This window comes from Hoplias malabaricus, chromosome X2 (assembly GCF_029633855.1).
Source record: "Hoplias malabaricus isolate fHopMal1 chromosome X2, fHopMal1.hap1, whole genome shotgun sequence".
Taxonomy (NCBI): domain Eukaryota; kingdom Metazoa; phylum Chordata; class Actinopteri; order Characiformes; family Erythrinidae; genus Hoplias; species Hoplias malabaricus.
In genome coordinates this window covers 48,425,712-48,535,271 of record NC_089819.1, presented here as the reverse complement: position 1 = coordinate 48,535,271, position 109,560 = coordinate 48,425,712, and the positions used below count along the sequence as shown (strand labels likewise).

General features: G+C 39.5%; 3 protein-coding genes across 3 annotated transcripts in view; all 3 read left to right on the top strand.

Annotated features, from left to right (window-relative positions):
- Positions 1 to 4,008: 4,008 nt before the first annotated feature.
- On the top strand, positions 4,009 to 58,773 carry LOC136677203 (dual specificity mitogen-activated protein kinase kinase 5-like). The gene is made up of 22 exons (XM_066654668.1): positions 4,009 to 4,445; positions 5,389 to 5,437; positions 5,761 to 5,828; positions 15,492 to 15,561; positions 16,145 to 16,185; positions 16,978 to 17,045; positions 18,807 to 18,855; positions 20,856 to 20,920; positions 25,391 to 25,430; positions 26,665 to 26,733; positions 27,976 to 28,057; positions 28,223 to 28,284; positions 28,664 to 28,712; positions 29,550 to 29,623; positions 30,809 to 30,859; positions 31,394 to 31,465; positions 35,200 to 35,229; positions 39,765 to 39,791; positions 40,133 to 40,165; positions 46,917 to 46,978; positions 48,324 to 48,369; positions 55,098 to 58,773. Exons 1-22 carry the CDS (start codon positions 4,314 to 4,316, stop codon positions 55,206 to 55,208), a joined length of 1,350 nt encoding a protein of 449 aa, XP_066510765.1. The 5' UTR covers positions 4,009 to 4,313; the 3' UTR covers positions 55,209 to 58,773.
- Positions 58,774 to 64,969: 6,196 nt separating this feature from the next.
- On the top strand, positions 64,970 to 72,951 carry LOC136677477 (SKI family transcriptional corepressor 1 homolog-B-like). Its single transcript, XM_066655032.1, has 8 exons — positions 64,970 to 66,649; positions 67,705 to 67,834; positions 68,472 to 68,546; positions 69,572 to 69,640; positions 70,780 to 70,854; positions 71,821 to 71,895; positions 72,356 to 72,421; positions 72,700 to 72,951. Exons 1-8 carry the CDS (start codon positions 64,970 to 64,972, stop codon positions 72,792 to 72,794), a joined length of 2,265 nt encoding a protein of 754 aa, XP_066511129.1. The 3' UTR covers positions 72,795 to 72,951.
- Positions 72,952 to 78,066: 5,115 nt separating this feature from the next.
- Positions 78,067 to 109,560, top strand: part of LOC136676739 (E3 SUMO-protein ligase PIAS1-like) — a 50,535-nt gene continuing 19,041 nt past the window's right edge. The window contains exons 1-2 of the mRNA XM_066653939.1: positions 78,067 to 78,085; positions 101,360 to 101,798. Coding sequence (XP_066510036.1) covers positions 101,363 to 101,798 — 436 coding nt within the window. The 5' untranslated portion in view covers positions 78,067 to 78,085; positions 101,360 to 101,362. The remainder of the gene's footprint in view (positions 78,086 to 101,359; positions 101,799 to 109,560) is intronic.

Here is a 109,560-nt window from a genome sequence, read left to right as displayed (position 1 = left end):
TTTCCAACCAAACAGGAGCGCACAGACAAGTAGCACCGGCCCTTTGTGGATAAGACTGGTGACCCATGATATAGACTAAATGGATAAAATCCCTCTCCTTTACATATTGCTTACCATACATCTATACAAATTGCTAAACCGATCTTTGATCTCCCGTGCAACACAGGCGCATTAAACGAACACAGATCCAAGCCATAAATGGCCACATCATAAAACAATTACCATTTTATTTTATTATCGTGTTTATCATTTTTAACATGAGTAAAAATATATGTGAAATACATTATAGAAATATATATTTTTGTAATGTGTCTGACATACATTCATTCTGTTTCATTTAGACTTGCCTATTAAACATTAAGCCCCATATTAGTGTTTCAGTCCAAACTTAAACTTAAAATTTAGTACAATGCAACACACCTAATCATGGCACATATATCCAGTGTTCAACACACATTTGTTTAAAGAGGACTATAGAGTTTCATGTCATTACAGATGTTTAATTTTATACTTTTTACAACTCTAATCATGACTAGGTCTTCTAAGCCTCATTTACCACAGGTACCATCAATTATTCATTACAGATGGAACTTTTCAACTCTGCTTCTTGGCAGTAATCTGACTATGTTGTTTGCTCAGAGGGTCGTTGCCTATGGCCATTTCAACCCTGAGCCACACTTGCAGTCTGACCACACCAGGTTTAAATATCCACCTGTTCTCTCAAGTGTTCTTAACCTTAGACTGATCTTACTCTCAAGCATTCAGACTGTCACCTTACAATTTATTTGCCTTTATTATTAAAAGTAGGCTACATTCTAGTATGGTCCCATATCAATGCTGTAGAAGAACAACTTTTGGCTCTGTAAGTGCTTTTCAGTGGGTTCTTAAATTGAACTTCACATAAAAATATTGCAATATCAGTTCAAGTTTTGTCCATACATTTTGTCCACCGTTTTGTCTGTGACTGCTTATCCACTTCAAGGTTGCAGTGGGTCCGGAGCCTACCTGGAATCACTGGGCACAAGGCAGGGACACACCCTGGAGGTGTGCCAGTCCTTCGCACTCACACATTTACTCACACACTCATACCTATGGACACTTTTGACTAGCCAATCCACCTACCAACATGTGTTTTTGGAGGTTTTTGGGAGGAAACTGGGCCCCCTGGCGGAAACCCACACAGACACAGGGAGAGCACACCACAGACAGTCACCCACAGTGGGGATTGAATCCACAACCCCAGGACCCTGGAGTTGTGTGACAGCAACATTACTTGTACTTTACGTTTTAAAATCCTTTTTATTTTTATTTTTTGCCTAAACAAATTGACATCATTTTACTGACCCCTAAACTTTGCTTCTTAGCAATGATTTTTATATGTATTATTTAAGGTTTACTTCTGTTCTAACGGCAAAACATTTCCTTTCGGTTGGGATTTATAACTCTCTGACACATGCTCATCATTATGCAATGAGAAAATAATGTACTGTAAATAAGTTATTAGAGTAAACAAGAGCTTGTTTAGTGCTGGATGTAAAACATTGTCATAAATCTGACAGCATATATCTGGCAGTCGGTGCAAGTCCCTTTATTGATTCTGTGGATGTATAAACCAATGTCAGGCATGATCCCTGATCTCTGCTGACACCATAAATCACATAGTAATAGACTACAAGAGATGTTTCAGAGGTAACAGAAAATGGATATAGAGTGTAAGCATACATATCCTTAGTGCGCCAAAACTTGACCTTCATATTTTAATGAATGATAAAATTGAATGTAAAACCTAATATTTGCACTTAAAAAATAATAACTGAATAGCAATAATGAAAATACAAGACAATCAAGTAGATGTTCAGTGTTATTTCCAGTACTGGCAATTTACTCACCTTTCTTTACTTCCATTTTTCATCTGTCTGCAAAAAGTTAAATACCTCCAGCTCATACATCTGGAGGCAAGTGTGTCTTCTTCTCTGCTAAGCAGCTTGTCAATAGAGAAGAAGAGAGAACAGAGCAAGTTTAGGCTGATAAAACTGCTTTTAATTACCCACCACTGAGCCCTGTCCTTTCTCTTCTCGTGTCTCTCTCTGATCCTCCTCTGAGCCATCCCCTACGTTTGATTTCTGATAATTGGAACTGCTGACTGGACTTTTAAATTCACACTAGCTCAAGGCTGTAACACTATGCCCTCAGAGGGTCAGTTTGACAAACTGCCATCTGCATTTGTATCCTCATCAGCACTCTCCTGCTGGGCACATTAACCCTGCTCCTCCATTAACATCTCTGTTTGTGTCCTGTCTATGTCTTATACTCAGGGCTTGATGAAAGGTACTACCACCTGCTGTTAAAAAATGTAAAAAATTAAAAATAAAACATACAACAGCAAATTTTATCTATAAATGTCAATATGTGAATAATAAAATTGAAAAATCAAAGTCTCTAATTACAGAGCTTTATGGATGTATGGATAAATGTATAGTAAACACAGCACAGTCATCGTAAACAGCACATTTGTGTAAATAAACTGATTGAAACTAGGGAAAGAATGGATGGTTTTAAAATATTGATAATGTTTAGGTACTACATACACTCTTATGTACTCACAGTTTTTTCCATATTTGTTTCCATTACACAAGACCTTGACTTCAGGCAAGGAACTGAAATTTCTGAGAAGGATTTGTACCCTCACTAAAAAGTGTAACTACAGTTCACAATCCCCAAACTTTAATTTTTGAATTCACAATACCCTTAAACTTGTTTTTACAGTTAAGCCATTGTTTATACACCACGCCAAAGAACCCAAATTTTCCCTTCCTTTCGTTTTGCATCAGATGGCACTTAGCCTCCAATATAGAAGAGGAAATCCATTGTTTCAGCTGACACAAATGAAAGATAACCACCCATGTAAAATCTAATGGTTATGCATTTCTATGTAATTGAGTTGCCTCAACATTACGTGCATCTGAAGTGTGTGTATTCACCTGCATGCTTATGCTATTATTTTAGAATTTTAGCAATAGGTCTTTTCTCTCTGTATACTGAAACACAACATTAATCTAATGAGTTTGCAAACATACAAGTTTGAAAGCACACTATTTAACTTTCACCTTGAAGCAAGAATGCTCTGCAGTCGCACTTAACTCCTGCGGAGTATTTAAGCTTTTAGCTTTTGTCCTTTAACAAACTGTGCAGAGAAGGCTACGAGTGGCATTCTTTCACTCCCCATTCAGCTTTTGTAAGGAAGCCCATTGAGGGTGCAGCTTGAAGCTAAAATGTTCCATGGCACAGGCAAACCACAGGACACTATTGTTTTTAGACTGTGAAACGCAATCTGAGCTGTTTTTACAACTAGTGATCCCATCACTGTTGATTTAAGATTCTTTAACACTGTACATTATCTGGTCATCTGGATAAGTTATAAGTACTATATTCATATGAGCATGAAACTGAGACGAAACTATCCTGTGTTTGGAATATCAGTGTCTGTCATGGTGTGTGCACTTAAGCTGTAACTATGGTTAAGATGTTGATTTTCACTCCAAAGGTATTTCCTGTATGTTCAGTTAATGTACTATATGTTTGAGGAATAAAAAAAATAAAATTATAATATATATATATATATATATATATATATATATATATATATATATATATATATATATATATATATATATATATGCAGGTAATATACTGTAGGAGAGGAGCATCACAGTGATTTTAAAGCCGTAATTTTAAGATAAATATACTACCGTTCTTTTAAGTGTTTATTTAATAGTTTGTTAATTTTCCTGGAAATTATTCACAATAATTTTAAAGAGAGAGAGAGATTTTAAAACGCGTAAAAATTAAAGTCGCTTTTCAAAATAATATTGACCATCTGTATGAACAAAAACTCAAAATCAATAGTATAATATTTAGTTTTTGTTGAAAACCGTTGCCGCTCATATCATTTGAACTCTATGGTATTTCATGACGGAACTCTATGGTTTCTGGTCTGTGTTTCCCAGTTCCGGCTGAGTGTAGTTTCCTGTGAGTTAGTGTTGACTGAAAGTCCGATAGAAACCTTCAGGAAAACTGCAGTAAAATGTTTATATTTCAGGACTATTCTGGGTCTTAATAGTATGGAACAATCGCAGCATGTAACCCGAAACCGGAGCGATATACAGACGCAGTTTTAAAATGGTGGAGTTAGTTAGCCGGTTAGCTGTGCATCTTTAGCCATGTTGGTGTTTATGTTGATGTGCTGCAGCAGCTCAACACCACAGCACTAAAACCCCCCCACACACATATATCTATATATACACTTCTCTGTTATGCTTTTACTCGTCCTGAATAACTTCTGCACTATGGACTCCGAAGCTATTGTGATCCGAATAAAGACTCCAGTAGGAGACATGGACTCTTCAGTGGACTGCCCTTCACTGCTCAGCTTCAACGATTTACTGGTAAACACAGCCGTCTTAAAGCCTTATAACGCTTAATTTTCTTTAGACTTATCTTATTAATCAGGTCAATCTCCTCTTTTAGTTTCTGTGCCTTAGAATGCCTTAGCTCAGAGTTTCCCCAAGTTAGTCACATTATTTTGTTTTTTACACAGGAGAAATAAAAGGACAGCTTTTTAAACAGTTTCTAAAACTTGATAATACTTTTGTTGGAAACAGTAAAGGATATTAAATTGATAAAGAAAGTCTCTATACTTCACATAGTTCATGTGTCAGGTCTGTATTGCACCAAAATATGACATTTTTTGAGGAACGGTATTAACAATATTACAATTAATTAGGTAGTAAACATTTTACAGTATTATTTATAAGCACATGTAACACAAACAGTAACAATACAGAGTCATTATATTGGCTATTTGAAGCTCAATATTTCTCAAACACTTTTTGTTCCTTTTGAAAGACTTTAAAAAAAATTTGTGACATATATAATACCCCAAATTAAACTAGTGTTTAACCATTTATTGGCACATTTTAAGGCCATTTTCATATAAACATTATAATAGTCTGTTAGCCATAGCATTTCAGTTCCTTAGACTGGTGTTTTCCAGTTTCATTCCTGTGTTTTCTAGGCTAACAAAAGATCCACTTATGTATGGGTTGTGGTCTCATTCCAATATCTTAAAGTTCATGTTTATCATGAATCTCTCCACTTTTAATTAATTAAAAAAAGTACTGTATCTCAATTTCTTATGAAATATTCTCCTAGCAGAAATCAAGTGTTCTGTCACATATTAAAACTGCTAAAAGATTTTAGTAGTGTTAATATGTTTAAAGTTAAAAGTTTTTTTTTGTGTCTTTGCAGTGCCAGTCTTTTAAAAGCTACAATATACAAAAAAATGTATATTTATTGACATAGGCTTTGCATCATTATTGTGTTTTCCAGGTTGCAATCAGAGATGTCATGCCAGAGGCGACAATTACAGCGTTTGAATGTGAGCCAATATTAACATACTTATTCAGACTACAAATAATTTCATTACTGTTACCAGCGCAAGAGTTTTATTAGCAGTAGAATTTACACTGATTGAAATGAAAGGAAATGTCCTTGTGTTTTGTAGATGACTAAAAATAATATGGCTATAACTAACATTAGGTTAGCAGACCAGTTCTTGGCAGTTTAAACATTTACCTGTGTTAACATTTAACACAAAACGTGACTAGTTAATTGCCTCCATTCTCAGAGAGTTTGTGTCATAAAAGTGATACCATTATCTGTACATAATCTAGATTAACAGTGTGCACCTTTCTATTTTAGATGAAGATGAAGTTGGTGACAGAATCACAGTTCGCAGTGATGAGGAACTTAAAGCCATGCTGTCATATGTAAGTATGTTTTGGCCAGTTTGGACTATTTATAAAAGTTTGTTGCAGTATTGATAATAATCAATGATGTGAGATAATAAGAACAAAAACAATGTATTCAAACTGTCTTTCTATTCCTGATGTCACTGTTGAGTAGTGTATGAATTAAGGACACTTCTGATATACATTTTTAGAATAAAGCTATTACACATTGTAGCCTAGTTTGAATAGTGCACACTCTGTAAAAAAGTAATGAAGAGCTCTTTTTCAATGCCCTTGGCTATAATATCAGTTTGTGAAGGTTTTAATAGATACACATCTTTCTATTAAGTATATTGTTGATATGATAAAACGGACAGGATGATTTAAAGCTGAATGACCGATGCATCTTCACATCATAAACAACATCTGTATGGGATGCATGAAATTTGACCAGTCTCTATTTAACATGAGATGTTTTTGGGCAGAGTTTTATTCTGTTCAATTAAATGGGGGCTTGGGCAAGGTGAACGTTGTTAACAGAAAGAAAAGATAAAAAAAAATATCTTCTATTTGAAAATAACTCTTTCTTTATTTGAAAGTGTCCAAAGTATTTGTGGTCCCAATGAATTATAATTACTGACCTCAGACTATTGAAATCTGAACCACAGCCTGTTTTCATTTTACTATAGAGTCTTGGAAGTGTTTTGTTAGAAGGGAAAAGCTATTAAAAATCTATTATTGTGGATCTATTCACCCTTGGGCAAAATCTTCTCATTACTTAGCGGACTGGAAGGATAACAAGTAGCTACGTTTTTCCTTTCCGTTTCTTTATCGTCACCTAGCATTTGGCTGTAAGAGTTCAGGTCTCCATGGCAACTCGTGACCTCTGACAAGCTCCTTCCCTCTTTTTCAAATCAAGCTCAGCATTAACCATGCATGGTGAATGTAGCCAACATTTTAAAATATAAATTCTATTACTTTACTAAAGACGCTTAAACGTTCAGGTTAGAAATAGTGTGCCCTTAGTCACTTTGCACATTTAAAATTAAATTAAGAGCATTTTTGACCCCAGACATGTATTACTCACACCTTTTAGTCATTTATGCCCAGATTTACCCTTTAAATCTATAAATTCTTATATATCAAAATGTTTCTTCTTAGTTTTATATTGAAATAGCCCAATATAAATCTCACACTAATTATGAAAATTAAATTTTGATTTTACGAACATCAGCATACAGAAGCAAAAACAATTAAAACTCTAATGAGGCATTTGCTGCCAAGTTATGGTTTTGTTGCTGAATCGACAGATTTATGCCTGGTAAGCACACTTTTTATATTGCCAGCACCACTCTTACAGTTTCCATCTCTTATTGATTTTCTTGTAGTACTAGTTAATAACCTATTATTTAAAATCTGCAGCATGACATTGACATATTCACTTCATAAACATGTCATGGCAGATGTCACATACTAATAGGAATTCTCAGAAATTTTAGTTTAGAAATGTGTCATGTACCAATACCAATTATGATTATAACAGATGCAGTAAATTTTATAGTCTTTATTAAAAAATGATGGATGAAAATCTCGCAACACATTTTGCTCCTGAGCCTTCATCAGTGTTTTACATGGAGAGCACCTCATGAACTTGGCTCGTAACTCTCTCTCTCATATTTAGCAGGCTAAATTTCTTAATAAACGGGTAACATTAGTTGTCAACTGGCTTTTGACTTGGGGTGCAATGATATACAAATTTCACAATACCGTACATATTGTTTTTTTTGCTCCACGATACGATACATTTTCAATACAACATGGAGAAAGAGCATAATTTTAATTTTCCTTTTATTTTTTGATGTAGAAGTCAAAGAGGCCAGTACAAACACAACAGTATATTTGGAAAGGATGACTGGTACCAGATATTTTCATTGAAAAAAATAAATAAATAAATAAAAGCAGGGCTTTAAATTCACAGGTTTTAGCACTGACCTGCACTCGTCTCAGCGCCGCATCAAAACAACCCCCTGTAGGAGGTACTGTGACTGGCTGCTGATTGGCTGCTGATTGGCTAAATAAAGGTGATGACCAATGAGAAGCGCGTTCTCTGTTTAGGAGCCGAATCTGCTCCTTGGTCCGGCTGAGAGAGAGCTGTGTGTTTCTGTCTCAAACCATCACCATAACAGTGTAATCTCCAAAATACGTAACAAAAAACGCATCCTGTTACGGTTCAGAACAGAACGCATCTTTTAGTGTCCAAATACAGGATGATTCTGTGTTTCATGGGACGTTTGGCAACACTAGTTTCGAAACCCCTGTATCGAAAAATATTATTATTATTTGTATTGTGACACCCCTGCTTTTGACCATTCAATAGAGTCCTTAGAAAGTTTTCCATGTTGTATGTCCCTGGAGATGTACGTTAAGACAAACTGTAACCTCATTTCATAACTGATAAAGGGGTAAGTTAGAATCATATATTTTGGATGTAACATTACTTTGATTCATAATAATTAATGCTTAATGTGTTACCATATTAGGAACTAATAAATACAAACCCTAACATGGTCATTAAAATGAAATGAAATATTTAATCTTACATTCTAAGCATGTAATGCATCAACCTTTTTTTCTTCTTTTGAAGGTCTTTTGTTTGTGCTGTTTATCTGTTTTGCATGTTTCCCTTTGAGCCAATATTAAATGCATTCCTCAATACTTACTGTTCACATTGCGGATGTCAGGAGTAATGACTTGTAAACGGTTTTCTCTGAAGTACGGGGAAAACTAAATGAAGTATCAACTTTTATTATTTATTATCCAGTACTTAAAGTTTCGCCTCATTAAAAGCATGCCCCCCTCTGGGCAAAGAAATTTTTCAAAATCCACTTTCAGCTGGTGTTGTCTTTTACCCCCCATCAGCTTCCAATGACTATGCTAGCCACAGGCTCAATAATCACTATTTCCGATTTTCCAGAATAAAGGTGTTTTTTATGCCAGCTGCTTTATAACTGTTTCACAAGACTGACTGTTTTCTGAATTAAAACTACAGCTTCATGTCACAGTCCTATTATGATGCTTTACTTAAATAAAGTTTTAGTGAATATTTACAAAAACAAGGTTTTAGACCATTAAAAAAAATTTACACAGATGGATACAGAAGCATACCATTTTCTGGTAGGCTTTTGGGAGAAAGTACAGTGTTAAAGGAAACAGTATGTAATAAAGGCAATTGATAGTGTTTACGAGACACATTTTTAAAAATTGTATTTACTGAATTGTATTTATATTAAAGCATAAGGGGTTTTCCTTTGTTGCATGGCCATTTAATCTATATTGAGGCTGTTGTCAGTTCCAGATGAAGGGATAGCTCTTATGTTGAATTGGTAGGAATTAAGAAATGGCTGCTTTCTAGGTGCTTAAATAAGCAATGTCTATATTTTTGCAGTGCCCTTCAAAAGTGCTTGAGGTGAAATTGTGTTAGATGATTCTGTTATTATGACTGTTAAAACCCCCCACTGCAGGTTCTATAACACAGACTACACTTTGTGCATACAAGAGAAAAACAAACCCATACATGCCATTCACATTGGACGTAATTTAAATGCAGTAAAACAAGAATCTGTGATTTGTACACTGTTGCCATTGCTCTCGCTGAACACCTGCTTTCATATGTAAAAAGAAAGTGAATTTGATGCTTGCAACTAGGGATGAGCAGTATCCACATTTTTCATACCGTCATACCATCTCGAAATATATGATATTATAGGTATGTGTGTGGGGCGGGAGCTGCACTACAAGGCTGTGCTAAGCTTCATGTCAAATTAAGGAACAGAAACGTTGAAAAATATATGAAATAAGAAGGTTCTACATTGTTTAGAAGCATAGCTGGTCAGCTAACAGGCACTGCGGCCACAGCAGATGATAGTATTCATATACTATACTAGTATTTTCAGATACTTTAAACAGAACGTTTTTCAATGCATTACTGCAAAGTATTTAGATCTTGTATCATCTAATATACCTAATATTGTGAAGTGATTTAGGAAATGTGGAGAAAACCACAGGGTACACCAATAGTGAAAGAGGGTCATCGTCTAGCGCTCATGATACAGTGGTACATATAGCCACATGGACTTGGTAGTACTTCACACTTGACAGAGTTTGCAGCTGGGTCAAGAAACACGAAACCCTATGACATCAATTATGAGGAATATCTAAAAAGAATTCTGGGCTCAAATGGTCCAAAGAACAGTAACAACATATCCTGTGGCTAGAGGAGTCCATGTTTCATCTTGTTTTTATACAAAATGGACATCATATCTTCAATGAAAAAAGTACTTTGTACCAGGTAAGAATAGGCAAACTTTCCACTTGCAAAATTTTAACAATTCGTATCCACAGTTCCCAAAGTATTAAACAGTGTAATTACATGGAAATATATATAACACTGCTGTAAATAGGCATCAAATTTTGAATGTGTTTACATTTACAAAATACAGTCATGTCATACAGTGAAAACATTGGAATTTTTGTCTGTTAAATAAAGCTGATAAATCACAGATTCTTATTTTTATTGCATTTTACAATAATTCTCTACACTTCTTCAAATGGAATTTGTACATTCTTTCATAGCAACTGTTGCAAGTTTTTTCAAACTTAACAATATACTGATAAAATCCCCTAATATTTTAACATCTCAGCACTGATGTATAGGCCATATACTTTGTGCTTTAGTTTGTTATGGTCACACAGCTCCAGAATCTCTGGGTCTTGGGATCAATCTCTGTGTCTGCATGGGTGTCCTTCCTACAGTCCAAAGCACATTTTGGTAGATAATTAGCTGTGTAAAATTGAACTCTGGTTTGAATGTGAGTGAATGTGTGAGTTTGTGTTGCCCTGCAATGGACAGACACCATACCTTCGGCTCAGTGATTCCTGACCCACTACAACTTTGATCAGGTTGAAGTTGTTACAGAAAATGAATTAACTTCTTTGCAGTAACATTTCTTTGCAGTGTTTGTCAGTAATGCTGAACCGGAATGAATGAACATTCCTGATTCTATATGAAAAATAAGTATAATTACCACAGGGATGTAGTAGTAAAGATGGTCAAAACTGGTTATATCACTGGTTATGACTTTTGGTGGCTGCAAATGTAATTTTGATTAAATACTTTGTTAATGGAATTCCTGCTTACATTCTGTTGTCAGCTTTTTTTGTTCTCTGTAGCCATTAAAGGAACACTGTTGAGTACAAAGCTTGGAGAGGTCCATTTTGCACAAGGTTTATTTAGTGAAAAAAGGAATTGGAGATACAGTGATCATTTCCCTTTCTGCAGTGAACTTGATGAGACAAGCATTTTATTGCAGTTTGTTTAAACCTGGTGGAAAGTTAAAAGCATTAGTTTTGACAGTATCACACCCCCACACACAATTACACAACTCTGTTACTCCGGTCTCAGTCCACTAATTGAGGAGCACTCTACTCTGGGTGTGTTGATGATGATGATGCGTCTCCTGCAGTGTCTCTAAGAGAAGGGTCTCTGCTTGGACCGTCCCCTCCGGCATGCAGCAGAAGCCGGCCTCTGATCAAAATGCCTTTAGTTATTGTCCAACAAAAGGGGATTTCTTTAATACACTGCTACAGATTAGTTGGTAATTGCTTCCCTAATCAATAAAGTAGTGGAGCAGAAAATTAAAGGTGTGTGTGTGTGTGAACACACATATGTTTTGGAAGAGCCACATTGTTTCCGAACGACCCAGTGACAGGGCTCGAGGCAAGAGAGAGAGCTGTATGAAGTCAGTAGAGGAGAGAGAGGGGCTGTGGTGAGGTGACAGTGATAAATAGGGCTTTTAATACAACAGCTGCAGCAGCTCTGCTTCCACTGCACATCTTCATGTATACTTATGTATTTATGACACACACACACAGAGTTAGAACACAAAAGCATTGCATTACCAGCTTCAGATGGTTTGAGTTAAGCAGCTTAAATACAGTTTTCCAAAATTAATTCATTAATTAATTAAAGATATCACAAGATTTACTACACTACAGTACTGATGTCAAATTTTGGATCCTTATGTGTACTTCAATAAAAATATACAGGAAAAGGCAAAAAACATTCTTATCTTGAAAATAAATTTGTAAGATTTTTCTTTGCTTATTTATAAAAATAACCCAGAAATTGTTTGATATATTTCTTCTGAGATTTTGACACAAATTTGCAAAAATTCAAGAGCAATGTCTGCTTTTATCTCCAAATGTAGTTAAAAAAAAACTAGAGACAAAAGTTGTTTCAACAACATTTACTATTATAAAATTATTTTATTTAATTATATTATACTACAACTACTTGTATTTAGCCACATTAATTAGAATGTTATTAGATTTTAATATACTTCAGTGCAGTCGCAGTGTGAAGCAACATAAACATAATGTGTTATTTTGCTGTTGCTGTTCTCTCTAGACCCAAATCTAATTACTCTGATTCTTATTCGATTTCTCACATTATACACTTCAGTTCAATTAGTTGTAAGCATATTAACATTACTACTATGGCACTACGTCTAATGATTTTGTGCAATATAAGCAAAATCATTATTTTAAGGAAGCAATGGATCATTGAATGTAGCTATATATAGATGTATTTTGAATAGTGACAAACAACAAATGTTTTGAGAATAATAATTTAAAAAAAATTGGCTCTAACTGGTTGTGAGGGTGGGATCTGGTTTTTAATGTGGTACGACCTGTACAAGGCAGTTTCATTCTATGCCCCTCTGCCAAATTTTGAATATTTGAAACATCAAATTGTTAATACTGTGCGTGCTACAACATTAGTAAAGTAAAGTAAAACCTTATGTCAAGAAACAAAATCAAGATACTGTTTTAATTAAAAACAAGGTTGTGAAGGGTGTGTAACTGAGGGAATCTCAATGAAAAGCCAGAACTGATAACGCAAATAGTAAAATATAAAATGAATGTTTAACTATGGAGTAATTCTGTTTATGTTAAATGGTTTTTAAACTCTAGACATGAGTGAGATTATCTGATTTCTTGATGGTAGGTTCCATTTGTTGTTGTTTTAAAATGACGCTGACTCCATAGAGGAGTCATGTTTTTTTTTGTTTTTTTGCACAATGTATTTATGTTCACACCAGTAGGATTTATAGAATCATATCATTGTGAAACCTAAGATAGAAGTGTCGCTAGGTCAAAAGCCTTGATTGATCACTGAGGTTGTAGGTGTCTGGCAAGGTGGTGTCTTGCAAGGTGCCTTGGACACGCAGACTTTGTAATGCAAGCAAGGCCTTCAGAGTTCACACGGTTGTTGTCGGTCTAAAACACTTGAACCGAGTAGTAAGGTGTTATGGAATTCTTATAGGCCTACCTGTTTCCAGTGTATTGGGAGCAGAAATAAAACATAAATGTGCACATGATGTGCTTACGTTTTATATTTTCTAAATGTTAAAACTAAAGCACAGCCCTGTAACACACCCTGCCTGTAACCTAAGGATGGGTAATACAAACGGTCAGCTAAGGTTTGCTCCTGGCTTGAACCAGGAATCTAAAGCCCCTATCACACCCAAATCTTGAGAATCATTAGACTAACTATGGAATATCTGATCCGGTATTCCAGGAATGGTCCTTTCACACATACAGCACTCAGTGGGAGATTGTCTGTGTCAGATGCTTTTCTACAGCAGGAAATGTGCTGCAGGACAAACTTCAGCGCTTTAGCGGCTCTGTTCTCACATGCACAGACTCTGACTTTACCTGGAGACTTTACTAGGGGGCTAGCGGGATTATGGCAGTGTAAAGTCTGTGCATTACCATGCATGTGTGAAAGGGGCTTAATTCTGCATTAGTCTTCCCATGTATCATATTTAAAAATGTTTTTACTCTTTTCTATGTACATCTATGCAACTAAGAGTGTTGAAATGTTCCCTGTACGTATCATTCATTTGTGAACACGGTTACACACACCACACACACACACACACACACACACACACACACTCCTCCCCCACACCCCCACACCCCCTTGTCCATCTGGATTTGTGGTTGCAGAAGGTTGATTGTGTGTGATTGGGGCCTGTGTCCGGGTGCAAAGGTCTCATGCTCGACAAAGAGGAGGGGCGGTCCAGCTCAAGGCCAGATGGTTCTGTTAACACAAGCATCAATTGAAATGTCCTTTTGGCAGGAAGCAAGGCATTTAGATGTTGTGTGTATATATATATATATAAAATGTGTGTGTGTGTGTGTCTGTGTGTGTGTGTTTGTGAGGAAAAATACCATTAAATATAATATAATTTGAATTATAAGTCTTAAGGTTAGTTAAGGAGCATTAAGCCTGTGGCACAAAGGACTGAAATCCTGATGCTTTTTATAAGAAATTGATACATTAAGAACTGAAACTTGAGTCAGAGATGCAGTTTATTTAATAAAGTTTTGACCTTTGTGTTTGATAGTGAATTCAGCACTCTGACTAAATGTGCTTTTAAAACATCATTCTGCTTTTCAGATAAATAGATGTCTAAAGTGTTCATCTGTACAATAACGTGTACATGTATCACAATGCCGATAGAACTGCCATGAACCTCACCGTACATGAAACAGTGAAGATAATGACATTGGCAAAAGATTGATTTTTGAACAAAGGGCCACATACAGTGAATTGTGAGAGTGGTTCTCTTGAAGGTCTTTCATTCAGTGTTTGTTTAATTTATTTAAAAAGGATTACAATGAACTGTTAACATACAATACTATGCTAATGTCAAATACCACAGTTTAATTTATTCTTTCATTAAGTTATTGGGTTTTCAGAGTAATGGAAAATGCAAAAGGTATTTAACAGATTTTTGTTCAAAAGCCTCAAAGAGTACAATGTGAAATCTATCAGTCTTTAATTTGTCTGCGCTTTACCTTTGTGCACCCCATGGCCACTTTACCTCTGCTATTCATGCTATTTTAAAGCACCTAAATCAAAACGTGTGTCAGTTTAAAGAGACAAAATTCACACAAGGATCTTCCACAACACACCACTGCTGACTTGTAAATACGATATATCTCAATAAGATTTTAGCAAGTTTTTTTTGCCACTCTTGGATGATGCAAGAAACAGCAGTAGACGTACATTAATTAAATTTAAACAAAAAGCATTTTTTGTATCTTTAGTACAGTCTCTCTCTGCAAATTGTGAGAGCTGAAGTGAACGAGTAGAAAACATGTGCAGCTCTGTTCCTACCCACCACTAGTAGCTCTGCCCCTTTCTCCTGAGTCAGATCCCTAGTCTTCTCTGTTGATCTTTGTTTTGCCAGCAACGCATGGCTTCTCATAGCCTTCATTTTCCGCCCTCACCATCCACTGAAGTGTCATAAGATATTCCACTTGCATGAGAAAGGGGATGTAAAAGAAAAATAATTGACAAAAATAGGTGTTTCCAGGATTGTGATTGAAAATTATAATGAACTATTTTAGTTAAAAGTGCACTCCTAAAACCATGCAAAAACTGACAGACCATCCAAAAGGTACTTTAATAGACATGCAGCAAGCTTCACTCTTGGGTCAGCTTGGAAAAAGTCTGTAGGTGTAACAAGAAGGCTGCTACCATTGCAAAGCTGCCAAGCTATAAATTTCTCTTGAAGGTCATTTGTCAAATGTACCTTTAGCTTTTAAACATGTTTCTGTATGTGTATACAGTACTGCAACACCGTGATGGAGCAGCGCATGAATGGACTCCTACCAGAGCCACTACAGATATTTCCTCGAGGTTAGTACAGTGTACACTGGATGAAGGTTTGTGTGTTTTTATTTGGGTCCCAAATTTATGCTCAGTAATAGCAGCATTATTTTCACAAGCAAGATGTAATCAATTTCAGTGTAGTTTGCTGCAATAAGCTATAACATGTGCTGACATTTGTGGGGAATTAATTTGCACATAAAATTTTGGTTCAAGTTTGATTATACTGTTCTGGCTGTTTTACTGTAGCACTGAACCTGCAAAATAGTTAGCAATATAAATATGTAATAAATATAATGGCAATAAATGCACATGCCTGAAAGTCTGCATGACATCAGTCAGGACAACAATGTTGTCTTCACTCTGCTTTGAAAATAGAAGTTCTGTGTCATGTTTTGGGCAGGATGTTTTCCAGCAAGTACAGTCTGGAAATGCTGGTGTGACTGTGGCTTTAATAAGATGAATGTCCCTGCAGTTAGGTTTAATCTTTGAGTTGTCATTGCTAATTTATGCCACTGCCTCATTTTATCTCCAAAGTGTTTGAGATATTCTTTTATCGCTACATTTCCTCTGGTCCCAATGTGCTTTACAATACAGCCAATTACTTTTGCAGCTGGCAAGACTCCTGGGATCCGGAACATCCACGGCCTCAAGGTAGGTGTCCCTATGATTGTTTCAGCAAAGTAGCCTACTGATGTTTCATGCTGTGTTCCACTTATTGAAATGTCAATTGTAGTCAGAACACTTTGCTCTTTGTATCACCTTTGTATGTCCATGCTCATCCTTGATTCAGAAATGGAGGTTGGGTTTTCTCTGTTGGTTTTTTGCTGGTAGTTGGCCATTTCTTTTAACGTTTGCAACTTTTTTTTCCTCTGGTCATCTTTTAGGTATTTGTCTGTTAATCAAGTCACAATTAGAGTTCACCATGTTTCAACTAATCTTAAACTCTGTCTTGCCTTTGTTTTAATCTAAACTTAATTGCCTTAAACAAGGAAAAGCAGTATACATTTAAATGGGTACTAATTAAAGGAGAAACGCTGCTTTGCTGGACTAACCACCATGACCTAAAGACCTCAATTAAGTTAGTTATTTTTAGTCATTTTACACTGCTCCTTTCGTTATTGTTCCCAGTTGGTGAAATGTAGATCTTGCAACAAGCAGCCTTGTTAATCTACCTCTTGAATGACAAATAAAGGGCATCCTGTTGATTTCTAATTATTTTTTTTTTCACATTACAAGGATGTTTCCAAAGTTATCTTTAATTTCTTCAAGTAAATGGAATGACCTCTTTCCTCAAGCCTATATTTGACAGCTATTATTCTCCTCACCCACTTGCTAGGTACTCCACATTTTTTAAACATGTCCTCTTTCAGCCAGTTATTCAACTGCAGCATTTGCTGGTTGATTTAATTGAGGATTCAGACTGAGCTTTTTGTTTGACTTTAGGTCAACACAAGGCCTGGATCATCCAGCAGCCGAGGCTCCTCTCCTGCTGATTCTCTGCCAAACAACAGGTGAGACACTCGCTGATCTTCAACTTGGATAGAGAAGAAATATCTCTCTATTCAAGCCGAATAACCAATTTGAAGTAAACATATAAAAAGTATGCAAAAAAAAAGCATAACTCAAAAAAAAGCCCCATCTTTTTGAACAGGACAAAAATAAGATTTAAATGAGTTCATGGGCCCTTTTGCAGAATGAAGGACTTCTTGATTCAACAGGCTTTAGTGATTGCTTATTGGAGTTATGATTTTAGCCAAATATGTTTTTTTTTACACATTTCACAAGGACAGATGATATGATGAAATATTTAGTATCAAACCAATGTTTATTGATATATTTACTGTACATACAGGCATTTTTTATGGATTTTCATGTATTTAGGTTTATCTGCCCTACTATTAGTGTCAGCACATATCTGCGTAAAGTATTAAAAATCAATATTAACGTAATATTCCCATGTTAGTGCATCTCTGCTGAAAAGCAGAGTGAATTACACTCTGTAGTTTACTTTGTAGATTTGTAGATATCTGGATTGATATGATGTATCAATCCAGGCAGTAATTTTGAGATATTATGCAAATTCTTTATCCTGTACCAATTGACCAGTCACATCCTGACAAATGACATTACAGAACTCCCACAGTTAAACTAATCCAGCTCAAATAGTGCTCCTTATATAGAGAGGATCTCCTTATCAGTCACCATGATGTCACTGAACAGCACAAGACATCCGGTACTGGTGTGCCTATTCCTGTGTTGGCTTACAGAAACAAAACGAATGGACAGACAATCTGTGTATTTTCTAAGGAGTAAAAACTCTTTAAGCTTCTTTAGTTCCATCATGTTCTTTTCAGTTGCATCATCCTTTTTGTTGGAGCTTAGCCATGAGGAGCTTAGAGCTTTAAAGGCAGCCTATAGGTTCTACAGACAAATTTGAGCAGGGTTTCACACGTCAGGACCCACAGTTGTCATTAAGTCACAACCCACTTTTATAGTATTCAATTATCAAATCACATTTAGGACATTTTTGTTAACTTTTCGTCTATAAAGGCCGCAGTTTAAGTCAGTTGTTCAGTGAATTATTAAACATCTTTTGATCTGCCTCTTAATTGTGTAGTGTTCCAGTATGGGAAGAGAGCACATTGAACTTCATTATTATACTCAAAGGATTGTTTTCTTGGTTAAGCTGAGATAACGACTTACTATATTGAGCTACAAGGGGAATTCATTAGAACATCCACAACATGTCTAAATACCGGAGGGTTGGCCGCTCTAATCACATCCTCTCATGATTTCGAATCTCTGAATCCAGTTTATGGGAATGTGCGTTTGTGCGGGGCAGGCAGACAGAAGGCCACCACTACGGTGGCCAGCAGAGTTCACAACATCATTTACAAAGCGTGCTACAGAAGGAGGAGGGAGTGTGTGCTTGCCGCCTAGAGGAAATGGAGGATCAGACTTAAGATCGAGCTCAATAAAGCTGATACAGATCAGTAAAATAATGCTGTGATCAGCCCTGATACAAACGTTTGAGATCGGATCATCCCTAGTGAAAATATGATTATGAGAGGTCTGCATTAATTAGTTTACCTCATTTGCCATTAATATTGTTAAAACGTCTAATATATGATATGATGGATTGTAAAAAAATAGTCTAAATAACGGTTATTGTAAAACTGGCATTCGCATGTCTGTGCATTATTGTTTATTTGATACACATTGCAGTATTTTTTATGAAATTTTGATTTAGACTTTTCCTTTCTTTTCCATAGTTTAAAGAAGTCCTCTGCAGAACTGAAGAAAATATTGACCAATGGTCAGGTATGCTCTTCAAAGTATTTTCAGCTTGACCTCACCTGCACTACTGAGTAGCCTTTTAGTGTGTTAGTACAGGTCTCCACTCTAGTCTAGAAGATACTTGAACCTGACAGTCTTTATCTTCTTTGACCTGCCTTTGACCACATTGTGTACAGTGCATTTCTCCAGAGATCTTTGTGCACTTGAATAGCAGCATGAACACTTTGTTTACTGAGATCATATTTTTTCTGAAACATTTTGACATTTCCTAAAATATGGTGAGTGCATGCCACACCTGTTAATTGAGCTGATGCTCCAGTATCACTTGAGCTGTCCTGTTAGCTCCTATTGACCTCTATGCATGAATGTGCACACGTTTGTGTCACTCGAATCGCATTGATTGCCTCTTGAAGGTCTGTTCAGGTCCTTTTTCTCCGTGGTCTGTTTGAGATCTTTATCTTGACTCAGAGGAGTGATATCTGTATTCGTTTCTTGATTGTTTCTACCCTCGCTCGGTTGACCACCCCCCTCCTCTCTTCGACCGCACATCAGGGGCAGTGGGGATGTGAGACAGTGTCAGATAGACAATTAAGTGAGTCAAGCCCCCTGTGACACCTGTAACATGCACAACTAATGGAGCTGCAGCCTCCATCCCCTGACACACACTTGCTCTCTGTCTCTCTCACACACATTTAAGTCCAATCAATGGACCTGCATGGGAGTGAATGCCATATTTTCCAGTTAAAACGAGTCTTGACAGCAGGACATTGACTACATTTCAACCCCAGCTGCAGGGGAAAATACTTGTCAACCAGTAACACTAGGTATTGACATACTGTCTCCCTGGTAAACCAATCAGATCGAATATCAGTGGATGGCAAGTAGAGTAAATATTGTGGGCATTGAGGTGATATCAAAATTGAATGTAACCCAACAGAATATTCAGCCTGTCAAATCCTCTAGTGTCTTTATAAAAGATCAGTATGGTTTTGTCAGAAAACCATATGCAGAATTTGTTTTTCACTGATCACTGCTGGGGGTTTTTTTGGTGATGGACCCTTCTCAAAACAGTACTGACACTGGCATGAAGAAAGTGAAAAAGTAGTATATGGTGCATAGCATTGTTGTTGATGTTCTTGTCACTTCTAGTTTGAAAATTGAGTGGCTTTTTTTTGGTAAGAAACTGATAATGATGAAGAGCCAGTTTTGTTGTTTTAGTGCAGTGTTAACAGGTTTTTATTGTTCTCGTATCCCACATGGCATTACACTGTAGTGATGCAAGTCTAAGTTGTAAACCTGCTTCAGATCAGATGTGGGGCCATTTATGAGTCTTAATCAAGTGTAACATGAATAAATATCTAACTGGCCTTGTATGGTCATTCAAATGGTGGTTAAAATAGAACATTCACAACAAAGAGATGACTAATCTTATATATGTTGCTATAAATTTTTCATCCTGGAAAATATCTCAAAAACGAAGATAGTTCAAGGAGATGGTATCCAGCGTGGTAGTGGCGTGTGTTTGTCAGTGGCATGTGAATAAGAAAGAGGAAAGGGTCACTTTGTTTATGGAAGATGCAAGTTGTTTTTTTTTTCCTGTATCTCCCTGACAGTTAAAAAGAACAACCCTCTCCCTGTAGCCCTCTGGTGTCAGCTGGGGCCAAACTGTATTATACCATTTTTGACAGCTTTTATCAAAGTCAAACAAGACTGCAGAGGCAAACAAATGGTCGTTAAACTCTCCATCACTCTCTTCCCCCATCCACCCAAAACTCTTGTCCTTTTATAAATTGGACAGCACATGTTGTTATTGATCTTACTCTGTTGCTGAACGTGAAATGACCTGAGAACCTAGTGTGTTGTTTATGGCCTCCAGTAGCATTTTTCCTCCCTCAAATATTTCTAGCCCCCAGTGACATCTTTCTGTTTTATGTATGTGTCCTCTCTCTCTCTCTGTCTGTCTCTCACTCTCTCTCTCTCTCTCTCTCTCTCTCTCTCGCTTTTTCTTTTTTTTTAAATTAAAGATAAATGAACAAGACATCCAGTACCAGGAGCAGCTTGGCCATGGAAATGGAGGGACGGTATACAAGTGAGTGCTCTTCACCTTTTTTTTTTTTACCTTGAGTTTTAATTGGACCAATCATGTGCTTATCTCTTCAGTGGCCTTTCCAATTCATTGCTGTAGAATGAGGCCACTATGGATACAGTGTAATTGAACCAAAAGGTCATGCACTGTATCTTACTTTATGTTTTCATCATTTTCTGATCTTTTTTTTTAATCTGTTATACTTCAGATGTGTTCTATGCACAAGCATCCACTGTCTGGAAGCACTGACGTGCAGAGTTGAGGTGCTGGGGCTGAGATTATTTATATATATTTATTCATCTATTTTTTTTTTTATATACAAAGTGAAGGTTGTCAAACCCAGGCAGTATTGCTTTTGATGTTGAGGAATTGCATTAATTCAGTTTGACTCCTGTGAAGCCAATTTTGATTACTGAAATGATCTGTTAGCAGCAAATACCCAACATAACAGGTCAGCACACACACAAACATTCAGTCTAATCTCACATAGTGTCTGTCTGTTTTTTCCTAAAATGGTTTATTAAGATTAATAATGCGTATACGTTGGTATTTGTTTAATTTCCTGCAGATGTTTGTTTATTATTATTATTATTAGGTACAAGTCACACACAATGCATTAATCACTGTATTTTGTTTAGGTTTTGTAAAACGTCTACTGTACAGTGAGATGTTCTGAGTATAGTGGTGGAGGGCAGGACATATGCTTACTTTTTGTTGTTGCAAAAGGTCTTAGACAATTATGTTTTGAAATGATTGGTAAGGATTAAATTAATAATATGTCCAGTGGAAGAGAAAATAATTAGAGAGGATAAACATCTTCAGGTTGCTAGAAATTGTTTTAATGGGTTTTATTTCTCTTTCTTTATTTATTTATTTAATTGGAGGAAAAAAGGCCAATACTGCAACACAAACACATTCACATGCTGCAGAGCTCAGCACAAAAACCCTGTACCGCCGTTTTTATTTCCGTTTGAGAAAGGGCTTGCTATTTTTGTTTGGTTGTTTCAAACAGCCCTTTTGGCTTTTCTGTTTTTGAATAATTCCTCAGAAATGTTTATTGAAAAATAGTATAACCTATACTTAGTGGCTGTTTTGGCTGGAAATTAAATAACTGAGGCATTGTCTCTGAATTTTCCACAGTTCTTTACTAATAAAGAAGGTGGGTAGGTTTCAAATAGTGTTTTCAAAATATGGTTTTAGAACTATAAACTGTATTGTGTTCCTTAAATACGTGGCAGTTTGAAACAGCCAGTTGTTCTTCTTGGAACCAGCCAAATGTGTGGCTCACTTTTTTTGTATTGCACTACAAGTATTAAGAGGACTAGATTTTGACTTAAATTGCATTTTATTTTGGGTGTTCCAAATATTGTGCGTATTTAAAACTCATAAGGTGCTGTAATGAGGACAAAAACAAAATTTTAAGTAAACGAAAGAAAGCCAAAAAAAAAGAAGTTTGCAAAAACCAGTTTAATAAAAAAAAATCCCAGTATTCAAAGGGCAGATAAACAACCCGTTTTTCCTTTCAACTCCACGACTCTTGTCACTCACCTTTAGTTCACACATGCTCACTTCTCCTCTCGTCTCTCCTTCTCTGTGATATGTAAAATACATATCTCTGCAACCATCACACAAGCTGTGTGCTCTACCGTGCCTGGGGTATTAGCTTAAATTGCTTTCCTTAAAAAATAAATAAGTGTGCTTTTTGTCCACAGGGTATTCACCTAACCTGCTGTGCCTCCAGGTGGGCTGTTATTATGTGTCAGAGCGTGAGGAGTTGATAACCCTGCCTCTTGCTTACATCCACACGTTTACAAACATAAGGGTACTCAGGTTGCCCCCAGGGTATTTAAAACCTACATTTATAAAATAGATGCAAAATGCCCTACTCTGCATTTTATCATATGCGACTTTCTGTCCTACACAGTCTGTTCGTAGAAGTTCACTGGTCTAAATATCTGGAAACCCACTTAATATATACTTGACTCTGTTGAGAAGGGTTGAGTACATGGCAACCCAGCCGTGGTGTGGTGGGCTGGAGTGAGTGGGCCATGATCCTGGCCTCGGCCTTTAAACCTCACCCGTGTTTATGGGCCAGAGCCGTCCACCCACAATTACACAGCAGTGTGTGCAGTGTTATTGTTCTGTGGTGCTGATCTAGTAATGGATCAATACTGGCCCTGTGGTTTATTGCAGTGCTTCAGACTGGACAGTGCTTTCGGGCCTGCTGTGAGTTTAGCTTAATGGGACACTAAAGCCTAAGTGCTCTGACTCCTGTGGACTATGAATTTGCCAATCTCCACTATGCTCTATTTATACTGAAGGCCTTGTACTTTTTTGATCTTTGTATTTTTTTCTATTTACTGATTTATAGATATTATGTAGACATGTTTTTTCTAACAGGTGTACCAATATGAGTCCAGTGTTATGTGTCAATTAAGAGTTAATTAAAACAAGATATTGTCTTACAAAAAGAATAGTAATGCAGGTGAGTGTATTTAGACACTAAGGTTTTTCTTCATTCATGTCTTGTCACTGTTCTGTTTTTTCTCCTACTCCTTCCATTATGTATCTATTTATCTGTCTGTCTATCTATCTGTCTCTCACTCTCTCACACTGAGGTCATCACCTGGTCATAGGTCACCTCAGGTGAGAGAGAGAGAGAGTGTATGGTCTTGTGGCTGCTGTAACTCACACCTGTGAGTATGTGTGTGTTCTGATGGCTGTCGTCAAGAGGCCCATGAATAGTGCATGACAAAGCTTTCATTACAGGAGACACTGGAGTTTAAATAACACTGCATAGAGGCACGTTTACCGAGGTCAGGATGGGTTACAGGCCGTCGCTACGGTTACCTCACCCAGGCCACAGGCCTGTCAGTCTTCAATCATCCCTTCCTTTGGCTAGCTAGCTGAGTTCATAGGTCAAGGACAGGGACCATATCTGGAACATATTAAAATCCCATAAAGTGGCCTTCATATGTTCTCTTTTAGACTCATAACTGGGCATGGCAATATGAAAAGAAGTTTTTCTCATTTTGAAATTTGCATTTATGTCTATTTCTTTTTTTTTTTTTTTTTTTTTTTTTTGATAACTGCATTTCCGCTAAAACAATTACTTTCCCTGTCTAGGCCATTTTGTCATTTTTCCTATGGCTGTGAAATTGCATTTTCCAATTTGATGTGAAGCACATTGCTGAAAAACTCAGTTGAGAGCATAACAAGAATGAGCAATAGAAATTCATAGACTGGAGATAAAATTAATAAAACAATCTGTTCTGAGTAGATCCAGACTCTGCTTAACTTGACTTCATACAGTTTTGTCCTGGTAACAGATTAATGGTATCATATACCTCATTTCAACAGTGTCCCCAATAAACCACTTCTCAGTGGGTATTGGAAGCTGTGGTGGAAGGTTCTGAGTCTTCCAGAGTAAAGTCATCCTTCTCAGGGCTGGCGGGTCAGACTGGATCGAGTGTCTGTGGCGTAAATGAGGCACGTTAGCCGTCGCGTCACTTAGAGGTGTCATTAATTAAAGGCCCGTGGCAGTTACAAGGTGTCTGGGGCAGAAACTAGATCAGCCATCTCTTCCAAATTAATCTCACACACACACACACACAAAGCTGCCAAGGGTGAAATGGCATTTGATGTAGCCTTTTTCAAAGTACACCATTTTTTGACTGGCAAGTTTCACTGAAATTGATGACTACTGCTAAGGCTTTCTGGATGTTAATTTAACCACATTCTCAGGGTTTTTTTTTTTCCAACTTTGGGATTCAGGAATTATAGAATCATCTCCCTAGACAGTCATTATACTAAAAAGTGTGTGTGTCATACTATGTTATTGTAAGTTGACCCCTCCCTCAGACAGCAGAGCTGCTAGTGAGAATAATCCATGAGTGATCATTATAATTAAATCATTGTCATGTTGTGGTTAATTAATGAAGAGGGGCTGCGAAGCCTCAAACCTACCACTGTTTCACAGAGAGACAACTTCCAGTCTCTCTTCTGTGCATGTGTTATGCTTTTACAAATAGAAGAGAGACAATACAAAAAAGTAACATGACGTAAGCCTTTGATCACAACCTCTGGCCGAGCAAAACTCTTGTTAAACAGTAATATGGTCTCACCTCTGTTCACGGGCTCATTAATACAGTACATGTGGATTTCTGGAAGTTGTTGACTCTGGTATCATGCCTATCGCTGGAAAACATTAATCTAAGAGAAACGATATGAAAAATTATCTCAGTTTATATTTTTTTTGTATGATTTGAAATGTCTCAAGTAAACATTTGTGGGTGGAGCATTTACAAATTGATTAGTTGAATAACTACTGCTTTACTGCGCTTATTACCGCTGAATTAAGCCTGTTGGACAGCAGAGTAATGCATAGTAATGGTAAGACTCTACAGAGTAAATTCTCTCTCTCTCTATCTCTTTCTTTCTTTCCGTCTCTTTCTATCTCTCTGTCTGTAATAGAGCATACCATCTCCTGGGGAACAGGGTTCTGGCAGTGAAGGTAAGAGAAGAACGTATCTAACCTTCAATTTAGAAACAGAAACAAAGACGTGGGTGCTTAATTTGACCTGTGAGTGGTATGAGCATGGGTGTTTGTGTGCATGTGTGTCCGTGTCTGTGGAGTTATCTGTGGCAGATAATGATAAATGGCTGTTACTCTGGTGTTAATAGCACCGTACTAATTGGAGGGCACTAAGAGCAAATGTAGCACTCCATCACTTGATGGCTGCATTTAAGCTAACAGAAGCCCCAGTGACCCCTATGTCTGAAAATCTTTCTTCCATTCCACTGCTCCATTTCTTTCTTTCTCTCTCTCTCTGTCACTACCATATTCTCTCTCTCTTGTCCTCGATTTTCTTCTCTGCCAAATTACTCTCTTTTTCCGTTTTACAATCGTGTCCTTTCAATGGCAGGCATTTTTTCTTTAAAAGTAATATTGTATAATATAAAGTGTTATAAAATAACATTCATTAATTAATTCATTCATTCATTATCTGTAATTGCTTATCCAGTTCAGGGTCGTGGTTATAAAATAACATAATGTGATTAAATATTTTTTCATTGATGTATCGTTAAATAAGTTCAATCGACTGGCTTAGCTGATATTTGCTCATTAATTTTATTATTTTTTTTAAATAAATGACAAAATTTGCTCATTAAATGGGGATTAACTTTTGTCTTTGCCTTTTATCTTCTCTCCATCCTCATCTTTTTTTTTTTCTCTGTCCTTATATCCTCTCTTCTAGCTTCTTCCCCTCTCTCCTTTATCAGGTTGATCTTTAAACTTTGGCTCCATGGCCCAGTTCTCATTCTCTCTCTCTTTCTCTCTCGCTCTCTCTCTGCTTAGCTCTGGGCCTCACTGTAAATGATCCGTTCGTTCCCGTCCTTACTGCCTTACCTGTAATCAATTATTTCAATGGGAGAATGCTGATCTAACCTTAACTAAAGAAGCATTTTAGCTAATCTGAGGCTACATTACACATGTTTTTCCACTCTGTTGGTATTAGAGATAGAGAGACAGAGATACACACATCTGTAACTCTCTTGTGTTGTGGGATTATCCGCATACGTGCTTAATGTTTTTAAGATGCCTCCTTACAGTATGTTTGCTGACTGTTATAAATTTCAGCCGTAACAGAAAATGTGTTAGTACAGCCTCGGGGTGAGCTGTGTGGGGTGAGAGATGTCTCATAATAAAGATGTCTTTTAATAAGGACTATGTGTTTGTATTGTAGGTCATTCCTCTTGACATCACAGTGGAATTGCAAAAACAGATAATGTCTGAGCTGGAGATTCTTTACAAGGTCAGACCTGATCCCTCTACTGCAGTTTCTTCTCTCACTGTGTTAATAGATTTTAATATTATGTTTTTCATTGTAGCAGTGCTGATATTTATTTTGTTATTTGCATAATTATAACAAATTATAACCTATAATTCAGAAATATTGACCACTAATAACTGAATGCTTAAAGGCTAAGCACCACTTAATGGACCTCCATGAATATTTCACATTATTTTAGTTACTGACATATATAAGTATGGATTAAAATGAAAATAGCTGCTTAATTTGCTTTTAAACTGACAATTTTATTAAATTGATGGAAAAACCCGAGCTCGCTACGGAAATTCTTGAACGCAACCGTGACGTCACTGGTGGACAACAGCTGAACAACGCCTCGGAAAAACACCGTTATGACTGACTGTCATGACAGTATCTAGCTAGCTCAATAACCAACATTATTCATGACAATAGCCTAGCAATAAGCTAAACTCAAATTTAGAGGTACCGTTATTCTTGTAAATGTGATCGAAGTCGAACTCGAATTCATGCAACACTATAAACCTCCGTAATGCAACTAGCGATACGTAGCCTAGTATAATCTGAGCCACCGAGTTTAGCAAGTCAAGCTAACGTTAACTAACACCAACTAAAACAGGCGAAGTAAGTGTACTTACCCTGTTTACCTCCATGTTACAGAGGCTCTTGAAACCTTTCGTTGGTTTCCTTACATGCCCATATTGTTGGAAAAGTGCCAGTGAAATGAGCTACAGATAACGGAGTGAGCGGATGGTCCTTTCCAAAGTGCCCGTTTAACGTTGATAAATATAGTCCATTTTCTGGATATTTTGGGATCTTTGGGCCATTTGTGCACATATGTCCCATTGTACATTGAATTATTGCAGCCAAAAACAACACACCTTTTCATCATTTTGCATTAAATTAAGTGCAACTTCTAGAGTTGTTGTCCACCATCTACGTCACAGGCAAGACGCCTATTAGAGTTTTCGAACACCGGTGGGGGGTGGGGCCAACGGTCTTTTAAATCTTATTCCTTGAATTACTAAGAAATAACATGTTTTCTGACTATCAATAAACACAAATTAGGAACTCAAATTCCACTGTATTTATTTGTTTGACACTTTCATATCGCTGGTGCTTAGCCTTTAAATGTCGACTGATCTTTTTTTCATAGTATTTTGGCTGGTGATACTGTCTATTATGCACCCCTAATAGTTTTATTCCATATTTTTTTTTCTTTTACAGTGTGATTCTCCATATATCATAACATTCTACAGCGCTTTCTTTGTGGAGAACAGAATATCAATATGCACTGAGTTTATGGATGGTGAGTTTGTCTCATTTTGATGCTGTTTCTATGTAAGTGCTGTGCCTTTAGCTCTTGCAGTGTGGTTTGGGTATTCTAATGTAATTGGGTATAACTGGATAAATGACTGTGTAACATAATTATTTATTTAATTAATAATTCATGTATGTATCTCTTTGGGCATAGGTGGGTCACTGGATGTTTACAGAAGGATTCCAGAGCATGTGCTCGGGCGGATTGCTGTGGCAGTGAGTTTTCCCTCAATATTTCTTTTAAAACATGTCAGTCATTATTTTTAATGAATGAAAAATATGGGGTACACCGACTCTCCTTTCTGTTCTCATTCTCCTGCCAAACTATCATACAGGCCTATGGGACCAATGCATATATAATTCTTAGATACATTTGTGAAAAAAGCCTTCTGTGTTTTACCATAATCAGATTTGTTATTTATGGTGGTTTCAGTGTTCACCACACGCTACCCCACCACACACACACTCACACCTATCCCCACATACTCCTTGCTAGCTGTTTGTTTTTGTTTCTGTATATTCCTTTATGATAAACCTTGCTGCTAACATTTTGTTAGTCTGATACTGTAATTGATAAACCTGAATACTTGCCTAGGTGGTGAAAGGACTGACATATTTGTGGAGCCTGAAGATTTTGCACAGAGGTGAGTGGAACAGTAACCAGTAAAAAGATATACCATGGAATAAACACAAATGATAATTTATTCATTCACATTCACTATCTGTAAGCACTTATCCAGTTCAGGGTCGCGGTGGGTCCGGAGTCTACCCGGAATCATCAGCAAGGCAGGAACACACCCTGGAGGGGGCACCAGTCCTTCACCGGGCAACATACACTCAGACATTCACTCACACACTCACACCTACGGACACTTTTGAGTCATCAATCCACCTACCAACGTGTGTTTTTGGACTGTGGGAGGAAACCGGAGCACCCGAGGAAACCCACGCAGACACAGGGAGAACACACCACAGACAGTCACTCAGAGTGGGACTTGAACACACAACCTCCAGGTCCCTGGAGCTGTGTGACTGCAACACTACCTGCTGCGCCGCTGTGCCACCCCAAATGATAATTATCTGATTTAAAGTGATTGTCAGCATAACCTCTTAAGTATGATTGATTTATAAGGGAATGTAAAAATACTCTAAGATATAAAGGCTCACTGAGGTAAGGTTTTATTTAATGCAATTTTTTATTACATCATTAAATGTTTTCACAGGTAAAGGATAGTTTTTTAAAGATGTGTTTAAAAATACATACGCATATATATATATATATATATATATATATATATATATATATATATATAATTTTTTTTTCCATACAATCCTTTCTTTAATTGTGATATTAAGTATTATTTGTGTTACTAAAGCACATTTCTAGTGTTTTCTGCTTCCACAGCCACAGTAAAGCAGCCTGTTTTGCCCCTGAAGCCGTCTCCTGTTGGGTGAGATTAACTGTGGTTTTCATTGTGCAGATGTGAAGCCCTCCAACATGCTGGTGAACACTCGAGGCCAGGTCAAACTGTGTGACTTCGGAGTCAGCACTCAGGTGCGTTCCACTCTGGTTGTGCTAGAGAGAACCCATTTGCATACCATTCAGATGTCCATTGTCCTATCTGGGGTGATCTCTCCATTCTCTCTCCTTAGTTGGACTGTCATTCTTCTATTCCCCTGGGGAATTTTATCTTCAGTCTCTAAGCCCCTCTCCATCACTCACATCTCTCCCAACTCTCTCTAATTACCACTTTGACCAGTCACGCTGCACATGCATTTATATGTGATAGTGTGAGCGTGAGGTAACAATAGCTCAAACTGAAAAAATCAGCATCATCTTTCCCATTTCCAATACACACAGGAGCCTAACAATAAAAACCCCTGTCACTCCACGCGCTTCTCTTTTAATTATTATTCATCATCCTGTCCTTAGGGATACAGTGTGTGTCTGACCCATGGTTCAGCTAGGATGCGTATCACTGTGTGTGCTGGGCCTTCCCTGCGCACAAACACACTCCAGGCCATAAGGGAACACTCATTATGTTTGCCCTGTCATTGATGGCATGTGCCATTGTGTCCTGTCTTCTTTTGCATTGCCCAGTTTCTATAGGCTCTCCTGAGAGAGGGAGAGAGTCAAAGAAAGAGAGGGAAAGAGAGAGAGAGACTAAAATTACACCAGGCAGACATTTCAATAACACTCTAAAATAACACCCTGTGCCGTGTCAGTAGATTTACACTCATCTCTGAGTCTCTCTGTAGACCTTCTCTCCCCACAGCCAAGATCTGAGGTCATACACTCCTCCCTCATCTATATTCTCAGTCTCAATATGTCCAAACACACAGAGCTGTGCTCTCTACACCAGTGAATGTGACCCTTCATTCTAATATCCATCAGCTTCAAGCCACTGCGGAAATTTTCTGTTCAAGCTGAAAGTGGCTCTGAAGTGCAGGTCCTGAATCAGCCTATAGCAAACCATTGCATTTATAATGGAACTACAGGAAGCTAATGTAGCTTATAGAAGCATCTTCACACACATGGAACCAAAATAATAAATATAACCATTGCTATGGATTTGATAAGCAAGCTTTCTTGTAGGTAGATGGTTGCAGAAGGATGACAGATAGCTTGTTACTGTCAGGAGTGTGGTAACCCTGTTCTTTCACCACTGATCTCTTACATTTTGGGTTAGCAGAGTTATGCAAATTTTGAGAATGTTTGCTGTTTTGTTTTGTTTTTCAGCTGGTGAACTCCATTGCAAAAACCTATGTGGGAACCAATGCTTATATGGCGGTGAGCAAGACCAGTATCAACTGTGTTTAAAATGGGCATCTGCCAGATTTAAGATCGCATTCAGTTTTGTAAATAGGCATTCAAGTAATTCAGTCTAACATGATTTATATAGCCCTTCTAGCTGTCATTTTTATGCATGCTTCAAATGAAGACCTTGAGAAGTTAAACAGGAATGTCAGTGAGACATTTGATCAAGGAACTTCCTTGTAACAGCACTTCAGTTTTCACTGGCTTTCAGAAGATGGGACGTTGCATGTTTAGAGACAGCTTATCATCTCAGTTATTGCTAGACCTTTATATTGCCAGTGTTTGAGTTTGGGCCTTCCCTGCAGTTCCTCTCTTTCAAGTGCTTAATATCATTGCTGTCAAATCATGAAGATCATCAATTTGAACAATTTAAAATCAGTTTTCACTTTTAAATGTTCTGAGTTTTCTTTTGCTTTGTAGTAAATAGTCCATGCCTCTCATCATCCCCTAATTCCTCATGTAATTTGTAATCCCTTAATACTGATTGTGAATATTTGTGTTCTGTAGCCGGAGAGGATATCAGGGGAGCAGTATGGCATTCATTCAGATGTGTGGAGCGTAGGAATCTCTTTCATGGAGGTAAACTGTTAAGGTTTAATTCACATTAAAATGGTAATTTTTCATGTAATTTTTTTCCAGGACAAAAAAAAAAAAAAAAAAAAAAAAAAAGAAGTGGTTATTTGGTGATTTATCTGCATCTAATTCCTCAAAAATGTCCAGGATATTCTTCTGCAAATAAATGCCAAAACCTTCTTAGGAAATACAGCAATGTATATATATATATATATATATATATATATATATATATATATATATATATATATATATGTTGATTCAAATGTTAATTCATTAGTGAAACATGTCACAGAGAAAAAGCATGTGTAAAGTTTTACTGTTAAATCCAGTTTTGTTAACCAAGTCACAGAATATACTGGGGTTGGACAATGAAACTGAAACACCTGGTTTTAGACCACAATAATTTATTAGTATGGTGTAGGGCCTCCTTTTGCGGCCAATACAGCATCAGTTCATCTTGGAAATGACATACACAAGTCCTGCACAGTGGTCAGAGGGATTTGAAGCCATTCTTCTTGCAGGATAGTGGCCAGGTCACTACGTGATGCTGGTGGAGGAAAACGTGTCCTGACTCGCTCCTCCAAAACACCCCAAACTGGCTCAATAATATTTAGATCTGGTGACTGTGCAGGTCATGGGAGATGTTCAACTTCACTTTCATGTTCATCAAACCAATCTTTCACCAGTCTTGCTGTGTGTATGGGTGCATTGTCGTCCTGATACACGGCACCGCCTTCAGGACACAATGTTTGAACCATTGGATGCACATGGTCTTACTGGTGCAATGTACAATTAATGAAGATTGGCCACCAGGCTGCTCCAATTTAGCCATGAAACCTCCCACACTAAAATGACAGGTGTTTCAGTTTCATTGTCTAACCCCTGTATCTATGTTGCTCAACATGTTATAACATATAGAATACTATTTAATAGAACGTGTGAATTATATAAAGTGTGTCCTGGTTAATGCCATAGGATTTATGTGTGAAGCGTTGTGTAATATACATACAGAGTGCAACTAAGTAAACAAAATAGTCAACTTAAATGCAAACACCCAAATACACCTCATACATTAAATACAATAAAAACATCAGTTTGTTTGGTGTGTGATGGCCTGGAAAGGCTGAATATATTGTTTTATATGACTGTGAAAAAACTGTGAGTTTTTAAAAGCTACTATTGCTACTATGGACTTTCTATGTGTTTAGTGTGTGTTAGCTAAGAGGTATTAATAGTCCCTGCAGGCAGTCTGTCCAAACAGATGTTGGCCTACAGCTATGCATGGATCACACTCAGAATCTCCCACTGACTGCAGTAAAGACCTACACACACATACGCACACACACAATCATCTATTTTCACCCATTGTCTCCTTTTCCCTTTTTTGGCATGACAGTTTCTTTCAGTCTGCTGTGTCTTTTTCAGATTCAGTTGTACCAAAAGCCCACAGAGCATGTGAAAACATATCTGTTTGTAATAGAAAACGTCTTGCCAGTATTGTAAACACATATACAAATATAAAACAATTGTTTTTAATTTTAACAGAATTAATAGCATTGTCTATTCTCTTAGGCTATTTTCTTTTAAAAGAACAAAATTAAGAATACAACAAATCAGATTTTTCCCCCAGATGATGATATTTTAAATTACAATAAAAATGATCTGCTTCACATTTGTGCCTGGATGTAAATTTGATTAGAACTTTATTCTGTAACATTTATAGCATCAAAATGGAATTGTCTGCATCCTTTTTCATTCTAAAATATATTACAAACCTGAAAACTAATTTTTGATTTAATAAAGTAGTAATATTATCATATAAAAAATTAATTGCTATTTGTAACCTCATAAATAAGCTTTGTATTGAATAACAGCAGTGGTTCCATACTTTTAAACTGAGATTCCAAACCATTGAAGTAGGGTACTTCTGCTGTTACACCTCTTACACTTACACCTTTCACATTTGTGTGTGTGATTTTTGAGAATGTTTGTTTATCAGAGTGTATAAGTGCATTCATTTGTGTCCAGATGATTGCAGTTGATAGAATGGACTGGATACATTCTGAAATAGCACTTGAGTTCTTGCACTAAAATTTGCCATGCTAGTAATTCACATCAACGCTATTGATTTTTAATTTGTTATTGTCAGCAGCTCTCAGCGGCTGTGACAAATAGACATTGTGTATTTGTCAATAATCTTGAATATCTTAACGATTATAATAGTCATTGATTTAGAGCTCAGAAAAATATATATATATATATATATATAAAATATAGTACATGTTTGACTTTTTGTTGATAATGATAAACTCTAACTCAGGCAGTGTTGTCAGTTCTGTTGTTCGTGCCTAGCACAGTATTCTGAGTGAATTAGCCAGTGAACTCCACAGTGTAATTCAGATTAATCTTCTAAATGCAGCCAACAAGTCCACTGCCTAATCCGGTTCAGAGATTAAGTGTGAAAATAATCTGGTTACACTATTAAGTCTCATTTAACTAAGATGAAAGCTGTCATGTAGACCTCTGATGGATCACATATGTTAGCAAGCAGACTTTCCTCTGTGCCTCTTTTTATTGACTTTTCCAATCTTTATACTTCTCCTTTTTTTTTCCCTCTTAGCGGAGGGGTGGGCTGGTGGGAATTAACTAATGACTGCCGTTATTTGAGCAGCTCACATTCGGTGTGTGGCTATGCGGCTCATCCTTAAGCTCTTCTCTTAATCCAGCACATGCCTCAGTCCCTCAGTCAGTGGTAGATTAAGCCTTTGTTCATTTAAACACACCTGCTGAAGAGGCACAAGCTGCAGGGTAAAGTGAGGATAAGGCCACTGCTCCTTTAAGCCAGAGTAATAAGACCAATTGAAATCTATTAGACCAATTGAATCCAATTATGATTTCAGAAATACTGTCATGCATATTTTTTCCCCTCAGTACACTAATTTACCATAATGTATGTATGTGTTTACCAATGCTCTATGGAGCATTTGAAGCAGAAGTTTTAACAAACACAGCTGTTTTTATTGTTTATGAACTATACCAGCTTCTTTTTGAATGCACAGATTAACAAGTCTGCAGAAACACAACTGGACATGAAAAACCTTTATGTAAAAAGAGTGCTTAAAGATTAAATGGTCGGTGAAAAGCTGAATGAAGTTGAAAAAGAATGCATGGTTGTCATTTAAGAAAATGTATAGAATCAACTCTATAGCATTTACATTATCCCTGTCATATACATTTTTCTTTCTTCTTCAGGCCTCACCAGGTTACACTTTTAATTCTTGGTCAGTTATGATAGTCACCTCAACAGTTACCAGTCTGTGATTAGTGCAGAAGTCATAAAGGGTCTTTGGTTTTAGGATCTTTGGTTTTAGCTTTAGAGGACTGCTAATGTTTGACAGCATTTTCAGAATGTTGGCTCAGCTGGCACGCTAGCTTTCTGCTGTCCTTGAATAGTACAAGTGAATTAACAAGCAATTTGGTATACAATCAGTTGATGTTACAACGTGTTTTGTGGGAGATTGTAGGGCACTCAAAATCACTCAGGAGGAAATGTGTTAATATATTCTCAAATCACAAATATATATATATATATATATATATATATATATATATATATCATATATATTCATTGAATATTCATTAATTGTAGCATACATATTTTAGCTAATATAAAATATGTATAGACAAAGTTTGGCTGTGTATCTAATTTTCTCTTTGTTTTTTTTTTTCTCTTACAGTTGGCCCTTGGCCATTTCCCCTATCCACAGGTGAGTATTTATTCTACAAGCTCAGTATTCCCTTCCTCTCAACTATTATAAACTCATTGTTTTCATCATACATTCAAAGACTATGGGAGCCCTGTAATCTCCAGTAATCAGTCTCCGGCAGTAATTACCTTACTTTTGTTTGTGATCACGTTGCTCATCTCAAACCTATTTACCCTTCGTACAATCCTGCTGACCCAGTGGATTCCTCAGTCTCGTTAATCCCTGTAATCAGATTTTTTTTCCTGGATTAACTTGTTCTTAGAACCCTGGCCTTGGTTTATAATCCTGGTCCAATCAGAGGTCTCCTTTCTTTTGGAAACCATTGTGAAATTGGGGGTGTGCTTGTGCTGTTGCTGCCAAATTGAAGGGCAAAGTAGGCACTGTGGGAAGGTAATTATTCTGTTGGCCAACAAGCAGAATATTAGTGGCACGCAGAGGTACAAAAATGTAATTACATTGCTTTAAATAGTCAAAGAAATCAAAGGCGAAGTCTAATTGAGATATTCACTTACAGGATTCCTAATATTATTATAACAATATTATACATTTGTAGGAGAAACCTGTTAACGTATATACCAGCATTTTATTAGACATACTTTTGGAGTGGTTTGTGTGTCTGTATGAAATGTCTTTACTGACTGCATCCAAAAGTGCAGTTTTTGGTCACTGAAGCCCTCTGGAAGTGCACAGGGGCTCTTTAATGAGGGAAATGTTGACTAATGCTCAATAAATTACTCCCAGCATGCCTGTTGGGTTAATTAGCATATTAAACTGAATCAGCCACTCAGGGCAGCTCATGGAAAACAGGAAGCAATACTGAGACGCTGCATCCACTGCCAAGACTTTGCATGTTAATGTGGATGCTGTTATTTATAAATGTGGCCTGGTGAAATAGCAGCCATATAGACAACCAGCAGTAAGTGTAGGAATGTAATGCTAGTGTTTGTTTTCATCCATTGAGAGCAGTATCACTGCATTTATTTGGGTAAGCATGCAGTATGTTAGCTCATAGCCAGAGGCATATCTCATTTGTAAGTGTTTTTTTTCATGCCTCTCCTAGGACTGTCTATTGTCATGGTAATGCGGGGAGTGCTATTACATAAAATAATACATTCGCACACACAATGTCAGTCTTTTTTTACCAACCGATGGTGGCATTTGGATGAAACTAAAAAGACCTTATCATAAGTGAATGTGCAGATCTCTCTCTCTCTATCTCTCTCTCATATATATATATATATATATATATATATATATATATATATATATAAAATTAATTAAATGATGATTGGTTGATACGATATAGTTGCCGATATTGATATGAACAGTTTAAAACCCTCTGAAAAACTTGGAAGAACAAACAAAAAACATTACATCATCATCAAACATGAACCCATTGGCTTTGTCAATATTACATATTTATAAACAAACAATGACAGCACCCTGTAATGACTGTCAGTCAGTGACAGATGCTGTAAATAATGTGTATTGAAATGTTGAATATGTGTATAAAATCCTATAATTGTTATTGAATCATTTTATATTGCGATATATATTGAATTATCGTCCAGCTCTAATCAGGATCAGCCATATTTGGTACCTAGATTTCTGAGGTCTTAGCAATAGCAAACAATCCAACTGAATGAAGATGGATAATTTATTGGATACAAAAATATTTATGATAATCACAAAAACTAAGGTATTTGCTTTGCTTTCCAGAAAATCATTCACAGCTTTTTACCTAGACCTCACTGGAATGAAAGCAATTGTATTTTGGTCTTCATCATTAGGCTGTGTCCTCATCTGCATGATTAGAAATGGTGAATCAAATGTGTAGCAACTTTTCTGTTCTTAGCTCAGAGAGCCAAAGGCACTATACTAAAGCTCTTCACATTTTACACCTCATTAATTTATTACTCTCTCTTAATATCCCTCTCCCTCCCTATGTCTCTCTCTCTCTCTCTGTCGCTGTCGCTTCGCTTTCTCTCACACTCTCTATCTCCGTCCCTTCCGTACTCTTTCTACTCTTTCCTATTGCTCATCTTTTCTCTCTCTCCCTCTCTCACACTCACACATACACACACTTCCTACTAAATCTCAAACATTTGTTTGGGGGGGGAAGAAGGAGGTCAAGAAATGTGTGCGAGAGAGAGAGTGAGAGGGAGAGAGAAGGGTAAAGACAGGACTGCCTGCTGCTGCTGCATTTTTGTTCTTGATGTTAATTTTCACAGCTCCATATGGTGCTGCAGACTCTTCACCTACAGGCATCACACACACACACTCAACTACCTCAGGCTTGGGCTGTCATTTACAGCATCTCATACATCTGTGCTCTCTCACTCTCTTTCTCTAACACACTCTCTCTCTCTCTCTCTCTCTCTCTCTCTGTCATTCATTGTTGTATGTACACTCACTTCTCTAAAGCTCATTTTCCTGCTGATATGGTTGAAGGACAGAGGGTTACGATTGTGCATTCAGACCAGCATTGGTGTGTGTGTGTGTGTGTGTGTGTGTGTGTGTGTGTGTGTGTGTGTGTGTGTGTGTGTGAGAGTGTGTGAGAGAGCGTGTGCATGTTATCCTGTCTTGTCATTGATTATAAAAGACTCTTTAATTCTGTCTCACCCCATGTTGGGATTAATTTGCATTCTTTGTCAGGAGTTAATGGCGTCTCTCGATGGCTCGCTCGGAGAATCTTTGAAGACTGCAGACTCGCTGGCATGTGTATACAGCCGCCGGCGCTTCTTTCCCTGATTGATTTGTTGTTGCCTTTTGTGTTCTCCGGCTGTTTCTGTTTTGGATCATTTTCCCCCTTGTATTCACCCAAACATACTGTATAAAATATCTTTTCCCAAAGCCCCAGTTTTTAAGACCAAGTCCATTTTTTAGAAGGAAATATTTAACTGGATTAAATCAAATTATAAAATCCACTCTGATCATTTGTTTCCCCTCATTTCTGGAGTATTTTAGCTAACTATTTAAACATTTTTAACTTGACATTTAGAATTGACCACATAAATGATTTTGCTGTCTTTTTCACGTCTGGAAATATATTATTACTTTTGTTTAGTTTAAATTTTTACGTAACTGCTCAAATCTGTGTGACACATGCTAGAAGTAGCTGGGGAGAAATTTACACAGACATTGTGTTGCCCTCTGGGAAAAGCACAGCAGAAATTGTGGAGAATAATCTGCATTGTTGTAAGCAGTCTTAATAATTTGTATTGTTTAACAGGCTTTTTAAAACATAATTTGTCCTGTCCAGTTTTCCGTCTCCCAGCCCTAGCAGTTAGTTAAAGTCCTGTCGTCTCCCAGGTCCAAATATAAAGTAGACAGGCTTAAATATGTTTCTCAATCAGGAACAAGCCTGAATAGATTTTTATGCCTGAAAGAATAATGACTAAGGTATCTTTAATTGTACTTTGGAGTTAGTTTCCGTTTTTCTTGATGACTCACGGCAATAAAGCGATGGTGCATTCAATGTCTTTGGGTATTTAAAAAGTTTGCAGCAGTGTGTAATTGAGAGTGAATCACCTGCTGTAATGCCTTGTCAGGAGGACCACACACTAGGAGCTGTTCATTTCAGCAGGACGAGCGGGCCTGATCGGATCAGGAGAGTGACGGCCTCCTGCTAGGATGAAAAATGCCATTTCAGCTTAACTGCTGAACATGTGAAAATGTTGCAGGCAGCTGGTGCTCAGTCACCCTCGTCAGACAAATAACCATTGTCTCACTGTCTTTTGCACTGTAACCAGTGGTATTCTGTTACAGAGATCACTTTTCCTGGTCTCTGTAGAGAACCTAAAAACACTTAAACTGGTGAAAATGTGTTGGCTCACGTTAGAAGTGGGATAGGATAAGGACCAGGATTAGGTTCAGGCTTTGGGTTCAGGTAAAGTTTTATTCTTTTTTTGTTTTGTTTAGGTAAGCATCAATGACGCATCTTCAGAAGACCCAGTGCATAAAGATTTAGAGTGGTTTAAATCAGTAATGTTTGGCATTAATATTAATATAATGTCATTGCTTTATAATTTGGAGTCCATCTGCTTGTAAAGACCATGATATGATTGTGATATGATACATGAGTAGCCAGAAAGGGACACATCTGAGGGCTCTCATGCCACTGCTTTACCACCATCCCAACTTGTCTGTCAGCTAACATGTAACAAATGTGCACCATTTATGCCCAAGACACTGCTGCTGTTTAAGATGCACATCGCACATCCACTTTTCCAATCCAGCATCTCCGTAAAACCTGGAGGCAGCTTCGGAGGAGAATCAGCTCACACTGCGTAGCTGGGCTCCGCTAAATGAGGATCAGGCTATTAGCGCTTGTGTATTTTCATTATGCAAATGCTGTTAACACGTCGTGCCCACTCATGGCCACCGGGCTTTTCAGAGCTTTCCCCCTAGTGATCATAAACATGTCCTAGTGAGACGCTTGTGATTATAACATGCTAATTACATATTGCCTTTCTTCTTTCTTGCTGTCTCTTTTTTTTGTCTAATCTTCTTTCTTTTTGTTTCTCTTCCTGTAGATTCAGAAAAACCAAGGTTCCTTAATGGTAAGTATTTGATGAGTTTTTTTGTTTATTTCTTTTCCAGAGACGAAGGTCACCCCTCCTTTATTTCTTTTGATAGTCATCTCTTTGCATCGCTTGACTGCTTGCCTCTAAAGTTAATACAATAATACAACAATACACCGACACTTAACTGCCCTGCATTCCGATGAGAGGCCATTAGAAATAATAGAGCGTTCCGGATCCAATGGCTTTTTCTGTGTCTGAGTGCATTTGATTAATCTGAATCGGTACCTGTTTTGCTGCATTACCGATTTCATTTCCTTTGCACTGTAAGGAGATTGAACGCAGTCTAATCTCCTTGTCCCTCCTCCCCCTCTCCACAGCCTCTCCAGTTATTGCAGTGCATCGTTGATGAGGTGAGTCCGCGTCTGATGTGCTGGAGCTCCTAAAGCTGTGGCTAATGGGGCAGAAAGCTGCTGTTTTGTTTCCTAATGAAGCAAGGTGTTTTAGCAGATCAGCTCAGGGTTTCAGCTTGTCATATTCTGGCAGAGCAAAGAGCCAGCAGGCCTCACTGAAAACCAGGGGCTTGAGTCTCTGAGTAGACTGGGTTTCTGCCACCACTGGTGGACATTAGTCCACGCTGGGGAGATGTACGGATATGGAATTTCCGACCATACTGAACATCTGTGTGTCTCGATTATTTAATTTTATTTAATTTAACAAATGGCCACTGCTGTTACGAATGATCAGCTTGAATTTCAACATTTCTGTACAAAAAAAAACGTTCTTTTTGATGCTCTCTTGGTCAACTACTTTTTCAGAGTCTCTTTTGCCCTCTCTTTATCAGCTGCTGATTCTGAATCTGTCTCTCTCTCTCTCATACTCACACACACACACACACACACACACACACACACACACACAAAACACAGTTTGCTGGGGTAATGTAGCATGACCAGGCTTCAGAGCACAGAGACTGTGTGGTGTTGCATTAACCTTGACCTGCGGTAGACACTAAAATACACCCACCTGAAACCTTGACATACTTCCTCACCCTCGTCTCTCTCTGTGCTAGCTGGGGTGAGGGACAGCAAGTCCATATATTTCCCTGCACTGGACAAGCTTCTTGAGAGTGTCGAGACTGTCACCGGAATCTAAAAGGAAAGCAATCCGAGACTGGGATTGTGTGAAATGTAGAATTTGTCTCCGGACAGTTCAGCCTCATGTTATTGAGATCTCCAACATATAAAAGCAGATTTCTTGAAATTAAAGACAGTTTAATACAAAAATGTATATTGGGATTTACTACACAAATCAAAATACTTACGACGTTGATCCGTCCCTACGTTGTGTCGTAAACCGATTTTCGGTGCAAGTCAGAACATACGTACATACTGTACGTAAATAACATACTGTAAGCACTTATCCTATCCTAACACCTATCCTCCTCGGTCCCGATCCGCGTAACCGTGTATTCTTCCGCCGCACACACCAAACACGAAGTTCACGTTAACACGTTTACGACGCAAAACCACTTAAGTCAAAACAAGGCTTTATACAGTAAATGTGAGATGTTTCGTAACCATGAAACATCGTAACTCGGGACTGACGTAACCCGAGGACCTCCTGTATTTTAAAAATCTGTAACCTATATTTAAAAAAATATTCTGGAAACATTTTTGTTATTTAAGTTTAATTTAAGCTAAATACTTAGACTTGAACTTAATATGGCTAGTCACCAGCACCAAGCAATTGCCTTACGTACCACTTTGTTCCACTTTGTTCCAGTTTGTTTTATTGTAGCACTATTTGGACATTCACATGTTCACTGCACAGAAATATTAGTGTAACTGATAATGAAACTGCCACTCCAAGTCAAGGTATGTGGGGTTTTTAACCATGTTAAAGGACCCAGTTAATGTCCATGACTGAAGTCTTGTACGGAAATCCTACAGCCTCTTGCTAATTATTAGAAAGTCATATGTTTATACTCTCGTTTACCACTTTAACACTTTGCTAGTGTATTGAGTCCAGGGAATGAAGAATGCACTGGACATCCGGCTCAGTTTCGGCTACTGCCAGAGACAGAAAGGACCTGGTGTTAAATTTCCATTAAGTAACCTTGTCTCAGTTACCTGCTCAGTTTCCCACTGTCTGCTTTACTAATTGTTAATTGAAATGAAGGAATGAATAAACGTTGAGATTAGAAGGCAAGACGATACAAAGCCACAGTGAGTGCACTGTGGTTGCTCATCAGATTTTCCTACTTTAGTTGTACTTGAATGCTATAAATACACAAGTACTATAAGATTTAACTGTGCTTTCCTCATCTGTTTGAGTGATTAATAAGTAATTTTGTTAATTGCAAACGTGTGTGTGTGTGTGTGTGTGTGTGTGTGTGTGTGTATTTGTGTGAAAGAGACCTCTCTCCTTTCTGCTCGAGCAGCTCGCTGACACGTGCTAATAGCAGAATGGCAGCAGGGAGGGGAGGGGCAAGGAGCATAAACACACATTAAACATACTGAACTTGTCCTTTTCTCTTATAGATTGAGCGTAATTAATAATTAAACGGCGGCGGGTGTAATGGGTTGACCCAGCTGAACTGTTCATTACTCAAACCGTGGAGGCATCACTCAAACTATTTTCTGCCGTGCCCTTCCCTTCAGTGCCCTGAGGCCAGGGAACACTGCCTCTGCTGCTGCTGCCTCCACCTACTTTCAGCTGACCAAGACCTTATTACACACACACACACGCACACACACATACACACACACACACACACACACACAGAGCAGCCACTAAATTATAGCTTTGACCGAATATGAGTGAGTGAGACACAGTATCTGGAGAGACTCTGTAGAACCCACTGTAAAAGAGTAATTTAGTGCAGAGGGAGACTGGCTTAAAGAAAGAAAAGGAAGGTAGAGGGCAGAAGAAGAAAGCGTGAAAGGCACTGAGAGAGTAGATGGAAACTTATCTGTGCGGGTGAGAGCTAAAAGGTGCCTGAGTCTCCAGAGAGAGAGAGAGAGTGAATGAACTGGCAAAGAAAAGAGCCAAGGAGTGGGAAAAAATCAATGCCGTCAAAGAAAATATTGCATGATTTAGTTTTTGCAATTAGCTAGGACCTTGTATTTGGAGCAGTGAGCTAAACATTTGCATCAGTCATCAATTTTGACAACAGCAGACTTGGAGGAGTGTGTGTTTCTTCGTGTGAGCACATGTGCTCTTAGTCTGCACTTTGTGTTTCTGTGTGATATGTAAGCCTGATTTTTCTTCCTGTATAAATTGCTTTGGGAATGTGTCTGTTACGTGAGCCCCAATTTTGAAGTAGTTACAAAGCAAGCAATCCATTTGCAAAGGTTTGTATTGGGAGTAATGGGATTATATATGTATTAAGTCCATAATCGTAGTTTGATTACAAGACTTTATACTAAAAATGTACTACACGGCTTTGTCAATGTAAAAATAAATCTATTAGTCTGTAACGCATTACCCCTAAAACTGGTGGATAGGTGTGTTTATGCTCAGTTTTATAGACCTGGCCTGTAAGGTGTGTGTATGTGTGTGTGCGGTTGCCATGGAGCGGCATACATAATTGGTCACAAGGTCTCATGGGGCTCAGGTGAGGGGTGAATAAACAGCTAAATGAGGTAATACATACAAGAGCTCTCTTTGTCCCCTCTCTCTCTCTCTCTCTCTCTCTCTATTTCTCTCTACCTTCATTTGTTCATATTTTGCACACCCTGAGTTTGTGTGGACTGAAGCTTACAGGCTGCTTTTAGTGCCCAGCGGCTCGTTTGGACATCTGCAGGGCAGCTTGTCTTTTATTGTTCAGCTCTGGCCGTGTGTTGTGAAGGAGCTGATGTCTCTAATAAGACTCCCGCTTAAATTCACCGCTGTAATTACTGATCTAATTTTGCCTGATAATTGCTACTGGGCAATTACATGTATATTTACCGCTGGTATTGTGGAGGGATTGAGGCTCTGGGTCTGCGGCTGTTTGTAGTGCTGGATAATGGCAGCATGCTGCATAATGCACTAGCACTTTCATCATCATCATCTTTATCTTACTACAGCCACATCAAAGCACTCTGTCCTAGGTGTGTGTGTGCAAGTACGTACATGTGCAGCTCTGTGTGCACATGTATATTTTCAGTGTGTGTTTCAATATTTTTTCAATGCTGACATTGAAACCCACATTTAAGTGTGATTTAAACTCTCATATTTTACCACTAGGAAAGACCTATAGTTCTCCACTTGGGAGCCTCCGGTTAATGCTTTATGATACATGCCGTTGTTTAAGGCTCTTGAAGTGCTGACAGTGTCCATGGTATTCTCAGTAAAGTACATCATGACTTTTAGAACAATAACAAGTTTGTGTCATGAAGTTCTGTTTTATATCTGTGTTGTTCTGTCGTATTACTTTATAAGAATACTATGAATATTTGTGTGTGTGTGTGTGTGTGTGTGTGTGTGTGTGTGTGTGTGTGTGTGTGTTTTTAGGCCTCCAGGCTGTGTAATGATGTATGGCTGCTCTGTTAGGCTGCGGCTCACTCGAGCAGTGCCACATCGCAGCCTCTTATTATTGCTTTGTTAATTTAAATAGGTGCATGCATCATATTCCCCCAGCCCACCCAGAGCACAGGGCAGAGAGAGGAAAGCAGCCCAAAGGGCTTTTTAATAGCCAATGAGATCAATCCACTTTTCTGTGATTTGACTAGATGCATTATATTGTGAGCATGAGTGTTATGGTCTGTAATGAGATTGCTGCTTCAGAGCAGTTAGCATTTAATTTCACCCCTAATACTGACTATTAATTCTCTTCCCTCTCTATCTCTCTCTCTCTCTCTCTCTCTCTCTCTCTCTCTCTCTCTCTCTCTCTCTCTTATTCTTTCTCTCTCTCTTCTCTTATACTCACATTTTTTCACTTTCCTTCCTCAGCCCCATCACCAGCCATTAATCTGTGGGTGTAGGTTTAATTGGAAGCATTTTTGATTGCTTCAGTCATCAGTGATTTTGCTCTTCATTTCATGATCTGCTTTGTATGGAACTTGTCCGTTTGACAGGGAATGCATTCCCAAGATTCTACTATTTATTTTTTTGCCAATAGTTATTACACCTTTGTATCCAATGAAAGCCTGAGTGAGATTGAAATACTTCAGCCGGTGATGATATTAACAGCTATTAAATATTTTACTGAGAGACTGAGAAAGTTTTGTCTGTATTTGTTCATATACCAGGTTGATTCTAACAAAGGAAAGTTGCCAGTGTTCTTCAGAATGCCATTGAGAGGCTTAAGATACATGCTGTGTGCTGCCTTGTGTAAGCACAGTGGATTTGCTGTTGGCAGAATTGTAGAGTACAGTGGCATTAATGCATGACTTCTGCTGTTATCTAATGTCTCTGTCTTTGTTTGTCCAACTTTGCTGCAGCAAAGGATATAAACGTATATATTGGAACATTTCTGCGTGAATTTGACCGCATTCAGCCACCTAAACAATAGTCAGGTCAGGTACTAACGATGAGTATTGGTGTTTCAGAAGATTTTACAGTGGTATTTGAAGTTGAATAAAATACTTTTTTTAATTTAATTCATTTAATTACTTTATCTTACCCTTCTGCTTGAAGCTCTGTCTACTCCTTGTAACCATTTCTGTTCTCTCTCTCACGTGAGTATAGGCTGTTACTCTGTTTATGGACCTCCATGTTGTCTTCCTCCATCTTTTTTAGTTCAGGGACTCTGTGTTTGTTCAGGTTGTAATCACGGTTGTACGTAGCTCTGCATTGTGCTCTCTCCAACAAAAGAGGGGTTCAGGTGCTGCAAAAAAATTAATATACACTGCCTCTTTTCATCAGAGGAAAACCTCTTCATCAAGGACACATGGACCCTGCATATCATTCACTCTGAGCGTTTCTCATATTTTTGAAAAGCTTAAATATGTGTTTCTTAATCAGTCTCCTCTTTTTTTTTTAGATTTATTGATTTTTAGTGACCATGCTAAAAACAATGAATAAATACTGGACACGTTCTTTTGTTGTCAGTTGTATTAATTATATTAATCTCGACTGAAATCTCAATTTGAGAGGTTTCTGAGATTTTGTTTTTCTCTTATTTTTAGGCCTTTATGGTAGATTAAACTTTAATTTTCTTTCATACCTTGTTCTTATGGAACTGGGGGATAGTGTATGATTGGTGCTATACCGTGAAACCAAATAACTCTTTAAGTTAATAAAAATTAAGGCAATCATTTGGCAAAATGAAGGCAATCGTACACATTTACTTCAAGTGTTTAATACTTAATTTAATGCTTGATACAACAAAAAACAAATATGCATTTCAAATATTTGATACGAAAACACACGTAGGTGGATTGGCGACTCAAAAGTGTCCGTAGGTGTGAATGTGTGTGCGTCTGTGTTGCCCTGTGAAGGACTAGCGCCCCCTCCAGGGTGTATTCCCGCCTTGCGCCCAATGATTCCAGGTAGGCTCTGGACCCACCGCGACCCTGAATTGGATAAGGGTTACAGATAATGAATGAATGAAATATTTGATACTATTAAGTTATACAATTAACTTATTGGTTTTAAGTATTTTACCTAAATATTGAATGTTGTCTAAACCTATGGTTTAAGAGTCCTTTTCACCAACTCATAAATACATTCATTCGTCCATTGTCTATAAACCAGGCCGCTACACACTCACACCTATGGATTCTTTTCCATGGCCAGTTTTGGACTGTGGGAGAACACAACAAACTCCTCAATGCAGTGACCCGATGCAGGAGTTGTGCCACAGCCCCTCGCACTGAAATAACCCACTGAAATAACCACATGAACCTGTCCACATGAAATTCACATAAACACAGTGAACCCCAGACCATTCGCCAACTTGGCTGAAAATTGCTGCACACTGGCTCTGCAACTGTGACTTCAGACGCCATGTCGCATGAACTGAATAAGTTTAGTTAAATCTATCATATGCAAAAACTAAAAATAATATCAGAACGTTACAGATTCATAAACTCAAAGTTGTTGAAAAAATGTACTCCTACGTAACCAACGTAGGTTAATCAACATTGCTATTAATTTACATTTTGTATATTTTTAAATATGTGTTTAACAACATTAACTACTATTTATAACAAAATTATCTCTGTATTATTTCAGGACCCCCCTGTCTTTCCAGTTGGTCAGTTCAGTGAGAAATTTGTGCACTTCATAACACAGTGGTAAGTGAACCTAATTTTATATATATAGTAATAAAGAACAAGAAGGAGTGGTCTTGACGCTACTCTATCTGTCTCTGGCGTGTTTTTATTTGGATTGTATTGTGTTATATTGGGTTTTGTTTCAGATACTTGTGCTATGTTGAATGATCTGGTATTAATATATAGAACTGTATAGAAATATGCACTGAAGTCCGATTTCATTGTATCATATCAAAACATTGCTTTTTAAATAAATTGCATACGCGAATATCCTTTTATAAACCTGGGATAAACTGAAAGCCTATCCCACTTTATCCATCCCTTCTTCCAAGCCACTGCTTCTGCTCCAGCAGGTCGGTACAGTAGTGTCAGGTGACTATGATTAATGATTTTATTATGAAGTCAACCAAGCTTACCAGGAGTAGAAATATTTACACTACCTCAGCGCTCCTTACCCAAACACACATGTTCATTCAGTTCTCTCTCTCAGGTTAGGCCCCAAGTTTTAACCCCTGTACCTCCTCTCCCTGGTTCCCTCAGCTGTGTTGAACTTGTGAGCACTAAGGCAACAGCCAGATGTGTAGGGACTTGTTTAGCAGCTGTTGTTTACTCGCCATCCGCTTTATTTACACAAACAGGTCACCTGGCTCCATGGTGCCACCCAAGCCTGGCACTGCTATCCCTGCCTGCCTTCTATTATTAGCATGTTCTTGAGGATGCTTCATTCATCATGGCCCAAACAGCCCCTCCATACACCTCTATGTCCCTGTAATCCCTCCTATCTTTTATATGGGTCAGCTTGACAGATTTGCCCCTGCTTTAGGTAGATCTGTGCCAAGGAAAGCTGTTAATGGACTTACTTACTTTTTCCACTCCCACTAACAAGAATGAGTTATTTCACCTGAACTCCTAACAGAAACAGCAGAGAGGATCCAAAGATGATATTGATGTTCACGTTAACAGTGTTTTTGGTGGCCAGCTTATTTGTTTTGTTAGTTTCTGTTAACATTAAGCAGCATCCATTGTCTATTTTTTCAAGACACATCTCTTGTTTTACATAATCCTGTTTTCAAACTAAAGCAGTGGTTCCCAAATTAGGGGTGTGACCCAACATTTTGACAAAACCTCCTCCTAAAGTTGATGCATTACATTGTGCAGTCAGTCTATGTTTCCGAATAATTATTTACTCGCCTGTGTAATGCAATCTCAGCATTGGTTGGGCTCCACTGTTCTGCACCATCTTTTTGCACCAAGTTAAAATTGGGATTGAGAGATTGATAACTTTCTAAAGCTCTTTTAGAAATGTGCCGCAGTCCTGCCTGCCATTAATCAATGTATTTAACATAAACTTTTATTCACTTCACAGCATGAGAAAGCAACCAAAAGAACGCCCTGCTCCCAATAACCTCATGGTGAGTGAATATCCTTTAGAATTTTTTTCATTTACTTGTGTAGACTTTTTCTACTTCTATTGATTAACCGAACCTCATTAACACAGTGTCCAAACCAGATCGAGATCGGAGAGAACCATGGCCTATTCTCAGTAGTGTGTGTGACAAACAAAACTTTTCAACCCTGTGCAAGGACTTGCTGTTGGGTCAGCGCAGGAGTAATCTTAGATATTTCTTTGCCTGGGCGTGTGGTTCTACATACCAAATATTTTATCGTTGTATAAAATCTGGAGAAGTTCAGTAAATTTGAAGAAAATATTTATTTTTCCCATTACAGTCTCAGTTTTAATAAACGGCTTCTAAAGAGTTAGTTGCTGTTTGTTTGATATTATTTGTACTATGTTTTATGGCTGCCATATTTACACACACAGGAGAAATTCTGGTAATTCATAGAACATAAAGTGTAGATGTATATTGTATTTCTCCAGTGCGAGATTTATCTAATTAGAATCAAAACAAAGATTTAAATTTTTAAGAATTGTCCATTGAAATCTTTAAAAACAACATGTTTCCTAAATAACGTCTGTCTAAATCAAATGGCTCTGAAATCTTATATCAGGGCCTTTTTTTTTTATATATATAAAAGGACAACTTTTCCCTTTGTTTATTGACAACTCTAAACATTTCCTTGTGAACATGAGAATGATTTATCCCCCTCTGCTCAGAAGAAGGGAGAAGTTTTTGTGGAGAGTTGTATGTCCTCTCTCTCCTCTATCTGTGTTTGCTGCCGAGAAGTCACACCCTATGTGTGGACTTGATGGAAATCTCTGATAGTGCGTTAGCGCACAAGGTTGCAGCTATTTGCACTTGAGGAATTTAAAGGCTGTCAGTGCAGCAGCCAGGGCTGTTTCAGCACCATGGATAGCAGCATAGTCCACTGAGAACCAGGTGCAAATGCAAAGTGTGTATGAGTGTGTGTTAGTTTTGGTTATGCGAGTGTGTCGGTGAGAGGGACAGGAGTCTTCACCCTTGACACTGAGCAGCAAATTATTTCCCTTAAGCTCAGAAGAACAACCTTTCTGTCATCACTCCATTCCAGGGGAGTATGGCTGCTCGATAAGAACAAAATGCTGTTTTTACATTTTTATAAAACAGTAAACAGGCCAAAGTCTGGCTGCATTTGAAGCATAACCCTACAGCAATGCTGGTGTCGTACAAGTATAGATTCAATGCCCAGCATATACATTTTGAAACATACTGATAAAAAATGGTAACTTTACTACCCAATGAGTCTGATATTTCCGAGGGAGAGAGCGTAAGTATGACCTGTGTGTATGTTTTGTGGGTAAATAATAGTCATTCATTGCTAGTTAGTTACACTTTTGCTTTAATATCGTTCCTATCCACGTTCGTACACATTTCTCCACACCTTTCCCTTTTGTCCGTTTGACCCCCTCTCTGCTTAGTGGCGCTTCTCACCTCGTCTCTCTGTCTGCTCTGGAGAAAAGATCTAGTGTCCTCTAAAAAGGCATCCTGACCGAGTGATGAATTACCGTGTGTCAGGCCACTGCTGATGGCACTACACTTGCATGCTTGTGTATGTGTGAGTGCGTACACTCTTACAAATACAATAGTTCTTTGGCACAAGGGTCATAAAAATGGTACATAATAGAAACACTACAGAGCCTTTCAATAGAAGAATCTTTAAAGGAATAAGAGAAAAGAGGTGTATCTGCTACATACCTCATCTCAGTGTCCTGTGGGTATTCTTTCAGAACAGTTCTGCCTGTTGGCTTCTGTGCAGGCAGTAGAATTACTCACATGCCATTTTTGCAGTTGTGTTTATCCTGTTTGTTCAGTCAAAAGAGGAAAAAGAGTATTTCAATACAGAGAAAAATGCGAAATAATTCAGTTAGTGACAGGGCCCAGTTAAAACCCACTGTTATTTTAATGCTGGGAAATGAATGGGTTAGAAAAAATATCACTGCTTGGGACTACTTTTAAATTTAAAAGTGCATAGTTTTAGTTAGATTTAAGAACTTTATTATAATATCTAAAACTTTACGGACCCACACTTAAATCCGTGACTGTAATTACTGTATTATAGCACCTTCCTAACTATTATATCATGAAAATGCAGTTCTGTGATAAAAGGGTTAAATTTAGAGAATGTCTACATGTATGTGACAAAGAAAAGGCTGCTCCCAGTGTCCTGGAGCATTGGTTCAGACTCCCGTATGTGTGTGTGTGTGTGTGTGTGTGTGTGTATGTGTTAGACTCTAGCAATGATTGTGTGATGATTGACATCTCCATGCTCCCCCTGGGTTTCTCTTATTGTCACTCAGCCTTTTAGCACCTTTGTCCCCAAGCTTGCCTCCTCATCAGAGGCCCATCTCTAGCTCAGTCCCAGAGGAGCCCCCACACTACAGGCCCCAGCTGATGCTGGCTGGGACAAAAGAGTGTAGTATCCCTGCTTCTAGAAGGCTGTAGCCCACTCCTGAAATCTTAGAAACTTACAGATTGTAGATGGTGGATAAGAACTCAAATAAATGACCGGTTTGACCAGTCACATTGTTTTTAATGCATACTTTGGGCATCTTGATCATTCATAGTTCAGTATGTGTGTTTTGTTTTTAATGTTCTTTAAATTCAACAGATTATTTGAGGGCTCAAATTAATTGCAGTCCAGTATTCTTCACTCCTGTGTTTTAATGTATTGGACTTTAAGGTTTATTGCAATCACAGTATGTACTATTCTTTTGTCTGTATCAGGAGGACTGTGTGTGTCGAGGTGGTTCTCCTGGGACAGGCCCTTTTAAGAGGTCCTCACTCTTGCTGGATGCCTGTGGCCCGTGCCATGGGGAGGGGGTTGAGAGGGGGCTTTGAAAGCCCTTTGACATTGCTCTGATGACTTGTTTACACATTAGCACATTGAGGACGTTTTGTTGGTCCCGCGAGGGTGATCCTCTTTTTTAGCTTGCTAACACTGTGGCCCCTAGCCACCACGTAAAGATACAGTGCACATAAAGCCATAGTTCTGCAAATCACATACAACTTACCACATGTCAGAGCACTGAAATTGTCCTTTATAAATCGACTAGTGAGATATTGTCCGTCAAATAACCATATTTTTTTTTTATTTTATTTTTTTATAATTAAAACATATTTTCTGTAAACAATGAAAGTTTCAGCCATGCAGCTTTTTACACAGATGTGTAAGGTGAAAAGTCTAAGCTGATTTAAAGTTGTCTAGTGTTAGACAGGATTCAAATTGTCCTTGATACATTTTTGTTTTGACTGGAGTTGATTAAATTCTTAATCACCAACAGCCAAACAGAGCATAGATATGGAAATAAGCAGCTAATAGACATTGCTGGGTCAGGGATCATGTTTTCTAGTAATTTTAGCTGTGTGTGTGTGTGTGTGTGTGTGTGTGTGTGTTTAACCTGAGACTTATTTGAGAGTCATTCTGCAAAAAAAATGCTAGTCTGCTAGCATGCCCTGCTCTTTTGTAATCTAGACGAATAGTCTCCCCTGGTGACTGCTGAATTAAGAGATCAGCATTCATGAAGCTTTAGCCGAGTCTGAACACTCACTCACACACACACATATATATATATATATATATATATATATATACACACACACACACACACACACGCATATACACACACGTCTGTCTGTATCCAGAGGGAGCATGTCATTAGTATGCTAATCTGCAAAGACCTAGTTATAACAGTGACCTCTTCACCTTTCTTACTCTGTCTGTCTCACTTGTGCTCTTTCCTTGCTCGGATATCAGCCACACACACACACACATTGCACTCCGCCATCGCCGTTCCCCAACACGTCCTAATGGGGTGATGACCAACCACTTGTTATAATTGCTTTAGACTCCTTTTAATTTTCAAGCTTATTAATCATATGTAGAGTTATTTAAAATAGCATAAATTAATCTTAGATTAAAAAGCCTATCACAGACTTGAAACAATTAAAGAGTAAGGTGAGATTTCCCCTGGGTTTAGCAGTTTTATTTTAATGGAGAATTCAGGTGATTATCACACTTTGATATGGGGCTGTGATTAATGTAGCCACACTTTTAAATGAGATTTTTTTTCACCGTCCGACAGCGTAGAGGTAAGCAGGAGCTGATAATGACCTAACTAAAAGAGTATTTATTCTGCTTTTCCTCTCTTAATAACTTCCTCTGCATGGGTGCAATGTTAGCAGCAGGTGGGTTAATTAATGGAGGTGCTGTTCCTGGCATGCTTTGAGACACACACTTGTTCGTTTGCTTTTCAGCCACACACACACACACACACTCAGAACAGAGGGACACACAGGTGGTGGGGGTGTGTATTTGTGTGTGGGAATGGCCTATCTCTGTCCAGCCAAACAAGCAGGTGACCGTCTGAGTTCTGATTTATTGCCACTTGTCATTGTCCAAACACCAGCGTCTGCTTGCTCTGAACATTGAGTGGGAATGTATGGAGGCACATTATTTATATATGTGTTTTTTCTTCAGTGTCCTCTCCTTGACTGCGTCCTCTCCCAAGTGTGCTCCGAGCACTCTTATTCTTCACGTCGGGTCAAAACGCCAAACGTTCTACAGGGTCGGACTCACATACGGGGGCTGGCAGGGTCACGGTGGAAAGCCAGGTTCAGCTCCGCAGCTGCATATTACTCCTCTTGATCTGGGCCCGGAGCCGGGGTAGGTTCGTAGGCTGGTGTAGGCCTGTGCCCAGGCCCCCGTGATTGATGAGATGGGTGCCTGGTACGGCTCGCCCTCAGCACGTGCCTCTCCAGAACCCGGAGCTGAGAGTGATTAACCTCACTGTGGCACAGACACGGGCTCACCATTAGCAGGACAGCACGATTGATGGGCCTGCTCTGTCCTCATAGAGGTAGTGAGGGAGTGTACTATGAGGGAAGGAGAGGAAGAGAAACATAATGTACGATATACCTGTTGTAGAAAAGGGACAATCCCTTCAGTTCATGCATTTACGGTCAAAACCTTGGATTTCTTTGAACTATTAAAGTACATAAAATAAGGGAAATATACAACGGAAATAAATGAAACTCAAGACTTCACAAATGTATTTAATATTTAGAGGAAATCTAATTTTATTATTGTGCTTTAAAGGAGCACTAGATTAGATTTGGTATCTTGTCTCCTGGGCTCCACCTACAGTTGCAGAGTTTTTACAGCAGTGTCCTGAAGCCAACGAGGCAAGGGAGGGTGTTTTCCTACCCTCCTCCAAAAGGTACACAGTGCACTTTCTGCTGTGCTGAGTCCAGAGTAGCAACAACAGAAGCTCTATTCTCAGTATAACAGCTCAGTGGAGCATTACTGTGATTTTGAAGCTGTAATTGTAAGGTGTAAATACTACCTAGTGTTCCTTTAAAATACAAAAAGGGGACATTTCCCATTCCAAATAGTTCTGGAATTTTACCAATTTAGACATGAAACATGACAGTACGACTGAGCATGACCTAATAATTAAGACACTGCAAAGTTATTAGATTGAGATTTGACAGATTGTTTGGATTTCCCTGGTTACGACATGCATTTTCACCCTTGGTGTAGTAGATGCCTTGTCCTACTTCCATTTTATACACCTCCTTAATCATTTCTCTTCTAATTGGTATCAACCCATACAATTTAACAGAGAACAAGCGCCTCTGCCAGAAACACTACATCAGAGAAATGAGAGAAGACACATTAATTTACACAGAGCACTCTGTCACTGCTGATTTACCTCTGAAGCTTAAAGCCCCAGTCAGGAATTGCTGTAATTGGCCAGCCAGTGATGAGCACTGCAACAACAGAAGCTACTGAGGAACAACAGCGTGGCCACTAAATCATGCAGTAGGCCTGTGTGTGTTTAACATGTCCCGTATTAATGAACTTTGGATGTGGTTTTAAAATACAGGGAATCTGGTACAAACTCGGTCCGTGTACACACTGATCAGCCATGACATTAACACCACCTCCCTGTTTCTACATCCGCTGTCCATTCTCTCAGCTCCACTGACCATACAGGAGCACTCTGTAGTTCTAACGTTTCAGGCTGTAGACCAAATGTTCCTCTGCATACTCTTTAACCCCCACGTCAGGGCAGGAATGATTTGGGTGGTGGGTCATTTTCAGTGCTCCAGGGAGTGTGTGACACTGGTACAAGTGGATCAGACACAGCAGTGATGCTGGAGTGTCCACTCTGTTAGACACACCACCTACCCCGTTGGTCCACCTTGTAGATGTAACGTCAGAGACACCTGCTTGTATGTTGCTACACATTTTGTGTACATACAGGAAGCTGTTGGCTGGATTATTTTTGTTAGGAAGACAATAGTCAGTCCTGTAGTGACACTGTGTCTGATCCATGTTATGCTAACACACACTTAACACACCACCACTACATCAGTGTCACTGCAGCGCCTAGAATTATCCACCACCTAAATCATACCTGCCCTGTGGGGGTCCTTTGGGAGTCCTGACCATTGAAGAACAGGGTGAAAAGTGGCAAACGGAAAGTATGCAGAGCGACAGATGGACTACAGTCTGTAAATGTAGATAGAGCTGAGAGAATGTACAGTGAGTGTAGAAACAAGAGACGATCCGTGTATCTCACCAATAAAATAATTGTAAGTGCTGGTGAATATGGAAAATGTTGTTACTATAAACCTTCAAAAAAATGATTTACAATTCATAAAACTCCACCTCCTTCTTTCTTTACTCTCTTCTACAGGAACACACCTTCATCAAGCAGTATGACGACGGCAACACAGAGGTAGTGTCCATGTGGGTGTGCCGCAGCTTGGAAAACCGCAAATCCCAGCAAGCTCAGGGTCTAATGTGAGGAGGCCTCATGGGAAATGGAATCCTGTCTCGTTCCTTCTCTTTTTTATTAGGGGACATCAGCTGAGCTTACTTGAAAGAGAGCCCAGGACTCGATGCACAGAGCACTGAGCACATACAGACTTTTTATTGTTGTTCCAATAGCCCAAAATCTGCAGCGTGACATTGTTTCTATGCGTTTCCTTTATTTTTTTTCACCCCACTGCTTTTGCAGACTCTAGCGAATATCGGGAAAAACGTTATCCAGTGAACAGTGAAGCAGGAGCTGCTTAAAGAGTGATCCACAGCAACAGTTCCACAGAACAGGATGAGCCAGGACACTGTAGTGCAGCTGAAACATTCTGCGCTTTGAGGCTGACGATGCCATGCTGTGGGACACTCGTGTGGGTGGTAACTTTTTGCCAGGGGCTTGGACACACTCCTCATCTGCCTCATTCTGTGCCTATAGTTCAGACGAAGTTCAAGAAGCTGATTTGACTCTGAACGGACTGCAACTGCCAAGAACTAACCTGGGCACATTCAGCACTGTTTCTTTTCCCCATTTAAGAAGAGATTAGCTTGAAGCTAAGACATGGCACATTTCTTCTGTTAAATAATGACAATTCTAGTGAAGTGCTAAGACAGGGCATGCACCCTTAAACCCAAATGTATAAGCAGACAATCTCAGGCCATAATAGAACTTGGTATAACAATTTGGCATAATGTAAACATGCTCATTCGCCTGAACGCCTTTATCGCTAAACATTTTGCAAGCAGTGTAAAATAACTGCACTAATTATGGAGGATTATGGGAATTGTAGTTCTGCCGATCTTAAGTTTATGGTTATATGCAAATGCTTGGACACGCCTGATCAAACGGCACGTTTTGTTGACGTTCTAAGCAAAAAATAATATGTCTTAACCCATCTGCAGACACCAAATTTAAATATGACTCTTACGCATTGGAGAAACACATTGCCAACAATATCAAAAGTGACTTTTGTACAGGCCAAAGTGTGTTATGTATTCCACCACGATATATTCGGCCAATTGCATTTAACTCTGCAGAATGGTGTTCTGGATTGAGGATGTGTTAAATAATTTCACCTGTGAAACCCAATCGTTTTAATACAGCAGTACATAGGGAGTCGCTGCTGCACTATGATAGTCTTCTACTCTGTACATATTTCCGTATCTATTTTTTTTTTCTTCCCTTAATTTGTGGGGAGAAATTGATTCGTGTGATTCACCTTTTTGCCTGTGGTTTAAGTGCACATACTGAGTAAATGCCAAAGCTAGTGCATCTTCAATAGAAGTGTTTAACTGAACTGACCCCTGTAATCTCTTAGGAATTCATACGACAAATCAGTGTCTCCCTCCCTCCCCACTACAGCATGTAATCATTCCTCAGCAGGGGGTAAATCATTTCTACTCACTGTTCTATTAACCGCTGACAGCTGCTGACTAACATGGCTCATATGTTACAGCTGCATCAACCCACCACATCTGCCCGCCGTATTCATACTGTACGGGCCGTGTAAAGAGGTTCTGTGCTGTTTATACTTTTCTTTTTACTTTCCTATGTTATCATGTTTGTCCTTCGTTCAGCGTTCTCTAAAGTAAAGCAGTCGCGGTGAAGCACATATTAATTCCCATTCATTATGTGCCCAGAATTGTCCAGTCACCCCTGCCATCAAGCTGCAGGTGTTCAGTTGTGCGTACACAGCTTATATAATCACATTGAACAGTCTTAAGATCACCGGTGCCGTCCTAGAAAGTGACTAGAGTTTAAGGTGGATAAGGTGGGATGCCTGACGACTATGCAATATCTGATTGAGCAGTGAATCTTTCAATTTCTGTTTTACATTCCACTTTAAGAGGAAAGGGGATGTGTAAGTGGTGAGTAGCCGTTTCTGAGAAAGTGAATGAACATTTATAAAAAGCAGCTGCTCAGAGCCCAGACCTCAACATCAGGAAATAGGTCCAAAAACATGTCTTCACATTTTTTTGGAAACTTAATGTATGTTGAAGTACTAATGTTTCCTTGTACCATTTTACACCAAGATTGAGGTTCAGGAGCTAAGATTTCTCTTCAGATTATATTCAGTGGGTTTTCTCAAATGTTCACTCACCAAAAGCTTTGTATATAGCTCTGAAATGTTAATACCATTATTGAGTATTTTTTCTATGACATTGATTTAAGGAGACGTTTGCCTTTTCTTGTTTCTAAAGAAGCATTGTTGACCACCACAGCCGGTTGCCTTATACACACTCATAAGTGGGCTTCATCCTGATCACGTGTCTGACCCTGACCACATAAAGCAAGGCTGCTGAAGTTTGCACACCTTAGACTTTCAGTGAGTAAATTAAAACCATTCCAAACTTTACTGCCTCTGTTGATGATGTCTTCTCAACAGTTCACTTCACTCTCTTAATATTACCCAACTAATGGATTATTCCAGCCATTAGAAGCCAGTTTTAAAGGGTGCAGGAGAAAATGACCCTGTGAAGATATTCAAAAGCGTTCCTGCATTTTTTAAGTGCTTATTTATTTGTACGAATCCATTTGTAGGTGAACAAACGGCCCAAGCCTGATCATTATTGTGAGAAGTAATGTGACTCTTTTTTCAGCTGAAACGGTCGTACTGAGAGAGATGTTCTCCCTGTCACAAGACATTAAGGTTCATATGAAATACAGGCAAGTTCAGAAAAGACTCCCTGACTTGCCATTATTTGAAACATCATTTTCTTTCTACTTCAGAGTTTAAATGTGTTTGAGAAACTTAAAAAACAAAAAGATCAGTCTGTTTGGAATGCTCAGGATGAGATCTGACACTGAGCAGCATTTCCTCTGTTGTCAGGCTGTTTAATGTCCATCAGAATGTACTGTTTGTTTGAAGATGGGATGGGTTTGTTTTGTGGTGCTGTTCTGACACTTCATTTATACACAGACATGGTTTGGGATGATTGCCAGTATCACAAATGTGTTCTTGCGTTACCGGGCGGCACAGTGGCGCAGCAGGTAGTGTCTCGGTCACAGCTCCAGGATCCTGGGGTTGTGGGTTCGAGTCCCGCTCCGGTTGACTGTCGGTGAGGAGTTTGATGTGTTCTCCCTGTGTCAGCATGGGTTTCCTCCAGGTGCTCCGGTTTCCTGGTAAACAGTTATGCTGGTTGTAAATTACTCATGTTTAGCCGCCTGAAGGTTCTCCACAAAGGGGTTGCTTTTAGCACTGAATTTGGTGCATGTTCACCATTAATTCCTCCATTCATTTTTGGTAAGGCAGATGTACTTGTTCAGGGTTGTGGTGGGTCCAGAGCCTGCCGTCACTGAGCACATGGCAGGAGCACACCCTGCACAGGGCACCAGTCTATCACAGGGCACCACACGCTCACCTAATACCACTGACACTCACACAAGGGGGCAATGTCACGCAGTCAGTTCCCCTACCAACATGTTTTTGATTGTGGGAGGAAACCCAGGCAGACAGGGAAACTCCTCACAGACACTGACCTGAGGCGGGAATGGAACCCAGGAGCTGTATGAGAGCAACACACTACCTGTACGGCCACCATGCTGCATACTTGACTTTTTTTCTCTGCTACTTCTGTTTGTTGCAAGTCAAGAGAAAAGCTAAATTGTGATGCGTATTTAATTTTGAAAAATGTGTGTGATTTTTTTTGCCTTGTCACTCAAACTTATCCCAGGCCTGTGGAGGCTCAGATTTTCCCCTAATGAGAGAAAGAATAGCCAACAACAGACACACGTACTTTGCCTATAAACAGTCCAGTGGTCCAGTTTGGTTAGTAAGGGTCAGACCTAAACACGGCCCGTTACAGAGGGACCTTTACCAATGTGCAGTGATTAAAATGTCACCACTTCATTTTTCAGGCCACAGAGAAGCTGTTCACAGCAATCTGCTTCTAATAAAATAACAAAGCAGGAATCGAAAGGCTATTTTCACTGGAACACAGGAACGCAGCCGAGATCAATGTGGAAGGAGCTGATTGATCATTTCTCTCTGGCTCTAAAGCTCTAAAGTGGGATTTATTGGGGTCGCGCTTTACACGCTGCTTACACTGTAGCGCACTGGAAAGAAACTGATGCCTTTATGAACCGTCTCCAGCTGGATTGCTCTCTCACTGATTTATGTGCCAATCTCTGCGGTGACCTCCAGATCCAGACCTTTTTATACGTAACCTGCCGTTTTTAAATGCTTTCCCCTCCTCTGTACTACTCAGAAAATAGCATTTCCCTTTCGTTTTCAACCTCTTTTTTATTCATTCTCATGTCTTTTGAATGTCAGTAAAGATGAACGCTGAAGTTACACGGAGAGTTTTACTCTGGACTCTTTCTTGAATGAAAAACAGCAGCCAATCAGAACCAAGAAAGTAACCTATTCTCGCCTTAGCGTTAATTTAACCCTCTAGTGTCCGGCTGAACGTTCCTAGCGCGGCTTTCAGGAAAACTGGTGGGAAAAATATTGAAATTAAATGGAGGCCTACGTTCCTCCTCCATTATGTTTTAATAGTTATAAGTAAACGAGGAACGTCTCTGGACGTTCAAAATAGGTCTAAAAGTTGTCTGTCCGTCAAGGACATATTTTAAACGTCAATGGACGTCCAAAATCCATCTTAATAAGTTAGTTATCAAGTGGTGACCAATCAATAACGTCCACTGGCATTGTAAAAAATGCGTTTTGTACAAGAAATGTATTTCTGGACCAATTATTAACGTCATTGGACGTCCAAAATACGTCTAATAGTCGTCTTTTCAATGTCTGTGTTTGGACGTCTTTTCAACTTTCATTTTCAACCTTAAGAGAACGTTGATTCATTACGTTATTTCAACGTTGAATCAACGGCTAAATGTTTACTGGGTCTATGTTGTTATTATTAAAAATACGATTCCTTTTATCTGACGACTTTTATCTCTATATGTTTTTTAAATAATAATCTATTTCTTATTTATGATAAGTAAACAAAAAAAATCTCTCCATCTCTATTTATTTACATAACCCGTAGTGATATCACGGGATAACCACACCGTTCACGCTATTTCTATCACCGTCATTGCTAAATAAAGGGTTAAATCTCGTTCACTACTAACGGTTATTGTTAATAATGTTGTTAAATCACGGAGGTATCCGCTCCGCGGCTCACGGTCCGAACACAGGCGGATCACTGAGACGCTCCGTGTCCTGCTCGTCGTCATGTTATCCACCCCCTGTGGCCTGATGTTGCTCCTAATTGCTCTGGTTCAGGGACATGTAACGCAATATCTGCTGAATAACGACATCTGCTTCTGAAATATAATATTTGTCATTGATTGTAATGTTGGGGAAAACAGCCATTGATCAGTTAAAAGCATGTCGTAGAGTGGCGCAAACAAAGAGCCCCAGAGTTCCGCTGAGATTAACCTGATCTTTCCTTACGGTTTATGAAAGAAACACACAGAGGGGTGTAACGCTGGACACGCGGACGGTCGACGCGCGGTGACCAGACTGCTTTTAAAAACGTGTAAATGAGTAAGTCTTGACTTCGTATGATCTTCCCACTCAGCTCAGCACACTTTAGCTCCGCCCCTTTCCAATGAAGTTATAAGCAGTGTTTCAGTCTGAGCTTTCTCTCTTTCCCTCTCCCTCTCTCTCCATCGCTTTGAATAATTCAGGGGAAAGGGAATAATTAAAGGGTGATATTGTAATTATTGTGAGGGAAATTAGAGCTGCTCTGTGCAGCAGGTTAAAGTTTCCCCTCCGTCATCAATACTGCAGCACTGCAGCCACAGACTGCTCAGCTCTTTAACACACTTTCCTCTCTCTCTCTCTCTCTCTCTCTCTCTCTCTCTCTCTCTCTCTACGTGTAGCTCCAAGCCTTTTCCTCGGGTGAGGGTGGAGAGCAGGAGTGCTGTGGTGATGTGTGACAGAGTCAGAGCCAGGCCCTGAATAATAATAGTTTTCACTATAAAATAAATATTTGAAATTAATTTTCCTTGTTTACACACTCCGCTCATTCTGAAAGACCGGGATATTCCTCGTTAGTTATAAGCACCGACAGAACAAGAAATTTACTGAGAAACATTTAAAGAAATGTTCTTAAGACAAATATTAAAATAATAATAATAATAATAATTAGTAGCAGTAGTAGTTTAGCAATTAATAACACTATTTATTAAAGTAATCACCGTAAAAGCCATACTTTTGTTAGATTTGTTCTCGACTCTTTTACGAGAACCGAGTTGAACTCAGCAGATAAAGTGTGTGTGAAGTCAGGGCTCGAGCTGCAGGCTCTTTACTGGACGCCACTGTGTCCGCGGTGTGATTTTGTGAAAAGTTTCGGAGGACAGTTTTAACTGACGGACCTCCGAGAAACACGGAACACAAAGTGGACATGTATTTTGAGGAAATAATGCAAATAAATATTTAGTTTATTTATTTATTTATTTATTTATGTTTATTTTATTTTATTTTATTTTATTTATTTATTTATTGTGTGTGTTTCTTTTTCTCCTCGTGCTCCGGTGTGAGACTGATTCCGCTGCAGATGGAGTGTGAGGCTCGAGCTCTCTTCTGTGGGGTTAACTGTGGGTCACTGGTGGGCTGTAAATAGTTAATACGGGTGTATAGTGTTTCAGGTGTGTGTGTGTGTGTGTGTGCACGCACGTGTGTGTTTACCTTGTGGGGGTAAATAAAAGTGTCCCCCGTCTGCTTTCAAACGCATTAGGATTACTTTGTTCAGTGGAAATAATAAGCGGTATTTACTGTTATTGATATTTATTATTCTTATTATTAGTAGTAATAATACTACTGTTAATATTTATATTACTATAATAATACTTATTATTATTATTATTAGAGGTAGTAGTAGTAATACTACTGTTAGTATTGATATTACTATAATAATAATACTTTTTATCATCATTATTATTATTATTATTATTATTATTATTATTATTGTTGTTGTTACTATTAGTATTATTATTAAAAATAATATTATTAATAGTAGTAGTAGTAGTAGTAGTAGTAATGGTAGTAATACTAGTATTAGTATTGTACTACTATTATTATGAATGTTTAATAGTAGTAGTAGTAGTAGTAGTATTGTTATTTCTATATAATAATTATTATAATAATTCATCATTCTCTGTCTTCATGGAGCTCTTATTGTTCTCGGGAGCTGTCGGTCTGTTTAACAGAGGATGCTGGGCTGCTGTTTCAGACCCTCCTCCTGTGTCAGATCTGAGCTCCAGTTTGAGGTGTGACCCGAGGTGAAGGAGTGAGTGCTCTTTATCTGATTGTTTATCTGTTGAGGTGGTCTACCAGGTCCTGATTCTCGTGGTTGTTAGGAGTTCGACTTTCTCCAGTTGTGAATCATTTCGTCTGTTTCCTCCTTGTGTAAGTGATTTATTTTAGTTCTAATCTCAGAGCGAATCTCGGAAAGATCCCCCGAACATCTGAGTGTTATTCACAACGCACCTGAGACAGTGGACACCTACGTCCTGAATCCTTCACTCTAAAGATCTCGGCGAAATATGGTGTATTCGTTCACTTTCAAAATCCTCTGCAATTATAGTTCAAGTATAGTCCAATATTATATTATTGTATATATGTTCTCTATTTTTACACACTCTCTCTCTCTCTCTCCATCTCTATTTATTTCCCTTCATGTGTTCTCTCTCTCTCTCTCTCTCTTTCTCTTTTTTTATTTCTATTCCCTCTACATGTCTCTCTCTGCTCTTTCCCTTCGTATATTCTTTGTCTCTCTCTCTCTCTCTCTCTCTCTCTCTCTCTCTCTCTCTGTCTGTCTGTGGGTGTGCCTTTCTTTATGTCATCGTTATTATTTTGGTCGCTCCCTCCTTCCGAACAGTCTGATAAGAAGTGGCGCGCGCAAGCATTAGGCCTGCCACGTGCTCACGACTGTCCCTCTCTCTCTCTTTCTCTCTCTCTCTCTCTTTCTCTCTCTCTCTCTCCCCTCTCTCTCTCTGTCAAATCCACTTCCACTCACGCACGCGCGCGGAGATGCGGGCTGGATTCTGAGCGCGGAGGCGGATGAGAAGGAGAGAGAGAGGGAAAGAGAGAAACAGATAAAAGGAGATAGTTCTGGGAATTAAATTCTCTAACACTGCATTCGAGCCGCGGGGAAAAGGTGAGTGTTTCTACCTGCTGTGTTGTTGAAGTGTAGCGTGTGAAGACCGCCGTGTTGTTGTGTGTTTAATGTTTCAGATGAACTCTGTTTATAAACGACTTCATAAAACACCCGAGCCGCAGTCAGACCAGGGGTCAAATGGGTTTTGGTTAAAGCTCGGTTTTTTTGATTCAGGATTTAAATTTAAGAGCAGGTCAAATACAATAATGCGTGCTTCAGATTAATTAACCCTTTCGTTATTTCCCCTCAATATAATTTAAAGGTAAAACTAAGAAATCCTCCCAGAAGTCTCTTAAAAAGTTATCGGACACCAATTACGAGAGCAGCAATCCGATTATAAATACGACAGTGTGAATACAATGTGTGACAAATCATTTAAACCGGTTTTACCTCAGAGAACTGCTTTGAAACTTTTATTCGTTTTCACGTTTCTATTTTTTTTATTTAGAGTTCAGTTAAAGTGTTTAATTAAAGAGGAGGGATGTTTCAGGAGCGTTTTTCAGCGCAGCGCGGGTTTCTCTCCGCACAGAGATTCATTAACAGATCACTGAGACGCAGGTCGTGTAATTACACACAAAGCACATTAGTCCGACTCAGAGACTCTCGCCGGTTCTCTCCCTCTCTCTCGTTGGCGAGGCTTACACACTCTTTCCCTTCTGCTCCGTCGCCCATTAGCGCCCTTAAAGGGCTTTAAGTAACGGGCTCGAGCTGCTGATCCCTGCTTTGGAGACTGGCGCGTGCAAATTTACAAACTCTGTAGAATTGAATGGTAATCAAATCCAGACTCTCCACTACAGCTTCAGGGTGATTTCTGTCAAACAACAAACAGCGCAGACCTTTCAGCAAGAGCCCATCAAACGAGCTGTGGCCAAAACCGAGAGAAAAATAACATGAAATGGTCAGGGCGCTGTTTACAGTCTGTTTATAGTCGGCTTTTAAAAAGGGATTCATTCTTAACGCTGAACATGTATTGATTTAATAATATGTGGAAATGAAGGAGGGGTGTTATTTAAAACACGCGATATTTCTCTAATAAAATTATAAAGAGTCCGTTAATGTGTGTCCTGACGAAAGGGAAACGCGTTTTACAACGGAACAATTTTAGTTCTCGAGTGAATTCGTGAATTTTCGGCTGACTTCGGGTACAAATTATTATTTTAATGATTTACTAAAAACACCCACAAATTCGGAAATAATTTCATGTTTATTACAAGAGGGAGGAAAACAGTATGAATAGACATCATTAGTATTAGTATAGTACACAAAAAACAGGTTTAAATTTGTATTAATATGTAATAATAATAATTGCATTAACAACAGTAAAAATAGACGTATATATGTTTATAGAAAAAGGGACCTTATATAATATTCTTATATTTATATTTTATAAGGTCCCTTTTCCTAATGTCTGTATTTTTTTATATAAATATATTTATTTATTTTGTTTTTTTAGGTACAATTTATTTTACATAATTTTATTTTATTTTCCAATATATTTAAACATTCCAAGTATTTTTCTCTTGATGTTAATTTACACCCAGTGGATGTTCATGTAATTCACCTCATCTCTCTCTCTCTCTCTCTCTCTCTCTCTCTCTCTCTCTCTCTCTCTCTCTCTCTCTCTCTCTCAGTTCTCAACTGATGGATTCTCTGATCCCTCCGCTGTCTGCGGCGCGAGACTCGGGTTCGTCCCCGCGCCCCGCGGCGGAGTTGCAGTCTTTCCCCGGAGGCGGAGGCGGCGGGGGAAGCGGTGGCGCGTCACTAAAGGCGAACCACGTGAGCGAGACGAGTCTGTACGGCGTGCCAATCGTGTCTCTGCTCATCGACGGCCAGGAGCGGCTGTGCCTCGCGCAGATCTCTAACACGCTGCTCAAGAACTACAGCTACAACGAGATCCACAACCGGCGCGTGGCACTGGGCATCACGTGCGTGCAGTGCACGCCCGTGCAGCTGGAGATCCTAAGGCGCGCGGGCGCCATGCCCGTGTCCTCGCGCCGCTGCGGTATGATAACCAAGCGCGAGGCCGAGCGTCTTTGCAAGTCGTTCCTGGGCGCGCACTCGCCGCCCAAGCTGCCCGAGAACTTTGCTTTCGACGTGACGCATGCTTGCGCATGGGGCTGTCGCGGCAGCTTCGTGCCCGCGCGCTACAACAGCTCGCGCGCCAAGTGCATCAAGTGCGCGCACTGCGGCATGTACTTCTCGCCCAACAAGTTCATTTTCCATTCGCATCGCGCGCCCGATGCCACTTACACGCAGCCCGACGCAGCCAACTTCAACTCGTGGCGTCGCCACTTGAAGCTTAGCGACCGTGACTCGTCGGAGCACGTGTGCCACGCGTGGGAGGACGTCAAGGCCATGTTTAATGGCGGCAGCCGTAAGAGGACGCTTCCTCTCAGTCGCTCGGAGACACCTTCCCCGCTGAGAACGCGAGGCCCCTCGCCGGAGATTGTGCGTAAAACACCGCGCTCTGGAGCCATGGATGAGGAGCGCGCCATCGCTGGTGTTCGTGCGCCCTCGTACCCACTCGTGCCCCTCCCAAGCAAAGGTTTCGGCGCCCTGCACAAGCTGCACACCCCATTCTTCCCGCACCCGTACGGAGGCTTCCCCGCGTTCCAGAAGAAGGAAGGCACCGGCGACGACGGCGGCGCTAGCGATGCGCACAAGACAGCGGCGGTGAACGCAGTTAATGCAGCGAATGCGTTCTGGTCCGGTGCCAAAGACGCGCCGCTTTATCCCGCGTTCCCGGTGTTCTGGCCCGCGGCGGGTGGCCTGCACGTGCCTGGGTACCCACACCATCAGGAGCGCGTAAAAGCGCACACGGACCTGGTGGCAGAGGCATGCGTAAAAGCGCATGGCGAGTTGGCGTTGGAAGCACGCGTAAAAGCGCACGATGAGAATGAGCGAGGAGGAGCAGGCAGGGGCACACCGGCAGAGCGCGACACACACGTGAGCCACGTGTCCGCCTTCAGGCCTGTGCTGAGGGACGCAGAGAGCATCGCCAAACTGTACGGCCACCGAGAGTCACACGTGTCCCCGGAGCGCGCCGGCTCCAGCAGCTCGAGCTCCAGCTGCAGGTCCGTTTCTCCGGACGCGGACAGTGCGGAGGAGGACCCGGATGTGGACGTGGAGTCCAGCAGAGCGCCGGAGGAAGAAGCGCCGTTGCTGCAGCACAGCCCGCGAGGACAGATCTCGAGCGAGCAGGAGCACGGGCGCGAGGAAGAGCCAAGGGGAAGGGGCACCTGCAGCCCCGCGAGCAGAGAGGCCCTGGCCACGGAGGAGGAGGGCAGCGCCAGCGAGGACAGAGACTCTCCGGCCTGCGAGGTTCGCAAAAGAGGAGCAGGGTTGTGGTGGTGGGGGGGTGATGGTTGGTGGGGGTCGTGTTGAGGTGGAGGTTATGGTCAACACGTTTACACATGTAATTACACGTATATAACATACATATTACATCTCTTCGATTATCACACTCAGGTTTCATTAAAACAATTAACAAAATGTTAATTAGTCTTTAAACAGCTGGAAATGTATAAAAGAGGAGAAACATTTTGGGGGAAAAAATTAATATAAAATATGATGCAATACATTTGGCAAAAGCCACATTTTACCAAAATTCTCTATACATTTCTGAATAGTAAAATTAACAAAAAGAACTATTAAAATATGAAAATAAATAATATTTAAACATAATAAAAGTATCATAGTTAAATAGGAATCAATTTTAAAAGAACGGATTTGATATTTTAATTTCAGATAGTGTTCATTATTTAAGATAAACCCCTTTTTAAAGCGATTCTTTGATATTGTAAAAAGAAAGCACATTTTATAGTGTGTATATTAGCTATAACCCTTGCCCTGAAATCTTTTCCCCCGTGGTCAGTTTAAGGGGTAAAAGGCCAGTCAGCTTTGCCCAGAGGCGTCTATTAATGGTGGCATTGTCCATTGAGGACTGTCAGTGTTCTGAGTGAAAGCCTGTTTTTAAAGGAATAACAGCAGAGACAGGGTTTTACAGGATGCTGCATTCCTGCTGTTAAAGGTACAGTCGGTGAGTGTAAACACAGTTGGTGTGGTACAGTGGGACAATGAAAAAGAAAGAGAATAAAAAAACGCCCCAGAGCCATCGCTGCAGTAAATGGAGTAAACAGACGTGGGCTGAGGGGCTGCAGGTGTAGCAGTGGCCTGAGGGCTCAGTGAGTGCTCCCCGCAGTCCACCCCCTCACAGCAGAGCTCTGTGGTCACTGACAGCTGTAGCTCCAGTGTGAAGATGAAGATGATGATGATGATGGGGAAGGACAGGAATATGAGGAAGAAGGTGGTAATGAACTTGTGAGGTGAATTTAAAGGTGTGTGTTGGGTTTGTAATGAGAGCTGGTGTGTTGCAGGTGTGTGACCAGGATGCTCCTGCTGTGTGTGTGAACTCTGCCCCTGCTCCAGCTCCAGCTCCAGCCTCAGCTCCGAGATACACACTCACCCCACCTACACCACCTGCACCACCTACAACAACAACACATGGTAAAATCACACACACACACACACACACACCTTTTAATTTACATATTTAAAACAAAACTCAAGCCACATTTATTAGAAATATTTGGTATTTTCCACATATTATTTTATGAGTTAAATACAATATTTTGAAACATTTACAGAGTTTTAAAAAAGTGATATTGTCACTGATATGTTTCATATTCCAATAAATATTTTTATACATTAATTCAGTTGCAATGATACAGTTCTATTTAATAAATGTAATAATGTAATAATGTAATATATTATGGATGTATGTGGATATAAAATATATAATAAAATAATATCCATTGAGGTTTAATGGCAAATTTTCATATTTTCAAGTTTTCATTTTATTTGGTCACATTTTATAGTTTTTTCAAGGAACACACTCGTGTTTGTTTCTGAATTATTATCTTTCTTTTGTCGACATGGTCTCTGTGTCTTTTCTGAACAAAAACCTGAAGAAATTTGACTAAATTAACTACATTCAAATGAATAAATTAAAATTTTTTGGTCACGAGGCATTATTCACTAATTATTTAAAATATACACTTTAATACACACTGAATTCATATAGTTCTCTCTCTCTCTCTCTCTCTCTCTCTCTCTCTCTCTCTCTCTATTTTCCTCTGTGTAGAGCCTCATAGGTCGAGTAAAAAGCCAGTGGAGAGTGAAAACCAACAGATTAATCATGAAGTGAAGGAGAAAAGCAGTAAGTTCCTGTGTCTGGTCTCTCTCAGTTTTTTTTTCTATTCTCTCTGTGTTTAAAGGAATCTCTCTCTGTGTTTATTATATTTGTATCTTTCTCTTTCTCTGTGCTTTATCATTTCTTTACAAAAAGAACTCTCTCTTTTGCCCTATTCTATGTACAGCACTGTGCAAAAGTTGTAGACCCCAGAGACTGAGATTCAAAAAGTTATTTATCCGAGCAGTGAGTGTTTATTTGCTAAAAACAAACAAACAACAAATAACGCTCAAAATTAGAATAAAAACAAATAACATTGTCCCAGTGAGTGATCCTCTGTGTGTGAATGTGTGGGTTTAACTTTTTCCAAATCTCTCCTCGTGATTATATATAAATTATATATAAATCTCCTCTGTATTATTTGAGGTTATTATCCAATACTTTAACGGTTAATAAATAATGATTTTAAATATTGTGTACTGTGGATTAAAGAAATGAATGTGATCGAGGAGAATCTGAACAAAACATTGTTCTTCAAACTCACGCTCACCTACTGTTTATAGAGAAAAATTACCTTATATTTCTTTTTTTATTATTATTTATTTGTATTGACTGTGATTATATTTAACTTTATACAAGCGCCACACTCACTGAGGAGGCATTAGTTTAAATATATATCATTATCTTAGGTGCCTAAGACTTCTGCACAGTACTTTCTCTCTCTCCTCTATCTCTCTCTCTCTCTCTCTGTCTCTGTCTCTCTCTCTCCTCTCTCTGTCTCTCTCTCTCTCTCTCTCTCTCTCTCTCTCTCTCTCTGCTTCTCTCTCTCTCTCTCTCTCTCTCTCTCCGTCTCTCCTTCTCTCTATCTCTGTCTCTCTCTCTCCTCTCTCTCTCTCTCTCTCTCTCTCCTTCTCTCTCTCTGTCTCACTCTCTCTCCTCTCTGTCTCTCTCTGCACAAAGAGGACACTCTCTGATCTCTGCATTAAAAATCTCTGCATATTTTAATCTCAAATAATGCTGATTTTAATAGCTGTGTTTATCTCTCCTCTCAGTGGACGGCGTGCTGCGGACCGAGAACCGATTTCACTTTATCCAGAAAGACATCGAGAACATGGCCAAAGGTAAAAGGTGTTTATGGTGTATTTTATTATTCATTGGTAAAAGTGAGGAATGGTATATGAAGAGTTCATTATCATTATTCTTGTGTTTTTTAAACTTAGGACTGTCTCTGTCAGCTGTCGTAGTAATTTCATGCTCATCACATGTTTATCATCAAGTCAGGGCTCATACACAACTACAACAAACCCCAGTCATTCAGATTGTGAGTGACTCTAAGTTGTGGGTGAACGTGTGAACGTCTCATGGGAATTTTTACTGAATGACTGCTTTATTCTTTTATTTTTAAACAAAAGAGTGCACAATCAACGCCATGCACATTATCCACAAATGTCCTTGAACTGCTGTATAGCACAAGTGCTCTCTCTCTCACACACACACACACACACACACACACACACACAGAGCCCGAGGCAGTGCTCCTCATTATGTGCTAATATCATGCTTGAGAACACGGCAGCAGTTGCTTTTCTTTAACTGATCACTGTCTGTGAAATGGCTAAAAGCGTGACAGGGAAATCCGTTAAAATCTTGCTCTTGTTCAGAAGATTTTAACCCATTCACGTCTGAAATTTGACCCAGGTCCAACTGTTTTTTTTTTTAACTGAAGTATGAAAATAAATTCAATAAAGTGATTGATTTAATCGTAAACAAATAAAGCAAAAGTAATGTAAACCATTATAGTACTTTACTATGAGACATTCATCTCTCTACACCCCCCCCCCCCCCCACCCAGTGCCACCTTCTGCAATTAGGGCCTGTAAAGAAAACTTAAAGGGCTTATATCTAAAGTGGAAAACATGGTTCATACTCACAGGACCGAACACACTGAAGTTATAATGAGTGTTTAATAAATAAGGAGGGACCGGGAAATGGAAAATGAGTAGTGATTCTCCATGGTGCATGAGCTCACACATTCATTCATTCATTCATTATCTGTAAGCGCTTATCCAATTCAGGGTCACGGTGGGTCCAGAGCCTACCTGGAATCATTGGGTGCAAGGCGGGGATACACCCTGGAGGGGGCGCCAGTCCTTCACAGGGCAACACAGACACACACACATTCACGGACACTTTTGATGAGCTCACACAATGTTTATGAAGGTGAACATAATAATCATTCTTATTTGTACTGCTCTGATAGAGGAACTCCAGAAGCAGCTGGTGGAGCAAATGGAGCTCAGAAAGAAAATGGAGCGAGAATTTCAGAGTCTGAAAGGTAAAGCTTGACCTCACTACCTGCAAAACATCCTCTAGGTATTTAAAGCGTGACTTTACGGATTTATGAACATTTTGGCGTGATTTAAACTTCACCACACAATTAACGTCATTGAGAGTTGTTTAGTGTGAAACGCCCCGTTCTACACAAAGTACCTGAGAATGTCAGAAATGTTCACAGTGGTGGCGATAGGAATCAGACATCGGAGGATTGTTTAATCGTTTTAAAACCACATCACATTCTTTTAGTGCAGGAATCATAAAAGATATTCAGCCTGGTGTCTGAGACGTTGGCTCATGACTGTTTTACAAATTTCCTTCGGCCTAAAACAAGTCTTAAATATATGTAATTAGCGAGATATACACAGTGTAAAACCTTTGCCAATTTAAATCTATTCTACCATTATCCACATTACATAGAAAACTCAGACGACATGCACAGGGTCACTGCTTATCGCCTCATACTGGAGAGTGAATGAAATGTCTATATTTGTGTTGTAGATATCCCAACCCATCATTCCTATCACCACCACTTTAAAGACATCAGTAAGTTTCTCTACAACACACCAGTTCACATCAAACACTCTGAATGACTGTATTATGAAGACATTAAAATCAATCAGTGGATTGTGCCTTTAAAACACATGTATTCTGAGTAATGTCTCTCTCTCTCTGTCTCTCCTCTCTCTCTCTCTTTCTTTCTCTCTCTCTCTCTCTCTCTTTCTCTCTGTGTCTCTCCTCTCTCTCTCTCTTTCTCTCTCTCTCTCCTTTCTCCCTCTTTTTCTCTCTCTGTCTCTGTCTCTCTCTCTGTCTCTCTCTCGGTCTCTGTCTCTCCCTCTCTCTCTGTCTCTTTCTCTGTCTCTCTCTCTCTCTGTCTTTCTCTCTCTCTGTCTCTCCCTCTCCCCCTCTCTCTCTCTCTCTCTCTGTGTGTGTGTGTGTGTGTGTGTGTTTGTGTGTGTGTGAACAGATCATTTTCAGGATCAGATGAAAAGGGAGCTGTCCTACAGAGAGGAGATGGTGCAGCAGCTGCATATAGTGCGAGGTGAGGAGAAAACAAATAAACAAACAAACAAGACAGACTACCATCACCATAACAAACATTTATGTCTGAACAGGTGGAATTATTAAAATCAAACCACAAAAAGTACAAAAATACAAGTTCTACCTGCTGTATAAAGACATCACTCACCAATCAATAAATATGAGATTTCATACACATAAAAGTGACACTTGCATATTCTCTATGGGGCAGAACTTCTCTAGGACAGTCTCTGAGACCAACTTGGTGCAAGACACCAACTTTCTGAGACCTTCTGTTTATTGTAGAGAGACTGTAGAAAGTTCTGTTCTATTTCAGTCAGGTCTTTTTACTTCCAAATAACTGTCAGAGTCAGAGGAGTTGAAGCCTTTTTTATCATGAAAATTATTTCATACCCTTTGGTTTTCGTTCTTCTCATTCTTTTCTTCATTTTTTTGTTTGTTTGTTTGCTTTGATATTTTAGACACTTTGTGCAACGAGTTGGATCAAGAGAGAAAAGCTCGTTATGCAATTCAGCAGAAGCTAAAAGGTAATTTATAAGAACAGCCAGCAGCTCAGGATGTTTGAAAGCAGAACAGCGCTAAAGTAAACCAAGCAACAAATAAATGAATAAATAAATCAAAACATGTATCAAATATGCAAGTGCTACTTTTACTAAACACTTATCCCCATATAGGGTTCATCACTGAACATAATAATCAAGGAGTGTAAATTATCTTTCGGTTAACATCAGCTTATTTTCACCAGAATTACATGAATATTCCAGGTGACTTGTATGTAGCACTAAATGCTTTTTTCTCCTAGAAGCTCACGACGCTCTACACCATTTTTCCTGCAAGATGCTCACTCCTCGCCACTGCACAGGGACTTGCACCTTTAAACCTCCTCTACTGCCACCTTAACCAGCCCCACCACTGCTCCCACACTCAGAAAAACCAAGAGACCTCTTCATTAAAAAAACACTCTACAACTGACCTTCCTTCTCTACATAATGGACCCTCTAAGAACTGCAAATGTGCAGAGATCCCAGACTGTAATGGCTTTGTAGATTCTGCTGAACTGGACATTAAGATGCTGCAGAAGTTCACAGGCCATTGGAGCTGATGCCATTCTTTAAGAGTGAAATAGCTTAATTGTTATAAATATATGTATCATAGAATAATAATATATGTACAATAGGATGAAATTGTTCAGAGCTGTTTGTTTTTCTTATGATGCCACAAAAATGTGGCAATGTGCAATGTGAACTTTCTTCAATGTCCAATATCTCTGTGTTTTTACATTCCCTTTGGCTCCAGATGGATTGATTCACTGACGTGCTCTCCCAAATGTATATGCACTTTAAATGGGACAAAAAAGATAATCCAAATCGAATCTACCTTTAAACAAAGTCTATTCAGATCACTAATGTTTACCATCTTGCTGTGTACAGTGTAAAAATTTTGAATCCAAGCACTTAATCCATGTTTCCCCCACCTACACAGCTCAGATCTTTTGGGAAGTGATATTTCTCTGAATATATGTGATTCCTCTGCTGTATACTATACATTTTGGAGTGTACTTTCAAGAATAAAAGGATCTCTTTCTTCATTATTCAATAAAACATTCCATGGATCATTAATGTGCTGTAGAACAATGAGTTTGTGGCTAAATCCTTGTGCATTTAGACAAATTTACTCTTAATGCCACACCAAACACATAATTACAGTTTATTATTGATAATTAGAGCATAATGCATAGTGACTGACATACATTACTGTCTGCATGTTTTTAAATTGTTACTTCTGAGGCACGTTTGCTAAACTTAGCATTAGCCATTAGCATTAAACTCAATTTCAAAACTAAATAACCGTGAACAAAACTCTTGATCATATATATATATATATTTGTTTATTTATTTTTTGTCATGCTATCCCTCCTAACATGAATAACAGACTAGCTAGCTAATGTTTTTAGCTTCTGTTAAGCTGTAAAAATCCTCTTGTTGGGGTTTATTATTTGTGTAATATTAATAGGATTGAGGGCGGCACGGTCACACAGTGCCAGGGGCCTGGAGGTTGTGGGTTCAATTCCCGCTCCGGGTGACTGTCTGTGAGGAGTTGGTGTGTTCTCCCCGTGTCTGCGTGGGTTTCCTCCGGGTGCTCCGGTTTCCTCCCACAGTCCAAAAACACACGTTGCAGGTGGATTGGTGACTTGAAAGTGTCCGTAGGTGTGAGTGTGTGAGTGAATGTGTCTGTGTTGCCCTGTGAAGGACTGGCGCCCCCTCCAGGGTGTATTCCCGCCTTGCGCCCAATGATTCCAGGTAGGCTCTGGACCCCCCGCGACCCTGAACTGGATAAGCGGTTACAGATAATGGATGGATGGATGGATGGATAATAGGATTGATCGTTAATTTAATCATTGTCTGAAATAAAATCTGTTTTATGAAGTGTAATTTTTGTTACAATACTGCCCTTACACAGCTACCTATGTAGGGGATAGGGCACTAGTTAATGAGACACACACTGCCTCCAAAGAGCCTACAATCTCAGCTACATTTGAACAGCACAAACTGCCTTTGAGCAGAGGTTCACCACTGAACTCTGATGATTTCACTACCTAGGACACAGAGGCTGTTTTACAAGAGCATATGCAGTACTTAAGGGAAACGAGCCAGTGAAGACGAATAAATATTTGAAGATCTTTGCCTGAAAGGTATCCACATAGATTTTAATGGACTATAACGGCCTGATTTACAGACGTTTTACTCTAAAACAATGCTGCCATCTAGTGGGTCTATATAAAAAAAAACACTATCCAATTGGTTGTTTTCTCAACCCTGCAATAGCTTCTTATTTGATGACTAGTAGGAGTCTTACCACTTTCTGTCTCTTATAAAGTTATAAGCCAAAGCCCAGTAGGCTTAGCTACAGATATAATGGATTCTATAGTTCATAACAAGTGTTAATGTGAGTAAAGAAGTGGTTCATGTTTCTAATGGAGGCAGCGGGGATAATGTATTTTTCACTCCGCGAATGGATCCTTTGTGTTCCTGTAGTTCCAGCTTGTTTAGTATGTTTTGTTAAAAATGTTCCGATCTGTGAATTCTGCAGTCTGATTGGCTGACTGAATAGCCGCGTGTTTGAACCCTGCACTATAATAGGTGAGTTTAAACCTATTATCTTATTGTTAAGTCCTGAGGCTGAACGAGTCCTGTCTCTGATTGGCTATTTGAATCCTGTTGCGACTGCGTGAAAGTGTCGTGCATTCCTATTGGCTGTGTTCTGTTCTGTTCTGATTATCTGGTTAGTCTGATTATTTGAATCCCGCAATCTGTCTTTATTTTATTTTTTAACTCTGAATCTTGAGCCTATACATCGTTTAGAGTGGGCTTTACATATCCATAGGATGTCAGTGATGTTATTTTGAACAATACTTCTTTGGCAAGGCTTCTGATCTGATTGGTTCCTTGAATCTTGATTTGACAGAGTAACCAGGCGAATTGACTGATTGAACGAATCCTGCACTCTGATTGGCCTATTTATCTCGCATTCTGATTGGCTACTGAAATGCAGCCATTTGGTAGATTGACTGAATCTTGAACCCTGACTAACAAGTTAAAACCAGTGAACAAACTGGTTAGTTGAATCCTGCGCTCTGGCTATTTGAATGCTGCAATATTATATTATGGTTTTCTTCATTCTGAATCTCATACCAACAGCGTCTGTTGTTGGGTGTGAGCTTTACATAAACAAGGGCTATCATGCTATACAACATACCAATATGACCAATATCATCTTTACTATAAAAATAAAAGTTTTACTTTAACAAAGTGAATTATAAGCCTGCCGTTATTTTTATTTATTCATTTTCAGAATTCTTACAAATGGACATACAGTATGTGATGTCCTTTTAAAGTCACTGAATTGAGAAAATCTGAGATTAATTAAGTTTTAGGGGGTGGAGATGAAAGGTAATTAAGGTAGACTTTACTGAAATTTGACATTTTACTGCAAATGCAGCATTAGGGAAGAGAAAGCACCTTAATCTTGTGGGAGGGCTTGGAAATACACTGCACAGTTGTGTATAACACTAAGGATTTATGTTCATTATCTCTGCATTTCTCCATTTCTCAGACCTGAAAGTTCCCCTTAGCTCTGCAGTTATCACACTTCGAATTTCCCTTTTGTGCACAGTAACTGTCACTGCACCCTCCTCGCTCTCACTTGCTTCCAACAAGAACCATTTCTTATAAGAACAATGCTCTTTTTCTTTTTCTTTCTATCTTTCTTTCTTTCTTTCCTTTTTTTTTACAATTTCTGCAGCATTTTGCTTATCTGTCATTGTACAGTTTTAGGACTCTTCCAATAGCCCAGTGAGTGGGGCTTATAGTATTAATTTATTCATATTCTGTAACTGATTTATCACGATTGGTGTCGCGAGTCTGGAGCCTAGCAGGAATCCTTCACAGGAACACACCCTGGAGAGGCATCAGTCCATTGCAGGGCATCATAAACCCATCCAGTCCTTTTTTATATTACATTTTAATAACATTTGATAAATCCTTACATTTTTTACAAGCTCCAATGTTGATATAGCTGATGCAGATTTCATTAACTAGATAAAATAACAAGATACAGTTGACTTTATTAGCACCACCACTCTGCGGCCCCCAGGGGGCCTCAGCCTCCAATTTAAGAGTCTCTGCCTTAGCTATTGCTGTGATTGAGTGGAATGGAATAGAGGCTAGAAAACTGGAACTGGGATATAATAGTTTTGCTTTGTATAGTTTGATGCAGGGGTTGCCAGATGTTTAAGGTTTTCATACCAAAAAGTAGCAGAACATTTACAATCTGTGTATAATATTGCTGACCCGTGGTTGGTGCATTTCTTGCAACACAGTGAATAATTTGGGCCTGGTTTGTGATCAAGTCCTTCTTATGCTGAACCTGGGTGCTGGTCCTCAAAGCAGGATTTCTCAGTTTAGCCAGATAACTCAAGCCTCAACTCAATGTGTCCAATAGCAAAAGAGATGAGAGACACTTGTAAAAACTAGTCTGGTTTGGTCAGGACAGAAGAAACAGAACTCTACAGTTGGAGTACAGCACTGAAATAAAACACAGTAATAAAGCACAGCTAGCACTTGTCTGCACTGTTTGCTACTCTTGTTTGAAAGCAGGTGTACTGGCTAATTAATGGTTAGTGGATTCACGTTATGGTAAATGGTTGTAGTGTGGTTCTTTTTATTGTGTACTACTCTCTTCCACTTTTGCAGACAGGCTGAAAGGAAGAAAAAAAAATTAAAAACATCAGCTGTGGGGCAGCCATGGCCTTAAAGTAAGAGAGATGGGCTTGGGACTAGAAGAGTGCTGGTTTGAGCCACAGTACCAACAGGAAGATGGGGGAGAGGCAAGTGAATGAGCTGTATCTTCTCCTCTGTTGTTCACTACCATGGATTAGTTAAATGCAGAGAATCATTTATGCCAAGTGGATTAATAAATTAACACTTCTTCTAATACCAGTTGAAAATGGTACCATGAAGTTTTCTAAGACCTATCCACACTCGCATTGAAGGGACTGGCCCTTTAGGGGGTGTCATGGCGGCAAAACAGGTAGTGTCACTGTCACACAGGCAAAACAGGACCCACTACGAACTGGATAAGTTTTTAGAGAAAATTAATAAATGAGTGGATCCTTAGGTTTGGGACATATGAAACCAAGTGTCTGAATTAGCATGTTTGAGAGCCTTCTGGGGAACGCTGCAATTTTGAAGCCAAACCCCCCCCCCCCCCCCGAAACATATAAAAAACGTATAAACTTCTAACGGGCCAACCACACACAGAAAAAGTTAAAACCCTGTTTTGTTTTGGTTTTTTTTTTTGGCTAGAGGAGGGTCTTTAAAATCATGAGTATCATATATGCCTTTTTAATCATGTTAAAAAATGCCCCCCACGTCACATTGGCACAGTTCAGTCGAAGTAAGGGTCTTATGTCCCTCTGTTAGCCCCTCTGTCTGACTGCGCTGCCTACTCCGCTTCACTGAGAACAGGTATGAACGCCATAATCACTGGGCCGTAATTGGCGGGTAATTGATTGGCCTTGCGGTGGGCGGTTACCTTTGGAAGCGTGCGCGGTGACGCAGCGGCGTGACGTGCCGGCCCTACGTCACGCTTGCGCTAGGAACTACAAGATGGCGGAGAGTGCGGAACTGAAGGTAAAGCGTTGCGCTCCGATTAACGTTGAGATTAGGAGCTCAGAGCCCTGGTGGTGTCGGTTTGAGTAGCGGAGATGTTCGCTAACAGCGAGTAGGCTTTAACTCGAGCTCTGTGAGCTTTTTGCGGGCGGCAGGGCTGAAGATTGAAGCCGTCGCGGCTTTTATGGTTGTTGTTGGGCAGCGGTAGCTTTAACATGTTATTGTTGATGTTGAGAGAGATAGGGTGACTATGGAGAGAGAGAGAGTGTGTGAAAAAAGAGAGAGGGAGAAACACACGGGGAGTGAGAGAAAGAGACTGATAAGGGAAACAGAAGGAAACAGAGAGAGCCTGAGTGGGAGACGGGGAGGCAGGCAGACAGACAGGGAGACCGGGAGTAGATTTAATAAATTACAGCCTATCTTTTCTTATTAAAGTGCTAGACAGGTACTGTACTATTATATTGACACCAGGTTCTGAAAGCAAGAAGTTGTTTGTTTGCGCGTGTGTGTGTGTGTTTGAGAGAGAGAGACAGACAGCGGAGAGCGCTACAGCCAGTGAGCGAGGTGGGTGAGCGCGATGTCCACAGCTGTCTCTCCTCAGGGGTACAGCCAAGTTTCTGGCTCTCTCAGAGTTATGTTCAAAGGCCATGTGGAGGACTGTTCAGATACACGTTTGTTTTATAGGCCACTACCAGAGCACTCTTTGGTGTGTTCTGTTTTGTAATTAATGTGAATGTGATACAGAATCAGCTAGCGCAGCTAAGCTAATAACAGCACTACTTGCCAGAAGGCTCTATTTCGCGTTCTCTCTCACCCTCTATCTTCAACCGCGCTATTTCTTTCTTTCTCTCTCTCTCTCTCTCTCTCTCTCTCTCTCTCTCTCTCTCTCTCTCTCCCATCGCACTCTCCTCCTCCTCCTCCTCACCCTCTCTCCTCACTCTCACCCACCATCACTCATCTCTCTCTCCCTCCCACACTCACCCCATTCTCTCACTCTCATAACACCATTATTATGATCTGAATGTCTTGTGACATTGTGAGAAGTATTTGTGTTTATGATCTGAAAATGTGGAAGTGAATTTTAATTGTGAATAATTATAATTAATTCTTCTGTTTATTTAATACCTTCAGTACTGGACAGTTACATTTGGAGAAAATATGGATGTGGGACTCAAGTCCCTAATATTATTGTACACAGGAGGAGCTGAATATTTAGGGTGCATTTTTCCCCAGTTAATTGCATTTATAAAGCCTATAGATATGAATGCAAATTTTCTCTGCAGTGCAAATAAATGTAGATTATGTCCAAAAGATTAATCTTTTTAATATCGTTATCACAATTTTGTCAAATGTGGTTTTTAAGTTGCAAGAGGCTTTTACAATCTTACTTTTGTTTTAGTTTTCTTTATCAAGATCTTAGCACTTTGTAAATAGAGTCATAAACTAATTTATAACTGAGTTGGAGCAATCAGACGCAGCCTCACACTGTGCTGTGTATGTGAATTGTCTAAATGAGAGCCTGGCCCTCTACATGCTGCGTTGTGTCCAGCTGGTATAGATGGGTGCTTGTGAACTTGTGGTTTCTGTTCTAAATGTCACTAAACTGTTTTGAAATGGGAAATGCCAATTTGCTTAAACAGGTGATAATCAGCAGCTAATGCATTCAATTCGCCCCGTTTGTTACCTACTAATTTAAACAACATGTTTTAACACAGAACAGGTGATGGAGAAAGCCCCTGTTCATTAGAAGCTAAGCAGGATATTGAAACTTTATACCGTCTAAGTTTGCAGCTTGGAGGAGGAAGCTCTCCTACACTGTTTCAAATGTTATATATTAACAGTTGGTGTAGGTGTGTGTTTATGTGTGTGCACGCATGCTCCCACATGTGTGTATGCTGTGCTCAGAGGCCTGGACTGCGTCTGGCTTCTAGGTTCTTCATTTCTTATTTGTTTGAAGTAGCCTTCTGTTTAGTTGGTGTAGTCCACGGGCTCTGTTTTGTAATGTTCACTGTCCTTCACTTTGACCTACTGTTTGTCCTTGATTCTCATTTAGGCTTGTGTCTATAACCAGCTGAGCCATATGGGGAGAGCAGAGAGAGGACAGTTTAGCCCATGCTTTTATCAGCTTCCGTACATAGTTTCTGAATCCATTTCTAGATCCGTTTCAAACTGAAAGGTGGGTGACCTTGCATGACAATAAAATAAGAAAGTTCACATCTTTTTGAGATCTTGTTTCTCCTGGCATGGTTTAGACAATGTACGTTTTTAAAATGTTAGCCTTTTAGCCACTTGAGTAAGTACAAAAGCAAGACATTAAAGTATGTATGTGCTTTAAAGGGAATTGGTGGCAAATTGTTTAGCCCAAGGCTAATTGGCAGATTTGAAATCCCTGATATTTCCAATTCATTGTCACCTTGCAGATGATGCGTTAAAAGACTTTGTCTGCTCATCACAGAACACAACCTGACCTCCCCCTCCCCACCTCAACCACCATCTCTCTCTTTGTTTCTCTCTCTCTCTGTCTGTTAAGTTAGTATGTGTTTTTTACTGTATGAGCAATCGACAGAAACCAGAGCATCTGGAGGAAACCCACACAGAGATGGGGAGAACACCTCAAACCATGCACAGAAAGTGTCTGGAGGTGGGGAACCCTAGCGACACTACCTGTTGGGCTACCAGAGACTTTGATTAGTTATTTAAATGTTAAATAAATCAGAAACAAATTTGACTACCTGGAAAAATACCTCTGATTTCCAATGTATTCAACATAAAAATGTTGAATGTATAATATTTGGAAAAGTTGCTGTCTCTAGAGGCCTGTGCTCTCTAGACAAATGTGTAATGTGTTAACGATATAGTTGTGTAGGTGGACTCCTGACTGATCGTGCATGGACACCAGAAACCCTCAGAGAGTGAAGAAGGTGTAAGGGAATAAGTAAAACTACATAAGCTTCAGTAAGACAGTCTGACATGTCTGCATGTAGTCATTTAGTTCAGATCTTCCCGGAACTTGACTTTGGGCTTGAGTTATTTGGATAATGGAAGAAGATCTGCATAGTGGAATGCCCCCACACCCCAATCCATCATAGGGATCATTTTTTGCCTCTTCCAGTCTTCTCTGCTTGAGGTTGATATTTGTGAAGTGGATGTCCTCAGCCTCAGCTTTAGTAGCTCAAGCAGTGTGCAGTCTGTGTCAGTGGTAGAAGAGGAGGAGTGGAGTGGAAAGATTTGGAGATTAACATTGGGCTAAATTTAATAAAAAAGCAACCGTCTTAGAGCTTTCAATTTGGGCCAGGGCTGAGGTGTGAAACGTTGCGTCCTGATTGTGTTGTTGCTGTTGCATGAAAGCTGTACATTGGTTCCACTGTCAGAAAAATTGTCGCTGTGGCGGTAACCCCAAGGGTATATATTCAGTACCATTAATGAGGGAATTTTGTCATCTCCAGGACTTATGTTCTTTCATTTTACACAGTTCTGGAGAAGAGAATGTAATGTATCTTTAGGGAACACACTGGATTTTAAAACCCCTGTTGTACCTTTACCATACACTTTTTAATCTGAAAGTCGAGGAAAGGCTGAGCGTTTCTGACCAATTGTTCTGTAAGTCTCAGATAGAAGAGTCACTCATATAATGAAGCTGTACATTGGATTGCACCGGTTACCTGCTGAATTGAGATTGATGTTCAGGTAGATGTGGAGCTTGCCCTGGTATTGCAGAACAGTGCCCATGGATACTGTAGATCAGTGTCAAATTTCAAATTTATGCACATGGGGATTTTGGTTCCTGTACCATATGCTTGTTATATCTGCGGAAAATCAAAGTTAATTCAGTTTAGAGGCAAGACTCTAGGCACCTCCTGGTTAGATTCATTTTCAGTGCCGGGCGATAACGCTGTTATTTTGGAACAGTTTATTTTAAATATACACTTTTTTTATCATAATGGATGCAGGCAGAAAACATTGACTATCTGAAGTATCTATTAAATAATGCAAATAAAATTAAATAAAAACAAAAATAAGTCACTTCGCATTTTTAGAAACTCTTTTAGCTTGATTTAAAAGTGGTGATTCTAAAGCCATGGGCTTGTAGCTGCTTTTTCTTGATAAATTTCAAACATTATGTTCTTGTGTTTACGTGAGTTTATTCAAGCAGACATTCAGAGCTCAAATAATGCGTTGATACATGGTCTTGTAAGAGATAGTCACAGGTCAATAGTATTTTTCTCCATCCGTGTAAATTCTGCTACACTTTTCGAAGCCTTTAAAATTAGTTAGCTTATATTTGAATTGAAAACATTACAGAACCTGTAACTTATATGTATTTGACATGAAAAATGTCACGTTTTTCTCAGTACAATAAAGTTTGTAGATCAGCTTTTGGTCCCACTGACTCATGCATTGTGAAAACGGAAGTCTTAGCCCCAGTTTTCTTTGTGTTTTGCTTTATTGTTATAGAAATTCGTGCCTACTCGTCACCGTACATGTATAGCTGCAGTCTCCCAGCATGCAGGTAAAAACACTGCTCAGGATAAAAGCTGCCTGTGGGTTTGTGCTCACTTGCAAACGGAGGAGAATATTGAAGCAAGAACCTGCCAGAAGCACGCATGTTTTTACAGCGGTTATTGAAATCACTGTAAAACAAGTTCAAAGGACTTCTTGCTTTTATAAACGCCAGCAAACTGATATTATGTAGTGTAATAAATACAACATTCAAAATGTTTTAGATGAAACATGAATGTATTAAGATTTTCTGAAATATTTTATATGGGTTTGAACATGGCTCAGCTTTACCCTGGTGAGGTCTGAGTTCTCAGAGCACAGTCATTCATCTGAGATCTTATCAGCGTTGAAGAACATCAAAAAGACCCAAGCTTTCTTTACAATGTGCACACAATAATCACTGAGGTCTTTAGCTGTTGGTTTCCTCTCAGGGACCATTTACAGAACTGAGAACGTTTTGTGAAAACTCCCTAAGATTTCCGTTTTGTGCGATGAATTTTAAGCCCCAAGGCTGGTGCTTTGTCATGGTTAGAAATATAGTAGCTTAGTTTGCTTAGTAATAGAGCTAGACAGGTATAATAGATAATAGATATAATAGAGATAATTATATATATATATACAGCAGTGCAGTTTTCAAATAGAGACCAAAAATCAAGTTTTAAATGGTAAATGAAAGTATTTCACTATTAAAGCCAGATCTTCCTGGTCGTCTTGGTTATAAAAACAAGCTCAATTATTAAAATATGATAAACACAAATATACAATTAAATATGGAAGCATCAGAATTTCTCTCTCAGTTCAACATTACAACAGGCTCCTAGAAAGAGTCTGTTAAGCAGATGTTTGGAAACAGTGGGGAAATGTTGGTGACAGACCATTACAGACGTTCAAAATTCATCCATTTTAAATGGTAGATTATAAACTGTGAATGAGGACCCACTGTTTTCTCATCAGGCAAGGACGGGTATTAAAATGGGAGGGATTGTTTATAATGACGGACGTTCTGGTCACTCTCTCGGAACAGGGATGGTTGCTCTGGCGATGCGGTGAAATCTTACAGCTGGGGACACCTTGGAGCTTAGTAGGTTTTAGTTGGTGAACTAGATCAGAAATATAAACACGATTGGTTAATGTTTATTATAAACTGAATTATTAGCCATGGTCAGTTCCTGCAGGTCTGAGTGTTCGTACGTATCAGTTTTGAGAGGATCTTGGAGCTGCATTTTAAAGAGGAATGTTCCTGTGTGGGTGACTCATGTGATATTGATTGAAAAGGAGGACGATCCTGTATTTTTAACCATAAAAGTGATTTTTGTTCTTTCTGTTCCTGAGAACTATACCCAGATGTAATTTGTAGGGAAGAATATTTCTTGGTGCTTGAGGGTTATTTTTTTTCTTCTTTCTGAGAAAAGTTGTGTGGGTAAAAGAGCCAAACACAACAAAAAACCATCCAGATTCATCACTGTGCTGCTTTTAATGGAATCCTGTCTCTCCCTCACCTTCTCTTGCTTTCTCTCTCTCTAACACCTTTCTCTTTCCTTCACTCTTGTTTTCTCACTCTCTCTCGCTTGTCTCTCACTTTCTCTATCTGCCTGTTTCTCTCAGTCTCTCTTTCTGTCTCAGTCTGTCCCCCAATCACCTTCCCATCTCCTTTCCCTGCCTCTCTGTGCATCCTACCTTTCCCTTCTTTTTTTCCTTGTCTGTCTCTCTCTCTCTCTCTTTCCCCCCTCGCTCCCCATGTCTCTATCTGTCCTCAGCAGATGTTCTCCTATCTGGCAGCAGTAGCTCCTGTACTAATTTATTGGGTTTAACCCTCAATGATTTCGTTTTAAACCACTGCAGTGCTTCATAGAGAAATATTTGAGAGAGAGAGAGAGAGAAATGAAAGGGATGTTTCAGATGTTCCTCTCTGTAATTTCCAACCTCTAGATCTAAAGCCTTGATTCATTCAGCGCTCTTCATCAAAGGCTGAAATGATTCTCTTCTCAGATTCAGTTCTTTACCTGGATAATCAATCTGGTTCAGATCTCTGAAGAAGTAAACAGAAGAGAATTGTCTGATGAAGGCTGTTTATGATTAGTTCAGAAATACTATCTCATTTCTCTCTCTCTCTCTCTCTCTCTCTCTCTCTCTCTCTCTCTCTCTCACTATAAAACATTCTTATCCTTCATTAGTCTCAGATTCTTGAAGGGTTTTTTTTCCCTCCTGTCCAGTCCAGCTGCAGGCTTTGGGGGAAATAAAGGATTCATGATGGTATCAGAATGTCTCCTGTCAGCGGTTAATTGCTTAAAAGTGATCAGTATCAGATGCATGTCCAGATTTGATTGATAGCTGCTGATGTGTATATTGTATTCTGGATGAGCAAAACATTCAGGTGTTGCTTTCTTTGTGTAAAATGTTTGTTTTTTTGTGTTACGTTTCTCAATGAAGATGATCCAGATGGTGGTGTTAACTCATTATCTGAAGGGTCAGCTGAGGCCCTTTTTTTCTTTCCCCATTGTTAACCAAACATTAATTCATTAACTTTTACTGATACACAAACATTAGTCAGAATGCTCAATCCTAGCATTTTATTTAAATGTGCCAAGAGCTGCATCTGCGTTAAACAGCACAAATGCACGTGTTCACTCCGTTAATTTTGGATGAAGATGTTTATATAGTAGTGCTTTTTAATTTTGATACATATGTCACTGTACAAAAAAAGTGAATAGACCCTTCCTTAAAGTCCCCTAATAGTTGAGAGTGTGAGAATGCTTTGATTTGATGGGGAGGGAGGGGGGGGGGCAGCTGTAGCTCTTTGTGCTGCCCAGCAGGTCATCACCTGTTCTCTTTTTTCATTTGCCATGAATGCCGTTGTCAGAGTAGGCAGTCGTTGAAGAGAACTGTGAAGCAGGTAAAACGCAGGCTTGGATGGAGATCCCCTTTGACTTACAGGAAACCAGACTGAAACTTTGCTCTGTGCTCTTCTCTCTTTCACCTCATGGACTTCTATATTCACGTTCTCACTGTCCTATTACTGGTGTAGTGGTTTGGGCTTTGTCCTGTGTCAGAAGGTCATTACGAAGAACCGTAGATTGCAAAATCCTAATTAAGACCCCTTTTCAGAAACTAAAATCTGCTGACGGTTTTATAATAATGTATAGGTTAATTTTTTTAATGTGTGAATGTGATGGTGAATTTGATATTCATTTAATACACATTTTATTTCAGGTGGAGTTTTATGTTTTTAAACTATTTGTACTCTTCAGATTTTCCTTCCAAATTCTGGTTCATTAGATTGAAAAATTTAAAACAGAGATTCCATGTGTATTTTAAATATGACACAAAATCTGATCAGTAACTTGGCTAAAATATGTCTCAAAAAATGAAGGGTTATATGCTCCCATGTTTCTCCTGGGATCTGTATGGCCAGCCAACCCAAAATGTGTCAGATCCCTGCAACACATTTTGCTACACAACTGCATAAAATAAAATGTTTGAATTAAATCTTAATTTTGAATGGTGAAAACACTTTTTATACATTTATTATTCTCTAAAACGAAAAGTCCAAGCAAATAATCGTGTATTAACTTTAATTTTTACGGTATAATTATATAAGTTCATCAGTTCTTGGGTAGAACCTGTGCTCCGTGTACAGGGCTACCGTCAGGTTTCCTGTTAATTACGGGGTTTGTTGGCCACAGTTGTCTTCTTCTGAAGAACTGAAAGAGCTGTGGGTTCACTGCAGCCTGAATGCAAAGTGATGCTCAGCCAAGCTCCTCTCAAACGTGGTGTATTTCTGTTTTTTATAGTTCACATGGTCCTCTCACTGCAGCTGCAGTCAGATGTTTAAAAGAAATGAACAAAAATATTAATTAAATGTGGAATTCAGTTAAGTTTCCCGTGTTTAAATTATCGCACAAAACGATTTTGAGTGCCCACTGAGGTCTTCGTGTGTGCTGATGGTGATTTAATCAAGTTGGAGAAAATAGATTGAATGAAGGTCAGCTTCAGACTTCCTTAAATTTATTATAATATAAAAACGATGCAAATGGACACACCATTCAGTCATTAATTGGTATTTCTATTACATTAGAGCAGTTCTTCATTTCCTGTCCTGGAGAGCTGTCCAAATATAGTTGGTGATATCTCTACACAAAAACACTTCATTCAATACCTCTGTTAAGTGCCAGGTTTAGTGGGTGTGTTAAAGCTGTGGAATCACCAGGGTCTGCTGGACACTGACCCTCCATGAGCTGAATCTTTGAACCCTGCACCACAGTAAAGTAAACTCCTTTGGTACCATGTTGCTAAAAGCATCATGTGAAAAACATAGTACTTTTAGCTTATTATTTGAGCAAGACTCTGTAATTTGAAGGAATTATTATTTTCTGTTTAATTCTTTATTGTGATTTATTAGAACATTACCATTGCAACTATTTCTGTAAAACAATAAGAGTTATTGCACACATAATTAAAAAAATAGCTACATTATTATTCTTATTGCACATATGAACAGTATAATTTGGTATTGAATATTGCACCGATGAACCATAGTGCCACACATTGACAGAGGAGTTACAGAGTTTGATGACCACAGGTAGGAATGACCTGTGGTGCTCTATAGTGCATTTTGTAGGAAATATCCGTTAACTAGTTCTTGTTTTATTAATTTATTCATACAACGCTTCCAATTTGGGGGCGTGAAGGCAGCATGTTTCTCTAAGACATGGGAAATGCTGTTGTTTATTTGTTTAGTTTTTTACCACTAACAACACATCACTGGACACTTGAACACACTTGGAGGAGAACACTAATGGCCCAATTCTATTTATGCCAAAGCTAACAGATACTTATATTATAAGCTAGCATCATGTTTGGTCTTCCCTGTCCAGTCTCCAAGTGTCAACACAGTTGTGCCATTCAAGAACCCCATTTATATTTAAAATTATTTATATTTTTTGAACATATTGATTAAAATGTGCAAATAAAGGACTTTGACAGAAAATCAGAACTTCATCTTTTTAATAGACAACATTTTTTTAGTCTTGTAAAGCTAATAAACTTATTGTCCTAGGAAACAGGTGTGTGCGTGCGTGTGTGTGTGTGTGCGCGTGTGTACAAGAACACGTGTGTCTTTGGTACTGTGTTGGAAAAGCACAATGCACTGAGGTATGTGAGTGTTGATCCACAGCCAGTGAGCTGCAGGAGAGAGTGGGGGAAGGGCAGACGAGAGAGAGAGAGAGAGAGAGAGAGAGAGCAAGCAGGAAAGCAGGGAGACAGACCATGAGACTGAGAGAGAGAGCAGAAAAGCAGTGAGACAGTGCATAAGAGAGACAGAATGAGTGAATGAGCCGAGTGCACAGCAGAGAGAGAATGGGAGGGGGAGAGAAGTGAGACAGTAAGTGCACAAGAGAGTGCTGAGCGAGAGAGCACAGTGGAAAGTGAAGGAGTGAGGCAGTGAGAGAGCAACGCGGAGTGGTAGAGCAGGGTTGTGAGGGAGGGGCCAGCACAATAATCACAGTCTGGGCTTTTGGCGAGAGAGAGAATGGTAAAGTGAGACTGTATGTGCTGGTGGGGGAGGGGAGCGTGTGTGTATGTGTGCATACATGCTTCATTCACATCTTACAATAGACAGAAAAGGACAGAGGTCCGTTTGCTTTTATTTGAAGAGTAAAGAGATGATGGAAGTCTGTTCCTCTGGAGACCACCTGATACACATTACTTAAAGGCTTCATCTTTGAGCGACAGGAGAAAATCAAGCTTAGTTGCTTCTGATCTGACTCCACAGGTGTTTGCATTCATCCTTTCAGTATTAAAACAACAACCCAGTCTTAAAGGATGTGTGGCATGAACTTGTTACTGACAAAATGGAAAAAATGAAAAGGCGCTATCAGACAAAGATGCTGCTCAGTATTACTGAATGTATTAGGAAGAAAACCAAGTTCAAAGATGAAACCCAAGCTGCAGTAAAGGCAAATTTCCTGCTAGGGACTACACATGAGTCAGTGCATCTATGTGCAAAGATACCAGTTGTAATCATTCCTAATTAATTAAATATCAGGCTGAAAATACTTACATTTTTCAGTTTATTAGTGAATAACATTTCAACCATGGATGATGCACCCTTAGTCCCAGTTACTGCCTTACTTTCTCTCTGTTAATCCTGTACCTTTTCCCCTTGCCTCATCCCTCCTCTCATCCTCTGAGATTATATTTTGGAGGTCATCCAGATTATACACAGTCACAGCTTGCCCAGGGGTGCAGGTAATAAGGTGTCACCCTCAGTGTTGTTTTCTGAAAATGATGTAACTTATAATTTGCCTAAAGTTCCTAGAAGAGCATTTGCTGACACCATCTCCTTAATTATATGAATCATTATGCCAGAGTATCATTGATGGCACAAGCAGAGACTTATAGAGCGCAGAGTACGTCACACTTTTCAGTCCCTGGTCGTTTTTTTGCAAAATGTAGCTGATGTTGCAAAAACCTGTATGTAACAGGTGCTGTAGGCTTTGAAGTCCACAACAACAGTGGCTGTAACATTAAGTGCCGTTTACTCATGGTGTATTTGCATGTGGTTGTGGGTGTTGTTTTGTTTTTTATTTTGAATAAAAATGTGTCAGCGTACTTACAGGAACTGCTGTTGTGAGCCAGAGAAAAACATATTTGATGACTGCTGCAAACTGGAGATATTACCATTGGTAGTTTATGCTGGATGTCTGCATTTCGTGGTGAGAACCACTTAGAATCGTGTGTGAGCAGGGACCGTATTTTTTTTTTTTTTAGTGGAAAAGCAAAACAGCAGAAATATTGGTGCTTTTCCACCGCATGAGTCTGGCTCTACTCAACTCGACTCCGCACGGCTCTGCTCATTTAAAGCTTGTCTCTATTCCATTAGCACAGCTGCCTGAATGGGACCGGTGACATTTAGGTGCTGTTTACTCATCGTGTATTCACATGTTGTTTCTGTTTTGTTGGACTGAACATGTCTCTGCACCCCTGTTCTCACAAATTGGTTGTCCTTGATGCATGCTTGGCTTTCGGCCATTAGCCCAAGGAGCATTTAAGAATCTTCAGAATACCTCAAGGTAAAATTACGAGCTGCCGTTGTGAGTCCGATAAAAATAAATGTGAAAGCTGCTATAACTGTAGAGATCTTACAAGCGGCAAGTTTGTGCTGGATTTGAATGGTGATTGACATGTCTCTCTGGCCAGTCAGGGATCTGCAGGGTTTACACGTCACCATTTAGTACCTACTCGGTTTGAACACGGTTGGAACCAGGCACGAGCAGGGACTGAATAAGTGTGATTGACAAGTATCTCTGTAGGTACCATGCAGTGGTAAAGTGTCATTTGCGAATGGACCAAGTCTGTTCCTAACTATAACTTATTGAATATATTCACTCATTCATTCATTATCTGTAACCACTTCTCCAGTTCAGGGTCGCGGTGGGTCAAGAGCCTACCTGGAGTCATTGGCCGCAAGGCGGGAACACACCCTGGAGGGGGCGCCAGTCCTTCACAGGGCAACACCCACACACACACACACACACACACACATTCACTCACACACTCACACCTACGGACACTTTTGAGTCGCCAATCCACCTACCAACGTGTGTTTTTGGACTGTGGGAGGAAACCGGAGCATCCGGAGGAAACCCACGCGAACACAGGGAAAACACACCAGACTCCTCACAGACAGTCACCCGGAGCTGGAATTGAACCCACAACCTCCAGGCCCCTGGAGCTGTGTGACTGCGACACTTATTGAAAATATCATTGTTGTAATTTTTTCTCTTTTACTATATAAGTATGAGATTTTTCAGTTGTTAACGATGGCTGGGTAATCTGAATAGCAGTTTAATCTAAATAAATAAACTACAGACGTAACAAGACACTGGGTTCTGGGATCTTTTAGGATCATCCGTCCTGATCATGATATGAAATGTGCCGATATCACTGAAGTCCTCATGTTAAAAAATGTATGTGCATGCATATATCATCTAAACATCTTCATGCCTGAAACTGTTTTATATACATATCCCATTTAGCTTGGGGTCCTTAGTGATTTATTGTAAACCTACCTGCCACATAAAGCAACAAAGAGCTCTGGCTGGATGCCTTCTTTGATGCTAATCATCTTTTCAGTTCATTCGTTGTAGAGCTTTTTACCTTCATGTTGTAGTATTAGAGAAGAATGCCCTGTGTGGTTTATTTGGTAGACTTGTCTCATAAGGAATCCTCTCTGTAGTTAGAAGTATGTTTGAGGTCATTGTCCTGCTGTAAGGTGAAGCAGTGTTCACTGAGTTTTTAAGCACTGGGTTAAGAGGCTTCGCTACAGTTCAGAACTCCTGCTGTTGCTGTCGGCAGGCACTTCATCAGAAGACAGTGAGCTGTGTTTGGCAACCCCACATGGGATGGCATGGTTGTGCAGGTTTTTTCTGTATATCGTTAAGGTCTTTTTGAGACCGTTTGGATATTGTTCGCTGTTCTTGCAGTAAACTCTGTTGTTTGTGATGGTCTTTATCACAGGTGTGTTTGACAGGTTTCCTGCATCATGATCTGAGACTCCACATTTAGGCCCCGTGCACATGGATCGGGGTATTTTTAAAAACTGAGATTTTCCTCACTCCGACTTTGAAAATACCCCCATCCAGACAAATACAAAAATTGTGCCATTATCATGCCAGTCCAGTAGAGGGCCAACGTACCTCTTAACGATAGACATGGAAACGCCACAAAGTATGAGAGAAACACAGAGGTTTAATCTCAAATCACTCCATACTCCCTTTGCAGTGCCCTACGCAAGACATAACCTTACTGAATCCTGCTCTTTATTCATATGTGGGACTCTGAAATTAAAAAATATAACATATATTTGATTAAAAATATATAATGCACGATTAAGAGCAGGATTCAGTAAGTTTTTGACTCTCGTAGGGCACTGCATAGGGAGTATGGAGTCATTTGAGATTAAACCTCTGTGTTTATGACTTATGTAATTAATTATATAGGAAATGAAGAGCTATTTGAATTTCAGCCAGAGAAAAGCATGTATGTGGTGTCAGCGTTTCCAAAAATATCTGTTATACTCATGCAATGAGAACGCTGACAAAGGATTTTAAAAATCTCCAACATGGAGAGTGTTTTGGAAAACCTTAGTTTTCAGAGACCTAAAACACTGTTTTTATGTGGACAGGAGGCCAAAGTGCAGACAAAGACCTTTGTTTGTAAAAAAAAAAATATATATATATATATATAGTCTACTGAGGTTTTCTAGGTTTTTTATTATTTATTCAACAATTAATGGTACAGTTATATTGTACAGATGAATGGAAAGGATTGCAAGAAATTCATCTTTAGTTGAAGAAGTTTAATCTCAAAATAAATAAATCTGAAATATACAAATAAATGAGAAATAGACAATTTTTTTATTGTGTTTAAAAAGATTTATCTCGGTATATGGTATTATGGGGAGGGGTGCTCTGTAGGGCTGCCGCTGAGCCTTGTATCTGAGCACAAAGTCAAGTGAAATTAGCTAAACACAGCCCGACAGTGCACACCGACACGTGTTGACGATAAAAACCCATTTCTGGGAGAGCAAATTTCGGCAATGGTTGCTGATGGAACAGAAAAGTTCAAAAACAAGCAAAATGAGACAGTGTACACTGTTTAGAAGCACAGCTGGCGCTAAAGGGCACTTGTGGTTTAGCACAGCACAGCAGATGTTTCAGCGAATTGAGGCTCAAAACACACATGGAGGATAAAGTCATATACCTGTGAGCACAAAGTCGATGGATTTTTTGAGAATTATGTCTATTTACGACTTAATTCCTTTCACTTTTAACCCAAACTCGGAGCTAAACAACTGCGGTGGGGTACTGGGCTTGTGTTTTCTCCACCCGTTTTCAGACCTTTACATCACCAGTCATTGAGCTCCCACAGCGCCCCCTCCCTGTGGCTCTCTTAAATGCATATGAACATTTTAGCCAACTTTTACAGACACAGAACCGAAATTTGACGCACCACACACACACCATGCCTTCATTTTAAGGTACCGTCCACATTTTTGAATACCATGGTATACAGTGTTATTGTTATACCGCCCAACCCTAGTAAGAGAGTCAGGGAATTTGAGACCATTCCTATGTACGCTCTCCCCTTTAGCTCACCCCACAGGTTTTCTATAGAGGTCAGATGGACTGAGGTGACCATGGCAGAAAATTGAATTTGTTTTCAGCACTCCATTTTTGTGGATCATTGTGCTGCTTGATCCAGTCCAGCAGGACCGTGATCCAGTGATTAACCATTTTTAGTTTCTTGGCAGAGGTGAACCAAATTTAAAATGTCCTGGTAATGGGCGGCACGTTGGTGCTGCAGGTAGTGTCACAGTCACACAGCTCCAGGGGCCTGGAGGTTGTGGGTTCGATTCCCGTTCGGGGTGACTGTCTGTGAGGAGTTGGTGTGATCTCCCTGTGTCCGCATGGGTTTCCTCTGGGTGCTCCGGTTTCCTCCCACTGTCCAAAAACACACGTTGGTAGGTGGATTGGCGACTCAAAAGTGTCCGTAGGTGTGAGTGTGTGTGTTGCCCTGTGAAGGACTGGCGCCCCCTCCAGGGTGTATTCCTGCCTTGCGCCCAATGATTCCAAGTAGACTGGATAAGTGGTTACAGATAATGAATGAATGAATGTCCTGGTATTTTTATGATGTCATGTACCCAAATGGGTTTCCCAGGGATTTTGTATAAATACACCACACTTATCAATGTACTGTACATCAGGTTCCTTTCAGTGCAGTCTTCATTATATGCCAAACCCACCTATAATGTTTTGTTGCCAGAATGCTCGGTTTTAATTTCCTCTGATCTAAGAACAGTTCCAGTGGCATTTAGCAAACTCCATGTACTTAAATGTGTGGTTAGATAACAGACAAGACATTTTCCTGGCATGCCTTCCAAATAACTGTTGGCATGGAAGTGGCATCTGATGGTAGATTTGGAGACTTGGTGACTCCAGTTTGCTACTCTTTACCATCCTCCTCACTGTGCAGAGGGGCAGAGTAATCATGGGTCCTCATCCAAGTTTGTCACAGTTCCAGTCGGATGGATGTCTTTCATTTTTGCCCTGACTCTGTGCTTTGGCTTGTAGTCAGTAATTTTATTTTGATTTTATACACTTTTTACACATCTTTTAAAGAGGTTCTTGTAACTGTGGGGAGACTGTATTTATGCCTCTTTAGAGGAACACTAGGAATTATTTTTACTTTAAAATTACAGCTTCAAAATCATTGTGATGCTCCACTGACTTTTTATATGGAGAATAGTGTAGGGATGCACCAATATAGGAAATCGGGGATGATGCTCTGCAGATGCAGATGTACACATTTACAAACTACAGAAAGATACCCCAGATACAAAGAAGAGTGCTTTAGCACTGCCTTTTGCTTCTCCACACAGTCAGAGCTGGAAGAATCAGAGCCAATTTATCCAATTTAGGGTCGCGGGGGGTCCAGAGCCTACCTGGAATCATCGGGCGCAAGGCAGGAATACACCCTGGAGGGGGCACCAGTCCTTCACAGGGCAACACAGACACACACACATTCACTCACACCTACGGACACTTTCAAGTCGCCAAGTCTTGTGGGAGGACTGTGGGAGGAAACCGGAGCACCCGGAGGAAACCCACGCAGACACGGGGAGAACACACCAACTACTCACAGACAGTCACCCGGAGCAGGAATCGAACCCACAACCTCCAGGTCCCTGGAGCTGTGTGACTGCGACACTAACCTGCTGCGCCACCGTGCTGCCCATAGTTGCCTTTCTAATATATTGCAAAACTTGGACTACATCTAGAACCAGGTCCAGATTGACTCTCTTGCTGGCTTGATTGTGTATGAACTAATGATGCCTTAACTGAAAATCCAGTTGGGTCATTACTTACAGACTCCAGGAAAGGGAAATATTTATTTGGTTGTTGGGTACGTTTTAAAGCACTTTTTTATTTTATGTATCGCATGATGAAACTAACATTCCATATCACACTGATCTAGTCATTTTTGTTACACCCTTAAAAAGGACTGTAATTCTTATGGCCCATTGTCTACCTACTGTAGATATAAATATCCATGAATTGAAAAACAATGTTGTATGCTTTTACCTCATAGTCATTGTTTCTGTTCAGCTCCAGTGTGCTAGAGAATGGAGCTAACTGCTTTAGCTGTACGCTACATGTCTCTGTGCTGTTTTAAAGAGTGTATTCACAGAAATAATGAATAATAAACAGACCTGGTCTGTGTTTATGTTGGCTTCTCTGCCTACACCAGCCAGACAAATGAATTCACCCAATACATTTTCGTTTTATAAGGAAATTATTATAGTTTGTTTAGGTCCATGACTGCGCAGTCTTTCCTCTTTTTCACTTACAAAAACCGTGTTTTAAACAACTTGTGAGATAAATATGCTTCTGATTTTTGAGCCTGTATGGTCTAATTTGTTTTATTCGTGTGGGTGAGGAGAAAATGGAACGAGTTTGATAGAGGGCTAGAGCACGCGTGCTAGGGGCTCTGTCTGGCCCGCTAGTGATTGCTGGCTTTGGAAAGGAAAAAACAAAAGATGTCAGAAATGAAAATCTTGCCAGCTGTGATGGGCTGTTATACATTATATTATACACTATAGTTTGAATGAATTGAAATGTCCCTGGGATGAATGTTATTTAATGGCACCGTAGCATGGAGAGTGTAGAATAGAACTGTTGTAGACCTGCTTAAAATGGTGCCTCCGAACCTGACATGAGGTTTCAATCATCACTTCTCAGTGGTCAGATTTGTTAGTCATCGGAAACAATAACACATTTCCCTTCTGAATCGTAACCTACCTCTTAGTGGAAGGAGTATCAGGGAGGGTCTCTGAGCATTTTCACCTGATGATCATAGATAAGAGTGGTAGAGGAAGGATATGATGTTGGTTAATAATGTTTTTGCTCTTAGCAACGTGACCAAAAAAGATGAACCAAAACAGGAAACTAAGAGTTATTTTCTTTTAAATGTCATGATGAATTGTACTTTTTTTTTTTATCCCTCCAGGTTTGTCCTTCAATTCCTTTTGCTTTCTATGGACAGCTCTGCTACAGAAGTGCACTCTGGTCACTGTAACAGTGGTGGTGTTAGTTGATAGCAGTGTGTGTGTGTGTCTGCAGCCATAGATATAAATTATTAGACAAATCAGACACTTAGGTTCTCTTAGAATGAAGAATGTATATCTCTCTCTTCATTTCTGTTTGTCTCTTTTTCTTTACTCTTAGATCAAGTTTGCTCTTATGCAACTTTTCCCCTTTAATCTCACACTATCTTAAAGGGTTTCTTTATTTTTTTTTTCATTGAGGTTTGCTGCATTGCTCCACCCTTACTGCTTTTTATTTTGTGTATATGAGAGAGAGAGAGAGAGAAATGAGACTGGCAGAGTAAAGACAGCATGATTGACAGGCTCTGCTCTCAAACAGGCGCTGTCAGAGACAATCTCATGCCCGCTGTGTGTTTTCACTGGAGCTTGTGTGTGTGTGTGTGTGTGTGCATGTGCATGCGTGTGCTCAGTTTCATTTGTTTTGGAAGCCGAGCCGCTCATATCTCAGCCCTTCCCCCACCTCTCTCTCTTTCTCTCTCTCTCTCTCTCTCTCACTCTCACACACACACTAGCACAGACTCCTTCTCTCACTCTCTCTCACTCTCTTGCTGTCTTTCTCTTTCCCTCCCTCTCAAGCTTTCTCTCTCTCTCTCTCTCTCTCTCTCTCTCTCCCTTCCTCTGTCTGTTCCTTGCTCTTGTTCTCTTTTGCTCTCTCTCTCCCTCACTCTCATTCTCTTGCATTTTCCCTCTCTCCCTCCCTCCCTCTCTCTCGCTCTCTCTATTATTCTCTCTCACTGTTCCCCTCTTGCTCACCCTCTCTCATTTTCTCACATTCTCTCTCACTCTTATTCTCTGCCCTTCTCCCCCTTTTTCTCACTTATTCTCTCTCTCTCTCTCTCTCTCTCTCTCTCTCTCTCTCCCCCATCCTTTCAGCTTTCACAAGCTCTCTCTCTTTTGGCACTCTCTCTCAGTCCTTCTGCCCATTTTTATGTGTGTGTGCATTCCCTCCATCCACAGCACTGTTCTCTTCGTCCTCCTTCCCTTTTCGTCTTCTCGTTCTCAGTATTGATGATAGTTGTTTACTCGTCTGTGTGTAAATGTTATTTTGAATGAATAATGAATGAATAATACATTTCTTTTTTTATATTTTGAGGAGTGCACTGTTGGTTGCGGAAGATTTCAGTAGATTACCGAATGTAAAATGCTCGTATTTGTTATTCCTCCAAGGTCGACTAATGACGTATGTTGGTTTATATAATTTAAAACTTTTCATATTGTCCTACCTTATTTATGTGTGTGTTGTCTGAACTGAAACATTTCTTATAATGTGCAAACTCCTTACCAGATATAAATGCACCGTCTTTGGTTATCTCATGAAAACATTCTAAAGAGGACTGTAGCTTAATTTCTGTGTATGGACTCTATACTTGGAGTGGTTCTAATGTTTTGAAAGGTTTGCATTCTTCAGGCTTATTTCAGGAAGAAAATGTTGGTTTTCCGTGACTTGGGCCTCCAAAAAATTCACCCAAATATCTTTGAATACAGGAATGAACTCAGACAGGCTTTTCCTTCCTATAAACACAAATGATTACTCCTACAAGCCTGACTCTAACCTTACCAGAGACCACACACCAGCATGTTTATGTGTGTGTATCTGTGTGGGTATGTGGAGTGGGCTTCATACCCCAGAGAGAGAAACACCAGTGTGTATAATGAAGTGTTTTCTAGGTGTGTGTTTATCGAATATGGTATTTACCCCCTTTGTTTATTTTCAATGTGCTGTTTTCAAGTTAAAAGTCTGAAATATGAGGTTACACTTCCTTTTGTGTCTGTCTGCAGCAGTCTGGTGTTTTCTTTGTGCATATTTCATAGCCAAGCTCTACACTTTTACAGCCTACAGTGATTGTACTGCCCTGGCCTCAGGAAAAAGGCATGTGTGTGTGAGAGAGAGAGGGAGGGAGAGAGAGATATTGAGATATTTTTGAAGTTCTATAAAGGCATGAAATTGAAGCCCAAACCTGATGTGCTTTTATGAATTAGAGACTCTACCAGGTCGGAGTGGTCTAGCTGTATTCTAAACCCAAGCCTGACTCACTCTCTGATGCCGAATGGCTGCAACTAAAGTCTAAATATTTGGCTGGTGACAAATTTGTACATAAATAATTGTAGTTAAATATTTCATTGCCTTTTTTTCTCTTTTATTTCCTTATTGCATGCAACTTTACCCTTTTGCAAATACAATTCTGGATATTTCCAAACGTCTGCCGCTCTAGGATGTGATTGTTGAGCCCCATCAGCTCCACATCTTCAGAAGAACAATGTTGAGTATCAGGCTGTAGGAATATCATACCACTCCATGTCCTAGTGGGATTTTTTTTTTTGCTTGGACACGGCTAATGTTTTAAAATGCATGGTGGCGAAACAATTAGTGCCACTGTCACACAGCTCCAGGGTCCTGGGGATGTGTGTTCGAGCCCATCTCTGGGTGACTGTGTATGAGGAGTTTGGTGTTTTCTCAGTGTCTGCATGGGTTTCCTCCCATGGTCCAAAAACAAACGTTGACTCCTCAACAGTTTCCATAGGTGTGAGAGACTGAGTGACTGTGTGGCGCCCCCTCCAGGGTGTGTTCCCGTCTTGCGCCCAGTGATTCCGGGTGGGCTCAGGACTCACCACGACCCTGAACTCGATAAGCGATTGAATAATGTTTTAAATTATGGCTTACGTTCACAGAGCACACGCAATGTTTGTGTACATTGCTCTTTATCGCTGCTTTCTCAGTATAATCACAGAAATGTTATTATATAAATAACATTGGTATAATTCCATATTACTCAATAGAGATAGATAATGTTTAGAATATAGGGATATTCAGTTAACATACTGGTTTGAAGTGGCTGCTCTGGATATCTGTGTGTATAAGGTGTTAGCAAACATCAAATAAACAAACAGTGCTTATTGCGCCCCCTAATGACACACCTGTGGTGAGTAGGTAGTATTTTAACCTTACAATCACATCCCCAAAATAACTGAGACGCTTCATTGACCTGTAATAGTGAGACTAGAGTCTCTGTCATTGCTACTCCCAGCTCAGCACCACAGAAAAGCGGAATGTCTTATTTAACCAGGTAACATTAGTCCAAAGGCAAGCCTAATCAATTGAAAGAGGTGTAGGCGATTGACAACTCACCAATTGGGCTTAAGTTGTCTTGCTACCTCTGGAATTCAACTTCAGTGCATGCCTCTCGAGTCCCTGACATGGTGAATTTTAAACTATTCCCTTTTAACAAACTATCTTTTTATTTAGACCATGGCGAGCTGTATGTGTGTGTGTGTGTGTGTGTGTGTGTGAGAGAGAGGGAGGGAGGGAGAGAAATATTGGGATAAAAAGTGCGCACTAAATGGAGGTAAATGTAGCCCTTTATAAACACATCTTCTCCATAAAAATAGCTGATTAGAAAACAAACTGTACCTGACCTGAGTCCCGCACTATACATGAAATATCATCCTGAATCTGGCCCGTAATCCGATATTTTGTCTGGTCCTTTTGGCCTTGTGTGTGTGTGTGTGTGTGTGTGTGTGTGTGTGTGTGTGTGTGTGTGTGTGTGTATTTTAGATTTAGTATGTTTTTAGGATGTGTTTGTGTTTGATTTTCAGTGTGTGTTTGTATTTACGGGTGTCTGTGTTTGTGCAGTTGAGTCTGTGTGTGTCTTATGCATTCCAATCTCTCTGTGTGTGTGTGTGTGTGAGGTTGGGGGGGGACTGTGTTTGGCTAGTAAACAGTCTGGTCTGTGCTAGCTGAGTATGTCAGGCTAGAGAGAGGGTGGTTCTTTCGTAGTGCAGCCTGAGCTTCTCTCTCTCTCTCTCTCTCTCTGTGTCTCTCTCTCTCTCTCTCTGTCTCTCTCTCTCTCTCTCTCTCTGTGTCTCTCTCTCTCTCTCTCTGTCTCTCTCTCTCTCTCTCTCTCTCTGTCTCTCTCTCTCTCTCTCTGTATGTCTCACTCTCAAATTCAAAATTTGCATGAATTTTCAAGAATTGACATGACAAAGTTACATTTGTATTGTCAAAGCAAAATAAGAGTTATTTATTAAAGGAAAAGGGAAAATTTTAATTATTGAATTATTAAATGCATATCTGAAATATTAATAAAACATATTGTATTCAAAAATGTAAAAATGTATAAAAAAAGACTTTCCGTTGCTGGTTAATTAATAAAATGTTTAAACCTATCAACAAGTATATGATGGAGCTGACAGGCTCAGTGCTGACTGATGGAGAAGACAAAGTAAGGTCAGTTTCTGGCAAGATAAAAGGTTTAACATTAAAGATGGATGTGGGCTCATTATTTGGCAAACAACAGGTCACTGTTGCTCTTTTTAACTAAGTGTTGTAACTGATTCTTAAAGAGTATAAACGCATTTAAGAACATAATTAATAACTATTACTAAAGAGATTTAAAACTATTTTAAAGAATTATAAAGTGTAGTCTTATTCTGAAGCAGTACTCTGGGATAACAAGAAAATCTTTTTAATATATTTACATATGTAACAGTACGGAATGATCTTTGTGTGTATGTGTGTGTGTGTGTGTGTGTGTGTATAGAGATGTCTTTTTATGACACTCCTGCACGTATCTGGCTGCAGTGGCTCTGACGGACCCTCTCCCTGCTCTGCGGCCATTTTAACATCCTCTCTGAGCGATTTGAGATTCTCTGTGTATTTCTCAAACTGATTCAAATATTTATTCCTTACAGTTTCATATTTTTATATTTCTTCATTTCTATTTCGCCCTCTCACTTTCTCTCTATCTCTCTCTTTCTGTCTCATCCTCTCTTTCTCTTTCTTTAGCTATAAGTCCCAAGTTTACTCTTTCTTTTTATTTCTTGCATCATTGGAAGGCGTTTTAAATCACTCTCTCCCGTTCTTTTTCATTTTCCCTCCAAGTGCAACTCAAAGCACCCCTCATGTTTCATTCACTCTCTTTTCCCCTTTCTCTCTCACTTTCTCTAAATTCCGAATAGCTTTAGTTAAGCCAGTCTTCCCACAACATTAAAATCTGATTATCATTCATGAGTCTGCTAATCACCCATTGCTCACACACAGCTAACCACTCACTGTCCATTATGTATATTACCATTGCTACATTCAGTGTCTTGTAAAATCCTTCCTTTCCTCATTTATCCAGTCATCACTTGGTAGTGCTTTTACCTTACAATTACAGCTTCAAAATTAATGTGATGCTTCACTAACCTGTAACAGTAAGACTAGAGCCTCTGTCATTGCTTCTTCCAGCTCAGCACTGCAGAAACTGCACTATGTAGCTTTTGGATGAGGGACGGAAAACCCCAACTCTAATCCTAACCCCTATTTTTTTAGGACTGTAAAATACACTCTGCCACTCTAGAGTGAGCCCAGGAGTGAAAATACCAAATCTATCAGGTGTTACTTTAATACAATATCGCAACGTTAACGTATATTAAAATACCTATTTCAAATGTTACCATTTAGCTTGCATTGTTGTCAGTTACAACAGCCACATAGGTGTAACGTATAAACAATATTATTTTATATACTCGAAGCTTTTGCCCCCACTGGCATCGCACCATTAATGTGCTGACTCACCTTCCCTCAAACTGTGTCATTAATGTAAGCTATGTCATTGTGTTTAATCATATTTTCTCTTTCTTTCTGGCAGCAAATGGTGATGAGCCTGCGAGTATCGGAGCTGCAGGTTCTCCTGGGCTACGCTGGGAGGAATAAACACGGCCGTAAGCACGAGCTGCTGACCAAAGCCCTGCACCTGCTGAAGGCTGGCTGCAGTCCGGCAGTGCAGATGAAGATTAAGGAGCTCTACAGACGCCGTTTTCCCACTAAGCTGGTGTCCCCGGCCGAGCTGGCCCTCCCGGGGGTCCACCCTGCTGCCGCCTCGTTGCCTGCAGGCCTCACACAGCTGGCCTTCGACGGGCATGCGGCTGCCCCCTCCCCATTGCTGCCCATCTCGCTTCTGGGGCCCAAACATGAGCTGGGCCTGCCACACCTGCCCTCTAACCTGCACCCCGTACATCCAGACGTCAAGCTCCAGAGACTGCCCTTCTACGACGTGCTGGACGAGCTCATCAAACCCACCAGCCTCGGTGAGTGTGTCTCATGGTGGTTGTGCATATAGTGCTGAAAACTGAAAGTTAGAAACTGATCATTAAAACCTGTCTTAGTTTTAAATCAACCAGTCAGTAAATAAATGATGATAAAAACCCTGAGTGTGTTGGAGATATTAGATATGTAAACAGACACGTCACAGACAGTGTTCCAGCGAACTGAGGCTCAAATCACACACCTTTAGAGGATAAAGCTTCGTATCTGTGAGCACAAATTTTAGTGATCTACGGTGGGCTACTGGGCCTATGCCTGACCCCCCCCCCACTACACCAGTTTTCAGAGCGTGACATCACCAGTCTGTGATATACTGCAGCTCCCCCATTCCCCCGGGCTTTCTTCAGTGCACATGAATCAGCTCATTTAGCAAAGTACTGACAAGACAGACACAACAGAGAAATTATACAGTCCTCATTTTTTATATACTAGGGTATGCTCCATTACCAATTACCAATAATATTTTGTTAGAATCAAGGTTTAGAAAATAGCTTTCTTTTTTGGTTTGTCTGCCACAATTCATTCATTCATTATCTGTAACCCTTATCCAGTTCAGGGTCGCGATGGGTCCAGAGCCTACCTGGAATCATTGGGCGCAAGGCGGGAATACACCCTGGAGGGGGCGCCAGTCCTTCACAGGGCAACACAGACACACATTCACTCACACACTCACACCTACGGACACTTTTGAGTCGCCAATCCACCTACCAACGTGTGTTTTTGGACTGTGGGAGGAAACCGGAGCACCCGGAGGAAACCCATGCAGACACAGGGAGAACACACCAACTCCTCACAGACAGTCACCCGGAGCGGGAATCGAACCCACAACCTCCAGGCCCCTGGAGCTGTGTGACTGCGACACTACGGTGCCACCTTCTGCCACAATTTTTAAATTATTTTTGTAAACAAATGTTTCAATAGCAAAACTAATATTGAAACCTTGAGTATAGGTTGACACCAATATTGAGACTTGGTTATTGGATGATCCAGTACTAATCCTCTATTCCATTATTGTATGTATTGTGTAATTTAAAATGAACCTTTAGAATTTTACTATCTTGCTGAAACGCTGTATAACCTACAGGAAGAAAGACACAGCTAACATCATCACACCACACACGAGTGTGTAGTCATACTTTCTCCTCTACAATATCCTGTTTTCAGGTACACTGGATTTTTTCAGTATATTTAATGGTTTGTAATCCCTCTCTGGGGAGTGGTGGGCTGTGTGTGTTAGGGTGGATGAGTGGGTGGTAGTGTGTGGGAGGCAGGTGTAGGTTTGGGCAGTACGCTGCAAACACCATTTTCAGTGATGAACAGCCGTAAATGTACCACAGCTAAATTCCACGTGGGTGACAGGAAATGGTGAATAAATGTGATTCTGATTCTGGTGGGCTGCACAGGGATGGCCATATTTCTTCACTTTAACATTTTAATGCACTTAGGGGGTTTGCCATGGATGTGTTCATTGGCCTTAAGGGAATTCTGCAAAACAGCCCCCCCCCCCCTCCCTCAATATTTTACATTTTATGTTTCTCTCTTTGTTTTTCATTCTGTCTCTCTCTCTCTTGCCCACCGTTTCACTCTCACTCTCTCTCACTCACTCACACACACACACTCTATCTCGAACTCATGCACTTTCTCACCTTCTTTCTTCACACTTTCTCTGTTTCTTCCTCTCTGTCTCAGTTTCACTCTCATCCCTCTCCTATATTTGCATAGCTAGTGCTGAAATTAGAGAGGAACACATGAGTTTCTTTTTCTTTTTTTTTTTGCTTTTATGTATGTACTTACTTACACTCCTTATCTCTCTTTCCCTGCTCTGTTGCCCTCTCTTTCATTTGCATGAGGAGTGATGAAACCAGAGGTTCACACACCTGAGCTCTCCCCACATTCTGCCCAGTAACAAAAAGACTGCACACAAAGCGCCGCACACCAAAACAATGCCGCACTCCCAGCTCTTTCTAGAACTTACATGTAGAGCACAATGTCTAGTTAACACACTCTTGGATTTTTTTTTTGAGCTCTCACGGCTTGTGGAACACACACGTGTGCCCTGTTCATTCACATTGGTCAGTCTTTGCTTTTATCTAACTGGGAAAAATAAAAGTTTTAATATCATTGATTTTTTTTAGCCTGTTTCAAGCAAGAGCTTGATGTGCAATGTAAATCCTGTTAAATATTTTAGACGTACCATTCACTCCTCAGTCTCTACAGGGAAACTGAACTGCAGTAACATCTAGATTTGAATATGTGAGGTTTGTGTTTTCAGAGCATGCCCTTCTCCTATTACTCCAGTTCATTCCAGACTTGTACCGCTAAGTGATAAAATGATAAGGAGTGTTGTTACTGCAGACAATTTGCTGTAAATACATTTTAACAGCTAATCATTTTCAGTGGAAAATAAGGGACTGGTGGTAAGTGCAGTCTTCCAAATGTTACTGACATTCATACAGGCTGCCTGAAGTTTATTGTTTTGTGTCCTAGAGGATTTCAGGCCAAACATAATCAGTTGTTGAGTACATCTCAGTGCAGTCTGCTTTTCCACTAAGGCATGGCACAGGGCAGCTTATCAGAACAGAGATAATCTTAACACAGCAACAGAAATAACCTGTGTGATGTAAGGTACTTTTAGAATATGGGCACTTCAGTAGGTTCATTGGGTACCCGTATTAGTGATTTAAATTATATCCTCATATTCACTTTTTATCTTTCATGTCTAAACTGTTTGTTAGTATTATCTTTTACAAAATACCAGACATGCTTCTGATTTCTAATTTTTTTTTTTTCCATTGGAAATCAAAGCAAGCCTTAGATATTTGCAAATATTTCACGGAAGGGAAGCAGAACTCATTAATTATGAAGAGCACCAATCAACATCACTCTGAGAGATGAAGACAACTAACAGCAGTAAATCCACCAGTAGCTTTTGGATAGTATAGCCAACCATAGACAGGGTGAAACCTTAAACATGTTATAGATCCACTCTCATGTGGTGCACAGTGTTCCAGAACATTCTACAGGAGGGACAGCACACTCTCTCCACTCACGCCACAGATGCTAGTTCAACGTTCATTCTCTCTCTCTCTCTCTCTCTCTCTCTCTCTCTCCCATCCCCTTCTCTATGCTCTTTGCTCTCCTTCTCACTCTTTCTATCCCTGCATGTCCCTTTTTTTCATTCTCCTCAGTTTCTTGCACTCCCTCTATCTATTTTTTACTTGCTCTCCCACCATTTAATTCATTCTTTATCTCAGTTTTCTCTTAACTTCCTTTCTCCATCTCTCTCTCTCTCTCTCTCCCCCTTCCTCTCTTTATCTCATACAAGTTTTATTTTTTTGCCCAGCACTGCATGTTTAATTTTTTCTAATCATTATCCTCATTATTCTGTTCTCGTTAGAGCTATTAGCTCGCCATGCATATATTACTCATTATCTCAATCAATGTCATTTACCCTGGGAGGGGAGGCCTCTTCAGAGGGGATTCAGATGCTTCCATAATTGAACCCTTGTTCATGAATAAGGTGAGGTTAGAGAGGCACAGATAGGAAAAATCTGGACTGATGACCACAATCAATATGTCTGTGTTTGTTTGGAACATAGGCCGCTTTATTAATTCCACACTGAATACACTATAATATTAAATGCATCCTTGAATTATGAGTCAGAGAAATTCATAATATTTTCAGTGTTGTATGTTAAGGATGAGCAATACGGCAAATGTCAAGAATATTGTGTCTTGTGTTTGGTCTTTCAGAGGATTGCAAACAATTAAAACAGAGAAAACACCAACAAATGAAGTGAATTTTTGACTTTTCTGCGTAATTAAACCATTAAGACACCACAGTACCATTTGTAGAGGGCTTTGTTGAGGAACTTACAGAATTCTAATTGTTCACATTGGAGGTGATGCTTGTAAAGTTATTACATAAATTAGTGATGAATACATGAATTGAGGCTTTCGACAACCTCTTGTTTGGAGTGTAATTGTTGCTAATTTTCTCATACAAATATATAATGGGATCATTGCTGCTACCAACAGGTAGATCAGTCAGAAAGAGTGGGAGTTATTTTTACATGAAGGAATTAAAGGGAAGAAATAATCTCAATAGTAAGACATAAATGAAAATAAGAGTTCTCTTTGAACTCTGATATAAGAGCCTTATAAATACACACATACACACACACAGGAGGTATAAAGCCTGGAAGGAATTTTTATTGGTATGCATGAACGAATTACACAACATCCTGAGCAGTGTTTTCATTAAGATGAATGATCTCATGTGAGCTGTGTGTCTGTGTGTGTGTTATATATGAATATAGAGGAAGAGAGAATCAAAGGTACACACAATGCATGCTAGAAAATGTATTCTCCTAAAGAAAAGTGTACACACACACACACACACGGCCATCTAGTGAGACTGCCCACTGCAAACAAAGTAAATATTACAATTTTACATATTTCTACCTGTATCTGGTCTTACAGTGCATTAAAGTCGGCCAAAAAGTATTAAAAATAATTCACATTTTGAAGCATTTTATCTGTAAAATTTGATATGTTTTAAATGACATTTCTAAATATTTAACTTTGCTAATTATTGAAAATAAAAGAATAGATCAGATTTAAAAGAGAATAGTCAGCCAAGATATAAGTCTGCTTTCTGAGGAGTTGCGTGGTTTTGATCTGAATGTGGAATTGGGGGCTTTCTGTGTGTGCTGAGTGGTGCTGAGTGGTGCTGAGTGGTGCTGAGTTTACTGGATGCACTTTCATAGTTTCATAGCAGTTTACGGACACATTTAAAATGCTTGGAGCATTCTAAAGACATGTGTAATTTGAAATGCGTCCAAACATGGGCTGCCTTTCAGTGGGACGGTGTTTTTGTGTGTGATGGCACTGTTTCCTACTCATTTGATAGGAGTTTGTGTGGTTTCACAATCCAACCAATCATCTATATATTGACTTGACTTATATATTTTTTTCCAGAGAATCAGTTTTAAATGTCTGTTTAAAAGAAAAGAAATAAAGTAGTCCATGAAGCGCAAACCCTGCATTTTCCTCTGTAAGTAGCTTCTTTATGAGAACATACTGTTCCAGCTAAAGTACTACTTACCTCTCCAATCACACACTCTACACACCTCCAGTCTCTTCTACACCGTCTTATCAACCAAACCACACTTAATCTCTCTCAGCATAAAAATAGTCATTAACTCTCATATCATAGGCTACAGCTCCTCTCCAAGAAGAGTCTACTCCAGAGCTTAAAAACAAAAAAACACAGCACACGTTAACAAAAGCACAGATGTGTGTGTGTGTGTGCGTCTGTGTGTGCGCGCACACAGCAAGAAACAAAGAGATGGAAACAAAAATGTAATTGAGGCAGCTCATTAACTGTTTGTATTTTTTACTCTAGATGTGCAAGATTACTCTTCACTGGACAATGTCTCACCGCATGTGTCCACACCATCTCAGAGACAGCAGAGACATAGCACGCAGCTCTATATTTGACCTTCTTAAAGCACAAACCTGTGTTTATTTAAAGCCTTCATTAAGTTTAAAAAAAGGTGAATTTAGATAAACCCTTAGATCTGGAGCAGCGCTGTTTAATACAAACATAAAGATACATTTTGATTTCGCGATTTCTGTTCATTTGCTATGTTTCTCATAACGGAGCAAAAATAAATAAATAATAACATCTGCCATAGCTTTTATTTTCCCTGTATGTTAGGGTATTTTCACACATGAATGTCTGGACCAAGGTTCATGTTTTTCTTTTATTTCACATTGTATACATTTGGTCTGTTTGTTTTAGCGCAGACTAAAGGACTTTCCCATGTCCTGTTGTCATTATGTACAAGGGAAGGGTCTCCTTGCATTTGATTATTGATACAATTTTTTACTACTACTTATTTGTGGCTCAGATCAAGATGTATCTTGATACACAAACGCATACAGGGATTATTACTGATTTAGCGGCTCTGAATTCACATTTTGGTTTCACCTTAAATGGTTAAACTCATTGCACTGGCTGGATTTGTTTGTTCCAAATCACATTCGCCGGCACTTTAGCTTCTAGACTCTTAAACACGCAGACATGTATTTATTATTAGCCAGGCACGGTGGTGCAGCAGGTTAGTGTCGCAGTCACACAGCTCCAGGGCCCTGGAGGTTGTGGGTTCGATTCCCGCTCTGTGAGGAGTGTGGTGTGTTCTCCCTGTGTCCGCGTGGGTTTCCTCCGGGTGCTCCGGTTTCCTCCCACGGTCCAAAAACACACGTTGGTAGGTGGATTGGCGACTCAAAAGTGTGCGTAGGTGTGAGTTTGTGAGTGTGTGTTGCCCTGTGAAGGACTGGCGCCCCCTCCAGGGTGTATTTCCGCCGTGCGCCCAATGATTCCAGGTAGGCTCTGGACCCACCACGACCCTGAACTGGATAAGGGTTACAGATAATGAATGAACGAATGAATGAATATTTATTTATTTATTTTTTAAATAGATGTTTTCTAATCTTCTTTGGTTGTGTAAAGTGGTGAGTTAATTGCCTGGTCATGTCCACCCACTGCCTCAGCTTCCTGTATTTGGTCCGATAGTACAAACTATTCAAAAATTGTTTTCAAACTGCACACGAACAAGACCTTGGTTTAGTTTGAGCCAGCATGAGACCACCAGTTTTGGTTGAACTAAGGGTATTGTCACAACAAACTATGTGAGACTGTTCTCTTCGCTTATTGGTCAGACCTGTATGGGGGCAGGGGCAAGAATGTAAACGCAGGAAGAAGGTCGTATGTTCTGGACTAGTGTGTTTCTGACCCATTACTTCGATTAGCGGCTAAACTTTAACCAGTTCTCTGTTTACTTGCCTACTGCGTCCAACATGTAAAACGCACCCTGGCTATGAATGCCATTTAGCTTCGTATTGTAGGGTTGGATCAGGTTTTCCCCAGAAATTAACCACACCAGAATTCATTTGGGACCAGACTGACTACTCGGTCCACGTCCAAGTGCAATTACTTCTTTCACGCCTGCCCAAGGGATCCGCACCAAGGGTGAAAATGAACTAGAGTTTGATTTAACCGGACTAAAAAGTGCAGGTGTGAAAGCACCCTTAAATACAGCAAATTAAGTGCAATTATGCATTACATATGAATGAAAAATGTCTTCTGTTGGTGTCTATCGTCTTCACCTCATGCCATTACGTCTGGTGCAGAAACCTAACTTTATCATAAAACACTTTGTCCAAAACTAGTCCAGCATTTCTTCAGAAATGAGAAGCAGTCAGTGCCCCTTTTTCCTTTCTTCTAACAATTGGAGCACATACTGTTCTCAAAAAGCTGTACATTTGCTGTGAAGATTTGATTGTGTTTGTCTGTAGTGAGGTCAGGTAATCGTGTTGCATGATTAGTTCTGAATCTCTGCCTCACTCGAGCTGTGCTGGAAGGAATGTTTGTTCTGCTTTGGCAGTGTGGTATGTAAATATGCCCACGCTGGTTACGTAGCTTTAATGTGTGAATTGAATTGAATTCACACACACTTTAGTGTTTTTTTTTTTCTTCTGTTTCTGTCTCTTCTTTACAGAGCTGTAGAGGTGAGCTGAGATAAAGACTCAGTTTTGTACCTTTCTGAGACTCAAAGGGAAACACACAGGGCCTTCACTCCCACTCTGCATCCAATTGTAAAAACACATCAGATGGCAGAGACTGCACTGCTATTTTTAGCATCGGCTCAAACGGGGAGGGAGCTAGCGCTCTCTCTCTCT

Excerpts from the sequence above, each read along its gene's own strand:
- LOC136677203 (XM_066654668.1), top strand. The coding sequence starts at position 4,314 with ATGCTTTTACTCGTCCTGAATAACTTCTGCACTATGGACTCCGAAGCT. Across the intron at positions 18,856-20,855 it reads AAATATTGACCAATGGTCAG|ATAAATGAACAAGACATCCA; the intron begins GTATGCTCTTCA and ends TTTAAATTAAAG. Across the intron at positions 28,058-28,222 it reads ATGCACTGAGTTTATGGATG|GTGGGTCACTGGATGTTTAC; the intron begins GTGAGTTTGTCT and ends CTTTGGGCATAG.
- LOC136677477 (XM_066655032.1), top strand. The coding sequence starts at position 64,970 with ATGGATTCTCTGATCCCTCCGCTGTCTGCGGCGCGAGACTCGGGTTCG. Across the intron at positions 70,855-71,820 it reads AGAATTTCAGAGTCTGAAAG|ATCATTTTCAGGATCAGATG; the intron begins GTAAAGCTTGAC and ends GTGTGTGAACAG. Across the intron at positions 72,422-72,699 it reads AATTCAGCAGAAGCTAAAAG|CTCACGACGCTCTACACCAT; the intron begins GTAATTTATAAG and ends TTCTCCTAGAAG.